We start from the raw sequence: 139872 nt of genomic DNA on the forward strand, positions 1-139872 counted from the left end.
GACCAAGAACCACACTTCTGCTTCTATTTCATACGATTTTTGTCATGCTAGAAGGGTACAACGATATTACAATACGTACGAGCAAGTGTTGAGCACATACAAATATCTATTCGTACACAAACGGCGCTCGATACTACAAGTAGAGCAGGCACACTTAATCAGTTAGACTAACACTATATTATAGATAACGCATTTGGTACCATTAAGTATCAATAAAACCTTTTTTTTATTCGATTTAGATCCTTTTTGGTGTAAATGAGTGTACTGCTGATAAAAAAAACATTGTTTATTTCACTTAATAACGTTATGTAATTTATGACACACACATGTATAAATCAAATATGCTATAGGTTAAAGTTACAATAATGTAAACTTATTACAGAGATACTAAATATCTTAATAAGTTATATGTGTATTGAATTCTTTTAGGTGAAAGAAAGAATAAAACAAATCAAAAGTAGTTACACAAATATTTATTTACTTACATAAATTAGACAAGGAATTGTTACACGCGACAGACATTACGCTAAACGAAAAATAATCACAGATTGAATACATTTGACGAATCCGCCATAACTATCACTAAACATAAAAATATAGTATGGTCCAACAATATGAGGTCTGTCACTTATGAAAAGCTGCCAACGAGATCTTGTTGAAGAGGCTAGGATTTTAAAATCAAAAGTTACAGACCTAATGAAATTGTTCCAATATTTCGGCAGTTACAAAACCAATAAATATAAATCACAGTGTAGTTTAAATTGGCATACATCACAAAAGAAAGTTATAAAAATAGCAAAAGATCAGATAACAGCATTTGGCCGAGTACAACATCAAATCCGAAAAACCTACATCCAATTTTAATTTTACTATAAATATTTTACCTTGGCCGAATATTATAAAGACGAATCTTATCACAGCATACCTGTATTAACTTTAATGTTAATTTTAAACATGCATCTTGTTACTGGTGTCCTTCAAGGCACACTTTTAGCACACCTACTTTCAAATTTCTTAATCCATGAATCCGTTGATTTTTATGGACTTAATAGTCTACATTTCAATTAATAGCGCATGTAAAAGTACATTTAAACCCGTAATAAACAACTCTCAACTCATATATTAAAAGTCAAACTCAACATGATTGTGATTTAATATTTTTAACTATTAAATCCATTAAAATTATTTATTTTGTTTTAAATTTTATTCATTAAATCCTACACTTACATTTTACCCTCTCAAAACTTCAGCCATAAGGAAAAACAAAAGTGGAAAAAGCAATCGCTAGACATCAATTAGTTTATAATTGTGCAAACGTCTTAAATCTTGCTGTCGGAGCGAAATGTTTTAAATGCAGTTACAATAAATAAGTATCTTCAAAATTCAATTATAAACGCATACCTTTTTTAACCAAACCAGCAACTATTAATCAGTGATGACGCTTGATTCATAAAAACTAAATCATACTTCTCCTTTTTTATTGCACACGGGGCAAATGGGCAGGCGGCTCAACCGATGTTAAGCGATACCGTGATGTGTGTTGCCGGCTTTTTCATCAAAGCGGGAAAACAATAAAAAAAAGAGACGTGTAGCAGGGGTGTAACAATGTAACAGTGTAATTGAATTGATTTAGTATTTACGCAAGACTCAAACCTGCCAAGATTTAAGACAGTACAATTCAGAAAATATACGAAGAATCTAAACGGATGTCACATTCAACAGGTTTACGAATATAGAGGTTATATAACGCTACATCCATAGAAAAATATGTATAGCGACATCAAAAAGTGTACAGATTCACAATCACTACAGTAGTAACATCGACACGGCAGATACTCCTAACATGAACCCCAGTCTGCGTTTTCACTACGTATATTGATTCAAAAGAGAGTCGGTTGATTTTTATTTTGGATGCCACAATTAATTGTTAATTTTGTAGAGGTATCAGTATATGACGTACGATGTCTTATGAGTATGACTTCTTCGCCTTCGTCTTGTGTGTGCAGACGCAGGATTTCTCTTATGTTTTATAAGAGCCGCTAGTCGTGGTGGACTTACAGCTCAAGTAAAAGGGTATCGCCGTCATTCTTTTTATTTTAGTATTTTTCATAATTTCAAAGCATTATGCTAAAAATTTTACTTCTCCCCTCCCCTGGTATTAAAGGGGGAATAAGATATGCAACACCAACACGGCCTTCAGTATTAAAGAAGAAATTTAGTACTGGATAGATTTTCAATTAAATCAACACGAAAGGTGAAAACAGCATACTGGTCATTGCAAATCGCAGACTGGGGCCTAAAGACAATAATATATAACGGAAACCCCGTTACAATAGAATATATTTCCGAATAAAAGAGGAAGGATTCAGTACACAGTTATAAAATATAAAATTTATGGAACATCGGTCTGAAGTAAATTTTTGAAAAATAGATTTTTATGCAGTTGTAGTTACGAGGTTTTCGTTATACATTTAGACAATTTTATTACATCTAAATTTAAGTGAAAATAAAAAGCCGATCAATAAGTTGGGATCAGCTTAATCAACAATTTAAATGTAAAAATAAAGTAAAATAAGTAACGAATTATTTACATAAAACATAAATAAAATAAATATACATTTTAAGTCACGAAGGACGCAGACTAGTTAATTGCAAAACATCCAATTGAAGAAACAATAATAACTATAATAATAAACAAATATAACTGCAAGAACGTAATAGAATAACTATTTTCGTGTTTGACCTTATTAAGTTGTTAAGTTTTAAGATCTTTAACTACTATTAACACAATATTTTTTGTTTATTTTAGACAGATCATATTATATTCATCCATTGCATTTTCAAGATTTTCTGAAAATCCAGGAGAATTCAACTTCATCTTGCTTTTATCCGCAATTTGTGGATCCATGAGCTTAAACTTAATGTTATTCGCATTCAAAGATTGAGAATTGTTATAGCAAAGAGACACACTTTTCGACTCCTACTAGCAATGCAAAAATACGTGGATTTCAACCGTTGCAACGTGAAGGACATATAAACTTATTTTCGCATGAATAGTATGGTGACATCAATATTATAAGTGAAGTTATATTATCTTAGTTGAAATATGTAATAGTAATGCATGTCTTAACCATAGTAAATAATTACATTTGAAGATCTTTAACTAAATCCTTTGTTGCAACTGACGATCTATTTCTTGCCGTGTTTCTTGGCCCTTCCAAGTTTGATCACTTGAACGAGTTTAAGATTTTGCGACTCGGGACTGTTCAGGAATTCTTCTAGCATCTATACAAAAAAAAATATTTTTATCGTAAAATTGTTCCATGTTTTTGTTAAATAAAACATTACGTTCAATTAGAAATAGTTAGAGTTATAAGGAACTCCTATCTAATCACTCTAATCACACTCATCACCGGTCAAAATTATTCAATGCGTTTAAATTAGAATTTCGTTTCTAAGGCGTCAAAGCTACGCAATGGCTTTTGTATTTAATTGTCGTAGTCGTATTTGACTAGTAAAAACTGTGCAAAAAAATATGTTACACAACGGACAATGAGGCACGTACCAAGTTGTCCCCAATCACAAATTGAAAGTTAGTACTTTAATATATGAAAGCTTATAGAGAACGTACCGTCATACTCAATTCAGATGATATAGCAGCAGCGCAGGCAGGATAATCAGCCAACGCACAAAGAGTTGGTAGCAAGGCGCGACTGCGAGTCCGCGAAACCAGCCAATTGGCCGGCAAGGTGCACAGTGTTTTTACTACGCTCCATCCTTCGCAGATTGCCTCCTGTTTTTATAAGAAATATTTATACAAATTACCAAGTCTCGATATCAAGTTACACATATATATATTAGGGTATTAAATAAAACATATCCAGACCATTTTCACGTAATTCTTGTTACGTGAATGTGAAACCCTAAAAACCTTGAAATGTCAATTAAAATGCATTTAAGTAAAAATGTACATTAAATAATAATATTAAGTAAAATGTTAAAAGGAAGCATTTTAATTATCAACTTAATGGTAGCTATAAAAATGCTCTTATAAATGACATTTTTTAAAATATAAAGTATATTTTATTACGAGTACCTATTTACATATTATATAATTTAGCATTATGAGAACAAGAAAATTTAAAGAAAGTTCACACAAACGCCAACACCTGTGTCGGAAAACTAATACAGTCTACCCCGAGACATTATCTAATCAAAAACATTGTACATTACACTCCCGACATGAAATTTTAAACGTTATCATAAACAAGGCGACCCATCTGGTCGGGGACGCAAGTTGATTATTAAGGCGAAAGAAAACTAATAAATTATTCATAGTAATGGTCAACGTAATGGAGTAACAACGCAGGGCCTAATGCGCTTCCTTGAGTGACGCTGGCACCTGTGACCGTGGGAAAGTAGTCTGCAATGCGGGCCAATTTGCTTTAGGTTATTTATTGCTAATTATTTCAGGGAAAAGGCTTTTTGAGTTCAAAATTTTAATTTCCGGTCTGTGCTTAATTAAAAGTATTTTTTTACTAATTAGCAAATTTTAACAGTAATGCAGTAAATGTTTAAGATATATTTTATAAACACTGAACTTACTTTGTTATAATATTTCTGTTTACGGAGTTTAATTATAATTTTTGCTGCATAAAGTAAAATTTTTAATTGTGCGTGTCTAACTAGTTTAGTATTATAATTGTCTAATAATTTAATTTGCAGTCGAAATTAGCCCAACAACTGTAAATTACCTAATTATAATTTATTGTCTGTACCTTTCAAATAATGACAATTATATCAGACTATAACACATATCAATTATTCATCTAGTTTGTATCTAAACGTGCATTGTTCACCCTCAGTTAATTGAAGTGTAACGCAAAGATGCGGGTCTAACTGACCGCCTAGACACAGGTGCATTTACTCATACTCATTCACTCATGTTCATTATTATGCACATGGTGTACTCGAAATACATAATTGATTCCTACAAACTAATAACGTTTCGTCGAGAATATACCCCCAATCCTATATATGCGTTAATAGTTATACATAATATACCCAGAGCCTATGCTATGATGCGGTATCAACTATCCCATTTCCGTACTATAATGAAAATGATCTAAAGGGTTGAGTGAGAACAGGAAACCAAAAGTTTAATCACGTAAGATGCATTTATAATAAAATACAAACCTGAAGTTGAGGATTGTTGACAACAACAAATCCAACGAGAACAATCAGGTCAAGAACCATGGTCTCTGAGAGGCTCTGCTCCAGTTTTTCGCTGCTTAAACCTGAATAACAATTATAAGTAATCAAGCTAAATATAGCAGGTTCGTTCGATGCGAATTTCAAAATCGAGTTCTTAGACATCATATGATCATGGAGAACCGTTTGGAATGTTTCTATAAAAATATTTTTATTCTAGCATCATAATTAAATAAACAAAAACCCAGGACAGGACTTGGTGCTTACGTAATGTTGTCTTTCTTGGAGCCTCTTTGTCGTTAGGTGCATGTTGGGACAGAAGTCTTGCCACTGCTGCCCGGAACTCTATCGGCCAACCGCCTTGACCGAAGGCTTCCTAAAAGAGAAATCATCTTGTTTAGGACAGCATTCTAAAAAGCTGTGCCCATATCTGGTCATATGAATTATGTCAGAATATTTCATTTGTATATTTTCCATAATCATTAGTTCTTATATTTAAATTTTTCATTGGAACTTACTTCGTAGCTGAAACGCACCAACCTATTAGAGGATGGGAATCAGAGGCAACCCCTCAAGGAAGTGAAACTAAGTTAAGACACGCAAACTAGTTATAGTAAGTACATTTGGAGACCACTCGGGACAAATAACTTATTTGACCTTAGCCAAGAACAAAAACTTAATACACTATAAACACCTATCACTGTTTAACTATTAGGTATAATGTACGCATGTTAATAGACTTTAAAGTAACTTCAGGTTTTCATAGTTCCTAATATGCAAGTAAATATATGTGTATATAGTAGTCTTTGGTTGGCGAAACGTCGGAAAAATTTAAATTTAAATTTATGTAAATAATTATAAGTTTATAAAAATACAAATAGCTTTAATCCGGTTAAAAAACTGTTTTCTTTCTATATGTGTATACTTTAAACATTCGGTATTATAAAACTAACAATAAAGTTATTTATCATAAATATATTAAAAGCCACGCAGCAAGATAGCAGTTGAGAAAATCATAATGACAGATTCTTCGTAAAAATATGATCATCGTCCCAAAGAGCTTTCATTAACCCAAAAGTAACACGATATAGCTGTTTGTACCAATTAGAAAATGTACTTCTTACTAAGCATTTTTACCCAATCTTGGACCAATAGAACGTGGATAAATTAAATCAAATATCAAGCACTTATTGGACTCTGTTAGTTAGTTTCCTTGTAAAATCGTTTATAGCAGGATTCTCAATATAACTAAAGCCTCATTTGTAACAAAGTAACCGGACCGAGTCTCCCCACAAATCTGTGTCCGGATTCCGCGCACGTACCACCACTTCCGACCTCTCATCACTCGGGATCACGCGATACTGTTATCAACAAGATTTGTACTGATTTTGTTGAGCAAGAATACACCCTGCATTAGAAATAGAAATCTTTTATACTATTATAAATGAAGATTTCCTTTGTTATTGAAATTAAACATAAAAAATATTAATCATAAAAATAAATAAATCAGTGGCGCTACAACCTTTTTTGGGTAGGAGGAGGAAAAACCCCAGATTTCCGTGACTGTTTCATGATCATTTTTAAATCCAATAGGCAAGTAGGTAATCAGCCTCTTGTGCCTGACACGCTGTCGACAATTTTCACGATGCTTTCGTTCACCGTTCGAGCGAATGTTAAATGCGCACATAGAAAGTAAGCCGGTTCGTACTACGACCTCAGGGATGACATCCGCACGCTGAAACCACTAGGCCAACACTGCTGACATTCTCACAAAAATTATGAACGACAAATACTAGATTTTTTTTAATGTGACATATCATTTTACCTGATCAGTTTTCATTTTGTCGCCACCAAGATAAGCTGCGATAATTAATAGTGAGATGCAACCCTGTCTGATTTAAGGACCTGTCGGCATTGAGGGAGGTGTTAAAGCTATGATTTATAGATTATATTTTGATAATTAATGCATAGTTAATACCTTATACTTTACAAACACACACGAACAAAATGAAATGAGAACGATGCTAGCTAGAATCGTAAAATAATAACCTATTTTTCTTACTAACACTAACTGACGTGAGACAGCTCTTAAATTATCGTGATTCATGTGCATTTTTTATTTTTCATGTATGCTTTTTTTTAGATTAAATTTGTTTATTTTTTTATTGATCCTGTTTAGTTTCGTCTCAACAACTATGTGTAATATGTATTTAGGCGCTTCTTGCCTACCTTTTCTAATTTAATACATTTGAAGGAAAACATTTTTTTAACCGGATTTAAGCTATGTGTATTATTATAAACTATACTTATTTACATAATTTTAAATTAAAATTTTCCGACGTATCGTTTTCTTTCAATGTGTAAAAGCTAAGTTAACCAAATACAATACAATTTAATACTTTTTTTTCTCTTCTCACAGTGGTTGCCTGGAAGAGATCGCACGAAAGCGATAAGGGCACCAGTTGCCCTCCTTTTAATTTAATTATGCTCACTTTTTTATATTATGTGCAATGAAGTGTTATAATAATAAATAAAAAATAAATAATTTCGCCAAGTATATCAAATTTCGATTATTTGGAAGCAGCTGGGGCTCGGTGACCACAGCGCAAACGCATCAATCACCCGCCAATTCCCCCAAAAACAGTACATCTGCGGTGGTTAATAAACTTATAATCGTGTTTATTATCTATTAAGGGCTCACGTAACTGGAATCCCCACGGGGAATTGGCATTATTCATGATGTAGGTACTGGTAAAGTTTTTCATTTTTTTGTGTAGCAGGAGGCAAACGGGCAGGAGGCCCATCTGATAATAAGCCGCGGCCGCGGTTCGCAAGTGCGTTGCCGGCCTTTTAGGAATTGGTTACTATAGGTCGTATTGGTCGGAAATACAGTGGTGGTGCGTGGCATAAACTGTCTTAAGAAACGCCCTGTTGTGGAATGACGAAGGTCTTGATGATACGGATGGTATTTTGTATTCTGCCTTGACGTCCGATGATGAAACTCAGCTAAAATATTATTAGGATATCTGTAATTTTATGGCGTTATCGACTGAATGTATGGATTGGAGTTTAATTATGGAGGACGTGAAATAGTTGAACTGCGACTGCGCAGTCTTAATTAAACAGCTACGCAATGATCAATATTTTTTATATCAGATAAAAGCCTTATTTATTAACAGAATACTTCTTCCACAAATTATTTCCATGGAGTCTTTATAACACAAAAGTGGATTTAGCCCACATCGAAGCGGTGTCCCGCGGGCCCACAATTATTCATGGTGTATTCAGACATCAAAGTTTAGACTCGCAGTCCCCTGGGAGGCGTCCAAGTGCGCTCTTGTTTGAGTTTTATTATTTCCATTAGGACTCTTTGTTTGTGCAATCTTGACTGTTTTGTTATGGGCGGGATGCTTTATGGCCGGCTGGTGGAATTATAATCGAATATTTATCTTTTAGTTCGCTTCAGAAGACCACATACCGTGTTTAAAATAACTAATTAAATTATACATGTCAGGTCCTGTTCGATGCCTGTAATCTTCAAAAAACCTTCTTTTTATAATTACAGACTAAAGAAGAATTTTAATAGCAAAATATGCTGAAATACTTCTCTTATAATAATAATCGATAATTTGCCAAGATTTTGGTACAGTGGTTAGATCGAACAATTACAAATTTCTATAATAAATTAACATATAAATAGGCATGCAAATGTCTTAAAGAATATAAAATAATCTCAAAGTTGAATTATTTCCAATTGGTGTCAAATCTATGTTCCAAATATACGCCAACGCTATAAAGGCACTTTGCTTTTAAAAATCTAATCACCTACGCCTTGAAAAAATCTTGAATTCTTATTGATGATCATAACAAATGTGCAATACTGTCAATAAATTGTACACAAAGGAACTAATATTGATAAATGACAGCACACTCCAAATATCCTTTCCCATAATTATGGATATGATATCAAATCGAACGAAAATTAACCCAAAATTATTAAAGTCGCGTGTCGCCATTGTATATATGACCCCAAAGCGGCGCGGTGTAATGTCACTGTGACATCCCGTGACAGCTCGGTGACATCTATCACAATCACGCGGGAAGCGACTTCGACATGTGCGTATGCGGTCGAAAAAAGTTCGTACCGTGGAGGATACATGGGCTCGTGCTGCCAAACTTTAAGTTTCTTTTATGGTCGCGTGTGCCCAAGAGAGTAGTATTTCATACTAAATGGGGAGAAAATAATTTTAAATGAAAAACTCTCAACGTTGTATTAAAATGTTATGAAACTCAGCGACATTCCCGTAGCCTCTAGCCCCCGGTTGACGAAGATACGTTATATAAAGAATGCATATCTGAAATATGTACAACAGAAGGGTTACCTAATACGTACGGTAAGTCAATTAGGACGTACGAAGGCAAGAGATCTCCGCAAACAGAATCTTACAGAATCAATGTATCTCGATGTGCAAACAATTTTCAGTCATAAGGTCGGACAATATATCGATATTTTTTTGTTTTTTATAAGAACAAAAATAGCATAGGTGACGTAATTTTATTTTATTCTGGCAAAACAGAACGGATCTTTCAACAGACGATTTAATGGAATACATATTTTACCATCCTGTGTGATGATTATCCAATATAATGAATTTCTTAGATTGGATGCCTGTCCCACCCACAATATTATTACTATATATTAAATAAAAATAGGTAATATAAAAAAATAAGATAAAAATATAAAAAAATTGCCTGCATTTGAATACAACATAACCAGGATAACATTAAGTACATGCTTGTTGCATGCATGTTTAACATTAGTACACGAACTCCTCCAAATTCTTCCACTTGTCTTGAGAGACATGGAAAGGTCCTTTCCACCATTTTTGAATCCTTCAGCATATAATTGTTATTATATGCTATAATTTGAATTTAAAATATCGATCAATTTGATCCATCACTATCGCGAGGGCGGATAATAAATTGGTTCGTTGTCTGGCAGCGATTTTAAATTGACCTCGTAGTTTGCTTCAGCTCTTTGCTTTTCCGATTACATCACCTTTAATAAGAAAATGCTACCAAAGTTTACATTTTGAACTGTTTGAGTACCTTTTACTGAATTGATATTCAATTTAAGATATGTCTAGATTTTCTCTAGTTAAAGAGATTTCATTACACTTTGGTAAAGGACTTCTATCATCCTATGAAATTAGATGCGAACCTTTTGATAGTATATGAGCTAGTGCAAATAGACCATCACTTCTATCACAGGTCATCTTTTATGAACTGTCAAGTACCCTTTCCATGAAGTTTTGCAAATTACTACGGTCCGAATTTCTTTTTTATAGAATGCCACCGGTTCTATAGGCTTACCTGATGTTATGTGATACCGCCGCCAATTGACTCTCCGAGAGGGCTCACGAGTGCATTACCGGCCTTTTAGTAATTGCTACCCCGTTCTTTGAAGGACGCCAAGTTAGCTGGTTCCACATAGTGGTGCTGGCATAAACTGCTTTAAATAACGGTCATTTGTTGGAAGGACCGCGAGCCGAGTTTCCACTAGTCATATTAATGTGTAATTCATTAACCAAGTATGTACATAAACATAAAGTCAAAGTTCTCTCGCTTCCTAAAACATTTCGTCATAACCTTTCTGAAACGTGTAAAATGACAAAATCTTGCAAATTACGCAGAAATTCATGTTCGTACGAGGCACATGGATCAATTGTGAATATCTTCGTGTACGATTTACCATTCCACCACGGATCCTCATCATCCCATTGACTTAGCTGATTTGACGTAAGAAACATACACAGCTATAAGTTAGTTACACATTCCTAACATGCCAGAAACAATGCGTGTGGCGCCATACTGCGGTGTGCATTACATACGGGACAATAGTTTGCGAAGACTCGGCATACATTAGTCCGACTCTCGAGCGGAAACACTATTTGCCGAGACTCAAATGTATTCAGGATTATTACAAGTATTTTACTGAAATTTCTTATAGTACTGTAGATGTAATATTGATAAACCACATTTATATATAGATATTCAAGTAATGCTCTGTAATGTATATAAGCTAAAGTCTGATAAATTTACGATAAGAAACCTAATAAAAACTCATGGTCAACCTTGTTAAGAAGTAAATGCTTGATGCTACGGATGCTTTATAAAAAATCTGATTTTACGGTAGATTATGCCGGGACCACCACTATGTGGAACCGGTTGTCCACCAATTTTCTAAACCAATAAGACTTATGGTCCTTCTCTTTTCTTGAACCAATTCTTAAAAAGCCCGCAACGAACTTGTGAGTCTTCTGGCAATGTCAGTGTCTAACACTTAACATTCCTGTCCGTTTGCATCCAGTTACAGAAAATAATATATATATATATATATATGAAAATTTTACGACCCTTCACAACACGAATAGATAAATAAGGATAACGTAAAATAATTCTAATAATTTTGCTTGTGTGTGTATTTTATTATTCTTCTGGCCTAAAGCCTGGTTCTTGTACTGTTTTCCTACCTAATTTATCTATTACGAAATCATGTTGATATACATTTTGAAAAACAAGAACTGGCAACGCATGTCCAAGCACTAGGATAAATTCAAAATCGCTACAATGACGTATCTTCAAGTGCTTTCCCCTTAGACTGTCAATAGCCGACATTTGCCGAGCGCTGTTTGCAGAGTACACACAGTGATACTCCCGTTAATTAGGAGCCTGTGCAAATACATTGCGCATGGAATACGTCGCTACTGTGGGGAGTAATGACCAAACAAAAAATGCTTGATTGCATACTATTTACGCGATTTTTGTTAGTAGGAAAATATTATTGACGCCGATTTGTTATGCTTCGAATATGAGTATGCTGGTTAGGAATACTAGTAAGGACTAATAGTGGTATCTCGATATACGAGTATTTTGAGATACCAGCCGCCGAACGAGCGATTTTTTCCTTTGAGATGAGAGCAAGATATGAGATACGAGGAATGGCACACTACACTGTCAGTTTCTCCCACCTCAGAGTAGACCTCGGTATGTTTGCTTGTTTCCGTTATTGTGGAAGCATTTTTAGATTTACATTTATTAAACATTATCACATTTATTTTTTATAACCATAGGTCCGAAAATGATGTCTAATGAATTGAAGCGTGAAATCATTATCAAAAACAACTGAGGATATTTCCATTAATTTCAATGGGCATAATTGCTTAGAGAATTTGAGATATGAATATAGTTACGGAACGAATTGAACTTGTATGTCGATAATCGATGTACAATATATAGTGGTAGATACCACCGTATATTGCAGCTTTATGTATCAACACCTTATCAAACCCTGACCGTGCTAGGACCGTGAGCGTAACAATTCATTGTATGGAAAAATATTAGACTATGCTTAAAATCAAAATATCATTTATTCTAGTAACTTAAGGCACACTTATGAACGTCAGTAAAAATAGTAGGGCTTCTAATTTTACATTAACTGTTCTCAAATCAAGGACGCAAAAGAACAACTGGCAACTGTCCGCACAAATTTAAAAACGTAGGTTTTTATTATCATGCCCCTACTGCTCATTGAACTGTTCGGTCGCCAACACCATGGAGTGCCGTGAAAGGCGTTAGACCTATACCGTCTGCGCTTGGGATGTTGATAATACAAAAAAACATAAAACTTACTTGAACTATTGAATGGTCCATTTCGGCCAATGCCCGTAACAGATGAGCAGTTCGAGCCGCTCGAACGAAGCCCCCACATTGCTCCAGGGACGCACCCTTCGCGAATAAAACGCAGAATTCGGCTCTGGAACCACATATGCCTGTGCCGAGAGCAATTTTCAAGGCTTGTCTGGCTGTAGCTCGGTCGTTGCCCTAAACGTACAAATAAGGATAAAGAATACAAACACAAAGATCGTAGATGCGTAGATCGACAATTATTTATTAGATTCATTTGAAATCGATTTGCTAATCTTATTTCCCCAAAGATTCTAGTTAAACTAGTTAAACCTAAAACTGATTGATGAGAACTAATTTTTTGAAACATTTATGTTTACCATATTTGTTATTTATTTTAGACAATATGATAGATATATATATAGCTTGTATTAAAATTTAGTGTAGATATAGCCTTATGTGATGTGATGAACTTTAATAAATACATATTTTATAAAATGTAGTAAATAGTCATTTATATATTTATGTGATAATAAATATTCCGATATCGGGCCGGGCCGGCCTGTGACAGTTTAATTAGAAAAAAACATTTTTAATGTAAAAAAAGGACATTGTGTTAAGCTAAATCCACAGCCCAAAAAAGCATTGAGTATAGAATAATAATAATAATAAGCCTTTATTGCTGTAATTTTTATACTAGTACATAAAAATCGTGAATTACTAAAAAAAATAACACTTAAATAAAATTAAAAAAATAATACTAATAATTAATCGGCAAGCTGGTTGATTTTTGTTACACAGCTTGTCCTTGGACATAGGCCTCCTCTAAGGGCTTCCACTATTCTCTGATGCACTCTGATAGGACCAGCTACTCTTCGCACATAATCTTCTCATATTTTTATTCAGTTTTTTTTTTAGTCTTCCTCGTTTTCTTTTGATATAGCGAGGAAGCCATTCCGTCACTTTCTTCGCCCATCAAAAAAGCATTGATGAGTATAGTAAAAAAAATACAGCCTTAAAATAACTGTCTAACCAATCTAAATGAAGTTAAATAACAGCTAAACTCGCTATACTCACAGTATCGACAGAGCTTGGATGTGACACGTCAGCGCAAACGGTCAGCAATGTTTGAATACTCTCGCGAGCCTCTACTGACATATCAGCTCGGTCTAGGCACCCACTGAGACATAGGTAGCTGTAAAAATAAGGCATATAAAACCAGTTGCAATTTACATGTATCTGTAAAAACCTAAAAAAACACTTGTGAACTGGTTAATTAATGAAATTAATTTTTTGACTTGATAACATCTTATAAATCCGTGAACGGCGGCTGTAAAAACATGACTATTCGGCCTGAGCCGAGCGTAACATGACTCATTGTCACGTTCCGCCTGAGCCAAGCGTACAAGCGAGCGCGCGGAACAAGCGATTGATATGCAAGATCTGCCTAAACATTTGGCTTGTCACGCATTTATTTAAGTTGTCACTAGCACATAAGTTCTTGTTATCAATATGTATAATTTAAGTTATTTAAATTACAGAGGGAAAATATATGTTAATTAATCAAAAAAAATATAAATTCAAATTAACTACTTCTATGTATTATAAAAAATCATAATTTAGTGATAACAATTCAATTCATAATGTTTGCTTATGACGTTATCACGTAAAATTATCGTCCGTAAACTGACTTAACATTTTTTTCATTAAAATCTGTTCACTGGTAATAAAAATGATACCTATATAGTACATAGGTAAATATATGCCTCTATGAAAATGGTATTTATAATCTCATTAAAAAAACGCAAAGTGGCGGAAAAGCAAGCAACGATTTACAACAACAGCCAGTGTTGTGTTTGCATCGTACCAACAAGCTGCGTGTTTGCTTTTCATTCGGATTTGCCCGGGAAGGGGTGCCCGGATAGTTTATCTTTGATGATTTTGTCTTTGTTTATAATTGAATCTTTTAATTATAACATCTTACGAATATTAATTTGCCGCGAAAGCCATTGCTTTATAACATTACCAACATAATAATATGCGCTAGTAGCAGAAATTTAAAATTAAGGAAACAAAATATTTTATATAAGTATGACTTTACACATAAAAACTTAATGTTACCCGATTTAATAGACTGGTACAAATTTTGCCTAAAAGTATCTTAAACCCTAATACACTAACTAAATGATAATAATTTCTGCTTTTCGAATGCATAACCATAGAACAAAAACAAAAATCAATATTTACAAAAAAAAAAATATAATTACGCTGAAAAATAAAATCAATTTCAATTCAATTTTTTCAATAATCCAAGAGATCACTACAGTGTACATTCGGAAAATAAATTTACAAAATTAAAAACTGCATCTTGGTGTTCCCTTGACGCGATCCAATTATAACTTGGACAAATATTTGAACTCCGTTCGATGTACTTGTTGTACAAGATAACTTGATGATACTTGTCAAAGGGGTTGAAATTTATACCGCCTGTATACAGTAGGTAATGTTTGCCTATACCAAACTAAACGCCTTTATCACTATCGGTATATCTGGCTCTTAGGCCCACAACTTTCTGGCTTTGATTTATCCCTCATTTCAGAACGCGTTTCGGCCAACACTCGCCGATATTCAGATTAAGAATTCTGATAAACGAGGTAGGTCTGGATTGCTCATACTTTGAAATCAATTTTCCTTTAGTTTTGTCACAGTGCTAGTCACATTCAATCTTGTATTTGTGGCAAGCTTTTTGTAAAAAAATGACCAAATAATATGTATAGCTAATTGTAACATATATAGACCTTATGTTATTTATAGCATTACTAACGCTAATTAAAAATAAATATCTTTTAGACAATTTAATTTATTCAGATTAGAGTAGCAAGTAGATTTCTCATTCGTGTTCAAAACAGTTCGCAGCAAAACGATCATTATTCTTCCGACCGACACCGCTGACGTACACATCTCGAACCCAGAATATTTAAGATAAGCACTATCTTAACCCGTCACTCAACGCGGAGGTCCAATATAAAACTTATTAAACCCAACGCATTAAGGTCTAATTTATAAAGATTTAGGGAATTCCGCCATATCTGGCAACATTATGCGCGACTGACCAATCGGGACGCGGGATTTTATCTCCGGTATTCGAATGGCGCCAACGAGGCATTTTGTTTTTTTAAACGTCGAATGTTTAGGATTGTTTAGCTCGTTTTTCATTTGATAAAGACTTGAATATTGCTTTATGTTTCGTGTGATGGAAATTTAAAGGCTTCGATTGCGATTGATATAATTTATTTATTTCTTATGTCCTGTAATTATGTTTCTCAACCATGAGATGTATTCGAATCGCTTAGTGGGCAAAAATATCTAAGCCAAAATTTTTTTTTCTTCTATAGACTAAAATCACTAAAATAATAATTGCTTCCTCTTATAACATTGTAACTAATAAAAATCTAATAAAAGCGCAGGCGCCAATGATTAATGTAGCCCGTCACCCAATCGGAGCATGTTCTAAATTCAACCGCGCTAATGGAAATGGAAACAGCGTACGTGCATTGATCTGTTAGTGTGCAACTGTTGAAAAATGTTACACGTATAGGCATTAAGAAAATTATGCATAAACTAAATATTTTTAAAATAAAGCATAGATCTGGTCCAATCCGGTGTCGCCAATTATTTATACATCATTATTTTTAATACAAGTGTAAATTAAAAATCTACGAATGGTAGAAAAGTTCTTAAATGCTATTAAAACTGATTTATCGATATTTCTATAAGCAAAATTGTGTGAATGGATATATTATTATTTTTTTACCATTATAGCAAATTAATCCACTGTAGGCGAACTTGATAGTTCAATACAGCAACACTCTACAAAACTAATAGTTCATTTAAATGTTTTCGTTCTTAATTTCGGTGAGCATTTATCTCAGGTTTTGTCTGTGATATATTAGCTCATAATATAAGACTCGATATAATATAAGTGAATATATGATATAGTCTCTCGGAACAGGTAAATCAGAAGTAGGGGTCAAATGCTGACTAATATGTGAGTATATTAATCACGCAATCACGTCATCAATTTTGTCAATCACGCCACGATGGTAATAAATCATAATTGTGACCTAAGTTTTCTCTAAAATTGTATACTACAAGATTGGCTAGTAGAATTAGGTATACATATGAAAAAACTTCCCTACTCGACCGCGAAACGGAAAAAAATACGGTTATCATCTGTGGCCAATAATTCAAAGGGCAGGATTTATAAAAAAAATAATTACATAATATTAAAGAAAGTCACTTTCTGCTGTCTGCTTAATTCTTGCCAAACTACACTTGTACGGGAAATAGTTTCAAAGAAATTATTTCATATAGAATTTTAATTCGTAAGGAAAGGAATTTCAAATATGTCTACGACCAATTAGTTCAAGGTATCTAAATAATGTAACTATATACACATTATGATTATAGAACATTAGATGATAGCACGAAAGTGTTTTAAGTTATTTATTTATCTTGGAAAGTATAACGAGGAACTTTGTTGGGACGTAGATTAAACCAAATTGAAGCCTTAATTTAAAAGAAAAGTGGTTTTGTAATGTTTTAACTTAAGTTCCAAAGAGTTGAAGTAAAATAAAAGTTCTTCCAATATTATAAGTTTGAGACATTTATTTTGAATATAAAACTGACACAAAACTGATTGTCTAAAACATTGTCAATAACTAAGCGTGTTTTATCTGAAAGTATTTTCTCGTTTTAATAGTTAAACTATATATATACATAGAATTTTTTATTTTTTTATTTAATATCACATTGTTTTTTACCAAAACAGGAATTGGTTCAAAGACATTGGACACTTTAGTTAGGTTGTAAAAATTCTTATCCACCTCAAATGGCGCAGATTCTGACTGGCCACGGGGCTTTGTGACCCTATCTACACAGATTAAAAGTGAAGCCCCGCGTGCTCGTGCAGACCAAACTGACCAAACTGACCATTTGAGGGTGGTGGTGATAATTACTTGTTGAACGACCGACTTTTGCAGAAGCCGGGTGCGATCTCGAAGTGGCATGGGGGTAACACGGCATGGCCTATCGGACTTGTTGCTTGGGCACAGATTTATCAAATATGGAAGATCAATAGCATAGACGACGCGCGTCCATATCACCCAGAGCTAATTTAATAATAAAAATAAAAGTGCTTTTCTAGAAACGACGACACTAAACACTTCCCTATTGTTTGACTTCTCAACCAGACATCTTCCTGATCGCTAATAGGGGTCTTAATAAAAAAAACTCTACTTTAACAGATGCACAAATCATAAAACTAAACCATAAATGATTATAAATGACAACGTAATTCGAGGCGTGACTACGAGACGAATTTATTTCGTTTTAATACATGCAAATGTAATCCAAACAACTTTATTTCGACCCTTTGCATGTGACCCCTTCAGCAACATGTGTAAAAATGAAAATTAAATTATTGCATACTTAAATAGTTCTCGGTGATTATGGACTTTTGGTTGTGCAAATCATTATATCGGGTGTATAAAGGTTGAAAGAATTAAAGGCAAACTATTTCTTATACAATTTCGAACTTTTAAAGTGTCAAGAAGAATCTGCGAGAGAGAATCTATTGAGATTGATTGACATGATATTATACAAATGGAAATAAATATGAAAAAATCCATTTACGCTTAGAAAGAAAGGTCTTATAACAAATACCTTTAAAATATGTATGTTTAGTAAATGGCTAAATTATTGTATATATTTACGTTGTCAAAGGCCTATAAAGAGTTATTAATTGGTTTAATTCTATTCTTTTAACATTTATACGGATTAATTATATTAATAGAACCATTCCAACTATATTTAATTTTGGTCTATCACCAACACACTTTTTATAACGAAATATTTTATAGCCTACATTTCTTCGACATATAGAAATGCTACATATACAAAATTATAGACAAACAATTGGAGATACGTAACCAATCATATATCAAAATATATATTTTATTTTATATACATTTTCCTGCCAATACTTATACCGAAAGCCTTGCATTAGAGTCAGATCACGGAATGCTAAGTCTTTGTATAGCTATATTTACATATGAAGGGAGGTAATCCTGGTAAGTAATTCTTTTTGAGCAACTAATGCGTTGATAAATGAAATTAAATCGCACAAACAAGTGGCATTCGGCTCGGGGCTCCCTTTCGAGGCAAGTAGTTGCGACTAGGGCTGTGTCGTGTTGAAATTAATGGAAATCGATGGTGTTAAATGAAATGAAATTATACATTATTAAAAAAAAAATCTTAAATATATATAGTTATTTATCACAGAGACAAGAATTTACCAAGAATATATTTCATATTTGTCTGTTAGTTAGATGTTTTATTGTTTTTTTTTTTAATTTAGCAGATTAAAGACAAAGACGCAGAACTAGTAAAAGCACAAGAATCTTCCTTACATAGGATTAATCTTTAAACACAACAAATTATTTTAACGAAGCAATAACCACATCCGCCTCCAGATCCTTCAATGGAAGCAAAGAACTTCACATACCCAATTAATTTATAATATCGACAAAGCACATCACTTGTAAAGTTAGCAAAAAGCGCATCGCATCTCGACATGTGCGCGCCAATCTGTCGCTGCTACTCAACTCTCAAGCACGTTTCCCGTCCCTCTCGCACGCATATTTTTAATGCATATCCATCCCTGTCTCACACCCCAGCCCCTTGTCTACTACTTAGCGAATGAACGATAATCGAAATGTATTGAATTGTTTTCGATTGTCCAACTCGATTCCGGTCAAAACAAGTAACGTTTTTTACAAAGCTTACATTTCAAGCTTCATGGTTTCACAACATATTAGTAATATACAGATCTCAATATTCACCAGAGTAAAAATATATTATAGAAGATAAAGAATAAATCAATAATATAGGCATTTTGGTGAATGCTTAAACTGGAATTAATTTTTATATCAAAAAAACTAAAAATGTATGAAATGAGATCGTCCTTTATATTTGCGTCACGTTTCTATTGGCTACAACTTTTCATTTAACTATTCTGAGACTCTTACTACAATTTTAGAGCCCCCGAACGGAGCGAGTACATAAAAGATCAGAAAAAACTTCCTAGAAAGACCTGAGACCTATAGGTGCTGATAAGCAACCTTTAAACAATATTAATTTTAACTGTATGCGTTACAAGACTCACTTACCTCAAAGGTAACTGTGAATGAGACACGAGGGGGGGGGGAGATATTTTTGCGTCCTTTAATTCGCAATTGATGATGCTTCTGTGGCGACAAACACACCACCAGGTTCTGTAAAAGACCAGGTGTAGGCTACACCTTATTGTTACTCAGAACGAAACCAACCACACGGCTCATATTACGAACTCCCAATTTGCGAGGCGTCGACCGCGAAATAATAATACCCCAATGCACACGTGTGCTTAACGGAATCTGAACCCACGACCCTCGCCCACCTGCTACGTCCCACGACACTTAACGTCAGCTTAACCCCCTACCACTCTCTGAGTGTTAAGATGGTGATAAAGATATTTTATAATTTATTCGTATAACATAATAATAATTGAATCTAAATAAAATATCAATATTATATTATTGAATTAATATTAATAAAGGCACCGGAATAATAGGGAAAAACTACTAAAACCAAGTCGGAAAATTTCTTCCAAGAAAGCAATAAACCGTCATTTTTTTAATTACCACATAATTATTGAAGCATTTATATTAAACCGGGGAAAGAATATTATCCGGTAGAAAATTACTGAAAAGCCTAACTAAGATTTCCAAATTTTAGAAACTCATGAATTTTTTGAAGTGAAACTTCTTTTATAAAATTTGCCGTCACATTTTTCGGATACGCGTCACATTATTCCGTTACGCGCCATCTTTTTCTTGTCCCTACCACGGTTGGTTCGAAGAGATTCGAAGCCATTAATAACAAAAATATATAATAACGATTACAATCATACTAATAATTCTATTACAATTAATGAGATTTTGGAATAATCTTAGTAGTAATCAGGTAAAATGAAATAATTGTATTATTTGTATTCATGTATATGTTAATAAAAGCCTTTTCCTAAACTTTATCTAATTTAACTTTATTTAACCAATTTCTGTAAAGTTACATATAGTAGACAATTTTTCGAAAAATAAGGTCATAAAGAAGTTTCTTCTTACGTGTGTACACTAGTACACGCACACAGTTTTATTTTAAATGAAATGCTTGCACAATTTAAACATTACGATCTAACCTTAAACTAATTTAAAAAAAACCTTATTTACTGAACAGAATGTTTAACATAAGAAAGTGCTTATAAAAATCTGGTCTAAAATCTCCTTAATAATCGTTTTTCTTCGTCTAAATAAAAGATTGATCCAACGAACGAAAGACTTTCCATTTATTTACTGAACTCTTAATAAATCCATCAACGCGAGCCCCTAGTTAGTGCTATACAATATTTACACTTAGCGGACACAAGGGCACAGCGGGCGAAGCCACGGGGAGCGCATTGAGTTGTTAGTACCCACTATTCGACCATTATTGTATTTGCAAATCATTTCCTACTGTGTGGATTGTGATGCTTACTCGACTTGTAGGTGACCGCTACTCATAAATGCCTCTCATTTAAGAGCTTGCTTATACACATTAACTTTGAATATTGTCTTAGTAACATTTAATCAAAGGATTGTGGCAAGATTTTGTGCATTTTCACAACGCATATAAAAATTACAAATGTTAGCCTAGTGGTGAAGAGAACTAGAAAAGATTTTCAATCCTGACGTGGTCTGAAATCGTCCATGGCATGTTGCAATTTTATCTCTTTTTACTTTTACAGTTGCTCGTACAACGAGTAAAACATCACAAGGTAAACTTAAAGACAACCCACTTGCCTATAATAATAAAACACACGAAAATATATCGTCCTATTAAATAATTATGTGGTCATAGATTAGTCAATGACAAGTACATTTTTCTCAGTATTACTTGTCATATTCTGACCTATGGCCAATTATTTTTATTTGTTTCAATGCTTGTAATTTGTGTGTAAAATTTGTAACGTCATATTTTCTTATTTGTCTTTGTTTGACACGTTATTTTAGAACATATGAAATATGACTAATTAATGATATTAATAATAATACCGAAAATTGCTGCATACTTATGGTAAAGTGAAAATATTTTTTAATATTTGCATAACTGCATTCCGGAGGGTACTTGGGTAAGAATTTCTTATTAGTTTAGTTACATATAGTAGAAATAATATTCGAAAATGAGGTCACGAAGCTAGTTAGAATTGTAAGGCCTACTTCGTAGTCATCAATGTCAAATATTTATGATCGCGTCGCGTCTGGGGACATGTCACGCGCCCGTAATCGAACCACGGTCCCGCGGGGCGACAACGAAACCACATTTGCGCCACACGACTAATGCAAAATTGAAATACTTCAGTTGTAATTGGTCAATATTTACTGGGGGTTAGATTTTCACGGGGAATAAGTATTTTTGATTTTAGTAGTTAGAGTCATAGTTTTGAAAAAGGAGCTTATGTTAGATATATCTTTACCGATATAGGTGATATTGTTGGAAAACTGTACAAATTTCACCAGAGTAGGTTTTGTACTTTTGATTTAAATTTTTGGTATATTTATTTATTTATCCATGTTTACCATATCATACACAATACTATATCTATGGTATATGTTACAAGCTCTTTTATCTAAAATATATGACAATTAATAAAAAAAATTTAAAATCAAACCAAACTCAACAAATCAAATCAAACCAGAATTTTTTATTAATCAGAAAAAAATACCGCAAAACACAGGATTAGGTATGAGATAGGCACTCAACAATGCTTTCTTTACAATCATCAGCCAACTACCGCATATATCCAGCTCCGGATTAGTAGATTAGTTAAATCATATTTAACCTACGAACTTGTCCTAGACTTGCGTTAGTAATCACACCAAAATGGCAATAACGAAACATGCGCAATGAAGCAGTAAGAAATCGCCATATTTTTTTATTAGCGATTATTCAATTCACAGCACATATGGCGCGGTGCGCGATGACGTGTGAATGTATTAGCTAATACGGTGTTAAATTAACAAAATATGCCGACATTTTATACAATGTCAAGAAAGACGAACACGTTATTTAGGCGTATTTTGGCATGACTCTTGAGTTTCCAAATCTAACACAGACACATCGCACGCTAATAACAACTCTCAGCCACACTCTCAAATACAGATGTACTATACGCACAAACATTCACGCATACTTAAGGACTTATACGACTATTGTTTGATTAGATGTAACACTAAGACATTTTCTTTAAAAAAACACTTTTAACGTACCACGTGATAATATGTATTGACAGGGACATTTTGTCACAACCATATTTCTGTCATTAATAATGTTTTTATCATAATTTTATTTGTTGCCATTAAAAAGCCTTTGTAATCAGATGTGGAATATCGTATCGGATATTGAATATCGTCAAGTACAATGAGAAAAACGACATTTTAATTGCCTAAACTTCTTGTAATATAAATAACGAACACAACATTTTAAGAGTACATATAAATATTCTATCAACTGTAATATAACTATTAGATAGGTAAGGATTTTATAATACGAGAACTGAAAAGAATATAAATCAGTGGCGGTACAACCTTTTTAGGTCTGGGGCTCAGATTTCTGTATATGTTTCATGATTTTTGTCAATCTAATAGACAAATAGGTGATGAATGTTCTATGCCTGGCACACGCCGTCAACTTTTTGGGTCTAAGGCAAGCCGGTTTCCTCACGATGTTTTCTTTTACCGTTCGAGCAAATGTTTGATGCGCACATAGACTGAAAGTACATTGGTGCACAACCTGGGGTTCTACGACCTCAGGTATAACATTCGCACGCAGAAGCCATTATGGCCAACACTGCTCTTGCCCGAAAGAAAACAATAATATATTTATTTATTTATACTTTGTTACCATAATATACATATTTGGACATTTCAACACACTTTTTGTCTTCAGTCACCGTGACCACGCACGCTGGGAAGCACGCGAAACGTCGGAAAAATTTAAATTTAAAATTGTGTAAATGAATTATAAGTTTATAATAGCTTCAATCAGGTAAAAAAACTGATTTCCTTCAATGTGTAAAAGCTATGTTAACAGAATACAATACTATAATATACATAATTATACAAATAAAAAAAGTAAGTAGGTTACATAAGTTATTACAAAATACTTACTTATTGATACAAAAAAAAATCCCTAAAGATTACATCCATAAAGTACTAGGATATCATAAGCCTATAGAACGCCAGAAAGTTTCTATTATATTCCGGGCTTGTTGGCATATCCAAATCACACAGCTTTTTCAATAGAATCTAAATTTAAATAAGCATTATAATCAGGGTAAACGTCCGATCTCGCCCCCGTGTCCCGTATCTATTCATTATGAATAACAAAAAGCCAATGAGCCGACTTGTAATTAGACAGCATGTCGCCCAAACTCCTCTCCGCCCACCAATTGCCAAATTAAAGTGTTCTTCATACAGGTCGTGATGTCAAGTAGCCCCGTAGAGTATGTTATGGCATAAGTGTTGGCGAGTGTGGGGTCTGAGAATTTTATCCACTTTGTATTTACATACGAAAAGATAACAACTAAAGTATTTGCTTATTGATTTGTCAGTTTTGTTTTTTTTAAAGAACTAAGTTCAAACGGGCAGAAGGCTCCCCTGATGCTAAGAGATACCGCTGCCCATGGACACTCAATTCCAGAGGGCTCGCAATTGGGTTTCCGGCCTTTACAGAATTGCTCCACTTTTTTCTTGAAGGAGTCTAAGTCGAAATTATTCGCAAATATGTTTAATAGAGAACCAATTACCATTTTCATATAACCCATGTTTTAATGGGCTATTTCCATCTCTTTCTATCACATACAATCAAAATAAGTATTACAACAGTTTTCCAATCCGCTAACAGTGAAGACTCACCCCACACGACAATTTTAACGAGGACATTTTTAATTTATTAAAACGCAGTCGGTGCGATGATTATTTGATATACCAATATTTATTTTTTATTAGCGCTTGCTTTACATATTAATATTTTACATATACATACTAACAGCATTTTTAATACATTTTTATTATGAAGTAATTGGAGTGGTTGGTGGTCACTGTTTATATAATATTGCATGAGCAAACTCATGTAGTCAACATTTCTTTCAGATCCGATCATTTAGCAACAGTTCACACGAGCGATTTAGATTTAGAGACTCGCATTATTGTTAGAACTATTATTTGATCAAATTAGACATTTTAACGACTAAGACCGTCAAAGTTTATACGAAACGAATTGGTTCCACTGAATTCTTGTTGGTTTCATATTTACCTATTTAAATTTCTAGAACAATTTATATGCTTGAGACAACGAAAAAAAAACCATAGTAGAAAAAATACTTCTACTAGAATACTATACTAAGAGAGAGATCAAAACTGATGATAGAAAACTTCGAAACTCGAACATATTTTTATGAAGACATTAAGTAATTTAGAACGCAACATGAGACACGCCTCAAAGCTACCCTAACGATATGCGAACTTAATTCAATCTAGCGAAGAAACAATATTTATTCAATATAATGTATAGGGGACATCCCCCGTTATAGCGGCACGTATGCGTTCATTTTGTGTTGTGCCAATGATGCGCGCTCGATTTAATAGCAGGTGACTGGTAATCGGTACGCTTACCCTTCTGTTCTGCGTTTATTATTCTCTATTTTAAATTTAGGAGTATTTAATTCTCTGTGGTCATTGTGTGGGTCAAGGTGTTGGTAAAGCTTAGATTTAGATCTTAAATTTACGGGTTCCTCACGATGTCCTTTACGTAATGCGAATGATATTGGGAAATTCCCGTAACCCCGTAATGGGGCATGTTACAAAGAAATGCCTGTATTTGCATTGCTCATTAAAATATAAGTTATAAGAAACAGAAAACATAGAAAGTAGGTAGAAATTTGTTAAGTAAATTTTACTACTGCAATTAAAATGCATGCAGAAATAAAACTGGCTTAAATAGACAACATTACTATTTATGACCAATACTTGGTCATAAAACTTCTACATAGAACGCAATTAATTCACTTAATAAAAACTGGAAGTGCGCAATCAAAGCACTTTGCGTTTCCCGAATCACTCAGATTTTCGTGAGGGCTTCCAGTGGTTCATAACGAGTGGTATCGAGTGAATAATTCTTCAATCAACCACTCGATGGAGTGTCATCGAATGAATAATTGTTCGCGAGTGCTGTGATTTTCCATGTGGTGTTTTAGAACAGTTGCAAAGTGCAAATAGAAAAAACTACGGCAATTATGTTAAGTAAAAACCCGCAACAAAAGGCATGAAGCATTTTCAGTCCCACTTCACTGCGAAGGCATCCCAAGCAGGCACTTATTGGAACCCGCCAGGAAAGCGGAACCATGGCCGTCCTAGGCAAAAATGACGCTGTACAGTTGCAGACGAGACAAAGCGAGCTGGAAGAAGGTGGTGTGCGAGGTGAAATACGAGGCTCAATACCAAATGGAGACTCACTGTGGACGCCCCATCTAGGGGTCATTAAGTTAAGTAGGTCCCTGATAATACTTTCTTAGTAAAGCATGATTGAATAGGACAAGTACAGGTTCACTGGACATCAACCCTAAGACGGATGTTTATAAAGTAAATAGTTTTGATATTGTGAATAAAATTATCACAAATTCGATAAATTGAATAGATGAACGTACGTAGAAATAAGTGTTATCATTATCGCGTAGTGGGTCGATTCAATCCGATTATATTGATCATCGCTTGTAATCTACCAAGCGACATTGGGTACACAGAGTAAAAATGGTATTTATGAACAATATTTTTTTCTATAGTATTGTCTTTAGCATAGCTTTTACACATTGAAAGAAAACACTTTTTTAACCGGATTAAAGCTATTTGTATTATTATAAACTTATAATTATTTACATAAATTTAATTTTTTCCGACGTTTCACGTGCTTTACAACGTGCGTTAATCCGGTTAAAAAAGTGTTTTGTTTCCTTATTTTTTTCTTTAATATTAATGAATCTAACTCAATACACTTTCTTTAAATATGAAAATATTGACTAAACTAGTTTCGTAGTGTTTGAATTATAAAAAAACAAGGTAATTGATTCCCTGCAGAGATTGTTGTGTTTATATGTAATGTATTTTACTAATTACACACAAACGCCTAATCGCTTATAGCCCTAAGAAACAATAAAAATAACCGATAATAATAAGACGACACGACCTTTTTAGGTTTGGGCCTCAAATATCTGTATGTGTTTCATGATTATTTGTACATTTCAATGTAATCGCCTGACATACGTCGTCGACTTTTTGGGTAAACGACAAGCCGGTATCCTCTCGATAATAATAAATGACAACATCGAAAGTTCATTGGTGCACAGCCGGGGATCGAACCAACGATCTCCGGGATAAGAATCGCACTAGGCCAACACTTCTCTTCAAATAAAATAAATTAATGAAAAATGTCATGTGACAGTTTAATATTTTAAATTTTTAGAAATAGGAAGAAAAAAATACTCAGTGCATAGCTGATATGGTTACTCTATGCCTGCAACATTATGCAGCTTCCATCTGTGCACAATACTCACACATGCCCCACTTTACGTCACATTTGATCACAAAGGTGCAATCAACAATGCGCTGCGACAGATTTCACAAGTCAATTGTGATTTTATATGTTTTTAACAGGTTTTAGTCCACATTTTTCAAAATAAAAATCTTATGGCTCTAAAGACTAATTTATAAACAAAATTAGCATATCGTTAATACAGAATGATACAGTATTTACAATACTCTTAATCTACAAAAAATAACCATTGTGTTCTGAGCCTCAGATTTCTGTATCTGTTTCATGATCATTTGTTAGTCTAATAGGCAAGTAGGTGATCAGCCTCATGTGCGTGACACGCCGTCATCGTTTTTGGTCTTAGGCAAGTCGGTTTCCTCACGATGTTTTCCTTAACTGTTCGAGCGAATGTTGAATGCGCACATAGAAAGAAAATCCATTGGTGCACAGCCGGGGATCGAACCCACGACCACCACGTATGTTTTAGACATATCATACTTTATACAAAGTCTTGTTAAAAAATCCTTTATAAAACAGTTTTAAGTTCAATTATACCATCCTTTTACTCGTACTCATTAAGTATAGTCTAAACACGACAATCTTCGAACAATGCGTATTATTCGCCGCGTCACATTTCATTCGAGCCTAGGGAGTGAACTTTTTCATTGTGAGGGATTTTTTTTAATTAAAACCGATGGTCGATTTCAATATTTATATTTATTGACATTACCATTGTTCTGGGTACGAATTGGGGACATTATTTTTAAGTGATTGGTATTTTGATTGCGATCCACGGTGAACTGATTGTGAATAGATGTTCGCGAAGGGGAGCGACGTTTTTCCTATTTCGAAGGAGCGTAATTTACAAAAGTGGTTGCCACTTTTGTATGGCTGAAGTCTTGTAACCCCATTACGGCTCGGGTACACATTTGAATTTATTAATGGCTAAAGATACTTAGATAATTAGGTTATGCGCAGTGGTGGTGTGTGTCTTCAGCGTACGGCTGTCATCCCGGCTGTGCCACCAATGTACTTTCTGTCGATGTCTGAATCGCTTAGCTCGGACAGTGAAGAAAACCTTCCATAGGAAGCCAAAAAGTCAGGCAGAGGAGGCTTTTTATTAGATTGATGAATAGTCGTGAAACATACAGAAATCTAAAGCCCAGACCTAATAAGGGTGAAGGGCCTCTGATTACTATTATTAAAAACACTAAGGTTGTATCCAAAACGAATTAATTATACTCTTCGTTAAATATATAGTCAAAACAGTTTACGACGACATCGTTTAGAACATACAGGTTATATTGACTAAAATCAAAGGTCCCGGCTGAATTCTATTGTATTAGGTACTTAATAACAATGTCATCAGCTGTTACGACTATCGGTTTTTACGACCAAATATGAGTAGTCCCTTCGATATCGTTATAACAGATTTTGACTGAATTAATATTAACCTACCATTAGAAGTGACATACGAAATATCTAGGACTGGTAGAATCCCTTGATATTTTAGTTATAGAACTAGGGCGTCGTAGCGAATAAAACATTTCAAAGAACCCTCGAACCCCACCATACAACTAAAAGTGCATTAGAGAAATTGGATTATGAGTAACGCGCGTGGACAAGCCATTTCCTACTTTATCCCTTGGTAATACGAAATGAAATGTCTTCGGGATAATACACTTTATATACGGTGGCATTACATAAGCATATTATAAAGTATATTCTAGTAAGCTGTATTTATTGACGTGTCAATACGTATTTTTAAAATTTTAGTTTAGTAAGTAAAATGTAATGATCTTCTACTTCCCAACGTTATCAGTTTGATATGTGCGTAAACGCGTGCAAAACTTCGTATGTATGTTTGTCAATTATTATTGGCCTATATTTTTCAAATAATATTCTAGCATAGAAAACCCCACTCTATTTCTAGAAGATAATAGTTTTCTGAGATATTTAAAAACGATTTAATTCTTCTTCCGATAGAATACATCACAAGCCCCTAAGTCATAGGAACAAAGAGAGGAAAGTCTTAATAAAAGACGAATCGTGGAGAAGCATATGATTGTTTACACACAAATCCCAAATTAAAAGCTATATTTTGGACAACCTGGAGATTGGTGGTCATGGTGCTCAGCCCATAATTAAAGATGTTATATGTGTTTTCATTTTTTAATATTTTTGTATTGATTATATTTATTACTCAACTCTTTAGTTTCAAAGAAAATTAATGTGTACTGAGGTGTGGCCTTTGAGGCACCAAATATAAATAATATACGTGCTCACTCACGTGATATACTGGTGCGTCCGGCTCCTGAAGTGGCAAAGGCTTTCAGCATCGTTGTTTTTCGGGGAATCCTCGTAAATCCTGGACATGCAGAGCACAGAATCGAAGGCAACGGACAGGCTATCAGCTAACAGCCGAGTTAGTTCCGTTCGCTTTGACTGTGACATGCCTTCTCTGTCCTGAAATTAATATTTATATATTTTGTAATAATTAACTTATTTACAGTTATACACAACACAATCTTATGTATAAAAAAGTCGAACACACGAACACGAACTCGAGAACAGCAGGGCCGATCATTTCTATTCCGTCCTGAATATGAATGAAAAAATATTTAAAACATTGGAAAATTAACGATGAATGAAAATAAATTTTTATTTTCCAATATAAAATTTTCATGAGTCTCGTATTTATATAAAGGTATCGCATAGACAATACATCTACAGTTTTCGGAAAATGCCGTAGTTTACACAAAAATAAAGACATGTCAAAGAGAGAGGATTGAAACAATATCGTTATTATCTTATTATAGCAGTGAATTAAATATTGATTTTGTATTACTTTCATTAAAAAAATTTAGTACAGCTAATCTGTAACACGAAATTCATTGACTACCGTACCGTGCGAAGTTCTCGGGGTCAGCTACGTCCTAAAAGAAGCAAGTTATTTACATACATCTTATAACTTTTAACCACAATAGTCACTCTTATGAACTACTCTGTACATACAAAACTTATTGATTACGTGATCGCTGGCGTCTAAACCCGTTATGAGATTATTATAACTTTTTAAATATCTATTAATGTAAAGGAAACAAGATGCAACAGTGTTAGCCTAGTGGTTTCAAAGTACGACTGTTAAGACTGGGGTTGTAGGTTCGATCCCGGGCTATGGACTATGTGCGCATTTAATACACGCTCGAATGAAAAAGTGTTCCTTGTGATGTTTTCATTTCGCGCTTGCCTTAGGCCCAAATATTCTGGTGTGTGTCGCCGGACCTAAAAGGGTTGTAGCGCCATTGGTATATATGTATAGAAACAAAATAATCACATCACCTTCGGCAATATATAATGACGATATAGTTCTAACTATATAACTATAGAAATTAATTTAAAGGACCATTTAACCCTCAAGTTGTATAGTAAGGGTTTGAACAGACTACTATAAATTTACTAACGAATACATATGACCGATAATCTGTAGTTCTTTTAGTATTGTACATTATATACAAGAATGAGGTTAAAATGTATATTTAGGCGTCGCGAGGAAAAATGCAAGGGACGTGAGCCATTAGACTCTTTACTTAGACGGGACGAGGGAGGCGCTGAGTCAGAGGACCGTTTGACGCTCAAACTTCACTGGTTCAAGTTCAAAATTATACTGTCATAGTCAATTAATCTTTACTTGTATAAACAGGAAATATTTGGATTTATAAATATATTATGGCTAATAAATATCTTTTTTCGAGACGACATAAAAATCAAGTTGTGCATGTCGTTCAGACCCAAGCTGTAACGCAAGTTCGGCTCTGTACTTCGAGAGCAAACGACGTGTATGGCGAGAGAACGTTGAGATATTTGCTACCGCGGCCAATAAATGGACTACCCGATCAGTTACTAGATAACCTAACATTAAGGAACATAAAAAGAAAATTAAAAAACTATTTTAATATGAATTTGTCGCGCTCCTAATAAGACTGCTATTGTTACATTAATACAAACCAGTGGTTTTCAGATGTAATGTACCATTATTTAGATTATATTATTATGAAAAAGAAATGATTCCAAATATTAAAAAGCCTTGCGTAGCCGGGAGCTGTGGCTAAATACATAAACGCTAAGGCAATAAGACACATTTTACTTCGGAAATATGATGAAAATTTATATTGATTGTTATTATACTTTCATGATAAAAACATTTATTTACAATTGTATACATGATACTCTCTGATTATGGCGTTTAAAAAACAATCAATTTGATTTAGTTCTATTATACCAATTAAGGCCGCGTTCCAGACCATGCCTATATAAAAGTTAAGAACTAACACAGGTTATTTTATTCAAAACAGTTGCAAAACTATTCCAAAGCTTTATACTACTTACTAATGCTGAATATAGTTTTATCTATAAATAGTACAATGTAGCTTACCTTTAAATAAATAAAAATTGGATCAAATAACAATATTTTCATGATAAATACAATGGTAGCAATGACTTTCGGAAAACAAATAAGAAAGTAAATTACGAAAACACCCGTATAACAAGAACAAACTCTCGTTTAATACTGACGATTTATTATAAATCACTACAGAGCGCTAATATAAAAAGCACATAAAGAGCTCAAATTATTTTCGTGAAAATAAAAAATTTGGCACGTACCAGATTTTATCTGTATGTTTCGTCCATGCTCATAAAGTTATAGATTTACTGATATCGAGACAAACCTAGATGGCGTTGGCGATAACATAATATACATAAACAACATGGCGACTTGATACATTTTAATAAAACTCTTTAATTGACCACAATTAAATAAATGACGTCAGGCGGTGAAGCACAAACGAGGGATTATTTTGTGATCTAAATAAAAAACCAAGTAAGCAATTAAGGTGGAGGTAAACTTCCTATTGTTGAACCTACAAATAAGTCAACTGAAGACACCATTCTACTTCGTTCGATTGATATTTCTGTATTCTTTAAACTATATGTAATATAAATTTTAACTGTACAACACATACCATATGCATACAATCAGAAGTAATGAGAGTCGATAAATTAGTAGCTAAATACAATGAACATGTATTTATTTAATATCAAAGTAGATATACCAAATTTGTTCAATTAAATTTAATACCAATTCATCACCGAGACATTTATTCGTCGAAATATGACCCAAAATATCTCAGGTAGCAAATTCACACATGCCAAATGGAATATATAGCCTCTATCAATATGTCTTGGTACCAAATTTATATCTAAAATCAATAAAATATGCATTTTATTACTCTATTCACATACATATTTGTGTTCAAGATAAGATTAAAGATACACTTTTTATGGGCGATGTAACCTGCGAAGTATTTGTGATGACAAGGTCACGGTCGAATTGATCACTCAAAATACATTATGACATCGTTTTATTGTAACTCAAACTTTCAGAAAATCCAGAATAATACTGTTCAAGAAGTCCTCCAATATATACAACATTTTAATGTTGTTAGTAAAATTAGCAAATCATTTACAAATTTTAATATAATTTCTCTGATATTAAAGGAAATACAAATGTTGTCAATTTTTTCTTTATTTTTGTAAATTTTTTAAGTTTCCTATTTAAAACAATATGTCTGCATCAAATAAAAATTGGTGTGTTCTTAATATTTACTTAATGTTCGTCACGGCGTTAACTCATACTACTTATATTAAAACAGCGTAAGTACAAATTAACTATTATTTTTTATATAATACAAAAACCTTGTATTTTGAAAAGAACTTTTAGAGTAAAGACAAACTTAATTATTAGCAATATTCATGTGACATACCGTTTTGAATTTTATTCGCGCACCGAAATCCATTTTACGATTTTGGCAAAATAATTTAAAGTTTTATATATTGGACTCATTACGGTTTAAGGACACGAATGTTACTCTTAATTGTCATTTCGTAATTACGATCATTAGCCGATTTATTTTCGGCCACAACATTTAGACGCATTTAGTTTTATTAACAGTAAATATTTATTAAAAACAATTTGCAATAAGAAACTTGGCTATAAAAAGTTTAGATTATTTTCTTTCCCCAAATAAAATAAAAATACAAAACTGAATTTATGAAAACATCAAGATATATCATACAATATGTCAAGGGTCTATGTTAATTATAATTGTGTGAATGAATTTCTTTACACATTCGTGTGTTACTCAAAGCAAAGGGGCCGAGATATTCAAATAAACACGAGCCGCCTAACTTTAAACGTGGACTTAGTAAGTATTTGTCACCATGGTAACAATTATTTTTAAATGTAATAATTTCGTAACCAATGGGGGTGGTAAGCAACCCAAGTTTATTGAACTCGGGTTCTTTATACCTAGGGTATATGTGCGATGGCGAAGGCCAAGGTTGTTCGCAATACCAAAGGTCAGAAGCATACCATGCACAGATCCCTGGTATCAAAGACTGCGCCTACTGAATGCTGTCTCCGACACTATCGACATCTTTATGTGTTCGCAGAGTGAGTTCACAGTATTAATATTATTACACGATATTGTATATCTTATGTATTTAATATTTTACTATACATATTTAATTTTCTTTTTCTTTTGGACATTATTATTATTGGTTTAGTATTGTAAGGATAGTGTATTTATTTTTTCTAAATAAATAAAAAACGTGGTACAAATCTTTACCTTGCTAAAAAAAATATCGAAGTTATTTCGACAGCTGAAAAGACTCAAACTAGCGCCAGTAGTACGCCAGTGTAAACAGGTCTAAGGATGCATTAGTGGCGCTTTCAATGCGGCCACTCGCGCCGCTGGGAAACGTAGGGCTGTCAGCGGTTATTATTTTTATGGATACTTAAGTATTGAGTAAAATTTTATTCCTCACTTATACGGACCCTGGGTGGCCTAATTACAATAAACCAAATAAAGCCCCGGGTAATATATATGTTGAATAAATTATTAATAATAACATGTATTAAAATTGATTATTGTATTTGATTTCGTAATATAAATTAGGTTATTTTTAAACCAATTTTCAAATGATGCATAACTGATTGTAGTCTAAAAATGTAAAAGGAATTTGACAACGTCGTAGGATGGATAAGATCAGCTCGTGAGATCGACGAGTGGAAACTACACGGGGAGGCCTGTCGGAAGACAACCTGACTGGCTGCTTGTAAAAAAAAATGTTAAAATGTATGTTATAGCTTCGGTTAAATATATGTAAATGTATGCATTTAGTAAATAAAGGCTTTTATTATTATTAACAAATAAAAATTACACATAACAACAACAACTAATTTTTATTACACCTTACATTCCGTTCATTAAACTTGTATTAAAGCGCTTTCCTACTTGTTAACTGACTGAGTAAAAACGCACGCTTAATATTTTTACAATATATTCTAAATAGGTGAGTTTGCTTATTTTGAAATTTATAATTTAAAAGCTCGCGGGCTCAACCCTACTGAACGTCGGTACACAAAGCATCAGTTACTGACAATAGAGCAGCAGCAAACTACGAAACATGTACAACAGTTAAACCAGCGTGTTCTAGGTACAGCTTACTATACCTACAAATAACGTATAGAACTTTTAGCAAATTAGGCGATTCGCCAAATATCTCACAATGATATACATATCCTTGAACCTTTTTGTATATATTATGTATTTCAACGTTGGCCATGTTTTGTATAATAATTTTTTGTTATGTATAATTTATGTTAGCTGTAGCATTGTGAAATAAATATGAATCTGTAGGAACGCGAAAACCTAAAAAACAACATATTTTTGTAGGATTTTCATTAATTCATACTGGTTTTATGTACATTGACTTATATAACAAATCATTGGAAATGTCAGAAGTTTTTAAATTAATTTATTATTTCATTTTTAATTTGTCTTTACAATAATTAAAATTTAAACCAGTACTAAACGTTTTAACACCTATAAAGCTTTTAATATGTCGCGTTGAATAATAACAATTTACCAATAATTGCACCAAATTCAGCATAATAGGTACAAGTGCCCGACTAAAGTACTCTAGTACATACATTGATTGATGATTGATGAGTGAAATGTTGCCAGTCGAAACTTGTGTTTTCAGAAAGTTCAGGAGGATTTTGACATAGTGAAAACTTGACTTAACTTTCAGGGACTATCAAAACAAATTACATAAAAATAATGTGTATATATATATATATATTCCGTATAAAATGACTTATTGTCGCTTTGACTACTTAACAACCCTTCTCAATACAAACAAATACAAACTATTTACGTAACTCAGTCATGTATCATCTTTGTGTATAGGTAAGTTCTAAGACACTGAAGATCTACAAATCAACATATTCACTAATATTATAGAAGAAAGTTTTGAATTTTCAATTATTATTTTTATTATTAACAATTTATAATAATCAAGCTAAAATTCCTGGACCGATAGAAAAAAATCATTAATTCATTACTTCAAATCAAGAATTTTTCAATAACTGAAGAGAATTTTTAAATTTTCGTTTAAAAATTTTATATTTTTGACTTTATACGTAAATTATGTCACGAATTTAAGAATGTATTAGATATATAAAACTCGGGTAACCTTTATTAGACATAATGGCTTTTTTATTTCTCTTTTATAGTAAATATATTATAATGATCATCTTACAATATATATGTATATAAATACAATTTATTATACGTATAATAAATTGTAAAATGATCATTAAAATATATTTACTATAAAAGAGAAATAAAAAAGCCATTATGTCTAATAAAGGTTACCCGAGTTTTAGTAAACACTAAAATATATATCATAAATATACAATTCAGTTATGATATATATTTTAGTGTTTACTAAAACTCGGGTAACCTTTATTAGACATAATGGCTTTTTTATTTCTCTTTTATAGTAAATATATTATAATGATCATCTTACAATATATATGTATATAAATACAATTTATTATACGTATAATAAATTGTAAAATGATCATTAAAATATATTTACTATAAAAGAGAAATAAAAAAGCCATTATGTCTAATAAAGGTTACCCGAGTTTTAGTAAACACTAAAATATATATCATAACTGAATTGTATATTTATGATATATATTTTAGTGTTTATAATTCAATTGTTTAGCTATTGTATTATAAGTAGCTATACTGAAAAGCAAATAAGTAAACTCAACTTACGATATGAAATACAAATTACCATAAGTCACAATTAAGCCATTAAAATATCATTTACATCATTTGTATGTATACATACGAAATGGAAAATGAATGAAATACTACAAAAGTCATCCCTTCGAAACGTAAGCAAACCATAAATCCAATTTATAACAAAACTCGGCAAACGGTTGACGTCGCCTGATTGAGGAACATCAAAACTAACCGTTCGGAAAACGCGAACCCTTTCTATCTAATAAAAAAACTTCGCAAGGTATCTAGTTGTTTACGAAAAAAATGTTTATTGCAAAGATAAAAATCTATTACACGAAATGAACATCCCAAATTATTGATTAAACTTTGTAAATAAATTGAATTTCACTATAAGAGTTTCTTCACGCCTACTGCTGATAAAACGTTTAGTTTTTTGTCCTTTTTATATATGATAGGGGGGCAAACGAGCCTCCGGGACTCCCAAAAAGGGCAATTATCACAGCCCATGGACACCCGGTGAAGAAGTGAAGGAGAAGAGGAAGAAGAGTAGAAGTCTTTGAGGAAGGAGTTAAAAATAAGTGGAGGTCGTATCTCCCAGGGAAGCACCGGGAGTCGATTCAACAATTCGCTAGTTCACAAAAGAAATATGTCTTGCCGTTTTTTACAGCATATGTATGTAACGGTACCATAAATTATTATTCCAATATTGAGTAGTCTTTGTTTAATATTATTTTTATTTAAAAGGTTGCATCGAATACTTTGTAAAACTTTGTGAAATAATTACGTGCAAATAGATGTCATACACGGGTTGCAAGTAGTATTTATCCCTGGGGCCCTAGGTTCAAACCCCTGTTATGCACGAATAGATTTTGATTTTTAATGCTGGAAAGCCCTGAAGTCTTAGATTATCGAAGATCAATAATATGAATGGAACAGACGCGATGTCAGCCCCACCCCCAATCGTAATTAATTCAAAGAATAGTATAAAAATAACTTACAACTTGTTCCAACAGTGTGATTAGATGTACAGTCATATTTGTGCTAGCGAGTTGCGAACCCATGACCGGACAAGAGCTCAGCGTCCGAGATATCAAGGTCACACCCACTGTGACACACCTGACGAACACGATGCTTTATTAATTATTTCCAAGTTAGTAAAACATTCAGGTAAAGATAAAAAATACCGACTTTGAAAATTAACCAATATTTTTTAGCTTTAATAATATTATTATTTTATATGTTAGCAGATTCATGTCTTCAAAATGGATTTGAGCTTGTGTACTTTTTATTTATTTTGGACTTTATTATATACTTACATTTTTTATTTATTTAGCCTTATCGATACTAAACAATCTCTTCGAGGCAATTCAAAAGTAATTCTAAAATTATAGAATAACAACAATTTTATGAATAAGATTTGAGATAATTATAATAGATACAAATGAAACTTTTTTCCATCGCATGACGTTTGATGGAGCAATTGCGCTAATTCTATTGTTGTTGTTGTCATGTTAATATTGTCAAAAAGAAAAAAAAATAGAACCTTAACGATAATATTAATTTTACAAACTGTCAGAGACAGAATGCTCTACAAATATTGTTTATCGCAGATAATTACAATAATAAACAGTAATTAATTATAGCAATTTAAATTAAATATTCAACAATGTCTGTCGTGTCAGCTAGTAACGGAATAATTTAACAGTTAAAGCTTACTTGGTAGAGATAGAGGCAGCGATATCTTCTCTTTCAGCGACAAGTCCTAGCAGTTCGTACGTGGCTTTGATGGCCAAGTATCTGTGCAGAGCTGCATTTTCTGACGTATCCTGAGACATCGGTTGATATATTTGAGATAAATGTGCATATGACAAAGGTAAGAAAGCTTGTACGATTAAATAAATATATTTTTAATGTTCAATAATAAGGTCTGTTGTGTTTGTTTTATTATTTCAGGTTGTTTTAAGCGAGATGTACAGGTAAAAGATGGAGAAAAGTATATTTTTTTTTTGTTTAATATGGAATGGTTCAAGGGAAAGAAGATGAGGGCGCTCAAAAAGAGGTGGATAGAAGAAATATAAGCGAATAGATAAAGAAAACAGAGAGAGATATTTGTTAAAAGCTAGAAAATGCCTTTACCCGTGAAGGGGGTTTCGATTAACGGTACTGAAGGAAGCTAGGATATTAGGATAACAACAAAAAAAATATATCAAATATATTATATATGTTTGTATTGGTTAGAAATTAAACGAGCTTTTATTGTTATTATGACGATAAACTTGGGCGACAAACAAAACTCTCTTAAATTCTTTACGTAGTTCTAGATTAAAATGTTTAATAAAGCTTCGTAATTTCATTCTAATAACACATTGAACCTATTAATGGACAGCATAAAATAATTGTTTTTTGTATGACTTTCATGTATTTTCACTAATTATAAAAAAAAAAATAATAGGAGGCAAACGGGCAGGAGGCTCATCTGATCTTAAGTGATAACGCCACCCATGGACACTCACATTGCCAGAAGTGCGTTGCCGGCCTTTCAAGAAATGGTACGCTCTTTTCTTGAATATTCAATAGTTTCTTTAAAAAGTGTTTGATTAAAATAGTTATCTACAGTATTAAAGTACTTTAGACGAATGTTTTAATGTGAATTAAAATCAAACTCACCGGCTCCAATCTCTCTACGCTTCTATTTAATTCGTTTAATATTTTCTCGATACCGGGTCCATCCACAAAGATATTATCTTTGCGGGCTCTACATTTATTGATGTCGTTCAAGAGATTCGCCATTTCACTATTTCTATTGCGTTTCCTTCTCTTCTTATTATCATCTTCTAAGTCGAAATCAAACTCCGTTAATACATCCTTGTTCTTCTTCTTCTTTCGTCTGCTGGAAGACGATTCCGAGTCTGCCTCTTTTTTATTAAGATTTTTCTTTTTATTTGTTTCGACGCCGTTCGGTAGTTTCTCTACGTTCTCTGATTTTTTCTTTTTCTTTTTGTTTTTCCCAGGACCGTTAGGAATATCGAATTTATCGTCGTTATTATTATTTGTTGCAATAATACCATTCAATTCATTATTCACTATCTCTATAGTTTTAACATCTGTTGTTACGTTTTTGTTATTATTTTCATTATCGTCTATATTCTTGCCATTTTTATTTTTAGCTTTCTTTTTAGGTTCCGCGTTGTTATCGTTATGAATATTATTCGTTATATTTTGTAGGATACTATTTAATTGACAGACAAGTTTGTTGGTCTTTATAATAGACGGCGGAGTCAATAATTTTTCTATTGGGTTTACAGAATAAGTGTCGAATATTGTTTTAGTTGCACCGCTGAAAAAAATGCGAATTTTATTGGTTTTGTTACTAGTAATATGGCATGAGGTAATTTCTGATATTTTACTACGTAACCTCTTAATAATTGCACTTACTTGGCGAGAAGTTTTTGTTTCATCTTCCTAGCTTTCTTCTTAGCAAACTTCAGCCTATCTTTCTCTTTCTTCTCCAACTCTTCTTTTTCAGCTTCATCAAGGGAATCTTTGTCGTGACTTTCGGATGTCGTCTAAATATTAAGAATAAATTTACATTTAATTTAATCGATTTAATTAAAACAAAGAAAGCAAAGAAACTTTTACACATGACAAACACTTTCTTTAGATTTTTTAAAGTTGTATAGTTTTTTTTATATTAGCCATAGATATAAAAGTCATCAGATTCAAAATAATAGTATATTTATATTAAAAGGAAATCGCACCGGTTGCCTTGGTCCGGTGGCCTTCTCCCTTATAGCCTGCAAGTGAGACGTGTGTCGTAATTGACTTGCGTCCTGCTTGTCTCGGATCCGAGACCTGAGAGCGTCAGCTTCCAATTCTGCTGCTTCCGCGAGGGCTGATAATCGAGATTTTACTGCTTCTGCCTGTAAAGTGTTTGAATACAAATATTTAGAAAGTGCATTTTCCCGTGTAACCTTATATGGGCCTCGGACTGTATCCGCTTCGTAGATTTTAATTTTATAGACAAGTACAACGTATCTGACACGTATTATCAATTTTTGGGTTTGACAGGTGCCTGTTTCCTCGCAAAGTTTACCCTCAGCGTAAAAGAAAGTGCTAATTGCGGACATTATTACACACAATATACAATATATCATAAAAATATTGCAATGATTCAAAATACACTTTATTATGATTATCATGATCAAAACAATTATTATTAACAGCGATAATAATTTTAGAGATAATAATTTTAAAGATTATTTTGTTTTAGATTAGAGGACCCAAAATCCTAGCGAACTTTAGTGAATATTTTAAATAAATCAAAACAATCTAATTACTCTTGCGTTGTCTCGTGTCAAATTATGATTGCTCTGATAAAAATAAACAGGTAAGTACCAAAGTCAGAACGTGCAATAAGACGAATTTAGTTATTGTAATTTATTTATTGTCTTTTACTACATTACTTTTACACATTTAAAGAAAACACTTTTTTAACGGATTGAAGCTATGCATTATTATAAACTTATAATTATTTCACATAATAAAAAAAAACTTCCGACGTTTCGCGTCCTTTACAGCGTGCGTGGTCACGGTGACGCGTTATGGGCCGTTAAAAAATAATGATAATTGAAATTCTCTGATAAGAAAATACATTTTGAAAAATCTGAACTCCAAAACCGGAAGTAAAAATATCAAATAAGGTTTTCAAAAACTTCGACCACTACTAGTTAGGATGATAGGTGAACTAATGTTGTTGCATTCACTGAGTTTTATGAGACGATGTATATACTTTTTTAGGGCAGCATAATGTTAGCTATTGGCTTTCATACCCAAGAGGTATTATTAACCCGAATATAAACAAATTCTACGAGCTAATTTTTTTTCAAATTTCATATATACATTACATATAATTAGTTGTTGTATATGTTTACGAGAACGGGGCTCAAAAGCCAAATAAAGAATATCAATTAGCTTAGGCCTAAACCAACCCAGAGAGCAATTGGTAAAATATAAAATGGTTATCATTCTGTTTACAATGGCTTAATTCATACATACTGTCACAGCCCGGCTAGCTCAGTCGGTAGAGCATGAGACCCTTAATCTCAGGGTCGTGGATTCGAGCCCCACGTTCCGCGACATACTTTTTTATTTTATTATTAATACTGTACTGATGGAATATCAAATCTGTTCATTGGATGCCTAAATGGTCCTTATAAAATTTGTAAATTAAATTAGTTAGCCTCGATTTTACGTTAGAAGCTACCTCTTTAGGCATTAGAATATTATCTAGTAGCATAACATACTCTATGGGTAGGGAAACGATTTAGATAAATTGTTGCTGGTATAACTATCCACAATCCATATAAATGAACTACCCACAATTTCTACCTTAGAAAGTGTATAAAAGAATTTCAAAGGCTTACCTTCTCCCTCGCCGCATCGTCCCTCTCCTGTTTCTTTTGCTCCTTCATCTCTTCTAATCTTGCATCTCTCTCTTTCCTCTTCTCTAATAAGGTCTCCATTTGAAGTTTTCTAGCCGCTTCTAAGGCTTGTCTCCGGGCTCCTACAGCTGCTTCGCGAGCTGCTTTTTGTTCCTGAATTTATTTCAAAAACACATTTTTACGAAGTTTTGAGTTTTTGCGTTAGTTCTGATGAATACAATAGCATAATAGCCGCTTAGTGACTTATAAAGTTCAATCAAAATATTATTAATTCAACACGACGCATACTTACAGTACGCCCGAAAGAAGTGATAACTGAAACTAATCTAAGTTTAACTATTTAATTCTGTAATGTTTATAATTACATTTAAAAACGGCAATAGTTCCGAGGTTATATACTCATGCTGTCAACGCACACACACTAAACACAGAGTCACAAGAGAGGAGAGCGCTGCGGGTTAGAGTGTGAAAGGAGGTGACTGACTACAGCTGCAGTATGCGGGAGAGAAAAGGAAGCTAGACACACTGGCGCCGTAACGCGTTACGTAACGAAACGGTTTACCCTCCCATAAGAAGTTATCACTTAAAAATTATTTAAGAAAGGCTTCTTAATGTCCTTTTACTGCCAATTTTACAATCAAGAGGGTAAACAAGAAGAAAGTATAAGAACTGCCAAGGAAGTATACAGCTGTTTAAAAGGAATCACGAAGGCAGTGTCAGCCTAACGGCTTGAGCTTGCACGTCATAACCCTTTAGTCGTGCATTCGAATCTCGGTAGCAAGAAAACCAAAATGCCTTAGAACCAAACCTCAACACGCATCAGGCACAAATGGCTGATCATCGACTTGCATATAAAGAAAAAAAATCACGTAATAAGTATTTCATAATACTTACAAGTTTAGTAAGTCGGTCTCGTCTCATTTGCCGAAGTCGAGTGGTTAACGACTTGCACTGATCCAGGAATTCGTGCCTTCGATTCTCCGCTTCTAATTGTTTAATGAACGCGATCTCACGCAGTTTCTCCTCTTCGTCGTGGGCTTTGCGAACTATATCCTGGAATTAAATGTTGACAATACTTTACTTATCGTTATCAAAAATATTTTACTTATATGTGTCGCATTGTAAGATATCGCAAAATAAATATATAAAAAAAATATTTTTTTATAAGAAAGTACCGACAGTTTATTATTCGAAAATTTCTTATCCGAGTATCGAAACAAAAAGAAAAGCTTCATTATTAACCGCTTTCAGTTTTGTTCTGTTAAATCACTGGTAGAGGGGTGGCGGGAGAGTGACGTGTCGATCGCGTGATTGGTAAATCAGTTGACGTTTGTGTCCCGCGCTGTGTACGACGCGCAAACTTTCCCCCACTCCCTTGTTTAATGCTCAAGAAGTTTGCCGGTATCTGTACTATATCTAAATTTTTTAAATTTCCCTCTCAGATCTTACCTGATTATTGTTTTATAATTTTACTTATAACTTTCTTAAAATTTCATGAATAATTTCAGATTTTTACCAATTAAATTTACTATAGTATAACTCTTATAAAGTAATGTCTCCTAACGATCAAACTACGCAAAATATTACCTTTAAGTGCTGATCACGGTTTTCAGCGGCCTTTTGCAGACGGCGCTCCATTCTCAACTTCTTTTCTTCTATCAACTGGTTCTTGGCGAGCTGCAAAATGAGAAAATTAATTATATTTAAATTAAACCTATGTCACCGATAACAATTTGTAGGATTTAAAGAAAATCGAGAATCTCCAATCATCAGCTATGGGAGCTGGAATAACGTGGACTGAAATTAAGAGAGATGTCCAGGATCGATCAGGCTTTTCTACGCTGGATGCCCTCTGCCCCACTCGGGGGACATATGTATTTAAGTCAAGTAAGTCAATTGTACCAGCCAAGGCATTGTATTTTGCAGTTTTTTTGTTTCATAAGCGTTCCAATTGCCTAAAACTTAGTTAAACTCCGAGAGAATAGCCAGGCGTAGGCACACTCCTCAGCATTTTATTTATCAATTTATTCTTTGTTTTTAGTGAGTGGCCTATTTAAAGAATCTCGTAGACCAGTGACCATGTTCACTGCATATTACTAATTTCAATAAATTCTCTTCTATATGTGGAATGAATATATTATGTTTTCTATACCTTAACTTCCTCCACCCTGGCCAATAGCTGATGAATGCGTTTAGCCCTCTCCGTTTGATACGACATGCGCTGTCTTTCCGCTCGAGCTTGTTTTGCCTGTAATCTGTTTAACCTCTGTTTAAAATCTGTTTCACCCTACAACTTAAACTAAAGTTGTCGTAATATTTTTTTATCACAATGTACAATTTCAGAATTTTTTTAAATACCTTCTTAAAGCATCTTGTAGACTCCCTCGTCGTTTTATGCCTTGAGAAAGTTTAGCGTGCAGTTGCTGAGCTCTGCCTACAAACCGAAAGCGTAGTTTCATTTATTTTTTATTATAAAATCCTCCTTTCTCCATCTCAAAGTTGGACAGGAAAAATATATTTTATAAAATAAACTACATTCAACATAATTTTTGATTAAAAAAAATAATGCATCATACCTTGTATTGCCTGGGAAATAAATTTGATCAGAAAGCAGATATTTCTATGAAAATTGCGTTCGAATATAATTCGAAAATTTTCAGGAACAAAATATATCCACTAACAAAGTACCTATCTAGGGCTTCTTAACGTAAAAGCACGTATAATATAATAATTATGTCGAGTGTCATATTATTAGTACATAAAGTCCTTTCGTTCACTCACCAGGATCCCGAGCCACGAGGGCTTCCAACACCACAAGTGTATCGACTCTTTCGGCCCAGGACATCCCAGCTAAGGCCGTTTCGTACTGGTCCTCTAGACTGGCCGTAAGAGACCCCAGGCCTTCTGGCATTGGCACTGGGGTGGAAGCCGGTTCTTCTAAGGGGATTTCTGCATCAGTCTAAAAATATTTGTCTTATTGTGTACTGAATTGTATCACTATATTTTTTTTTAAATTGTGATAAATTCGTAGCCTGACATATTGATGACGCTTCTAGTATTAAATAGATTTTTAGTAAGCCCTATCCTTCAAAAGGCACGTGTATAAATTTGACAACTGTCGAACTATTAGTTTGTGAGATATAGTATTTTGGGTGAAGGAACTTTTGTTGAGTTAAAAAAGAATTTTCTGTGGTAGTAAAGCATGAATATTTGGCAAATAAAATCCTATTTGCCAAGGCAAGGCATGATAAACATTATTCGGACTTCACCAGGAAAATCGACCATTGGGCAGTGGTTTGCTTAGTTTCAACAAGGCAAATGAAATCCGAGGACGATGCACGCAGTGGACGCTTTGGGGTTAAATAAATGTATTGAACAGATATGAATATTGGATCAGCGAAAGCTCTGTTCAAAGTGGATGCCGCGCGAGCTTACAATCGACCGAAAATGGATAAATGGGAGTACCCGCAAACAATATCGGCTCCGCGTTAATAAAGTTTTTAAAAATAGGCAAAGTGAGAAAATAGTTCTAAAAAGTTACTAAAACTGTGTCAAACTGTAACCTGCAGTGATACAAGTTGGAGTACAGACTTTATATAAAACATTCTGGAAGAAAATAGTAATAAGTTTCAACGAACAAAATTCAAATTTTAAAAAATTATCAGTGCAATTCTAAATGAAGTTGAGAGAAACGGAAAGTTAATCAAACTATATGTGTTGGACTAATTACGATACGATAGTGAAAGTAATAAATAATAGAGAAAACAAACAGAACAATAATAATGAGAAAGAGGACATCTTCAACATTTCGCAAAATATAGTAAACAGCATGTACCAACTAAATAAAGCATCACACTACATGTCTACTGACAGCCATTCCTTTCGCAAACAAAGGCCAACAATTTAAAGTTTTGTTCCAGAACATTCAAAGTATTAAAAATAAACAACACATATTAGAAGCATTCATTGAACAAACCCCTATTTTCAACGCAATATGTATATCAGAGACATGGTTAACAAAGGAAAAACTCAGTATGATTCAATTCAGCGGATATAACATCGCAGCATCATACTGTAGAAGTACGCGCGGAGGTGGTGGCGTCTGCACCCTACTCCAAGACCATTTCGAGTATATTGTAAGAAACGATATTACCAATATGTCCATAGATTATATACTAGAATTATGTGCAGTAGAATTACCTAAAGAAAATATATTATTATTAACGATTTAATGGAATAAGAAGAGAAATAAGAAGAAGTTATATTTCATAGTCAATTAAATATTATCTTAAATTATATAAACACTAAGTATTCCAAATGTAATGTAATTATAGGCGGAGATCTCAACATAAACATATTAGATACCAATATAAAAACTAGTCAATTCCTAGATTTAATGTTAGAATTTCACTTCACTTCACTAGTGGGAGTGCCATGCTGTTGCTTTCGGGCTTCAGCCAAACGGGCAGGCACGACCGGGGCAGTACCACTATCTCACAGAAAACCGGCGTGAAGTGATGCAATAGGTTCATCTTATTGTACTCGCGTTTCGTGCGGTGAGTGAGACTCCCGGAGCCCATCAATTCCCCCCCCCCCAGAATATGAAGATGCAGTTTAAACAGAGATTACCCCAGGGGGGGGTACCACACGTTTCCGCTGTGGAGAATCCCCCTCTGAGCGTCCATCATCGGAACAAACAGTATTCGGTGGTGGATGCACAGGCTGCCCTTCGTATTCTGGGGTGGGCAAAAACTGCGCTAAAAACTATAGGTTTCGATCTCGGGGCAAACGGAAGAATTTACCGAAGGCATCCCCTTCCACGCTCTCAGTGGACTTTACCAATGTTAGGGGGCTCAACTCTAATCTTAACGCGGTTCACTTTCACCTCGAAACTGCGAAGCCGGCCTTATTCTTCCTTACTGAGACTCAGATATCCTCCCCGGCTGATACTTCCTACCTCTCCTACCCGGGGTACAAATTGGAACATTCATTTGTGCCGCGGGCGGGAGTTTTCGTGTACGTCAGAGAGGATATCGGTTCTCGTCGCCTCGGGTCGCTTGAAGGAAGGGACCTATCTAGCCTCTGGCTGCGCGTAGACTGCGATGACCATCCGCGATTCTACGCATGCCTGTATAGGTCCCATAGCGGAAATACCGAAACTGACCGACTCATTGAGCACATCCAAATGGCTACAGATTCCCTGCTCGAAGGGGTTCCTACCGCTGAAATCGTGATACTTGGCGATTTTAACGCTCACCATGCCGATTAGCTCGGCTCGGAAACCACCGATCACGCGGGAAGATCCTTTCACGACTTTGCTTTAGCTTACGACCTGTCACAAATGGTCCCTGCGATTACGCGAATACCAGATGTGGATGGTCATAAACCCTCTTTGTTGGACCTTCTGCTGACCTCACATCCGGAGACCTATCAAGTCTCTGTTGACCCGCCATTGGGTTCATCGGATCATTGTGTGGTCCGGAGTACTGTGTCTACTACGCGCCCTCCTCGGCCCCGTTTTTCGGGTTGTCGCCGTATTTGGCACTATCGGTCAGCAGATTGGGATGGGATGCGGTCTTTCTTTCCTACCTCCTCTCCTAGGCCTCTTGGGGGCCTATGTGCTTTTCGTCGGAAGCTCCAGATTCCGTCGCTGCCTGTGTCGCCGAAGTGGTTCTGCAGGGCATGGAACTCTTTATTCCATTTTCTGCGGTGCCGATCGGTGGCAAGTCACAGCCCTGGTTTAAGCGTTCTTGCAAGGCAGCATCGCGTCGAAAGCGAGAATGCTTTAATGCATGGGCGGAAGCGGCAATATCTCGTGATGCTAATACCAGCGAACATAAAAAAGCATATAACTCAGCCTCCAGGTCCTTCAAACGGGAAATCGCTAAGGCAAAGTCAGAGCACATCGCCAGATTTGGCGAGAGATTGGCCCAACTTCCTTTGGGGACTCGAGCCTTCTGGTCTCTCGCCAAAGCTGTACAAGGGAATTTTTGTCAGCCATCCATTCCACCGCTGCACAGGGAGAATGACTCGCTCGCCCACACTGCGAAGGAGAAGGCCGACCTCTTGGGCTGTGTCTTCGCGTCCAACTCGACTTTGGATGACCGAGGGGGATCACCACCGACGATTTCGCGGTGTGATTATTCAATGCCGGAAATCACATTCCGGCAACGTGCTGTTCGCAAGGCACTATCTTCCTTAGACATTCATAAGTCGAGCGGGCCGGATGGTATCCCTCCAATTGTGCTGCATACTTGTGCTCCTGAGTTGGCTCCGGTCCTGACGCGCCTATTCCGGTACCTGTACTCGCTCGGCACTGTCCCGAAGTGCTGGAAGACCGCTTCGATACATCCGATCCCTAAAAAAGGCGATCGCTCTGATCCGTCCAACTATCGTCCAATAGCTATAACCTCCTTGTTCTCCAAAATAATGGAATCCATTATTAATGGCCAGCTCTTGAGGTATCTAGAGGGCCACCAGCTAATTAGCGATTATCAGTACGGCTTTCGTCGTGGTCGTTCGGCTGGTGACCTTCTAGTATACCTTACACATAGATGGGCAGAGGCAATTGAGTCCAAGGAGGAGGCGCTAGCGGTTAGTTTGGACATAGCGAAAGCCTTCGATCGGGTGTGGCACAGAGCACTGCTCTCGAAGCTTCCAGCCTACGGGCTTCCCGAGAAATTATGCGACTGGATCTCCAGCTTTCTGGCCGATCGGAGCATCAAGGTCGTCGTCGACGGAGCATGTTCCGACCTTAAACCCGTGAATGCTGGGGTCCCACAAGGCTGTGTTCTATCCCCGACCCTGTTTCTTCTGCATATCAATGACATGTTGCAACTTAGCAACATTCATTGCTATGCGGACGACAGCACTGGGGATACTCTTTACACTGGCCGGGCAGGTATTTCTCGGGCAGTTGTCGATGAGTACCGGAACAAACTTGTGTCTGAAGTCGAAACTCTACTACGTGGAGTCTCGGACTGGGGTAGACTAAACCTAGTCCAATTTAACCCCAAGAAGACACAAGTTTGCGCGTTTTCCGCGAAAAAAATTCCCTTTGTCGCTACTCCTCTTTTCGAAAACACTCTTCTTGAAGCCACAGCCAGCATCAGAATACTTGGCGTTGACATATCGAACGACGTTCAGTTTCGCGGTCATTTGGAGGGAAAGGCTAAATTAGCCTCCAAAAAGCTTGGTGTGCTCAGCAAGGCGAGACGGTACTTCACTCCGGGCCACCGCTTGCAACTCTATAAAGCGCAAATACGGCCCCACATGGAATACTGTTCTCACCTCTGGGCGGGGGCTCCCCAGTACCAGCTCCTTCCACTTGACCGTATCCAACGAAGAGCGGTTCGAATCGTCGATGACCAATCCCTCTCCGAGCGGCTCGATCCTTTGGCGTTGCGTAGAGATGTGGGGTCACTCTGCATCTTCTACCGCATTTACCATGGAGAGTGTTCAGAGGAGTTATTCGGATTAATACCTGCAGCTGAGTTTCATCATCGGACGTCGAGGCAGAATACAAAATTCCACCCGTATCACCTCGACGTCCGCCGTTCCACGACTGAGCGTTTTTCAAGGCAATTTTTGCCGCGCACCACCGCTATGTGGAACCAGCTGCCCACTGAAGTATTTCCGAACCAATTCGACTTAGGGTCCTTCAAGAAAAGAGCGTACAAATTCTTAAAAGGCCGGCAACGCACTCGCGAGCCCTCTGGCATTGAGAGTGTCCATGGGCGGCGGTATCACTTAACATCAGGTGAGCCTCCTGCCCGTTTGCCCCCTATTTTATAAAAAAAAAAAAATTTAAATATTTGTACATTTTACATGTAAAAAAACCCACACGTACTACTCAAACCACATCAACATGCTTAGACTTAATATTCACTAACTTTCACCCAAATAAAACATCCACAACTGTAGAAGATTTGGGTTTTTCCGATCATAACGCAACCATAATAAACATCACCATACCAAAAATGTCCATCACACATGAAACATTCTACACATATAAAAGATCATTTAGCGATGGAAACATATTAAAATTTAAGTCCGCGTTAATTACTGTAGATTGGAACAATATTATAACAACAGATCATAATATTAACGATAACTATAAAGCATTTCAAGATACGCTTATGAATGTACTAAATAAAAGCATACCAATACGAAGAATAAAAATAAAAAATATTCATAAGAAGCATTGGTTGACGAAAAGCATAAAAATATCCTGCAAAAATAAAAGATTATTAAAAATACTTACACTAAATGCAAATAACGCAATAATAACAAACTATTATAAAAAATATGAAAAAATGTAAATACGGCAAAAAAGCTACAATACAGTAACAAAATGAACAAATCCAATAATAAAGTAAAAACAATGTGGAGTATAATTAATGAATGCACCAATAAAACATTAAAAAAGGGCGAAATAATCTAAAACTACAAACAAATAATAAAATAATTTCCGAACCCAAACAAGTAGCTAACATTTTCAACAACTTTTTTGCATCTATCGGCGAAGAAAGCCAAATACAAACAAGTAGACCAAAATGTAATCCCGTACTTTCTCCTTCCAAAAACACAATGTTTCTCAGACCTGTAGACCCTTATGAAATAAATATTTTAATAAAAAATCTTAAAAACAAAAATAGTCACGGTATTGACGAACTCCCACCAAAATTACTTAGTGTTTACTTAGTGTTACACGAAATGTGCAGACGAACTCACTCTACCATTCTACAAATTGATAAATCAATCCTTCGAGGAAGGTGTTTTTCCTGATCAACTCAAAATAGCAATAGTGAAGCCCTTACATAAGAAAAACGACAAAACAGACCCCAATAATTATCGTCCAATAGCTCTATTACCGACTGCATCAAAGATATTTGAGAAAACAATGTATGATCGGGTGTACGCCTTCTGCAAGAAATATGGGATATTCAATGAATGTCAAAATGGTTTTCGAAAAAACAGGTCAACAACTTTAGCAGTATATAAATTCATACAGGAAGCTCTTAATATAACAAATAATAAAGAATACGCAATCGGTATGCTCCTAGACATGACTAAAGCCTACGACAATGTACCTTGTCGTAGGCTTTAGTCACGTCTATTATATATTCTATTATCTATCTATGTGTATTATATGAAATATTGTTAAATAAACTCTATGGGATAGGTATCCGCGGAAAAACTTACGAATGGTTCAAGTCCTATCTTGAAAACAGAAAACAATTAGTAGAAATAGAATTTTATAATAATGAAACAAAAATTCTCCAAAATTACCGCTCTGACAGTAAAACAATAAAAGCCTCAATACCACAAGGAAGCGTTATTGGGTGCCTTCTTTTTCTCATTTATATAAACGACCTTCCAAAAACCATAGAAGGACCTGGTCCATGTGTTTTATTCGCTGATGATATTTCGATTATCGCCCCCTGTCATGATATCGCTAACATACACTCTACACTCAATAATATTCTAACAAAAACTATAACCTGGATGAATGCACACAATCTTGAAATCAATTTTGAATAAACCAAAAACAATAGCATTCCACCCCCGTCAAAAAAAGCCACTTTCTCTAAATTTCTCTTTTAACAACCACACAATAGAACAAGTTAACGAATTTTCATTACTAGGTATAACAATAGACACAAACATAAACTGGAAATCACACATACAAAAAATAAAATCAGAACTATAATTTTTTTAAATGCTTTCGGGAAATTAAAAAGACTACCTGAAAACCGCTCTAACAACCTACTACGCCTATGCGCATGCATGGCTAAACTACGGTGTAATAATGTGGCGTAATCTGCAAACCACATTTCATAAAACTAAACATTATCACTCTACTCTCATTATACATATTGGAAATCTGTAAATTTGCCCATACACACAAAGAATTTTACACCACACGCGAAGACATACAGACAAGATATACACTTCGACACAAAAAACGCCTAAACCTACCATCTTCCCGATTACAAATATATGCATCAAGCCCACTAGTCATGTCAATCAAAATTTATAATAAACTACCTGAGATACTAAGAAATGAAAAAAAGATACATATATTTACAAACAAACTAAAAAAACTTCTTATACGTAAATGTTATTATAGCGTTAATGAGTACCTAGAAGATAAAAATATAGCTCAATTTCATCATTATTAATCCCTAAATATTCAAAATTAAATAAATAAATAAAAAATGTTATTCTATGTAATTGGTACTAGCCTGGAGTGTGAAGTTTTATGTGCTATTAGTTACTTCTTTTGCTGTGCCCTAACAGGGTCCATAATATTGTACCTAGCTTTAAGCCTCTTAAACATATTTTGTAACGTTATGGAATGCAAATAAATACATGAATACATGAACAACAGCAAATTAATGATTCTGAGCAGTGTTTGAAGCTGTTCAATCGTAATAATTTTTACGTCGATATGTGACAATGGATGAAACAGGGCTCCGTCGTTACGAGATAAATCGACTCCAAGACGGGGAAAGACAAAGAAGTCGGCTGGCCAGGTTAGGCTTCAATGTTTTAGGATGGGCATAGTATAATCTTCGTCGACTACATTTGTACCACAAAGAACGGTTCGGTGGCCGTCGATACACAATTTTATACTAGAATAATACGTTCTGAGTACATACCTCGTTACAATATCTTCTTACTAGGAAGAAAGGCACACAATATCAGCCGTAAGGATTTGGAGAAATTCTATTAAGTTTGGGAACAAAGAGAGTATAGACTGATATTAGCTAATATTTTGCCTCACGATAGTTCTCAAAAACGCACTAAACACTCAATATAAAATTCTAAATAGTGGACGTAGCTATTATGAATTATAATTTAAAAAAAGTATATATCAAAATAAAAATGTGTAACGTAACCCGAGTAAATCTCAACAATGACTCAACTAATAAAGGTGACGGTCAGCCGAGAAAAAATATTTGGGTTCATTCTCATCAAAAATTATTAAAAAACTCTGTATTTCGAACAACCTTAAAAAGGAAAAGCACCATAAACAGCGACTATTGGAGCGCTTGAAGGGAAAATCGGCCCCATTTGAAGAAAGTGCTGTTTCATCAAGACAATGCACGAATCAATGAAAACGATGGCAAATTCCATGAAATGGGCTTCGACATGCTTCCGCATCCACCGTATTCTCCAAATTTGCCCCCAGCGTCTGTTCCTGTTATCAGACGCGCTGATGAAGCGTTTTTAAGGCTAAAGACAAATCATACTACAAACATAGTATCGAAAAATTGTATGACCGCTCTAATTGTTGGATACAGCGATAGCTCTTGAAGGCATATTAAATTAAAAAAATAGCCTACGAACTATCCAGTTCACTTTTATTGGAAAATACTATTTACCACTACTACGGTACTAAAAATGCATTTGTACTGCACATGACTAATTTCATGTTGTTTCGTGTAAGTATGTAGTATAAGCGTGGCGTAAATCGAATACATTTAAAGAGAATTAAAATATACAAGCAAACAATTAAGACTTTGATAATAAATAGTATTTCAAGAAACTTTTCATATGCTAGTGAAGAGTATATTTAATAATAACAATCTTTACCTCCGTATCATCAGTTTCCGTGTCAAGATCGATGTCAGACACCTGTTGCAGCTCCATGATTTGCCTGTTCAAAAGATCTTCTTCTTCGCAAAGCTTCCGCTGGTCGACTTCCGACTGAAAATCCAAGGCCAGACTAATCTTCCGTTCATTTTCCTCAATTTGCGACGTCATTTCCGCGATTTCCGACATTTCGGATGGATCAGCTGTCTTTAATATTTCATTGTGATCAGAGATATGATCGTCTTCTTCCAAAAAATTAAATGTTGATTTAAATTCAGCTTTCCATTTATCAAAATCAAACTCTTGGTGTACACTTTCTTCAGATCGTGTTAAGCCCATTGTAAGGCTTTCCAGAGAGGAATGCAAGCGATTTTTTTCTTTTGAGACGCTTTTTGCTTTTTCAGCCTTTTTCGTCAGCACTTTGTTTTTTGATGAGCGCGTTTTCAGTCCAGTAATATCAGATTTTTGTCGCCTCATAGTAGGATCTCTTTTTTCAGATTTCTTGCTAGATTTTATAGCCTTCTCAGCCTTTTTTTCTTTTTCAACCTTTCGTGGTTGTTCGGATTTAGCACGGTCACAGTTGTCTTTAACATCAATCGATATGGGGTTTTCTTCTTTGGGAGATTCTAACATGTTTAATGTTGGAAGACTTGCCGTAGCTGTCGGTTGACGAAAGCGATTAGTCCAGTGGCTTTTGGATTGCTTTTTAGATTCTCGCTTTGATTTCACTGTTAACCAACCATCGTTATCATTTTTACTGTACATATTAACTCCTGAAGAGTTGATATCTTGTGTTGCCTGCAAATCTTCTGGAACAAGTGTTTTAATACTTTCATTCGATTCATTTCTAGCCATATCGATTGCAATAGTGTTTTCGACCGATTTTTCAATGAAAACACTTACGTTTTCACGTTTATCACCTTTTTCATTAAGTCTTATAGAGGAAGGCCGTGGTCGAGTTCTAAGGTTTAATCTGTTTCCCGATTTGGCGTCACCCGATCCCATGTGGTTAGTTCTAATTGACGTTTTCTTTGTTACAATTTGTCCTCTGTTGATTGAAGTAGATGGAACTGTATCGAAAAGACTGGTTCTTCCGGTGGTCAAATTAAATGGATAACTGCATTTATTTGTTTGAGCTCTTTTTTGGAAAGGCCTCTGAGTTTTGACTGTTGGTGGACGTAGTTCTACAACTGTTGAGCTTCTAGCTAATTTTATTGGCTGTTTTGTTTCAGCTTTGATTGTTTTTTCTGATTGGTTTGTTGCTTTAGGCTTAGCAGCTGCTTGAGAGTATGCTGGCTTGGAAAACTTAGCCTCGCTTTTTTTCATGTCTGTGTCCTTTTTGAAGATTTTCTCCGGCTCGTATGTACAGCTAGTTGTTTTTTCAACCTCTTCCTCTACTACCCCGTCTGAATTATTTTTGTTGACTATAAAATCTTTTTGACAAGTAGCATATGTGACCTCACCTTGATTTTCAAAAATTTGACTGTTCTTCGGTACATTCAAAATTAAGTCATTTTTTTCAATAAACACTTGTTTGTGCAATAATTCTAGCTCATTCGTTTCCTCTCCTTCAAATTGTTTTTCAATTATAGAAGTCTCTGTGCTCCGTTCTTTCTCAGTGGTATCAGCTGTTTTTTGATTCTCAATAGCACTTTTAATATCACCAATGGCTGGTTTATCAGCAGTGACAATAACTAACTCGCTATTGTTTTTTACTTTCAAATCCGAGCAACCCTTTTCAACAGAATCACAATTATTAATCGGCTTATCGGACTCTATGCCATTGTTGATCATATTATCATTTTTTGCTTTATTTTCCAAAATTTGTTTTTTTAAGAACTCATTTTCCATGACATTAAGTTTGTCAACAGTTGACTGAGCATAGTTTGACATATCTTCAACTTTATTCTCCTTTTTTGTCAAGGATTTTGGTGCCTTAATTACCACCAACTTTGGAGATGCACAAGGACTAAGTTTGGCATGTCCTATTTCAACCACTTTCGGTTTTAATGTATCAATATCATCCTTTTTTTCATATACTTTAGAATCCTCGCATATTTCTTTAATATCTTTTTCCTTGATATCTGAAAGTCTAGATAGTTCTTTTGCAATTTTTGGCTCAGGTTTAGCAGTAATTTTAGAAGTATTGATTTTGTTGCTAAAGAACTCAATATTTGCCTTAGGACTGGTACTTGAATGGCCTGAAGCAACCCTAGGGCTTATTTTTCCACTTCCTGGACTCACTTTTCCAGTTGGATTCGGGCTGTTTTTTCCACTAGGTGTATTATATCCAGAGAATGATGGGCTGTTTTTGCCTGACACTGTAGGTGAACTTTTAACAGAATATGCGCGTTTTGGTTCTGGCTTAACAAAATCAGTCTTTCTAATCTCCCATGCTAGGCTCTGTGGTCTTTGTGGAGGAGGGGTGTTATCATAATCCCACTTTACTCTAAACCACTCGGCCAAAGCCTTGAAATCGCGTGTGTAGTTCTCTAGAACAAGTATCACTTCTTGGCACTCATTGAGATTTTCATTTGCTTGAACAGTGTTGTATATTTCACCAATCTGTAAAACAAATTACTGTCATTCAAACAGGCATTTTACAATGGCTTACTAATTACGTTACATAATAGCTCAGAATATATATTAATAAAATTATAAAAACCAGTGGCGCTAGAACCTTTTTAATTTTTAATGCATGCTGAAAGTCCATACACAGCCAGGAATTGAACCTATACGCTCACGGTTAGGAGTCGCACGCTGAAGCCACTTGGCTAACATGGCTGGTTTATATACTGGCTTTTGCATATACAAATAACCCAGAAATATAAACAGGTCATGTATTCGAAAAATATCTATTGTTGATTGAAACCGAAAAACATTCGGCTAGTTAACATATCAAGCTTCCTTTGACAACTAATCTATTGCAACTGACCTAGACAAGCTTAAAATAACTTGCACATTAAAATTTCAAGTGTAACTAAGCCATCAATACAGTTCGACCTAAATCCATGAAATCAATAAGTTCACTACCTTGTGTCATTGTTACTAAGTATGACTCACTGAACTGCCTACTTGAATTTTAGCTGCTTGCCCAATGATGAATGGTTCTGGTGCTTGTAGAAAATGATTATTTGATGCCCCTCTCCATTAACCTTGGCACTTTGGCATTTACCAAATCAGCTATTATTAAAAATAAATTTTACTTACTCAGAATCAAATGAAATTAAGGTCCAATAAATGTTTAAACTTTATTAGTCAAAAAGGATAGAACTGATTATCTTAAAAAAACTATTATATTTTTTACACTAATAAATTTTTATAAAACTACTAACTAACAAACTGCTGATATTGATAGAAAATACAATTGACTTTTGTTTTCAAATAAATAAGATTACTTAACTAAGGAATATGTTTATAGTACTCACAGCTCTTTGCAAATCACCAAATAGCAATGCCCAGTAACGTGCACGGAGCTCCGATCGTTTATCTCGGCCTGCAGATGCTGACCGGAGTCGTGTGGTTCGAACTGGTGGTCTTGGCGGTGGTGGAATTGCACGGGGAGGCTTACGAGATAACTTGGAAGCTTTAAAGAATAGAAAAAAGTAACTTTGATAAAAATATAAATTATTACTTTTACAGTTTATTATATAAGTTGTATATATACAATAAGGGCAGATATATAAATAAAACATATAAACTGAATGAGTTTAAATAAATGATCATTTATAGCTAATGCCAACTACTTAGTATAGAGAATGCCTTGTAAATGTTTGTAATTTTTTATAGCATAATAAATAAAATCAGGCAAATAATATTTTAAACAGCTAATTGAAAAGACTAATGATCATCTGTAACAGGTTTGTTTTGGCCAGGCAAATTAAATGCTTAATACCTTTATAAAGGATTATTACCCCATTTTTAAAAAATAACTACTTAAATTATATATTTATATATTATAAAAGCAACCATAAATTGGTTTTATAAAGAAGATTCTTAATAACATTCAGATTTAAATTTTAATAAATACAAAGATCAATCTAATTAATATAACATGGAAATACATTTATATTAACAATTTTGCATATTCAGAAATTGATACTATGTACTAAATCAATTATTGATTAACGAAAATAGTTTTAGCTCGAGTACCAACATAACATGCTCCAAAAATACAGTCAACACACCTACACAATGTTTCATTTGTGAATTATACTAGCGTTGCTACTTTGTGACAATTACCTGGGGTTTCCACGGTAACGTGATACGCCACTAAGTTTCTTGCCTCCCTACCTTCCTCCTGCACCAATTGCCTCACTTCTTCCATATCAAATTAAAGTACTTTAGATTTCATTGCAAAACAATAGATTCACAGGCATCACATACTTAGTAAGCGCATTAGACAATAAAAGGACTATTTCCATTCTAAGAACACAAAATATAAAGCAAAAAGAAAGTAATATATAAAATTACATTTGAATGAATATGCAAAAAATTAAATTTCTGGCGAATTGTAAGATTTAATAAAAACCGTTCAATATTTTCATAACAATTTTCTGCGTTTTCGTTTTGACAGATTTATGATTCTTGACAGGTACTCACTACTCCTGCACTTTGGCTTTGGCACGGTTTGTGCATTAGCCAGCGTCAATTATAAAGTCCTGCACTTAGGGATACACTTATGTTTTAGCTTGTTTAAAAGTTAATAACATAATAAATTTGTTTCTTTGCAATCAGTAAAATTCTGTAAGTCTTGAAAAAGTATTACAAAATACAGGTTGCAATTATGATGTGTTATTTAGCTATGCATAAGATGCAAGATTTAATTTATACATTTTTCCATATAAATAAATAATAAATATATCTATCACATAGACAGTAGAGCATGATATTTGTTAAATGTCAATACACAAATGGGCCCACTACGGGGTTCTATGATCAATGCCATTTCTTTTCGTTGTCAAGCAAAATGGCGGATCAGGTTAGTGCCGAATCTCCTGTGAATTTATTAATTTTTCAGTGTTATTTTCGTAGTTTTTATGCCAATTAAATTATAAACATCATCTTTAAATAATGCGGATAATTAATTTTAGAGATTTTTTTTCAAATATAAGAATTATTTTGATATCATCCACGTGGGAAAAGTATCGATTAATTGTTTGATAATTATTTTAAACCAGATTTTGCATATTATGGATACAGTTACATGTGCATATGCTTGTCTGGTCCAACAAATAAATTATGTGAACTGCAACATAAGGACCTATATAGTTATGATATATAGGTTAGGTTGTGTGTATGTGGATGAGAAAAATAACTATGTAACGGCTACTATAAGGTAAAAACGAGAGTTGCACATATAATATTAAAGTATTGTGTAGTTTATGAACTCCCCTGTCCCAAAATTATAGGTTTAATTAGGAATACATAATTTATGTATTTTTTATGTGAAAACTACTTATTATAGCACGTGGTTGTCTCCTATTATTAATTACATTTTGTATAATAAATCGGTCAAACTAATTATAATTAAAATTGCAGACGGAACGTTCATTCCAAAAGCAACCAACAGTGTTCTTAAACCGTAAAAAGGGAATTGGTGTGAAACGTAGCAGAAAACCACTGAGGTACCACAAAGACGTGGGTCTCGGTTTTAAAACTCCTCGAGAGGTAAACATATAACTAACGTGTGATTTTTTTTCTGTAGACAGAGAAAGCGTTTCAGAAACAGTTGACGGTGTTCCTCAACCGTAAAGGGGGTCTGAAGAGGAAGGACATGAGACATCATAAGAATGTTGGTCTAGGATTCAAAACTCCAAGAGAGGTCTGATTTTGTTTACAGTTGCTATTCAGGTGGTGGCTTCATCGTTGCTAAGGGAGTTTTTTACTGTACTTTAAAAATGTCTTATTTAACTAATCTAATAATAAATATGTATGAGTTAATCTGATTAACTTATACATATATATACTTAATAAGCAATATTGTAAGACATTTTTAATTTGGTTATTTATACACATGCTGGTCTATGTAATACACTGCTAAATCATCATCCATGTGGGCTGGTAAGATGCATGTTAATATTACATTTATTATAATAGTGCCTATACTAATGCTAAGTTAAATGGGGGGTCTACATGGATTTGCTATACTCTCTAAACACTTTAACTAATTATGCTAATTTCACTACTTTACATCATATTCAAATATATAATTATCTACATATTTATGAAACTCATGTATGCTAAAAATATTTTACCATAATTACACTGGTGACTTTAATTCTATTAAGGCTTATTGTGCTAATGGTTTCATATAAAGCCTGATTTTTTAATAGCATTTAATGTTTCTAAAATATAAGTGAAGCTATGTTAAAATATCATGCTTTAAATGCTAATATAATGATATGAATATTATATTTGATATACATACATTTTTTGATAATAAATGATTTAAACCAAGATGATGATATTCACACGACGGTCTTCTGACTACAAAATGAAGATGAACGTGTTTTAACCCAAACTCTGATTGGTGGTTACTTTTTTTTTATGCCATTAGTCTCGGGACTAAGTTATTAAATTATGCACACTTTTATTTCGATTTCCTTGATCAAAATTCAATTTATTTTTTCAGAACAGGGTCTATCATGTTATATAAAAATCAAATTAAAAAAGTTAATGGCATTATAAAGATTGTGCTGTTCTTGTTATCATGATGGCAAACTAAAAATTTATTTTAATTTATTCTACAGGCAATTGAAGGTACCTACATTGACAAGAAGTGCCCCTTCACTGGCAATGTCTCAATTCGTGGTCGTATCCTTACTGGAGTAGTCCAAAAAATGAAGATGCAACGCACTATAGTCATCAGACGCGACTACCTGCACTACCTGCCTAAATATAACAGATTTGAGAAGAGACATAGAAATATGTCTGTGCATTTGTCACCTTGCTTCAGGTATGTTCTTTTTATGTCTGTCTATATCCAATTTTTACAGTTAAACACATTTTATTAGAAGGAAACAATTTTTTAACCAGATTAAAGCTATTTGTATTATTATAAACTTATAATTAATTTACATAATTTTAAATATTTCCGACGTTTCGCTTTAATCCGGTTAAGAAATTATTTTCTTTCAATGTGTAAAAGCTATGTTAACCAAAGACAATACTGCATTTTATTAGTTTCAAATAAGAGTCACAAAAACATAATCTTTTTATACGTTATTAGTATTGTGATAGTGAAGCTAGTAATGCATTCAATCCGCGCCAAGAAATAATGATGATACTCACACGACGGTCTTCTGAAGACTATATGACGATCAACGTGTTTTAACCCAACATCTGAATTAAGCTGTATCTAAGCAAACATATAATTTTATTTAACATCAAAAATAAAATATTTATTTTATGTTTTCAGAGACGTTGAACTCGGGGATATCGTCACTATCGGCGAATGCCGGCCACTCTCCAAGACGGTGCGATTCAATGTATTAAAGGTTTCCAAAGGAAAGGGATCCAAAAAGTCATTCAGAAAGTTCTAAATAAAATTACTATATAAGTACAACTACTTTTCATTTGTATTAATATAACCTTGCTAATAATAAAACGGGCAATTAAATGTTGAACATACGTAACATATCTGGTATCCTCTATGATTAATATATCAGTGTATATCCATTGCTGAAACTCAGGATTTATTGTAATTACTCAGATTTTGTAAGAAGTTTTTGAAGGCTATCAGATAAATTAAAAAATACATTCCAGCATACGCTTAATAAAATTAATTAAAGGCCCTTGTTTTTTTCGTCTAAATGGTATTACGTGCTTGTTTGTATTATTAAACTTTAGGAATGCGAAATATACTTCGTTGAAATTTAAAAAACCTAAACCTGGATTCGAAACAAACTAGATGCCAGTTAGTTTTTTTTTTAATCAATCATTTATTCATATAGGTAACACAATGTTCACACATTCATGACCGTCGAAAAGTACATAAAATTATTCTAATTTTACATTCGGGAGGCCTACCATGAACTCTTATTGCGAGCCTATTGACAACCTACAACTGGATGCATCGCTAATTCGTACCATGACATCGAAAAAACGAGACAGTTTATGTTCCCACATGACCTTAGCGGTAATCAGATTTCGTTCGTTCAATTTGTATGAAGATACAAGAGAGAAGCGCACTAACCACAAGGCTGTATAAAACTAGTAATTCTTTTCAAGGGAATTGTAATACGTTTTTTCAACAAAATTGTGGTGACTGGTTGTACTTGAATTCGTGTATGCCGTGATATTAGTTATTTCGACTACGTATTTGCGTGTTGTTCCCACGAGAATGTAAGTGCGTGCTTCTATTTCACCATGCCTCCAGCTGATAGAGGACAAATCTTTGTTTCTAATTTATTTAATTATTATTAATTGCTTAAGGTGTCATGGTGTAATGGTTGCAGTTCCTTACAAACGTTGTGAAAAACAAAAACTAGGCGATTAAAGAGAGTGGTGGAGAGTTTATTGCCAGGTCTTCGCTTCCGTTCTACGCCCTTGATTTGAGAACAGGCAGTAATTTTTTTTCTTTAATTGGAATCTCGCTGTTGGGCTTAAGGGCCTTTACAGCTCAGCTCGGGCTGTTTTGGCGAGCGTAGCTCGGCAAGAATGGCGTTTTATCCCACGGCTAGCGCAAGTAAGAATCGAACCTCGGCTTGGGCCGTCGCGGGGTGGTCAATCGCCTGAACGGACAGAACGGACGTTCGAAGCGAAGTGCCAAGTAAAGGTCCTGACCTTCCCTGGTGAAGGCGGTTTTTTACCCTAATCTGTGTTTGGCTATTATTATTGGCCGCGCGGATGGCTTTTAATTTATTGTTGGCTACGGTGATTGGATCGTCCGGATCCGTTAGTGTGTGTCGAGGCCTCCTACGAGCCTTTTTTGTCGGGAAGGGGTATTGATGCTTTTACGCACCAGCGGATTGGGATGGTGTTTAGCCTTAAAATGGCGTGTGGACGCCAACTTCATCCATTGGGCTATGGTAGGGAGCTCCAGGTCGTGGTGGAGATCGATGTTTCTCTCGTAAAAGGGCGCACCGGTCGCGGTTCTCATGAATCGCGATTCTATGGACTTGATGTACGCACGAGTATGCCGGCCTCAAGCCAAACTGCTCATCGGGAATGAGCCCCTTTTCTAGGACAAAGTCTAGGAGGTTTTAAGTACCTTCTCGTAGAGCTTGGTAAGCGTATTGAGAAGGCTGATGGAGCGGTAACTGGTGGGGTTGTTACGGGGCTTGCCTGGTTTTTGAATACCAATGACAATGGCCTCTTTCCACTGCGCCGGGAAGGTGCAGTTTTCAAGGAGGCAATTGAATATAGCCACTAGTAGGCATATCAGATGGGGCGACTGGCAGTAAATGTAAAATTAGAAGCTTTATATTATATTCTTTTCTGATTTTGACATTCATAAGTGTACATTGTGTTTACCTATATGAATAAATGATTTTGAATTGATATTTATAATTTCTTTCTAATATCCAAGTTATCTTTATAATTACAGGGATTTTTAAATATCAGCAGGTTTAGTTGTGCATTTTACACATTTACATAAATTAATTATTTCGACATTGGAGTATTAAGTTGTTCTTGGGTTGGAAATATTATAAATTGTATAGAGTTGCCGGTTACTTCAAAACAAATACGTGTTCACTGTTTTAAAATTAAAATATATACTCTACTTAAATATATTAATGACAGAAGCAAATATATGTATAAAATCATCTTTTTTTAATCTTTTTAATATTATGGCAATAGTTTTTTAGACTTTATGTACGATCATCTTGTTAATTTTTATTACCTATATGTTTCCTTCAGATTAGTGAGCCATAAAATTATTAAAAAAAAAAAATATTCAGATTAGTGCCTGTGTTGTGTGTACACTACTTTAGTGTTGCCAACTTAGGGATTTTCCACACAAATTAAGGGACATCAATATGTCCAGGGAGTTTTTTGTTAATAGATAGTTAATATAATAGTGAATAGTGAATATAAAAATAGTTTTTTTAACCTATAAACTCCAAACGTAGCTTTAACAGAAATATGAAACAGGTTCATTTCATGTTACTTGTATGTATTTTTAAAGCATTTTTGAATTTTACTCTTACACTCAATCAATATTTTGGTCAGGGGAACAGAAGGAGCTGGCATCACTGTGTCAAACATGTCGTCGCTTACTCCAAACTACGTAACAATATCAAAGTCTAATTAATGACGATTACCGATAATGTTATCGTTTTTCTCTAAGCTTTCATTAAACAACTCGCAGAAGCTGCCCGTGGAAGTCGCTAAACCCGCTTATATGGACAAAAGTGCATCGTTGCAGGAACTTGGCTACAAGGACAATAATGATTTGAGAGAAACTATTTATGGTTTGTTTTTTCGCCCTAAACTGTTTTTGTGTAGTTTTTTGTGTTTTTTAATAAGTGTTGTGGTGTTTTAGACTTTTTGCGGACGATCCGGGATCCCGAAAAGCCCAGTACTTTGGAGGACCTTAAAGTTGTCTATGAGGAAGGGATCTTTATTAAGGAACCTACGGAAGACAATGTTCCCGTTTTAAGGGTTGAGTTCAATCCTACTGTGCCTCATTGTTCATTAGCTACTTTAATTGGACTGTGCATTAGAATAAAGATACAGAGATCTCTTCATCATCCAGCAAAGCTAGATATTTATATTAAAAAAGGTGCACATACTACAGAAGATGAAAGTAAGTTAGTTTTTATTTATCATTATGAATATGGAGCTGAACACAATCAATTATTTATGTGTTTGATCCATACAGTATAATATTCAAATTTTATATAAATATAATTATTTACATTTACATTCTAAATAAGTATAATACATTGTGTTGGTATATAACTAGTAGGTTTGGTTTTATCCATCTAAATGGATATTAACTGCAAATTAATATTTAGCCCTATTTTTAATAAGCTACTCACTGATGTATAGATAAATGTGACCTTCAGTCACTATAATATGGTACATTATGACCAACATTAAAGGTTATCAGCTGATAATATTTAGTGTTTATCAATGAATCAATCTATTGAAAGCCTGAGATAGCATATACTTCTGGATTTGTAGACTAAAAAAGTCTTATTTTTGATATTCTTTTAACGACTGTCTTTTAGCTAGCTTTATGAGTTTCCACTGCTATTACTACAAGCTTTTAACTGTATTAGACCTGAATTACTTATCATATCTAAAATATGATGATCAGATTGTAAACCCTATTGGCATTACTACTATACTTATGTTTGTAAATATCTACTAAAGCTATCCTACATGGTTTTCTTAGCTTCACTGTGGTCATAGCATGATGTTATAGTATAGCTTTGATAGACTATCCAATGAAAAACATAAAAAAACTTAATCTCACAGTTCCTGAAATATATCTTAAATTTGTCCATTTAAACAATTATTTTGCCAGAATTTTAAAATTAATCAATTATTGTTAATTCATTGCAAACCAAAAATGAACTCTTTCTTTGTTATATATTAGTGTAAGTCTATAATTGTTAAGAACATGGGGTTTAATCTGGTGTACTTTATTAATAATAAAATAGCTATCATTTTATTCATTATCTATCTCTAAGTAATTATATAAGGTATATAAATAATAGTTATTAAAAGGTTGAGTTGTAAGTTCACATTACTGCTATATTACAATTTTAATAGGTTTATTATGGTTTATAGAATATTTATGATCTACCCATATTAACAGTATTTCCTAGTTTTTTACATTGTAAATAATTAAGAGATTTACACAATTTTTAACTACACCTTAACATTTCCTGGGCTTCATTAGTCCAGTTTAGATTTAGATATATCAGCTCTATGTGACAGTTTGTTATGTTATGTATGTGTTATGTTATGTATATATATATGATGAAAGAACTGCTTAAAAAGATGTTGAAAAGGCACTTAAGTGTAGTGTCTAGTATGCAATGTAATACATATGTCACATAATGTGATGTCTTGATATTTAAACACATGAATGTTTTTTATTATGTATTATTTCTAATAATGCTGCATACATATTTTTCCTACCTTAATAATGATAAAAATACTCTTGAAAGATTCTACTTAAACACTAATAATCTTATCAAATAAATATTGCTTATCTAAGATAAATTTACTCTTTACAGTCAACAAGCAGATCAATGACAAGGAAAGAATTGCTGCTGCAATGGAGAATCCTAATCTGCGGAACCTTGTAGAGAGTTGCATTGCTGATGAAGAATAGTTATTCCTAACTATAGTTCAATTTAACAATATGGCACCTGACGCGGCATTTTCAAATATAGGCGATAAGAATGAATTTACTAAGTTTACAAAATTTCTTGCATACAAAGGCGTGCAGGTCATCGTTGAATCAAGAAAAGGTGTTAAAATTGATGCAAATACAAAACAACAGTCAACTGACACGGACTGGTTCAATCTGCAAATACCAGACTCACCGGAAGTTAATCAAGCTACTAAAAATGCATTACCTTCAGATAAAATACTAGAAACTATTAGATCTCACTTAAATGTAGAAATATCAGTACAAACTGAGGATGGAGATGAAATGGTGCTTGAATTATGGACCTTGGGACTAGACGAAACACAATTTGATTCATCTTTAAAAGCAATGAACACTGTTTACTTTAGAATGGGAATCCTATTGAAATCCCTTATCACAATTACTAGAATCACTCCAGCATATCACTTATCCCGAAAGCAGCGAACAGAGTCGTTTACAATTTTCTACAGGGTTTATAGCGGTGATCCAAAGGTTAAGGCATTAGGCGAGTCAGTTAAAAAAATTCAAGCTGGAATGCTGAAAACACCACTTGGAGGATTAGGTTTCACTGTTTCATATAGAACAAACTTTTCTATTTCACCTAATAGGTCTGAAAAGAATAAAACACTTTTACTCAAGAGTGACCACTTTGAATTGAGTCCAAAACATGTTATATTTGAAACAAAGAAAAAAAAGGAACCTTTATCTCCACAACCAATTGACTTAAACAAACCTCTTCGGCTCGCGGCATTCGTTGATGAATATCTCGTCGAGGAAGTAATAAAGGAGTTTTTCAAAAAGTTTCCAGTACCGAAATGTCGGGTACCAAAATTTGAAATGGTAGACGATGAAACAACAATTTGTAAAAGCACACAGGAGTTGGATATGAGTGTCATCTCAAAAAGCCCGACATCCCTTGAAATGCCACCTAAAAAGTTTCCAGGATTTAGAAGTGAAAATGAACCACCATTGAAATTGTTATGCTTTCCCTTTGCAGACAACCATCCAATACGCGAGCTGGCTGAATTTTACAAAGACTTTTTTAATGCGCCACATTTAAAGTTATCCGATTATGATACAGCATTCAAAGAAAAAAAGTTTGAAATGACAACAGAAGATTTTTCTGAAGATCTACTAAAACATGAGAGTTCACTAATAGAATTTGATCAATTGGTAGATGATATGTGCCGGTCGGCAGAGTGGAGCGGGAATTAATGGTGAAAGACTGAATTATTGTGGGATTTGAATAAAGTTTTATTGTTGATTTGAAATGTTTCTCTATTTTGGCTGATTTAACCTGATTCTATTTAATAAAAATATTTTGTACCTGCTATTCCAATATGTATTTAATATGAGGTATGAAACATTATTCTTATTGTTAATAATTTATAGCTCGAAAATTACAAAGATAGAATTATTATTGTGTGTGTATAAAAAATTGTTTTGAGACTGAATGAAACTTTATATTAAGACTGGTCTTAAATATTGATAAAGAAGATCTCTTGCCCATTTTTACAGTAACATACATCTTAAAAAGTTTACTGTAAATCAATAAAGATTTTAAATGTGTAGTTATAATAATTACTTACTTTAACAGTTATGGATGTTAGATGTTTTAAGAATTGAAGTTAACTTTATATACTAATATACTATTGTGTAAGAATATAGTATGAAAAATATTATCTTATTTTAATGTTGGTAAATTTTAGTATGTGGTTTGAAGCAATTTTTTTTTATAAATAATCTTCAATGCCAAATTGTTGGACAATGTAGTTTTGGTCTTATAATTAATACAAGGAAGTAGAAACTTTTTTATTATTCTGGTTTTAAATTTGTTGTGTTATAGTAAATTGTAGCACTTTGTGTATTTTATATGCATACATACTAGTATTTCCAAATATATGATATCTCTGTATACATGTTAGTATGTATCATAATATATTACCAAAGTACTAATGATGCAGAATAGCCACTACTTTACCAACCTAAAACTACCTAACTCAACATTTTTCTAAAATAATTGTTTTGTATTAGTGATTTATGGACTTGTAAATTAGTTAAAATATACCTATGTTAAGAATACAAATAAAGGTAACATATTATAGCATATGCTATGTTATCATATTATTCTATTTTCAAATGTTTCTTTACGATAATAAAGGCCAATATTCACTACCCAATATTTTATTGAATAATCATCATGTATTACCAAGTATAATAATAGGTTCTTAAATTAATATACCAGCTCCATGTCGCGAACGTAAGTAATGGTTCGGTCAAATACGAATGAAATTTCTATTTATATGATTGCAAGTTATGATTATTTTTTTGGTTATAATAAGACAAACTAATATAAAAAAAAAACATATTTCTATTAAGATCACGTTTAGTTAGTATACTTATTGTCTCGGTTATATCGAGAAAAAAAATGCTTTTAGTATTTAAAATTGAAAAGGCATTCTATGAACTAATTATATTGTAGAAAATAAGGTCATACATAGAAAATTCCCTTTATTATCTGCACTCGACGACGATTGTTATTAAATTTTTCATGTAATGTCGCTGTCATTTTTGTTGGCTTGCGACTAGGTAGTAATAAGTACGGTTAAATGTCAAAAACAAACAACTCAAAACAGTAAGAGAAGATTCTGTATGTTGATTATTTTTAAAACAAAGTTTAAATGAAATAAAAACTGTTACAATGCGTAGACATAAGTGGTAATCAAACGTGAATGATAAAATACGTGTTCTCTTAATTTGAAAGTTTTGATCTAACCTATTTTAATACTGTCTTGTAAAATATGTATTCGATTTGCCGGCAAACACACCCGGCTACGGGGGTGGAATATGCTGTAAGCTGTTGTTTTTTTGAGAATGATGAAATGTGCTTGGTGACAGCTGGTGCCAATATTTTAAAAGTGTTCAGACTAGTACCTGAAGGGACCACGAAAGAAGTCAATGCAGGTTAGTAGGTTAGGACTGAAACTCACCGTTTTATAACTCTGATTTGGTGAAATATAATGGTTACTCACTGCATTGTAATATACATTCTTTTTGTATTTACTAAACAATCTCTAAGCCTAGGCACTCTTGTACAACTCCACATTAAATTCTAAGCATCAAACACATTTAATACTTTCCATAGCTATGGAAAATATACTAACTATGGACAGTTGGTTTTATCTTAGTATGCTTAAATACATAGTAATCTTAATTGATACTTCTAGCTGGTCAACCAATACCACCCAAAATGAAGTTGGAGTGCTTAGCATCATACACATTATGGGGAAATGTCATGTCTATTTCATCTGTAAAATGCCCTAGTGCCGGCCGTGATCTATTACTTGTGTCATTCAGAGAAGCAAAGCTTTCTGTCCTACAGTATGACCCACAGACAAACAATCTAGTAACTTTAAGTATGCATTACTTTGAAGAGGATGATATGAAGGTAAATATTAAAAGTTTTCCAATGTAATAAAACATGATGATTTATTAAACATTTGCTATGTTCCTTTTTAATCTAAAATTTTATTAAGGTGATAAAACAATATTCTAAGCTTTGAATAAAATTACAGAAAATCTAATGCCTAATTATTCACTTATAGAATGGTTGGACTACACACCCCCATATTCCTTGGATAAGAGTGGATCCAGAATTTCGATGCGCAGTCATGTTATTATATGGAAAAAAGTTGGCTGTGTTGCCATTTAGAAAAGATCTTACATCTGAAGAAGGAGATCCATTAGAGGCCAAACCTCTAGAGGATGACAAGAAAAATGTATGTATATAAAGAACAGTAAACTTATTCTTTTCATCAGTGTACATAATACAATTAATTCAAAATCAAACACAAAACAAGGTACACTTATGAATGTTAATAAATAAATACATATTAGATGCTTCTAATTTTACATTTACTTCCAATTCTCAAATCAAGGGCCTAGAATGGACAAGAAGAACTGGCAATCAACTTTCCGCCACTCTTGTTAATCACCAAGTTTAATGCTTTACAAAATGTTTGTCAGGAGCTGCAACCATTACAGCATGTTCCACATGACATCTTAAGTAATTAATAGTTAATAACTAATGAAAAATAGGATTTGTCCTCTATCAGCAATCTGCATGGTTAAATAGGAACACACACTAACATTCTCGTGGGAACAACATGCAAATACATAGTCAAAATAACTAATATCGCCGCATACACGAATTCACGACCGGTCACCACAAGTAGCACCCATTCACGAGTATGACGCATGGCCAGCCATTAGCTCCTTCGTCATATTTGAGGGAGAGAAATAATCCAACGCATGGACGCCGCCACAAGCAATGACATTAAATCGAGTATTCTATCCTTAGTATCTTTGAAATGTGAACTTGGCTATATAAGAAAATAGTAATAATACTAATTATACTGAAATAATTTGATAGCAGATGAATAACGGATCGCCCCGGACTCTGGAAATGCTGCCGAGCGATCAGTTGCGTTACCTCTTTGTACTGATCATATTCAGGCACTAGGATCATTTAAATATTCATTTATATTATAATAGGCCAATAGCAAGTAGCTTTACTGTACCATGAATAAATACATTCAAATTGTGAATGTATTTATTGACAAAACTTGTATCCTACTAGGGATTTTGTTGAAAAAAAACGTATACAATAAACTAAATAACACCAAATCTATTATAATAATATAAAAATACTCTTATTACAGCAAACTCAGCCAATGATGCGAGCCCCAACATTAGCCTCTTATGTAATAGTATTAAAAGACTTAGACGAGAAGATAGACAATATACTAGATTTGCAGTTCTTATATGGATACTATGAACCAACATTGTTACTTCTTTATGAACCCGTAAGAACATTCCCAGGGTAAGATTCTATACTAATATTATTTATTTATTTAAAAAAGTTGTGCAACAGGCCTTACAAAAAAGTTTTGTAACAAAAATTACAATAAATACTGATTGTGCATTTTATAGGCAAGCACAGCATGCTTTATACTTAATAACTAACAGAATTCTTTCAAATTATAAATATGTGATCTAAAAGCATGTTTGCAATAACACTTGCAAAAATGCTTTAAAAAGGCTGTTCCATTCTTACCTATCTTACATATACTGAAATAGCAGCATTACATCCTAGGATGGTTCTGCTAAAGGGAATGAGAAATCCTTAACTATATTTTTGAGAGATTTTATGAACTGTTTTTTTTTATTTTGTTATATTTCTTAAAAAGTGTTTCTTATAATTATATGAAATATAAAAAAATTATTTGTACTGTACAAACAAATCTGTTTATAATATTAGTGCATATAAATGTGTCCACACATTGAGTAACAAAGCAATTATATAAGTTATTTATTTCTTAGTCGTGTAGCAGTGCGTAGTGATACCTGTTCAATGGCTGGCGTTTCTTTGAACATGAGTGCACGCGTCCATCCTGTTATTTGGTCAACTGGTGGCCTTCCTTTTGACTGCTTGCAAGCTGTGCCTGTTCAGAAACCACTTGGTAAGGTTTAAAGCCTTCAAATAAAAATAATTATACCAAATATAGAAGTAAGAATTTCTTTTTTATTTAGTTTGTATACATATATTATATCAGATCTGTCTATTAAATGAAGTTCAGTCTTTCTTTAATGTCCTTGAATTTTATAGAGGGTAAGTGTTCAATAAGGACACATAGTATTGTGAGTGCATACTCAGGTTCAGGTACAGTATATGAGTAGTTTGAAGATTAATTTATGTTATATTTTATTTTTCTTAGTTTTGAAATAGTTATATAGAAAAGGTTTTAGCAAATGAACTCTTTGCAGGTGGTTGCCTGATATTAGCAGCAAACTCTCTCATATACTTAAACCAGTCGGTTCCACCGTACGGAGTATCATTAAATAGTATAGCCACACATACAACTAACTTCCCATTACGTGAGTATTCATTTAGTGTTAAAAAAAAATATATATTTATTTTACGGCACATCAGACATCCTTTGCATGCCGTTTTTTTCTCAGAAATAGAATCCATGACAACTGGCATAAGATCGTATAATTTTTTGTTATTAATGTGTTAATAGATTTGAAATGTTTTATTTAAATGTAATAATGTTCTAGGTATCCAAGAAGGAGTGTGTATAACCCTAGATGGTGCCAAAGTGGCCACGTTGGGCGAGAGTAGAGTAGCCTTGGCACTTCGCGGAGGCCAACTCTACGTGTTGACGATGTTGTCCGACTCTGTTCGAAGTGTCAACAGCTTCCATTTGGATAGAGCTGCAGCTTCTGTATTGACCAGCTGTGTGAGTTGGATTTAATATTTTTAGGTTTTAATATAAGATTTAATTTAATTTAAAAAATCAGCAGTTAAATAGAAGGACCATAAAACGGAAAGGATGTATTTAATAGGAACTATAAATGACTGTGGTCTTCGAGTGATTTTTCGTATATTCTATTACATAGATCTCAAACCGAATGAGAAGAATAATCCCAGAAAAACATAAATGGGAAGTGATAGCCCAGTTTATTATTGAATGATGCGTTCTCGAGTTCACTAACAAAGGAATCTAGTGCTATTGGTGCTAAGTTCTATGTTTATATGAGATGTAGAATATACTCAAGGTTTCAAGTTCTTCACTAGCTTTGATAAATGTGCCAAATTTTTGGATGTAATAATTTACGAGTTGAGAAGGCCAAAAGTAGTTCGAAATGATTTGTGGAATTACACACAGTGCGTTGCCAATCGATGATCAAGTTTTGTTTGGTCATCGTAGGCAGACACATTTCTGTATCTGTTTCTCTGATTTCAGACATTTACAAAAATGAACAATATACCCGATATAAAGCGTAATTAGCTCAAATATTACAGATGTTGTGATTTCAGATGTGTGTCATCGAAGAGGACTTTCTTTTCTTGGGGTCTCGTTTGGGTAACTCTCTTCTACTGCGAGTGACAGAGAGGGAGAACAGAATGATTTTCTCTATAGATCGACCGTTAGCGGCTACTGTCGATCTCACAGAAGGTAATTACGAGTCTCTTAACTCAAATTGAACTCCTCCTTGCCCCCTTCCATCTTTCCTAGACAGTTAGCCTAGCTTGGCATCTTCTCGACAGCCCTGCACTCCAACAGGCCAATCTCACTTATGTATGGTTCTTCAGTATGTTTGACATTACAGGTAATGGTCTATCAAAAAGTTAAATCGTTTATAATATTGTTACGAAGACGGGTCGAGGCTGGCCGTAATATTATTTCTGACCGTTTCCGGAGAGGGTCAATCACATATTAGAAAATTGTAATTTCCATAATGTTACCCTAGTTTTCAGGAAGCTGAAACCTTTTTTCAGTCGGTTTCAGAACATGTGTAGTAGAGTAGTGCAGTTTTCAGGAGACCCGTTTTCAGGCGTTTTCAGGCCTAGTTATACCCCTTTGATGAAGGAATATTCTAGACCGAACTTTCTAGGTGTGAGACAAGGACGAAATGATACGAGAGAGAGAGAGAGAAGATCAGAACTTTCTCGAAACTAGACGAGCACTCTAGAACGCCGTACGAAAAGGACGGAGCAACGTGCGAAAGAGATAAAGAGTGCGGACGTTCTAGAATTGTGCAATCGCTACTCAGTAGCAAGCCCGCCTAGAAAGTTCTCGAATATTGTTTAGAACTATTCCCAGGGATATATAAGCGAGCCGAAACGCGACTAGTCGCCTTTAGTTTGGAATGCGATAACAAGAGAGAAACACCGAAGCGATAAAGTGAATACAAGTGATAAAGTACAGTGTGAAGTGTGTATAAGTGAAGTAATTAGTGACTGTGTTTTTGTGTGTTATTAGTGCATCTCTGCAATTAATTTGTGCCCATAAATTCCTCATTGATTACCAAGAAATAAACCCTTGAAGAAATCTACGGCATTTTCTATCCGATCCCCTAGCTCGTAACATTTTGGTGTCAGAAGTGGGATAGAAAAATGCCAATTACTCCAAGGGAGAATCAAGAGGAGTCTGTAGCAGAGTCTCCAGCTGCGGAGGGAGTGCAGACAAGGGCGCAATTAGCACGTGACGCCGCCCGACGACAAAGTTTTGATGCGAACCGTGGGATGGGCGAAAGCAACGAGGCCAACATCCTTCTTGCTCTGCGTCAAATGATGGAAGAACAGGCACAGGCACGCCAAATGATTGAAGAACAGACACGCCGGCAGGAAGAGCAGGCACGCCGTCAAGAAGAACAGGCACGACAAATAATGGAAGACCAGGCACGCCGTCAAGAAAAACATACACGCCAAATGATGGAAGAACAGGCTCAGACACGTCGCATGATAGAGGAGCAGGCACGACGTCAAGAGGAGCAGGCTCGCCATATAGGAGAAAAACTTTGTGACCTGAAAATACAGGTAGATAAAAAGATTGAGAATTTGGAATCTGATATGGATTGTAAGCTATCCAAGCAGGATAAACGTATCCTTGGAATAGAAAATGAAATCCAATGCCTGAAGACTACTGGTGTTATCACGACTGTAACACCACCTGGAAATCTGAAAGTGCCTCCCTTTGATGGTACATCTTCTTGGGGCGCGTACAAGCTGCAGTTTGAGACTGTAGCAGAGTCAAACGGGTGGACTGACGATCAAGCTGTTACCGCCCTTATTCTGGGACTGCGAGACGAAGCCCTCTCCATATTAGATACCAAGAAAGGTAAGGTGACGTTGAAGCAACTGCTAGATGCCCTGGAATCACGGTATGGAGACGCACATTTAGAGCACGTTTACAGGGCTCAATTGAAGGATAGAATACAGCAGACAAATGAAAGTTTGCAAAAATGGGGACTCGAAATAGAGAAGCTGGTAAGGAAGGCCTACGCATCCTCACCAGATGTTGCAGACAAGATGTTGGTTCAAGCTTTTGTCGACGGTATTCGAGACCGTGAAATTCGAATGGCTGTGAACCTCGGTCACCATAAGGACCTTAAGGATGCTCTTGCTCATGCGTTGGAAGTGGAAGCATTTTGCAAGGATCATCGACCTTACCGCATTAGGGCTATCACGGAAAAAGCTAATGGTCAACGTGGGTCAACCTGTTACACCTGTCGGGAAGTAGGGCATATGAGGTTTTCGTGCCCTAAGAAAGACTTCCGAGGTGATGTGAAGGTTAGACGTGGGAATACCTTAGTCATCGACGGAGAAGTCAATGGAACTAAGTGTAACCTAACACTCGATACTGGAGCTTCACGAACAGTGATCAGATATCAGTTTTGAAGACATTTTATAAAAGCCCTTCTAGAGGCATTGTACAGCTTGTGACGGCAACAGGTCAGCGCATAACCGATCGGGGAGAAGGTATCGCAACCTTCAAGATTGGTGGAAGTTTTTACAGACATAAAGTTGTTCTTGCTGACATAGTAGATGACTGTATAATCGGTTTGGACTTTATGAAGTTCTATAACTGTAAGATAGATCTAGAAAAAGGAATGTTCAAGTGTGGAAAACAGGAAGTTTGCTTTAAAGGTAACCGTTCAAAAAGTGGTTATGATGCCTGCAGAGTAATCAATGTGGACGGCCAAGTCAGTAATCAAAAAGAGTGGAACACAGTTCAAACAGTTCCGGATAACTATACGGAAGCCCTGTCAATACTTCTATCAAAGGCAGAGGGACAGTTAAAGAAATTTTCTGACATGTTATCAACCCATGAAAGAGAGCTAAGAAGGAGTTCAGATGATGTGTCTCAAAGACCGTGTGATAAAGTTAACGAACAGGATGGAAGGGATAATGACCACGTGAGGATACTAAGAACAGATACCATAAGTCCAGATTGGTGTGGGAAATTAATTCGGGAACAGCAACAACAAGATCCTGACATTAAACCAATTCTGGACTGGATGAAATCTTCAGCTGTCAAGCCGCAATGGAGTAAAGTTACATCTACAAGTAACACTACTAAGAGTTACTGGGCTCAATGGGATAGTTTAGTTCTACATAATGGAGTGTTATGTCGTAAATGGAAAAATGCTCAAGGCGATCATTTGCAGTTTGTTGTGCCAAGATTCAAGGTTCGCGACATATTAGAAATGTGTCATAGTGACTTGTCTAGTGGATATTTAGGAATAAACGGACTCTTATGAAGGTTAAGGAAATGTTTTATTGGATACATTATCGTGAAGATGTAGACGACTGGATCAAGAAATGTAGAGCTTGTGCAGCTGTTAAGGATAAGTAATGATGCTCGGGACGAGCATGTCTAAGGAGGGGGTAGTGTTACGAAGACGGGTCGACTGCAATGTTTATAGATTTTTCCACTAGTTAGAGAACTTTTCAGCAGGCTGTAATATGATTTCTGACCGTTTCAGGAGAGGGTCAATCACATATTAGAAAATTGTAATTTCCATAATGTTACCCTAGTTTTCAGGAAGCTGAAACCTTTTTTCAGTCGGTTTCAGAACATGTGTAGTAGAGTAGTGCAGTTTTCAGGAGACCCGTTTTCAGGCGTTTTCAGGCCTAGTTATACCCCTTTGATGAAGGAATATTCTAGACCGAACTTTCTAGGTGTGAGACAAGGACGAAATGATACGAGAGAGAGAGAGAGAAGATCAGAACTTTCTCGAAACTAGACGAGCACTCTAGAACGCCGTACGACAAGGACGGAGCAACGTGCGAAAGAGATAAAGAGTGCGGACGTTCTAGAATTGTGCAATCGCTACTCAGTAGCAAGCCCGCCTAGAAAGTTCTCGAATATTGTTTAGAACTATTCCCATATAAGCGAGCCGAAACGCGACTAGTCGCCTTTAGTTTGGAATGCGATAACAAGAGAGAAACACCGAAGCGATAAAGTGAATACAAGTGTGATAAAGTACAGTGTGAAGTGTGTATAAGTGAAGGAATTAGTGACTGTGTTTTTGTGTGTTATTAGTGCATCTCTGCAATTAATTTGTGCCCATAAATTCCTCATTGATTACCAAGAAATAAACCCTTGAAGAAATCTACGGCATTTTCTATCCGATCCCCTAGCTCGTAACAATATATATCATAATATATGTGAATTAATGGTTACTTTATTAACATAACTCGACATACATTATATACTTTTTGACTTTCAGATACAGTAAGAGAAATCCAAAATAAAGACTTAGCCGATCCAGTATCTAAACGACGTCGCATGGACACGATCAGTGATTGCGTGGCTTCTAATGTTATAGAAATTAGTGATAAAGACGAATTGGAAGTGTACGGCTCGGATATTCGAACGTCCACTCAACTTACGAGTTATGTGTTTGAGGTAGGTATAATAAAACCCCTTCAAACTCGTACTTCAAACAATTTCATTTATTTCATATAATGGTCCTTCGATCCGGATCATGTGCGAAAGCGAGTGGACTGTGGTAGATTGCTGACGAAGGCCCTGGTAGTTAGACAGTTACAAGTCTTAACTTTTACAATAAATTTATCTAAATCAGTGACCATTTGATGTCGATTAAAATACTAAAAATAAAAATGATTCAGGTATGTGACTCTCTTCTGAACATCTGTCCGATCGGAGATGTTTCGATGGGAGAAGTGCAACTGGTGAGCGAGGAAAGGAGGAACGAACATAACACTATAGAACTAGTGGCATGCTGTGGAAGAGGAAAAAACGGGGCGTTAGCCGTCTTACAACGATCCGTTAGACCTCAACTGGTCACCGCTTTTGAGTTACCGGGTGAGTTGCTTTGGATTTTGATAAATTTGGAATTTTTGCTTTGGGCATTAGTTTTAGATTCAGAGTTGGGACTTGGTGGAGATTATGACTTCCATATCTTAATGGATTTGTCACATGTATGTCATACTTATGAATAAGTGTCATCTATGAAACTTACACTAAATGCTCCAGGTTACATTAAAAGGAAACTTTATTCTAAATGAAACAAGATTTGAGGATGTTTGAAAATACGTTGACTGAGACTAGTTAAAATTAAATTAATATTATGTTTTTTTGTTATTAATATTGATCCAATCTTTTGACCTTTATTTGTTTATCGATCTACGACTGTTACTGTCGACTGCCGCTAGATGGCTCTCGTGTTAAATTAATAAGGTATAACTAAACATATTAATGAGAATGGTTTCATTTATGAATTAAAAATTAAAAAGATTTAAATAAAACTTCAATCGGTCTCCTAAATGCAAAAGCAAAAGCAAACAATATATATGTTTTTCGTCTAATTATAACATTTTTTATGATTTGGGACTTCAAATGCTTTTTGATTTTAGGCTGTATCGATATGTGGACGGTGATCGGGGAACAGACGGAAGTGCACCGAGACGCTCACAGAGACATGGAGGGGACGCACGCCTACATGATACTCGCCCAGGAGGACTCCAGTATGGTGAGCTTATTTACGATTTTTACTATGATTATAAAGAGGAAACGTTTTTGATTTTGGATGTATGTTTGTAATGTTTTCGCACAAAAACTACTAGACCGATCTCAAAGGCATTACATTTTCAAAAAAGGTGTGATTTATTCTCCATAAAAGATCTGTCATCGAGTGCGCTGTGGAAACTTGATGGTAGACCAAAAAAAAATTCAGTATTTTATAACGTATTAATATCTACTAAAAGAATGTTTTACCCATGAGCAATTGTATATATGTATATTGTATTTTGTTGGCCTATTCCAAGTCGGAACACCAAAACATGAAATTATTTTGCTGCCACACAACAGTTTTTTTGTTACTTTATATATCACAAGGTACACGGGTAAAACCTAGTATGGGTATTACATTATGAGGTTTTAAGTCTCGACTCTCGAGTCTTATATTAGACCTCAGCGTCACCTATCAAATAGTTGATCATCTGCCTCTAATAATGCACAGATCCTCCAAACGGGACAAGAGATCAACGAAGTCGACAGTTCCGGTTTCATGACGAGTGCACCGACCATCTTTGCTGGGAATTTGGGAAACAACAAATTCATGGTTCAAGTTACTACAGTCGGTATACGGCTTATTAAAAGTGAGTTGTTAATACATAATAATTTATGCAAATACACGAAGAACCTTAAGAAAACACTTTTTAACCGGATTGAAGCTATGTATTATTATTATAAAGTTATAATTATTTACATAATTTTAATTTTTTTCCGACGTTTCGCGTGCTTTTCAGCGTGCGTGGTCACGGTGACTGAAGACAAAAGGTGTTGAATGTCAAAAGTATCACAGCTGTATTAGCTTGTATTGGCTGTTTAAAAAGTGTTTTCTTGTTGTGTAAAAGCTATGTAACATAAGACAAGACTACGAAGAACCTTTTTAAAAATTGATGTGTAATATTTCCAAAATTAAGATGTGATAAATTGACAAATTTATTGGCCAGTTTGTTTGTTAAATATTCCTCAAATTCGATACTAGTTGATAATGAGATTAGTTTGTCTAATGCAAGTAATTTAAAGTATCTTTTGACCAACAGATGGCGTGCTGATACAATCGATATCACTGGACTGGACTGCGCGTGCGGCCATCACGGCGGATCCCTACCTTTGCGTAATGTCAACTTGCGGAAGAGCTTTAGTGTTGGCTTTAAGAGAACTGAGAGGAAAGGACAATGTGGTGAGTCATAAAGAATTTTCAAAATTAGTTACTGAATCCTAATTTCTAGGCCTCTAATCTCGATAGACACTCAAACTTGAATCTAGTTTCAAGAGCTGTGCATTGTTTCTGATGAGGTTGTCAAATCGATAAATTTATTCTGTTTGGTATTTATGTACATTTATGAACGTCAATATTAAAAAAAATATGTTTGGTAACAAGTTTTATAGTCTGCAAGGACATTTTAAGGAACTACAAATAGAATACCTTGGAAATTGTTTAGCGAAATGTATGAAAACAGTTCTGATACTATAAAGTGACCAAATGTTTGCAGTCAGGACGTTTAGCCCCCACTCGTCAAGCGGTGCCTCACAAACCAGCAGTCGTGAGGGCGGCTCCATATCGGGATCTGAGCGGTTTGTTTGCCCAGAATATCGCCAATGTACAGGTAATATCATTACGTAATCTCAGACAAATACTTTCCTGATTCATAAAATGATTGTAAAATATATTTAAAATTTCATTCTTATGCGATTAAAATTAAAATAATTTAGGTATATTTAATTTAGACTGTTTCATAAAGCTTGTTTTATTACAAAAAAAATGAAATTTGACATATTACATTTCTTAAAAGTATTAATGCGTATCATTCAACAGGTAAAAGGCGAGTTCACAGGCAAAGCAACGAAGAACGTAAAAGCAGAAGGGCTGAAACCGGGAGTCATCTACGAATTAAATGATGACGAATTACTCTACGGAGGAGATCAAACACCGGCTTCTATGGCCAGCGTGAGTGGATTTCTGTTAATTATTATTTTTTATCAGTGATTTGGCTTAGTTACAAATATATTTTATTTCTGTGGTAGGTAGGTATTGTTAGCTTCTAATTTTTATTTAATTAAATTCTAAACATTTTTATGAAACATATTCTTAAGAATCTTGCTACAAGTGCGCATGTGCAATAGTTATTCATTTGACTCGTTCGGTTGTTTACGAGTTGTTACGAATTATCTGGATGGTTACGCTGGCTACGCTGTTTTAAATAAATTTATTTATTTTATTTAATCACAAAAATTCGTACACTATCCGTACAGTACTAAACGATAATGTGGAAAAAAGAAACAATATAATATATAATGTTAAATACGTTAAATGCGGGTAGCTCGCGGCGCAACTACCAACTCAGGCTGCATGCTCTTTCTTTTAAAAAATACTTTTTGCGCTCATTGCGACTTTAACAGTTCAAACATCTAATAATACTACTAAGTTATAGTCAAAGTTAGTGCTCAAGAGAACGAAACAAATAAGAATTTTAAATGTTGTGACGAGGAGGCTCCAACTGTTGCGCTACGATTTAAACAATCAAATCAAGTTGTGACGTTTAGTACTAAAAGTGACTAAAGTGCTTTTTAAAAAAATCTTAGTGCAAAACGAAATACAAATAATAAATACGACATAGTCATCCATACGAACTGGTCAACAAAATTATCTTTAATACTTAACATTTGTTCAATACGTAATAAACTAAGTGAGCGGCCCAATTTTCAATAAACCGACTTACACCTATTTGTGTTTTTTTTGGCCACTACAAAACAAAGATTGTAAGATAAATTCGTTTAAAGTTACATTTGAGAAATTAGAAAAATATAAATTTATCGTAGCTTTTACTAAATTCGTTTATAAATTCATATTTATTCGGATAGAGGGCACTGATACATACATGATATGGAAGAAATTCATCAAATGTTACTGAATACACAGATATTCAACAACAAAAAAAAGATATGTTAAACATGAAAGAGGATCAACAAAATTCACCAGAAATTTGCAAAATTAGAATTGAAAAACGAACTATTAAGGAAAACAATTGTTGAACAAAAAGTCAAATTAAATAACTTAGAAAGGCATTCACGACGAAAGAACCTAGTCAAGTTCGAAGTAGAAGAGAGTTAGAATACCTATTTTCAATCGGAGAATATTATATATATCAAGAAGATGTACTTTGGATTTCAATGTGAATAACATTGATAGTTTCAGAATGTTGGGAAAGAAAGGTGAAAACCGGTTGTTATAATGTTTAATAGTATGAGTTTCAAGTTACACATTCAGAAAAACAAGCCTTGTTTAGAAAAACTCAGTAATACATTAAGGAGGATTTTCCGATTGAAGTCCTTAACACGCGGTCGGAACTCCAAGCCCAGTTACTGAAAAAGAAGCAGGCGATACTGCTTTTATAAGATTCGACAAACTTATAGTATTGAAAGGTAACCAGCGCAGTTCACATGCCCCCGATCTTCTCGAAACCACTTAAATAAAATAATTTTATTAGCATCACCAGAGATAACGCATCCTAGTAGCCAGAAAGAGGAACGCGCAACAAGACAGCGATCCAAGAAAAACAAGGTTACCAACTGAAAAAATTATGTTATCCAAAAACCAAAGTTAGTTAAACTCCAAACTTCCGCTCAATATTGATTCCCTCAGCTTCAAATAGCTACCACTGATAGACCCGTCGGTCTCTCCACATCTCTCAGTACGGCCTGACAACACGGGAGAGTTCGACCAAGAATGGCCAATTTATACAGATAGAATAAAAAGTTACTTGTTTGAAGTATTGAAGAACTAGCAAATTTTGATGAACTTAAATGTAACCCGAACTCATTTAGAAATATGATTCACATTATTGTAATTACAGGAACTATGATTAAAGCAGGAAAAATGCTTATTTTACCTAGTTTTTTTATTTTAACTTTTGAAAAAAACACGTGTTGGTGCAGTGTCAAATTTTATTTTTATGTACTTTATACTACAAATCGCAGAAAAAATAATACATATTTAAAAACATTAACGACAGCAAAACTTAAAAAGTCTAAATTATAAATCCACGTAAAAAATATAATTGAAGCCATTAAAGATCGAAATATTTTATCCAATCAATATAAATCCCAACCAAAAAATATAGAAATAATGTATCAAGGCGCATAAATAATTAATGAATTGTCCTCCAAATTAAAAATAATCCACATATGTCTATAAAAATCGTAACAGTTCAATATAAATGAATAGAATCAAAAATGTATTTGGAATACATCAAAAAATTCACTTCTAACATTTATTTATATCAATTATTAATATTCAATAGTCACATAATGCGTGTTGTAACATCGATGCGACCTACCTGCACTTTTGTAAAAAATATTGTACATAATGTAACTAATATTTTTATGATATATAGCTTATTTTCAAATAGTTTCATAACACGATGTACATTACTGACCTACTCTTAAATTTCTCATCAGGTGAATGTAATTCTTTGAGAAATAAAGAATCTTTGAACCGAATACATAATATACATTGCTACTGTGGCTCCACGAACATATTAAGATGTCGATAGTGTTTAAAAATATCTCATCCACAATTCAAAATATATGAATGTTGGTATTTTTGAAATATTTTTCACAGATAATGTTAGCCGAACAATCGAAAAACCCCGACGTTCCTCGAAGAGTTTCGCGCTGGTGGAAGAAGCAACTCGTAGAAGTCAAACCGACGTATTGGCTCTACGTCGTAAGAGACAATGGAAATCTTGAAATATATTCACTGCCCGAGATGAAGCTGAGTTTCCTGGTCAGGGATGTATGTGCAGGACACAGGGTGAGTTATTGAAAATATTAAATCTATTATTTTCATATAAGATTTATAAAGATTGAGATTTAAGTTGATTTGTCTACCATAATGCCATCGAGAAGTTAAATTTAGTTAGGGGTTTGATTCAAATATTATTAACAGCATTTTCCGGCTCGAAGGACCACCCATTTGCAATTAGAATAATTTTAGTAATTTCATTTTAAACCATTTAGAAAGAATAAAGCATCTTTAACTAACATTCAAAAAGTATTAAGTATTTATTCTAAGGAATTAATGCTTTAATTAATGTTTTAAAAAGGTGTTTAATTAAACGATTTTGTGATAGTTATATTTTGAACCATAGATAATTAATTTCACTTCTTAACTTATGGCGTTCCCAAGTGCCGCGCACTACACGAACTCCTTGCCTCTTCAATATTTCCTATCCATCGGTTCATTCAAGCGGAGGCTAAATAGACATTTGCTCTTTCCTTTGATAGTCCGCATCTCACTTAATATCTAGTGGGACTGCGGTCTAAAATACGTCCAGTTCTGATCTTTTTTACCATTGTTAATTTTATAAAACTTCATATATATTGCCTCAAATATATAATTTTCACGAAACTATAAAGTTAGTAAAAAAGAGAAATCCAAAATCCATGAATATATTCAATAATTTCAGATCCTAGCCGACAGCTTAGAATCTGTGGCTATACCTCTAAACCCTTCCGAAGAAGAGGAACTGACTTCAGGTCACAGTCCCAGCGTGGATAAACTGCAGGAGATCTTGGTAGTGGGTCTCGGGAATAAGGGATCCAGGGTGCTGCTACTGTTAAGGATGGATGACCAGCTCATGATATATCAAGTAAGTAGTTAAGCAAGATTATCATAAGCGACAGTAATTTATTAAATAAAATATTCGTTGTATTATACATATAGGGCCATTCCTGTACATCTTACCTTAGTAGAATGATATCTGAGTTCCGTGGCGGTTGGTGGAGGGATGTTCAATTGAATGAAACTCTTTGAAGAATTATGAGCTTATTAACGAATATAAGTGATGTCGACCGATTGTACATTCTATTTTAATTACAAAAATACAATTTATGAATCCATGAAAAATTTATTAATACCAATACTGACCTTTTACAATTTATTGGCTAAAAGTGTAGACGTTAACATTTCGTTTGAGCTTTTTATTATTAACCTAATACAGTGTAAATTCTGTGTAACGACACTGAAGGGACTGCATTTTAACAAATGTTACATAACTCTTGGTATACAATTATTTTGATAACACTTTTAAGACATTCGTTTGCTTTCTGACTAGGTGGCCTACGCGCGGCGATTTTTTAAATAATTTTTTGTTAAAATTGTATGTTAAAATATCTCGTACGTATCTACGCATAGATACGGACTTATACGGACGAAAGCATTGATACGGAAGTTAAATAATATTACAATAATATCCCAACCTGTACGACATTGCAACCTGCGCGTCGGTTATACATTGGAAACGTGATTGAATCTGCTAAAACTGCATTTTGAATAATATCATCCCATTATTCCAGGCCTACAAATACCCTCGTGGTAATCTGAAGCTGCGGTTCTCCCGGATGCAGACCACATTTCCATTCGGGTACAAGGGCGGGTACATCGGTTGTCCCGAAGACGGGTACGAGGCGGCCGCCTTAAGGGAGAACGTGCGATGTATGAGATACTTTGGTGAGATTCTCATAAATTTATTCGTGGTCCATAAAGCACGGCGTGACTTAGGTCAAAAATAACTCTTTATTTTTTTTAAAGGTCAATTACTTTCCTTAAGTCCGTCACCTAAGATTGGGGTAAACAGGATGTTTTTTTTATATTTCAGGGTCATGTATAAGTACTTTAATAAGAAAGCAGTATATGCTATAAACGGACAAGTGAAATAATTATTTTATATATCAGGAGGCTCACCTGATGTTGAGTGGTACAGCCGCCCATAGACACTCACATTGCCAGAGGGCTCGCAAAAGCGTTGCCGGCTTTTTATGAATTGGTACGCTCTTTTCTTGAGTAGCGGTGGTGTTACAAGTCAAATGTACTTTGGATTTCGTCTAACTTCGGCTTAAAATTCAACGAGTTTCTAAATATAGTAAACTATTTGTCTTTAATAAACTGGTTTAAAGTAAAAAAATACTTTTTGAATGATCAGGCAACGTGGGTGGTTACAACGGCGTGTTCCTATGCGGGGAGACGCCATATTTCCTCCTGCTGACGGCACGAGGGGAACTCCGCCTTCACCCCATCAGCTCCGAGGAGGCGCCCGTCGCCTCCTTCGCCTCCTTTAATAACACCAACTGTCCGCAAGGGTTCCTGTATTTCAATGCTAAGGTATTTTTAATGTACTCATTAAATAGATTTTTAATGTTATATTGCAACCGTTGTTTGTTATGATACGGTTTTTAGTTAAGTTTCGTAGCTATGCCTATTGAATTAGGGTTAGATAGAAGTTTATTCTCATTAAAAACTTATGTCATACATGAGAAATAAAAAAAGTAAAACATATCACGACACGGTCGTACGCATTATGTGTATACGTACGTCTATTGCATTAGTGTCCATCTTCCAAAAAAACTTCGAGGGCCTATTCGAAACTTTCTGTATAGCATTTTTCAGTGTTTAAACTAAAATGCTGTATCTGTATCTGTGATCATTAATTTTGTGTCAATGTGTGTGGAAGTAAGAGCAGGATAAAAAAGAGGTTTTAATTAATTTATTTTATAGAACCTGAAGTTTACGTATTTCAAAAAAACTTAGACTTGTTAACCTATGAGATCTTAATCTCCATACATTAAATCTTAATTGCCAAACATTTGTCAAAATAAGAATAAAAATGATACATTTTGACCTTTTCATCTGGTATATTACATCCGATTCCAGGGATCTCTCCGAATCAGTGTTCTCCCAACCCATCTGTCGTACGACGCTTCTTGGGCCGTTCGAAAAGTCCCATTACGAGAGACCCCACACGCGGTGACCTTCCATTTGGAGTCGAAGACCTACTGCCTGGTCTCGTCCGTGGCCCAGGCTACGACCTCCTATTACAAGTTTAACGGAGAAGATAAAGAGAAGAGTACGGAAAATAAGGGAGATAGGCAAGTCTCGTCGTTTGTCTTTTTCGCTTATATGAATAGAGTTTAGATAGAGAGAGAGAGCGAGAGAGAGATTCTTATGTTTTTTTAAAATCTAAAAATGATTATTCTTTTTCAGGTTTCCCTACCCAATGCAAGAAAGGTTTTCGGTGATGCTCTTTTCCCCTGTATCTTGGGAAGTGATACCCAACACAAGGGTGGAGTTGGAGGAATGGGAACACGTGACCTGCCTCAAGAACGTGTCACTGTCCTATGAGGGAACTACGTAAGTCGACTTGTTTTTATACAAGCTTTATGTACATGTAGTTAGGCTTCGTTGTGGAACATGGACAAAACGAGTCACATGATGGGAAGGACCAAAAAGGCAAACGGCGCAAAGATGACCCTAAATGCGATGGGACGTCGACCTTTTCAAAATTTCTGGCACATACTGGCTCCGAGTAGCTTGTCTAAGAGAAAATGGCATTCCTTGTAAGAATTGCGTAGAGATGTGGGGTGATTCTGCATCTTCTACTGCATTTATCATGGAGACTATTTAGAGGAGTTGTTCGGAATAATACCTGCAGCTGAGTTTCATCATCGGACGTCAAGGCAGAATACAAAATTTCACCCGTATCACCCCGACGTCCGCCGTTCCATGACTGAGCGTTTTTCAAGGCTATTTTTGCCTCGTACTACCGCTATGTGGAACCAGCCGCCCACTGAAGTATTTCCCAACCAATTCGACTTAGGGTCCTTCAAGAAAAGAGCGTACCAATTCTTGAAAGGCCTGCCACGCACTTGCGAGTTCTGTAGTATTGAGAATGTCCATAATAATATATATCGTATTTTTATTAAGTAACAAATTGCTTGTTTGTATAATTATAATAGTTACATTTTTGTAAGAAATTAACGGCTATTTAATTTTCTATTTATATGCGTACAATATAATAATATGAATTTCAGGTCAGGCCTTCGAGGTTACATCGCAATTGGGACTAACTATAACTACAGTGAAGATATCACATCACGAGGGAGGGTAAACGCGTTATTGAGATATTTTTGTTTAAACTTAGTTTAAAGTCACTTTAGAGTGGTTAATAAATTCACACTATTTAGAATACTAAATTAGATTTGTTAATAAAAACATTTTAAAGTATGTAACCAGCTTTTGGAGCTTTTAAAATGGTTGTCAAAAACCACACCCAAATCAATTCGACACAATTTCTTTTCAACTTTTCTAATTTCAGATAATAATATACGACATCATCGACGTGGTGCCGGAGCCAGGCCAGCCCTTGACCAAGAACCGTTTCAAGGAGATCTATGCCAAGGAGCAGAAGGGACCAGTCACTGCCCTCACGCAGGTCCTCGGATTCCTCATATCAGCCGTCGGGCAAAAGGTTTTTTATATTTTTTTAATAAATATAATAAATAGTTAAAACGATTGTTGGTTAAATAATTAATAATAATTTCAGATCTACATCTGGCAATTGAAAGACAACGATTTAGTGGGCGTGGCCTTCATAGACACGCAGATTTACGTGCACAGAATGTTGGCCGTGAAGAACCTCATATTGGTGGCCGACGTTTACAAGTCCATATCTCTGTTGAGGTACCAAGAGCAGCACAGGACGTTGTCGCTCGTTTCGAGGGATTTCAGGAGTGCACAGGTATTATATTTATAGAACAGAGGGTAGAGCGTCAGGAGGTTTCTCTGATGTTAAGTGATGGACACTATCAATGCCAGAGGGCTCGCGAGTTCGTTGCCGGTTCTTTTAAGAATTGGTTGAATGTTTTCTGTTTTCTTGAACCTTAAGGTGAATTGTTTCGGAAATACTTCAATAGGTAGCGGGGTCTGGCTGGCTCTTTCCCTAAAATACATGGCTGGCCATGCGTGATACTCGTGAACGGGTGCTACTTGTGGTGACTGGTCGTACTTGAATTCCTGTATGTGGTGATGTTAGTTATTTTTGACTATGTATTTGCGTATTGTTCCCACGAGAATGTAAGTGCGTTCTCCTATTTCACCATGCCTCCTGCTGATGTCATGTGGAACATGGTGTTATGGTTGCAGTTCCTTACAAACGTTGTGTAATAAAAAAAAACTTGGCGATTAAAAAGAGTGGCGAAAGTTTATTGCCAGGTCTTCGCTTCCGTTCTACGCCCTTGATTTGACAACTGGCGGTAAATGTAAATTAGAAGCATTTTATATACTTTTCTGATTTTGACATTCATAAGTGTACATTGTGTTACCTATATGAATAAATGTTTTTTATTTTGACTTTGGGTAGTGCAGTGGTAAAAACTGCCTTAAAAACGCTCAGTTGTGGAACGAGGGACGTCGAGGTGATACGGACGGTATTTTGTATTTAGGCTTGACGTCCGATGATGCAACTCCACAGATCCGAACAACTGCTCTGAACACTTCGTGATTAATGCGGTAGAAGATGCAAAGTCTAATCTAGCCTTCAGCCTTTTTTCATTTCTGTTTTAGTTATCAAAGAAAGTAACATCTTATTTAGAGCTTTCTCATGTATTTTCAACGGGGCTTTTAAAGCGTAGAAAGTAGCAATCAGTTGATGATCAAAATTGTATAACCATTTTAAGTTTAAGATTTAAAGCATAACATAAACATACATTATGTTTAGATTATTGTAATTTATTTCAGATATACGACATGGAGTTCGTGGTGGACAACACGAATCTGGGATTCCTCGTGAGTGAGGTGGAGGGGAATCTGGCGCTGTTCATGTATCAGCCGCACGCCAGGGAGAGCTACGGAGGTCGATATGTTTCCTTATATTTAGAAAGACAGACATTGTTATTGATGACAAATCAATAATGGTGAATGCCTTGCAGAAGCAGTAGCGTACAGTCGTCTCCTTACCATAAAAAAAGGCATAACTTGTATAAGATCGTTGTACCTTCATAAAATAATGACAATTTTGTTTAGTTTAATTATTTATTTTTTACGTGGAAAGTTTTAAACATTTTTAATTTAAGTGATACTTTTCCCGTTAAAGTTATAAATTAGTTAATTCGCACGCGCGCACATACACACACACATATATACACACACTCACTTACACACAAATACACACACAGTTTTAACTATCTATCCTTATTCTGTCTCTATGCATAACAGAAAAAAAAATTTGACATAGAGTGACAAAAAATATTTATTTCTGAAAATAAACAGTCTTATTTATTTACGAGGTATACCTGTTAAAACTTATTAGCAAAAGCAAAAAGCTGGCTAATTAATTTCCTAACTTCATTCTTAAACGTTATTCCAAATAATACTTCCAGGCCAACGTCTGATCCGCAAAAGCGACTACCACCTGGGCCAGCAGGTGCACGCCATGTTCCGGATCGCGGCTCGTCCCGTGCCCAACGTCCCGCAGAAGCGACACGTCACTATGTTCAGTGAGTTTTCAGACTCATACAGATACCGGTCGTAGAAACCATTGCCGTTCGGACTTTCTATAGAAAAACCGAAACAATATGATAGAAAAGTCTTGTGTATTTTATGCATAGTACACGAAGTTACTTTTCTTTTGATTTGGAAAACTTAGATGACTAATCGTGTATAAAAATATGATGTACAAAGCAGGCATTGAAATGTGTCTGTCAGACATAGTTGCGTTTGGCTTTACATGGTCCCAGTGAAGCCAAACGCAGAATACAGTGTATGGGAGAGAGATTTTATGAAAATATGTATAGGTCGCAGTAAAGTAGTTAAATTAAAGAATTAGAATCTCTAGACAGTTAATAAAAAATTGATATACAATGGAGAATATATGTTATTTACTTTCAAAGCAAATAAATTAAAATATCAATTCAACGAAACTCTTGCTCTAAAAGTAGTCTCGTTTAACGGGAGTACCCTTTTGTCTTTCTCTATCAAATTGTGTTTATGCTGTGATGAAAAGGGACAGATGAATACTTTACTTGAAGCGCTATTAAGGGGTTTAATATTATGAATTATTGTTTTTTTTTATTATAGCTTAAACATGACAAATAGTACAAATTCTTTTAAATTGCTTACAAACTAAAGAGTGCTTATAATTAAAATAAACGTACTTAAAGCAACCCTCGACGGTGGCGTGGGCTACGTGGTGCCCGTGTCGGAGAAGGTCTACCGAAGGTTGCTGATGTTGCAGAACGTCATGAACAACTATTGCTGTCATATTGCTGGACTCAATCCGAGGGCTTTTAGGTATTCAATTATTGTATTCATTTAACACTAGCTATATAGCCTACAGCCCTCTGTAATGAACCACCCTCCAGGACCAAAATATTTTTACAATTCCAACCCGTCATTCCTGACATCAATCTTGAAATCACTTCAACCAAACAAAATGAGGGTAGCTGTTAAAAGGAACGAAAAACAATTTTTCGAAACGTTTTCTATTCTCCATAATAAATTAAAGTAAATTCGTTTCAGTGGTTTTAGAGTTAATTTAATACCAATACAAAAACAGAAACTGACGTTTCGCTTTATTGATTATTTCTTTTAATTTATAAAATATTGTTTATTGAATTACTTTGAGATTATGAATTACTCTTTATAGGACATACAAGTTCTCCCGCCGTCCAGTGTCCGGTGGCGCGGCTCGTGGAATGTTGGACGGTGATTTGGTCACGTTATACAGTTCGATGCCCGTCGTAGAACAACAGGACGTACGTACTACTATTTGTATATTTAGAATAATTTATCAATTATACCAAATGGTTGTGAGTGTTTTGTTTGTTTCAGATTGCGAAAAAGATTGGCACTAAAGTTGAAGAAATATTTGGAGATCTGTATGAAATAGACAGACTGACTGCGCACTTTTAGTATTATGTGCTTTGTAAATACAATGTTAAGGTTCGCTGAGTGAAGTTTTATTTATCCTCAAACCCATAAACATATATACAGTGTAAACTCTATATAACGACACTGAAAGGACTTTGCATTTTATGACGTTATAGAGATTTGTCGTTAAATAGAGAAAAGTAAAACGTAAAGATAATCCATGACTCCTACTTATCAGCCAATTTGTAAACCAAAGAACGAAATTCTTAGAAAGTTCGTATGCATGATGCTGACTGTTCTCCCTCTGTTGGACTGGACTCTCTTTGTTCCCAAACTGATAGAATTTCTCCAAATCCTTACGGCTGATAATATTGTGTGCCTTTCTTCCTGGTAAGATATTGTAACGAGGTATGTAATCAGGACTTATTATTCTAGTATAAGTTTGTGTATCGACGGCCACCGCACCGTTCTTTGTGGAACACTGACTGTTTATTAATACTGAATATCCATTTAACCAACCATATCTTGTTACTTTTCAGTTGAATTATTTCTCCATCTCTATAAGAACTATTGCATAACCGAATTACTTTTATTATATTTGCGTCAAAACTTATTTTATTTTATTTTCAAATAGACCAATGAGATCCAATAGCCAAATCGGTCCAGCCACTCTCGTGTTTTAGCAAGACATTCCATTTTTATATATAGACTACTTAGACTTACCTATTTTCTAGTTACCAACGTACATCGACTAATTCAGTTCTACAGTGATCTATGAATCTAAATCAGTTAAAGGCAATATTTTAATTAAACTTAACAAGTGTTGTATTTGGGTAAAATGTTTTTGGAAAAATATGCAATAGATGTCATATAATTAGAATTTTTCAATTTCGGGTGCTAATTACAAATACATATTTTAATTTGCAAGCAAGTAACATTTAGTTTTTTTTAATAAATTTATTAATATAGGTAAATAAGTATAGTTATGAACGTCAGAAAAGAAATTAAATTAATTCTAAAATTACGTTTACCACCAGTTCGCTAGTCAAGGGAGTAGAGCGGGCATGAAGAACTGGCAAAAAACTCTCCGCCACTCTTTTTAATCGCTAAGTTTTGAGTTTTATAAATTGTTTGAACTGGAGCTAATCAATCCCAAGGATTAGGATCATTTAAGTATTCGTAAAATTTATAAAAAGCTTTATTGATTAACGAGAGCTTTAAATTTATTTAGTGATAATTCTCTAATTTCGCTTCGCAGTTTGTTGTAAAAACGAATACAATTTCCATATAAGGAGCGGTTTATCTTCCGGAGCCCGATTGTCGTACATTCAAATTTGGTTGTGTTTCGAGTATTATATTGGTGAAAGTCACCATTTGTTTATATTTGTTTGTACATACAACAAGGCTCCATGAATATATTGACCAGATAGTGTCATAATATTTAGTTCCTTAAACTTATTCCGTACCGACTCCCTTAGCGAAACACAAAAAATACCCCAAAAAGCCCGCTTCTGCAGCAGAAATATGGATTGAACCTGTGCAGTAGCACCCCATAGTACCGTACGACATAACGCTGTGAAAGTAGCAATGATACACAATTTTAGCCAGGTCCATATCAGAAAACTGTCGGATTTTCTTTACTGCATATGCTGCAGAGCTCAGTCTATTCGAAAGAGTCTCTATGTGTGGGCCAAACTGGAGTTTACTATCTATTGTTATGCCTAGAAAAATAGTTTTGTCAACAAAGTTTAGTTCACTATCCTTAACTTTCAGGTTAGCAATATCTCGCTTTACTCTAGTTTTAAATCGAATACTTACATTTTGTTTTATTCTCATTAAGCAGTAAGTTATTTACGTTAAACCAGTTAACTATACCAGAGATAGAATTGTTTTATATCAAAAAGAGTAAGTTGGTATGAGAGTATGTGCGAGACACACTTACATTTTCAGATTTAGTCAGATATAGATGATATTGTCAGATTGTACTGATTAATCAGGACATCATAGCCTGAATCGTACTTTCGAAGCATAACTTCCGACTCCTAAGAATATCTGCTACATCTCGACATCAGCCACACTAAACTTAAAGCCGGCCAGTCAGAGGTTACTGGTTCAGTATTCCCATGTTGAGCAGTGTTGGCCTACAGCGTGCGACTCTCATCTCTGAGATCGTAGGTTCGATCCCTGGCTTTGCGCCAATAGATTTTCTTTCTATGTGCGCATTTAACATTAGCTCAAAAGGTGAAGGAAAACATCGTGAGGATTACTTGACTTAGACCCAACAAAGTCGACGGCGTGTGTCATTCACTGAAGGCTGATCACCTACTTGGTTACACCTACAACTAATCGTTGTAGCGACATTGATTTATTTTTTTATTCCTATGTTAAAAGGGCAGCATACCTTACTTCCTCCCAAAGTAATTAAAGTACTGCGACTAAAAAGTGAAAATAGGGAGGAATTTTTCTTTATAGGCAGATGATTAGCCTTCTGTGTCTGAGCTATCGATTTTTATTTTAAGACTATTGTTGATTGTAATAAAAACCATTAGTGATGGATCGGATGCACGTTCTATGACTATTATACTATTCCAGTACTTTACATAATACTATTACACAATGTATCCAAGAATAGGTCAGAAAAGTGTTCAATATCGTGATCTAAGATCATATCTGTCCGGAATTGCTACTTCCTAGATCCGACCGAACAATGCACACATTGTATTACTATGTAATCTTGATTGTTTTGTTTTTTTTTATCTTATCGTGTGTAAACTCCATTTATATTAATATTATAAAATACAAAGGATCCAAAAACACTTTTGTTTTATCATATTAGTGTAGAAACTATTCGTACATATCGATAATAAATAAACCAGTGCCGCTACAACCTTTGGTCTTGGCCTCAGATGTCTGTATCTGTTTTTTGATAATTTGTTTTTCTTATATACATGTGTGCGTGACACACCCCGTAGACTTTTTGTTCTTTTACTCACGCTGTTTTTCTTCGTTGTACGAGCAAGTGTAAGTAAGTCGCACATACACAGTAAGGCCATTGGTGCACAGCCTGGGGATTCGAATCAACGATTTCAAGCATAAGAGTCACACGCTTATGCCACTAGGCCGAAACTGCCCTTTGCTTGGGCAAATGTAATCAGAAATAACAGATTACACATACTTTATTAAATTGAATATTACTAAGTTGTGTGTTTGTCGATTACGATACGATTGTCGTAACATCATTCATCATACTGTAACACACACCTGCGACTTCTTGTTGCCATAGAATTATGGGAATAGGCCGCCTATTACATGTAAGTAATAATAATTCCTAAGATTTTTAATTTGGTAAATACTGTAGGTATATGTAGGTTAATGTGTAAGAAAGAAGGACCACATCTCTGCGTCACGTAAGCAGCTAGGCTGGATACGCGTGATGCTCATGCTCTTCAAATCTTAAACTCGTTATCTCCAGAACAATTTATAACCTACGCTCTTCGGAAAACCATATCATTGAAATCGATACATTTTTTCGATACAGTGGTTGCCTGGAAGAGACCGCTCGAAAGCGATAGCCCGTTGTCCTCCTTTTCATTTAATTATTTTACTTGTATCTACTGATTTCTTTCAACGAAGTGGTTAATAAATAAATATTTGGCTGTTTCTGTTAAAACAAATATGTTGATAGTTTTTATTAATTGGTTCTTATATTATCTAATTTAAAATAACAACAAAGAATGTCACAGTATTATACAAATAAGTGAAGGTAAGATTGGGTCTAGTTACATCGGACATAGATAATTTTATAAAAAGAGAATTTAAAAAGTTACCTGTCACTTTTGTATAAAATGGCGCGCGAAAATATTATGACATCACTAAGCTACTCCAGTTTCTACAGAACTAATCAAAAATGTACGTGTTGAAGGCATATGTAAGTTAAAATATTTATTTTTAACATCACACACAACATATGTAATTGCTGTTTCAAATATTAAAATAATATTTTATCATTAAACGACATTAATTTTTGAAAGAATTTACTCACGCCTATTCTTTGTAACTTAAATGAAGTAAGACAATTTGCATATAAAAATGTAGCACAGTTTTGTAGAGTTTTATTTAAGTAGTTATTTTTATAAAAGGGATAATGACTTTGCCTTTTACAAAGTGACCAATAAAAATAAGCTTTGACCCTGGTCGTATTCTATGTTGGATGAGTTTAACGAAAAAGGGTTGACTTATCCTAAAAACTTCCACGCTACTTGATAGAACATTTCAAGGATTCATTCAGTTTGCAGTTTACTATCCAAGCGCATTTCCTGACGTAACTTATTTATAACTGTAACAATAAAAGATACTTAAAGCAACAAATTACTCTCGAGCGCCAAATAAAAGACTGTTTACACTTTCAAGTGAACCGCACAAAAAGACTGCAATAAGCCTTCTTCAAACAGACCGCGATTTTTAGTTAACTACTTAACTTTGACTATTCATTACACCGTTTACTGGACCTTTGAGTGTTTTTTCGGGGCATTGGTAGGTAATATAAAAGTGAATTTGTAAGTGTTATAAATCATTTTTGAATATCGTCTTAAATATATCTGATATTTCGATACAGTGATAGTTTAATCCAAACATTTTTAAATCCATGTCATGCGCTTGCTAAAACCACAAAATAGTATCAGTACATAGCACTAATAGAAATTCATAATACTTGTCATATAAAATTACGTATTCGATTTGCAAAGTGCAGCCTTCTTACGTTTGATGGCGGCTTTAGCCATACGTTTAACGGGCACGTTTTATAGCAGACAATGCATCAACAACATCCGACACTCGTGCCCAACTGTAAAAAGCTTAGCGTGTAAACTGTAAACATAGGGACCGATATCACGAACGGAGAGGCGGATTTTTGTGGTTTTCGACTAGATTTGTGGCGATTTATTGCGCTGAGCTGCAGAATGACAGCATTGTTGTAGAAACACTAGAATTGTTTCATTGTGCCAGGATTTTGTAAAACTGTTGCTAAAAACAGTAAATAAATGATATTAGTTATGTAGAACCTTCTACTTTAGATCGCGTTTATTATACATCTATTTTTGGATTATAACAATCTTTATAACAAAGCCAAATTAAAAAAAAACGTTTTTTTTAAATATAATAAGCATCTATTCATGTGTAGTCAGTCAGTAGATCAATCAGTATTACTTTCGTGTGCTTTACGCGCCGAGTGATTACACATTGACCAAAATGTTTTTCATTGCTGTAAAAGGTTAGAATTTAGAAGCCCCTTAGAGATAAGAATATTCTACATTTTATCCCTAACACTAAATAAAAGTTGAAATAGACGCAGCGTTCCAATCGCACAGTATATCGAACTACACAACATGATTTATTGGCAATGTGGTGGCTGACTCCTGAACACCATTTGCGGCAAAATAAATCCTCAAGGAGAATATTAGCTTGTACGGAATTGACTTCAAGATAAAGTTTAAACATTTTATTTTCTAACGTAAAAATAGTATATAAGTTTTATGCTTATATTGCTGTTACAAAATGATTAGAGTGTAAAAGATACAGAAGATAAGTAGTCCTATCGTGACTTTGTCGCAAAATATTTGTATGTAAAATTTATAAAATACGTAGTGATTCCCACTGACTGCCATCTTACCGATAACTTTGTCGTCCTGAATCAGTATTACCAATTTTCGAATAACAATTTAATGGAGATAGTTAGGTATACCTATATATAGATAATTCACAAAGGTTCGCTTGTGGTCATCGCATAACCGCTGAACAACTTGAATCACGTAATTTTAACTTAGTTATGGAAAGCCAAAATCGTAATTACTTCGACTCGTAGATTATTGAGAAATTCTGTTTGTAAAGCACGAATAAAAGTATAATTATCACTGATTGTGTTTATAGACAGGCACAAAGAATTAATTCAAATATTGTTTTACAAAGTGAACATATGTGTCATGATAAAAGAGATATAAAGCGCGTGAAGTGTATGTATTGCGGTAATATTTACCCGTTTTGTGAAATACGACTGTATGAAACTGTTTTATTCGTACCACAATGTAGAGGAATGCTTTTAATGTAATAAGAGATATAATGGTTGACCCGGACCTAGTTAGATAGAGTCCTAATTTATATTGAATAACGTTTATATAGATCAGTGGTTCACGCGATATATTTTGGGTTGTTCTAGATGGCCGTTCTTGCTTTTTTAAACAGTATATATGACTTATAGTTCAGTACAAGAGAGAGCAGTGCTCGCCTAGTGACTTCAGCGTGAGATTCCTGAGGTCGTAGATTCGATCCCCGGCCGGCACCATTAAACTTTTATTCTACTTGCGAATTTAGCATTCGCTCGGTTTGCCTTAGACCCAAGTCGAGAGCGTGTGTCAGGCACAGGATGCTATTAGATTCATTAATGATCATGAAATAGATACAGAAATCTGAGGCCCGGACCTTAAAGTTTGTTGCTCCAAAATATAAATTTTAAGAAATTAAATAAAAACTGAAAATATTGTTCATGATTAAAGTTTCAACATAACCCATATGTTACAGATATTGTGTGGGGGTTTGTCGCTTTGCTTGGCAGCATCGCAGCAATGGGTGCCTTACAACAACTTGGAGTCGTTTTTAAAACAGCAACAGGACCAACAGGTAACTTCACTGAATATTTATTTTCCACAAGATTTTATGGCTGTTTTATAGAAACGAACAGAGCAAATACTGCTGGTTCTTCTTCGGGCTAGTGTGATAAAGTAAAACTAGGCTATAACTAATTTAAGTATCGACCTTATATTAGAAAATAAATAAATAAGTAATCTGTGTTTTGAGGTATATAAAAATTTATTCAGTTTTCTAACGTTCAGTTATTCAACTTGCGTTGGTAATTCTGGACAGTCTCATCTTAATTACAGCTTTAAGAACGATGCTCTTTATTTCAGTTCGAATAATTCCCGTTTGTCACAGTTTCTTAAGCTAGAGAATAAACTTTCTCTTTTAATAATATAAAATAACATTACAATACAGAGTAGGTAAAACACAAAAGAACTAAAACGCTTCAACCTCAATAAGATTTTAAACGATATAAAATTACTTCCACTGCCGTGTTTCATTCAGTTTTATTACACAATTCTTTTCATAATGCTTGTGTAATCGGACAATGGTTATCGAATGCGAAAAAGAAAAAAATCTTTTTTATGCGTGGCGGCGGACATTCATTGTTTCGGTATAAAGGCGCGAAACGTTTTGTGAGATTGAATTAATTTCATAATTTTTTATGAACTTTTGTGACATCGAAGGTAGATTTAAAATTATGTATGTATCTAGTACAGTAATTTATATATTTATTTAGTTATGAGTAAGGAAACCAGAATAAAATTAATTTTGATTTATTTATTTATCCACACTTCTTTTCACTGTTCAAAAACAAATAATATAGTACATAAAAATTAAAAGGGATGCATTGGGTGGTTTTATCGCTGACAAGCGATCTCTTACAAGCAATCCTGGGTAAAGCGCAGAAAGTGCATAACCAAATCTTATAAAAATTATAGAACCTTAATCTAAAATAATACAAAAAAATATTAATAAAACAAACTAAAAAACTAAAAAGGATCACGGATTGAATTGCGATGCAATACGTAATAAGAAATACAAAAGTCACGATTGAGCAGGACAGGATATAGTTAAGAAATTTTTATGTAGAAGAGTTTTAACAGATGTTAAGGAGGTATACTTGTATAATAAGATATATGACACTTAAAATCGCTTGGAATCTGGAAGCAGATAAAAGGTTTAGTTTTTGAGTTCCGATATATAAGATATTATGATGTAAAAGAAATGTTTCTTCTTGATTATATGTGATGATACATTATAAATGATACTTTATACAAAATAATATAATATAATCGGAATATCTTTCATTAGTAAACCGCTGTGGTTTGTATTTATGCAACCATAGCAGTCTTGTTTAGGAGCGCGACAATTGCATATAAAAGTAGTTTTTTAATTTACTGTTTATGTTGGTTAGCGTTAGGCTATCTAATATCTGATTGGGTTGACCATTTATTAGCCGTTGTAGCGAATACCTCAACTTTCTCTCGCACTATACGTTGTTTGCTCTCGATGTACAGAGCCGAATCTGCGTTACCGCTCGAGTCTTTACCTGCTCCACTCGTTTTTTATTTCATCTCGGAAAAAGTGCTCGACTAGAAGACATTTATTTACTTTTTCTGTTATGTGCAATATTTTGCAGTGTTTAAAAATTCCTCTTTCTTCATTTTTATATGAATCGAGCACATTTCTCGTCACAACATGTTTGAGGATTCGCGTTTGGAGGTTATATATACGGTTGAGATACGTTGGATAAGTTCTACCGTAGGTACTTAGACCGTAATTGATGACTGACTCGCAAAGCGCGTTGTAAAGTGCAAGTTTTGTTTTAAATGGGAAACGCTTTCTGAGTATTGTTATTTGTGCCAAAAACTATCGTAGCTTACCACAAACTTATTCTATGTGTTGATTCCAATGCATATTTTTGTCTATAATTAATCCTAGATATTTTTGTTTATCAACTTTTTCTATTGAAGGGCACTTGCACACGGTTGATTTGTGGAGACATGCGTGTTTGTGAGCCATATACTACTATACCAGTAGCTTCCTTGAAGGAATGGGATTGTATAATAAGCAGTTTTGTATTTTCCATGTTGAGTACTAGTTTAGCGTCGTGGCACCACTTTAGAATGTTGTTAAAGTCGGCTTGTAGTCCTTGAATAGCTTTATGAGGGTCCCTATCTCAAACTAATAAACAGGTATTATCTGCGAAGGTACCATCTTGTTGTTACCAACAAGTGGAATGTTTTATTGGTTAACGTAAGTCAAAAATATATATGTATCTGAAATTACAGTTGCAACCCAGCGAATACTCGGGACACGATTTCAGTAGTGATGCATCAGATTATTCTCACTTCGGTGGTCACAATCTCGAACCACAATCCTACCCAGTCCACCAACACGTCGAGGAAGAGAATCCAGAACCCATTAAACATTATAAAGAAGTAATTGTCCCTTTACCAAAGAACGTTGAGTTCAAAATCAACCAACCAATACTGATACCGGTGCCACATCCGATTCCAATCCAGGTGCCAGTACCAAAAGCGGTTGTGATACCAATTATTAAAGAAGTGTCGATTCCGGTGGAAAAATCCGTACCGTATCCTGTGGAAAGGACAGTGCACGTGCCCAAGATTAAGGAAGTACCGTTTGAAGTCATCAAACACATTATTGTACCAGTTGAAAAACCGATACCATTTAAGGTACCAGTGTATGAAACTATCATTCATACTAAAAAGGGCTCCCACAAGATTCGTTGATATTATACTGTTATTGTTGTTTGACTATTTTGTATTGTTATTTAGTTTTTAAGTGTACATATTAAATTAGTTTTGTTATGATATTGTGTTCTTTAATTATACCTTAATGAAGAATTTAGATTTAAAGTTAGGTAGACTTAATCTAGTTTGGATACAACAATTTCATCGGTATGGAATATATGTTATTTTTCCTATTTTCACAATCCAAAATTGAATTATTATATAGCTAATTTTCATACTTCATATTCCTCGATAGCATTCGTCGAATGGAGTGCTGTTTTTGATGCTCGTGACCCAAACGGGGCCTTAAATACTTTTATATAATTTATTGATTTATTTATAGTATTTTAAAAAGGTTATAAATAAGCGTTTATATAAAACGGTTAAAGCCTAGTAGATATTGTAATTATCGTAAATATTGCTTTCCTGAATGGAAATTATAAGTGACCTGCAGCTCCAAAAGCAAAATTACACAAGAAATATAAATGTACTAATTCTCTGAACGAGTACCGTGATTTTTCTGCTTGAAGGGCACGAATTGAATTGAATATTAAGCTTTCGTTTGAATGTTATGAAGAGACGATACATAATATTTTAGTTAACGATTGAAAGGGCTAGTTGATCTAGTTCTTAGGGTAGGGAATTTAACACTCCAATAAAGACTTGATTCACTATAATTCACTTCACTGACTTCACATAAACTGTGTAACTTCAAAGTGAAACCTAGGAATTGCCCGTGCGCATATGTCACAACTTCTTTTACAATCTATTCCCTACTCCGACTCCAGCATCCCACTTCGGGGAGATGTTCGAGTCAATTCGTAATAAAAAACAATTCGTTACCAACTGAACGAGTCAAATGAGCAACTATTGCACATGCGCACTTGTAGCTAGATGTCTTAAGAATGCTTCATAAAACTGTTTAGGATTTAATTAAATAAATATTAAAAGCTTACAGTTGGCCTTTCCAAACAATAGTTCCGTCTCGAAAAAAAGGCATGATTTGTAAAATACAACTGAAATCTCACATTCACAATAGGTTTAAATATTTTAATCTACTGTGCTCCCTTTATATTCAAAATAAAGTTGCAGCCGGATTGCAGGTAGATGCTGCATACTTTCATTGCAGGAAGGCGTTTGACGTCGTGGATAATGACAAGTCGGCCGGTATTTGATTCGCTCCAAAACTATTTTTTTCTAATTATCTGAGAGATCACCAGCAGTATGTAGAATACAAAGGGTGTCAGTCGGAACCATACTACACTAAATCAGGAGTCAGGGCAACAATCTAGCGCCATAGCAGTTCGCAATAATGGTGAACGATTCACAAGAGGTGACAGTAGTGAGACATGCTAGATGCCTTCTTTTGCAGACGATCTGAAATTACTCCTGTCAATCTATGAGGTGGACGACTATTAACACTTGCAAGGAGATATAGATAGAGTATGTGAGTAAAGCAATAAAAATAAGCTCCATTTAAATATTAACGAATGTGCCATGGTGACATGTAGTCGTTTCGCATTGCCTCGTCATCATGAGTACAACGTGTCAGGGGTGATACTGAAGCGGTAAAGTAAGACACCTAGGAGTGCGAGTGGATACACAACTGAATTTCCGAGATCATGTAGTGGACTGCAAGAAAGCATTACGCAAGAATGGATTTATGCCTCGAAGGGCAATAACGTTCACTAATATTAAAGCCATCTTAAGCTCTGGTTAGAAGTATGTTAGAATGTAACTCGTCTATTTGGGCTCCGCAAGATGCTAAATACTGCCTTATTACACGATACCTCTAAAATAGACTGTATGGCGTCTATCCCTACTAACCTTTAATGAACCCAACATTACTTGTCTTAGGGATGGTAGGGTACAATAAATTGGAAACCACACGGGACTTACAGTTGGCCTACTACGTACTGAAAGACTCTTGAGGGCTGTAGTGTGCAATCCAAGTATACTCCAAGAACTCCCTTATGCGATACCAAGGGCAAGAACCAGTCTGTTGCATAGATCCCCGTTATTCAAGACGTTGCGCCTACTGAATGCTGTCTCCGACACTATCGACATATTTATATGTTCGCAGAGTCAAAGTAAAAAATCATTTATTCATATTAGTAACATAATGTACACTTATGAACGTCAAAAAATAAGAAATATACATTAAATGCTTCTAATTTTACGTATACTGCCAGTTCTCAAATCAAGGGCGTAGAACGGAAAAGAAGAACTGACAATAAACTCTCTGGCACTCTTTTTAATCGCCTCAAATAGAGTGAATTCACAGTAGCGATAATTGGTATATTACGTGATGTACTTTATTATATTTTATTTATTTTTCTCAACGTTATTGTATTGGAATAGTATGTAAGGATAATGTATGTATACTTGTAATAAATAAATAAATGTTGTGCGGACGGAAAAACTTCGTCAACCCGATTCCAAGTATGACACGCGATTCAGGGAGCTCCCATTACCCGCTTGCTCTCATAGTTTATAATAATAGTTTTCTCGACTTTTATAGTTTTTTCGAATAGTGAAGAGTATGGATATGCTGTGATAAAATCGTTCTAGATAAGATTAATGTATAGCAAAATATTTTCGGTAACTGCATAAATTTTTTCTTCATTGTCTTAAATTGCAACTTATAATGCATAATTTTTATAATATTTTTAGTTGAAATTTGGCCTATGTATATTATAAATCACGTTCATGCACTAATACAACATAGTAAATATGAAAATGTGGCTATTAGTGCTACGATAATAGTAACGATATAATTACATTTCATAAAAAATCGTACTGTACGTGAATATTTAACAACTATTATTTACACCCACTCAGACACAGAGTCAGTTGGAAAAAGCTCGACGTTACTGAAGATATAGCTAGGATATAGGATAAAAATAATGTAAAAAATATAAGCTGTATATTATAATTTTTTTTCATGATTGGAAATTAAAGGGGTTTTATTATTATTATTTACACAAGCTCATAAGAACATAATCTTAAAGGTAATCAATGTATTAAATTAAGCGAATAGAATAATAAAATACGTTTCCAATTCAAATTCCTCGTGCAAATACGGTTGAGAAAAATCCATCGTGTCGTGTTAGATACGCTTCATATGTCACGAAACGATTTTGGCTAAAATCTGATATTCTGATAGGATTAGTTTATTCATTAAATTGAAAATATAGACACTTATATTCAATGTATCTTATCTCTAGCTCACTGTTATAATCAGCTGTTTAGTATTTTGTAAGTTAGCAATAGTAATTAGGTATAAAGCACACTGTGTTTTCCTTTTAAAGGTGTACAATTACTTTTTGTTTTTGTTCGTTTCTAAGTGTAAGATTATTTGTATTTGATTTAAGTAAATAAAAGACGCCCAAAGGCATAAAAGGGCTTTTCATGATACTAAGCTTGTTGCTGACGTTAAAATTATAAGAATAGCCTTATATTTAAGATACGTTTAAACTTAAACGCGTACTTAATGATTCACATTCATCTCATCTTCTTATTATTTGTAGGTATCGATCGATATGACCTTCCATTTTAGTTTATTTATTTTTATTGCTGAGATTTTCATACAATTTATTTATATGCAAATATAAATACAGAATTATATCTGTTCGTCTTGTACTAACCAGCGTTAACCATCCGATACGACTGTTAATTTTTGTCGTTCTGTTTAAAGACGGTAAGCTCTTACGGCCGGAATCTAATATAAGTGGAATTCCAGACATTTCTAATAGGACAGCGACAAAACTGTAAAAGCTTTTATTTTTATACGACAAGTAATATGGTCTTCCATGTGCATTGGAATGCGTTATTCCATATATCATTAAAACTATCCATTTGGATCAGGCTCTTTCTGATATATCTTAAAAATTTGAATGGTAACTCCATGTTAACTTTATTCTGATTATAAAACGTACTTAAGATACTAATCTTAAGTACGTAATTAGATTGATAGGAAATTTGAAACTGTTAATATAATTTCCAATCTCCTAACGTTAAATTCAAAGTTTATTACAACAAGTAAACAGCACAAATAAATATGAAACTTATGCTTAATTTTATTTTCCATTATTCCACTTTTAGGCTTTACGTAAAGCTATTTGCAGGTAGTGCTTAGAAAAAAATGTATGACATTATAATTCAAACCAAAAATAATATTATAACGACGTCTATGTAATTTTCTTTCACACCTTGCTGTGATAGTCACTTGAAACATAAACTTATTAAACAATAACCTTCGTTAAATAGTTTCACAAACTTTAGGCAGAGGTATTGTTCTGTATAGTCCCTGCAAAGTCAAGAGCCTTCGTGAATCTCAATGAGCTTACACAAGGCGACATCCTCAAATTCAAATTGAGAACACGTTATTTCCTTAAGCAACACTATTGTCCAATAACCGGATATTAAGAGGAAGTTCTATCTGTCTCTGTTTCCTGTCACACAGACACACCCGGATATTGGTTCCCGACACCCTAAGTAGCTTTGTTGGTCATGGGATTAGCGAGGCGGAAAAATTTGATTTAGAAATTTGTTTATATTTATTGTTAATTTAGAAAATAATTTTCATGATATTGTATATATATCTTTCGATAGGGCATTACTATTCTGTAGTACGAAACTGACTTAGTATATGTGTATGTGCGTCTCTAACCCAATATTGTATGTTTTTAGAAGTAACTTCTAAAAACTTACACAGTACCCAATTTTAGTTACTTTATGTCTTGTTTATTAGCGTAAAATTTAATACTCATACTAATCTTCTTACAAAATTTTCATTTTTTGTAATCCTAGAGTTACTAGAACTTAAAGTGTTCTATACGTACCTACGGCTCGCCTTTCTACTACTTTTAATGGTCCAGTGAATAAGCTATCTCGCTCTTACAACTTAATTAAGTTTTTCATTAATGTTACTAAATGAATATTTTCATTAATGTTACTGATTAGTATTGATATATTTTACAACAATCTCCCTAATTACCGTAATTTTGTGTATTACGCATTTATGAGGTTTCTATTTGATCTTAGTATTTTTTTTGTGGTTGCTTGTTGAATTTTTCCTCTTGATAGCTTGCATATGTTCTAATATACAGTCAAAACCGTTTACTACGACATCGTTTAGATCAACATACCGGTTATATTGACCAAAATCAAAGGTCTCCGAATTCTATGTATGAGGTACTTAATAACAACGTCATCGGAAAAAAGTCAAAAGTTAAGAATTATTTATTCATATAGGTAACACAATGTATACTTATGAACGTCTAAAAAAATGAATTATACATGAAATGCTTCTAATTTTACATTTACTGCCAGTTTTCAAATCAAGGAGGTAAGGAGCTGCAACCATTAACCCATGTTCTACATGACATCAGCAGGAGGCATGGTGAAACAGGAGCTCGCACTTACATTCTCGTGGGAAGAACACGCAAATACATAGTCGAATTAACTAACATCACCGCATACACGAATTCAAGTACGACCAGTCACCACAAGTAGCTCCCGGCTGGCTGACGACTACCTGTTTTTACGACCAAATATGAGTAGTCCCTTTGATCTCGTTATAACAGATTTTGACTGTAATTGATTTGTATGTGTGTAAAATTCAATGAGCTGTAAATCTTTCTAAAAAAAACTAAAGGATATTTCTTCATAAAGTTGAGGTTCATGGCGCATTACTATGCGCCAAGACTAACTCATTAGATTTTACTAAATGCATACAGAATTGAGTTTATAACTTCATGCATCATATGCATGCTGTAAAAGAGTTGTAAGCCCCTATAAAAACTAGATCATTTGTAAAAATATTTCCAGAACCACATTTATCAAAACCTCATTAGTGCTGAGAATCGAGCAACCACATCCCTTGTTATACGTAAGCCACTCGTATACAGCCTTTATTCCGACACCGTGGTAATGTTAACGCGTGCGTGTAAAGATATCTAGAATGAGTTTAATACAGGGACGGGTTCGACTAAACATTAAAAGGTCCGAAGAGAAATTGAGGAATGATTTGAAGTGTATTGATTGCTTTTTATATAGAATATTTATATTAAAAACTGGATATAAAAATATGCAGACATCGTTCATGTACAAAATAAATATGGTATTCAAGGTCTCTAGACCGAACTACTTTGAAAATATTTTATCTAGACGAGTTCCAGATAGTGCCGGTGAAATGGTGATCTAAAAGGCGTTTAAATGTGAAATAATTATGCTTTAAAGCAATCAAATTGTAGTAAAGGAAGTAGTCTAGGTAGTCTAGTAGTAGTAGTTGTAGTCTAGGAAGACAATTTAGAAGGTGAATAGACCAAATTAAGGAAACAGCAGGTACCTACATGGAGTGGCATAGGTGCAGACATGAATGGCAGGTTTTGCAGGAGGCCATTGCTAAAAAATGGGCACACAGATACCTAAAAAGAACATGATATAAGTATAAATGTGTTTAAGGGTAAAAGTATCTGAAATAAAAGGCTATTTTCATCTATTATTATAATAGTGATAAAAATCGACAATTTGCACTCAGTCAACTAGGCCTAAAATGATTATAGGCATCAAAAGTGAGATTAAGATGAAATAAAAAACACCTTAAACAATGACTAATAATGTATTTCTTTTATATATTCAAGAAACGTGACGTAGCCAAACATTACACATATTTATAAGTTTCTATGGCAACACAATCACTATAACTATAGCAGGGCCCCAGTTAACGTAGTTACGGACCTGGCTATGAAGCAAAACGTATTATAACGGCAAAAAATTAAATGACGCGACAAAGTGGACTCTCTTGCCGCTACATTAAGTTTCCTCAAGATAATCGCTACAAAATATGTGCGTCAACTTATAAACTAGTTTTCGTAGGAACATGTGAGTTGCTAAATATATAACCAAGAGATTCGATAAAGAATATTTTCATTTAATAGAGCTTGGTATGGCGTAAATTCTTAAAAGTTCAATATAAAACTAGGAATGGAACAATGCCTTGTTGTGCCTGGTTGGATTTTGGAAAAACTATGAATGAAACTATTATTTCTGTTGTGAATAAACTATGACTACAGTTGCCTAATGACGCATGGGTTTATCTACGACCCAAGGTTTAGGAGTCTTCACACACTTGATACATAACATTCCAGATACATATTTTTAACACTTTCTAAGATTCCTTGTCTTGAAATACTTGAACACAATTTCAAGCTAAAAATATCCGGTACATAACGCTTCATACGTTATATTTTTGTTTAATCATTTCATAAAAATAATAAGTTTAATTTAAGAATAAATATTTTTAATGACATGGTATTTTAATTCTAAAATGTATAAACTATCGTTTGTAATATAAGTATATTAAATAATTACAATTAAGACAATTAAATATAAACATATAAAAAAACGCACAGACAACGTTTACCACCAACAAATTTAGTAAAGTTATTATTTATTATTTACTATCAATAGCCTTAAATACTTCGGTTTCCTTAACATTTGTGTATAACAGTCTTTGTATAAGTAGGTAATTGGGTGATATAGTCCGTCCTTTAGTCTCTTCCTCGACTAAACGCTCAGTTAAAATATTGTCACCATATTTCTTGAAATCTTCGTCTCTTCCATGATAATGACGGAATAACATTAGTACACAACGAATGACGACGAATGATATCAATGTCACTAATACACAGAATATTGCGTAACGCCACCACATTTTGAAATTTTCCAATTCCAATGTTTTTTTGTTTTTATAGTTTCATACATTCAAGGCTATTGTCTATATTCATTCGTGTCTATCAGCACAGTATATAATTTCAACAGCGATTCAATATTCTAATTTTGAAAAACAATTGTCTGTCAGGATAATTGGTAAACGTGCCAATTTTTAAATATACGACGCAACACTTAAAACACACTGCACCATTCTCAAGTAATTTTAAATTCCATTTTTGATTTAATTTGTTATTTATATTCGACACGACTTGCGTTGTGAGGTGTGTTTACGAACTAAATGTGATTGTTATTGTTTTCCTTTTGAGATATTGTACCTTGAAAAAACCAGGAAAACCTGTGACATTGATTGTATGGTGAGTATTGGAGGTGAAGCTTATGTTGTGGATTACAGAGTAAAGGCAATAAGTGTAGCGTTTGTGTTCAGTGTAATCTGATTTATAATTAAGCTTGTTACTAACGGCTATTTTTTACATTACCCTTTAGACTAATATAAATGTTCTTATTGGTAATTAAAATATATAACTTGTTTATTAAATTTATAATACGTCATTTCTTGTCATAATATTCAAATATTGTATAGGGTGCACGCATTATACAGAAAAAAACAAATAATAAAAATTGAAATCAATTTTTCAACATCAGGAAATTATTATTGACACAATAATACCGTTTTTGGTTAAAGTACCTACTAGATTACGTGTTAAATCCAATTCAATCATTTTAATGTGTAGGATATGGAAACCCTTTTTTAGCTGTTTACATGACCACTACCATTTTTTTGTGAGAGCACGAATGAGTGTGTGAGTGTAATGTTTAACTACATGTCAAGTCTCAGTATCATCTCCAACTCTGTGTAAGGTGCGTTCACAAGCCAGTCCTTTAGTAGAATATTTTTCTAAAATTAAGTTGAACGGGTAGATATTTAGCCTTTTGAATTTATTGTAGATGTAGTCTGCCTGCACTGTGCGTCTGGCGCAGTCATTCCTCACTGTGTGACCGCCTACAACATCTCTAACATAAACAAAACTTTAAAATATAAATCGCTAGTGTATATTCAGCCTAAAGCTTATCTATATCATAACAATTAGTATGCAGTCCACGCTAACTAAGCGCTTAGCTCGAGACGACTAACGAATGCCAATCGATATATTAGTGGTCTAATGGATTAGGCTCTAGTGTATGATACTCAGCTTGTTAAAAGCCCGGGTTCCTATAATTAACGGATGGTCTTACTGATAATAAGATTCATTAAAGAGATGTAAAGCTATTCGCTAAGTGCATTGTATGTGTAATTTTTCAATGACTTAATGAAATAACTTAAGTTTGTTTTAATGTTGACAAAGGCTTAATAGTTCTGTTTGGTAACCCTCCCTATGCCAAAGATGCCTACTTTTTTGAGAGTACAGCACACAATTAGATCAGAGTAAATCTAAATCAATATGAAAGAAGAGAAGGAAGGAATATGTCCATGCGCCATTTACCGGATTAAAGAAGACATTTTATTGACGACTATATCCTGGAATGGAAGGAGTGAGAACATATTTTATGATATTATAAATTTACTCTTAAAAGATATAAAAAAAAAATCTAAGTCCAAAGAAGTATTAGGGGGAGACTTTAATATTAACATGCTCGAAAATACACCAAAAACTACACAATCTTTAGAACTTTTGCTGAAAAACAGATTAACCCAACACATTAAGGAAGCAACACACTTTACGCAAACTTCATCATCATGTCTAGATCTAATATTTACAAATTTCATTATCAAAATCTAAACTAACCTAACAAAGGTCCTTATTGTAATAAATTATAACGTGTCACGTGTAGATTATGAACATAAGGTTAATGCAATAAAGATTTGAGTTTAGAAGTTAGAAGCAAGCATCACACAGCACAGCCGAATTAGGTATTACGTATTTAAATTGTTTTTTCCCCTGGTAAACATATGAACCTTTTTTGTATATATTATGTATTCCATCTTTGGCTATATGTTTAATATAATTGTTTTTGTTGTATATAATTTATGTGTAGACATACGAAATAAATAAAACAAGCCGCGCACCACCACTAAAGTATTTTCGAACCAATTCGACTTATGGTCCTTCAAGTAAAGAGCATACCAATACTTAAAAGGCCTGTAGCGCGCTTGCGAGCCTTCTGTCATGTATTCCGAGTGTCCATGAGCGGTGGTAACACTTAACATCAGGTGAGCCTTCTGCCCATTTGCCTCCAGTAACTTAATTATATATTAACTTATTTCTATATTCCTCACATAACCCCATGTTTATTCGCTTTGAACGTCATAAATTTCGACATTTCTCCTATATAATCAATTGCAAAGCAAACACAGATGACAGCTCATTTCCCTCGGGACAAATAATGCTTCTGAATAAAATATGCAATATTAAATTACGTATTCGCCACATAATGCCATGTTATCATAGAAAATGCAATACCTCGCTGTAATGTCCTACTTCTACGATCTCTGTCAGGCGCTAAACATCGGTACTTATAGTTCTCGAATAGGATTAAATGCGCATCGACAGCGAATATGAATTCTTATATGTAAAAAATTATTATTACTTTGAATAAATATTGAAATAAAGGTCAATCATTTTAAATTATTAGGTAAATCATTTTACTCCTATTTCATTATTAATTATTGAGGAATTTGTTATCGGAATAAATTAGATAAAGTGTCTATAAATGACAAAATGTAATAATGGATGAAATATGACTGTGACTTACAAGTATAAATTAAGTCACGATATTAGGTGGGCTGAAAAGTTAGCCTAACATAGCAAAGATATTGTTTTGATAGAATTTGATTTGATTAATCAATATGCCTTCAAGAACGATATAACGGTTATAGTAGTATGGTATAGTTATTAACTCTTCATCAGCGCCAAATTTCTATCCGGCGACCATTCTCTTGAGATCTGAGAACAGTAAAAAGTCGCTGAGGAATACGGTGGGTGCGGACGCAATACGAACCACAATTCATGGAATATTTCCATTAATTTCTGACACGGCGCATTATCTACATGAAACAACACTTTCTTCTTCATCGAGTGGTTGCCGTTTCCGCATTCCACGTAAGTTGCGCTTGCTTATAATTTTTTTAATGTATTATATTTACAACATTTTAACCAAAAACTTCATATTATAAATATAAAATAATTGTTTTTTTGACTAGAGCTTCTTAGTATCAATCATTAGTAGTTATTACCATTATAAATTTCTTTTAACAGGTATATTAAACACCTTATTTTGTAGACAGCCACTTTCTTTATGTGTGTTTGCTCTTTTGTGGTCCAAAAAACTGTTGAACATTTACCAAATCTATTGTATATTATTTCGATATTTCTTCTTTGTTAGTCTCGTTCTACTTTGCCCTTGTGAGGACCTTATTAACTTGGTCAATCCATAGAGTTCAGTATCGGCCTAGGGGGCCCGTGCCTTCCATCGGTCACCACTAGCTGCTCTAAGTTATCGGGACCTATGAGTGCAATATATCTAAAGAAGCTTATGATCCTTTGATAACACACTGAAGAAAAAAGAAAGAAATTTCGACATTGAAGTGACTTTAAATACATGTGTTCGTAGTAGGGCCGTAATCCCGATTACTATGCATACCGCGCTATTTGCCTGCACTTGCGTAGTTATTCGACCTTCATATTTACATACAAATGAATTTCCGACGGTGCCCTGCCATAAGTTCGGAATGATTTATGTTCTAAGATAATTTAATATTGTTCCCGGAGATATTTTATCAAAATTGTTTTAATGTCGCGTTCGAGCTAGATTTCAGTTCGAGATAATTAATTGTTTACAGTTTTGCTCGTTTGCGAGTTGAGATAACAAAAGTTATTAAAGTATTAATTAAAACAGACTCATTATAACTATATAAACGTTTTATAAGTCACGTATTGCAAATAAATATGAGTGCGTGTACTAGTGTACACACGTAACACGTGAAACTTCTTTTTGACTTTATTTTTAAAAAAATGATCTACAATATGCAACTTTACAGAAATTGGTTAAATAAAGTTAAATTAGATAAAGTTTAACAAAAGGCTTTTATTATCATAGACATGAATATAAATAATACACTTATTTATTTTTACCTTATTACTACTAAGATTATTACAGAATTTCATTAATTGTAATAGAATTATTACTATCATTGTTATCATTATTATATATTTTTGTTATCTTCGAATCTCTTCGAATCAACCGTGGTAGGTACAAGAAAAAGATGGCGCGTAACGGAAAAATCTGACGCGTAAACGAAAAATGTGACGGTAATTTTTTTCCAACGCCGATAAAGAAGTTTCATTTAAAAAAGACTTTAAAAGAAGTAGGCGGGACAAAACGAGTCACATCATGGAGAGGACAACCTGCTAATGGCGCAAGATTACCCAAACGCGATGAGAGGACGACCTTTTCAAAATTACTAGCCCTTACTGGCTCCAGGTGCCAATTTCTAAATATACTTGTGAAGGGTTCCTCACAACACAACCGCACAGTAGAATACCGTACGCCATAACGTAGTTTTGCAATCTATGTGTATCATAATAGACAATTTTAGCCGGGTCCATATCAGTAAACTGTCGGATTTTCTTTACTGCATATGCTGCAGAGCCGAGCCTATTCGAAAGAGTATCTATGTGTAGGCCCCACAAGAGTTCTATTATCTATTGTTATGCCTAGAAAAACAGTTTTGTCAACAAAGTTTAGTTCAATGTCCTTAACATTCAGTTTACCAAATTTCTCGTTTTCATTAGTAGTTGCAAATGTAACACATTTTGTTTTATTCTCATTAAGCAGTAAGTTATTTTCACTAAAACAGTTAACTATGCGAAAGGTATCATCATTGTTTACATCGTCCAACGCGCGACTTAAACCGGTCTGAAGTTTTTTCAGACTCGCCTGCTTTGAACAATGGTGTAATCTTACTTGATTTTATATGGTCCGGAAAGACTCCACAATCTATACATCTGTTGAATATTACAGACAATTCAGAGTGTATTACATCAATAACGGAATTTAAAATGACTGTTGACATACCCCATATATCTTTACTTTTTTTTAGCTTAAAAGTTTTAACGATATCATTACAAGTTGTATGTTTAAATTGAAATTTAATATTATATTTAGGTATATATTTTTCTAGTACTGAGATCGCAGCAGCAGGTGAAGAATCTAGGAATTTGGTCATATTTAGAGGTACATTTCTAAAAAACTCTACAAAAGTGAAAGCTACCTTTGGGTTCGATTTCATTAATTTCCTTTTATTTGGTTTGTTTGTCAGACGTTTTACCTGATTCTTCATTTATTATTTTCCAGGCTATTTTTTTATTTTTGAGCTAAAATATTGTGACATAGCAATTTTGCAATCTATGTGCATAATATACATATATGTGACAAAACAATTACATATTAGGTTAACGAGGATGTTATAGAACCAAGGGAGAGGTGTTAATATCCTATAAATTAAGACTTATAATAACTATGAAGCATTGCACAAGAAGCATTTTAACCTACGAGTATAAGCGTAAGCGTAGTGCCTAAGTTTATAAAACATATAGTTTATATTTTTATTTCCCAAATTTAGGTTGAATTCGGTTGAAACAATTAATGCGCCAACAAATCTGTTTGATTTGTTTTAAGCCTCTGCATGTTTATTATCAACATGTCCGCTTGACCGCTTGAAATTGTGATATTACGGACCTCTTTTTGATAAATCATACAAATCTGATAGTTATACATGGACTGTAATATTTTAGAGATATTTTTCACATAAGATAGTACTTTATTATATAAAGAAGAGGACCAATTCTTTCTATTACCGGCTTTAAAATTGTATGAATGACATTTATACTAAACCATACTAAACCAAACACAAGTTCTACTCCTCAATTATACGTATATATTTACAATATAGATAACTATATTCAACATTAACTTGATAGGGTATTGTCCTTTAACCGATAATCCTAGATCTGCATGTCTGGACCAAATTCACTTAATTGCAGTTTATCGTACGTGAGTAACAGAATCTGTGATAAGAATATATGATCTTTCGACGGTGATTAAATTTCTAGGAAATACGGCGTTATGTCTCGTCTTTGTTATTCATTTATTAGTACATAAACAGAAGAATGGGCTACAGGCTTACGTCATTTACTTTTGTACCTCGTTGTCTACTCCATCGTTAAAATATATAAATAACTATCCTGTTATTGGGTGCGATTACTGTAAATTTTTAAACATATTCCCCTAAGATGTATATGCTTATATATAAGAGTTGGGCTGAAAAGTTCATGGGCTTTAGAAAGAAATGTTTTTTGACAGTATTTTATTTTATTATTCAATTTTCTCATTAAAACGCTGTTGATGGTTTTTAAGATAGTCATTAATTATTAGGACTACAGTTGTTTCAAGTCTCATAACGCAAAGTAGCAATCAATATCTTAGGCAATTACTAACCTAAGTGATTTAGTGTTAGGTACCGTCTTATTCGTATAACCCTCTAGATAAAGTAAAAACAAATAATGAAACTCTAAAAATTGATAGGTACATTTAATGTCACACACACACACACAAGATCATTAGGGTCAGAGATAAGATACATAGAATTAATACACTTACTACAAAAAATATAAATAGACATAATTGGAAGTCAGGAACTTCCGCTATACCAAGGGATGCAATATTGAAGAACATGATAATTACATCCTGTTATAAAGGAGAAACGCCTGGCTCGTACGCGGTAGGCTTTCTCATCAAACAACAACAAGAAACTTACTACAAACTTAAAGAAAAACCATAAATGGACCTGGCTATCACCAGATGGAAAAACAAAATATAAGGTAGACTCTAACAAACGAACCCAAAAAATAGGAAACAAAAGTTCTACTATAGAAGGCCTTTACCCTACATGGGATTCCAATCACATAGTTTTGGATGAATAGATAAAAAAATGTATATAAGGTTGGGTTTGGAAATAAATGGGCTTTATTATTATTATTGTCATCTTACCAATTTGAAACAGGCGGTGCAATAAAAAAATAGTATATTTTCTTAAAGATTATAAATCCAGTCTGTATATAGGTTGAGTGGTGTATAATGAAGAGGTTTGTTGAGACACAGGCTCTGGTGGAAGGGTTCGATCTCTGTGCGAATACCGTGAAGGTACCAGCCACCTTGCTTCACTGCGTACACACCGCCAAAACTGGGACATACTGTGATATCTGAAAAATATTGATTGTAATTTTTTTTTTAATTACGTCGAATTGTATATTATCCCCCTTTGGCTTAAAAAACCGTATGTTTAGTTATTTTAGTTGTCTTTTTTGTATATTTTGACTGGATTCAACCGAAAAAAAAACATAGTTTTACATTGCTTTGTATTTCTATTTTAAGATTTGCAAGGAAACACTGCCAGTGCGTTGCTAGCCTTTTAATAATCCTGTTTCTTTTTTGTAAGACTCTAAGTACTGGTTTGGAAATACTTCCACGGGCAGATGGTTTCTCAAAGTGGTGGTGGTGGTGCGCAGCAAAAAGTGGAACGACGAAGTGGAAGTCGAGAATAAAATATGTGCTTAAATTTTAAGTCAAAATCAAAATAGTGTTTAAATTATTATTGGTCTAGTAAAATACAAGTTTAGTGGAGGTTTCAAACGATATAAATCTTACCATTCCCGTAGACAGCACAAACGTCTTCCGCCGAGCACTGTTGACTCTTGTCTTTGTCAAAATGTATGGCCGTTAATTCTCCAGAAACCGCCCAACCTGTCGTCTGAAATTATTGTTCTTAGTTAAGGCTTTCTATAAGTATATACGAGGTCTAACTTTTATACAGTTTTATTGACATTTTTAAATTTAGAATTATTATTTTTATTACTATCTTAAGAATATCGGATTAAATAATACGGTATAATTGTGTGTAGGAAATAAATTATAAAGACGTATATAGGTTTTAATTCTACGTTAAAGGCCTTATTTATGTATACTATGAATTATGAGATATTAAACTCGCATCATTATTTTAAGCAGTGACCACATTTTCAATTTCGTGCTGTCGTGATTTACACGAAACACAAATAACAATACAGAGAACAAATTCTGAAATAATTGTACTTACAAACTTATAAACCGACGGTTTTACATTATTTCTGTGCTCTAATTAGCAACAATGTAAGTAATATATTGGGAAATGCTAATTAATTATTTACAATTGTAGAAAAAGTGGTTTTGCAATCTTTTAGGTCTGGCTTTAGGTTTCTGCATCTGTTTCGTGATCATTTATTACCAGATTATAAATAATAAAGGCATATTTGTAACCTCACTATGTTTTCCTCCACCAAACAAATTAATACGCATACAGAGAACTGTCCAAACCACTACATATAATCTTATCCAACATAATAATAATTCAAAACGGATACATAGAAAACGTATTAATTTAGAAATCTTTGTTCCTTTAATGAATAATAATTTATACAGATTGTATTGAAATAAATCTGATCTGTCTTTGATCAGTCTTGATCGTAACAACAAAATAAATATATATGTAAGTAAATAAATAAACTTATAATCAGTTGGACATGTTAAGCATCAAACAAATGAGGTATACAAAAACACAGGCAGATTTTAATAAACGTACGGCAGCATCAGTGAACTCCTGTCCATCACTCAGACAAGCGAATAATATTGTCTCGGTTGTGTCTACTACTTCTTCTGTCTTCAATACCGCGATGTCATTCGTTGAGCTGGTATAATTTTCGTGTACTATAACTTCTGATATCTGAAAACAATTGCATTATTGAAAAATAAATGCACAATTCTATGAATTTGAATTGATTGTTTCCATTCTTCAGTTTCCACCCCCAGCGACCTTTCCTGTTCTCATACTTAAAGACAATGCTCGCTGGACAGAAATCAGGTACCTACAGGTATTCTAACTAAATCGAAATTTACTATAAAACCAGCGGGATCTATCAGGCGGTGTGTTCATGAAATTCGTTTAGTGAGCGTACCTACCAATTTTTAAAAGGCCGACAATACACTTGCGAGCCCTCTTTCAATGTGAGTGTCTAGACGGCGGTATCACTTAACGATAGCTAAGCCTACCGATTGCACTCTATTATATAAAGGCAAAAAGAGGTAGGTAGACAGTAATCTAGAAAAAATATATTACTTTCGCCACATTTGCATCTCAATGAACTTAACGACTTTAACGTGACGATATAAAAAAGGTACTTCAGTGCTTTAGTTTCATTAACACAATTTTTAATATTTAATTTAAGATTATAAAACTGTCTAGATGTTTAATGCAGCATGGATAGAGTGCAAATCGTTAAATAATTTAAAATTCAAGACATTTTTTTTTAATGTAATAGCAGGAGCAAACGGGCAAGAGGCTCACCTGATGTGAAGCGATACCGCTGCCCATGGACACTCACATTGCCAGAAGGCTCGCAAGTGCGTTGCCGGCCTTTCAAGAATTGGTACGCTCTTTTCTTGAAGGACCCTAAGTCGAATTGGTTCGGAAATACTTCAGTGGGCAGCTGGTTCCACATAGTGGTGGTGCGCGGCAAAAACTGGCTTAGAAAACGCTCAGTTGTGGAACGACGGACGTCGAGGTGATAAGGATGGTATTTTGTATTTTGCCTTGACGTCTGATAATGAAACTCAGCTACGGGTATTAGACCGAACAACTCTTCTGAACACTCCCCATGGTAAATGCGGTAGAAGATGCAGAGGGACCCAACATCTCTACGCAACGCCAAGGGATCAAGCCGCACGAAAAGTGATTGGTCGTCGACGATTCGAACCGCTCTTTGTTGAATACGGTCTAGTGGAAGGAGCTGGTACTGGGGAGCTCCCGCCCAGAGGTGAGAACAGTATTCCATGTGGGGCCGAATTTGCGCTTTATAGAGTTGCATGCGGTGGCCCGGAGTGAAGTACCGTCTCGCCTTGCTGAGCACACCAAGCTTTTTGGAGGCTAATATAGCCTTCCCTTCCAAATTACCGCGAAACTGGACGTTATTCGATATGTCAACGCCCAATATTCCGATGTTAGCTGAGGCTTTAAGGAGAGTGCCTTCAAAGAGGGGAGTAGCGACAAAGGGAGTTTTTTTAGCGGAAAACGCGCATACTTGTGTCTTCTTGGGGTTAAATTGGACTAGATTTAGTCTACCCCAGTCCGAGACTCCACGTAAAAGAGTTTCGACTTCAGACACAAGTTTGTTCCGGCACTCATCAACAACAGCCCGAGAAATACCTGCCCGGCCCGTGTAAAAAGTATCCCCAGTGCTGTCGTCCGCATAGCAATGAAGGTTGCTAAGTTGCAACATATCATTAATATGCAGAATAAACAGGGTCGGGGATAGGACACAGCCTTGTGGGACACCAGCATTGACGGGTTTAAGGTCGGAGCATGCTCCGTCGATGACGACCTTAATGCTCCGATCAGCGAGAAAGCTGGAAATCCAGTTGCATAATTTCTCGGGGAGCCAGCCAGCCTATGGCTGGAAGCTTCGAGAGCAGTGCTCTATGCCACACCCGATCGAAGGTTTTCGCTATGTCCAAACTTACCGCCAGCGCCTCCCCCTTGGACTCAATTGCCTCTGCCCACCTATGTGTAAGGTATACAAGGAGGTCACCAGCTGAACGACCACGACGAAAGCCGTACTGAGAATCGCTAATCAGCTGGCTGCCCTCTAGATACCTCAAGAGCTGGCCGTTAATAATGGTTTCCATTATTTTGGAGAACAAGGAGGTTATTGCGATTGGGCGATAGTTGGACGGATCAGAGCGATCGCCTTTTTTAGGGATCGGATGTATCAAGGCTGTCTTCCAGCACTACGGAACAGTGTTGAGGGAGTACAGGTACCGGAAAAGGCGCGTTAGGACCGGAGCCAACTCAGGAGCACAAGTACGCAGCACAATTGGGGATGCCATCAGTCCCGCTCGACTTATGGATGTCCAGGGAAAATAAATGTTTACGGATAGCACGTTGCTGGAATATAACTTCAGGCATCGTAGTATCACTCCGCAATAATGTCGGTGGTTCCTTCCCCTGATCATCCAAAGTTGAGTTCGACGCAAAGAGACAGCCTAGAAGATCGGCCTTCTCTTTTGCAGTATGGGCCAGTGAGTCATCCTCCCTATGCAGTGGTGGAATAGAGGGCTGACAGAAATTCCCTTGGACAGCTTTGGCAAGAGACCAGAAGGCTCGAGTTCCCGAAGGAAGGTGGGCCAATTTCTCACCAAACCTGGCAATATGCTCTGACTTTGCCTTAGCGATTTCCCGTTTGAAGGACCTAGAGGCTGAATTGTATGCTTTTTTACGTTCGCCGATAGCCGCATCACAGGATGTCACCGCTTCTGCCCAGGCTTTAAAGCATTCACGCTTACGGCGCAAAGCCTCTTTGCACGAACGCCTAAACCAAGGCTGGGACTTGCCACCGACCGGCACCACAGAGAATGGAATAAAAAGTTCCATGCCCTGCAGGACCACATCAGCGACAGAGTCAGCGACGGCATCCGGAGTACTCAACGAAAAGCAAATGGGCCCCCAAGGGTAGGACGCAAAAAAAGACCGCATCCCGTCCCAATCTGCTGACTTATAGTGCCACACACGGCGACAGCCCGCAAAGGTAGGCCGTAAAGGGCGCGTGAGCGGCACATTGCTCCGTACCACACAATGATCTGATGAACCCAATGGCGGGTCAACAGAGACTTGAATTTCATATTTAAATGTAGTTCAGCCAGTAATGCATTTGCTTTTGTGGAAAATATGTATAAGTGAAAGATTCTTGCGTATATAGAACTACCAGAAATACTTACTTTTAAAATTTTCTCATTTTCTTTCATATTTTGTAGAGATGCCTTGCCCAATATTACAACGATGTCTTCAGCTCGCGTTAAATTCACACAGCGTGCAGCTGTAAAGTTTAATATTAAATTTGTTTAATCAATTTGTAAATTTTCACGCTGATCACTAGATGTCGTTGCTTCATTAGGAACGCGGTATTGTTGTACATAACGGATATCTAACTAGTCTGGACATCAGTTCTGTTACAAATGAAAATGCATTTTTCATTATTTGAATTTGGAACACGTATATATTTTTTTAAACTTCTTTCGATTTTGCGCCATTTCACATATTTTCCTGTTAATAATCAAATTACAATATGGAATAGGATGTTAAAGAAAATAATACTGCAGTGATCACCTTGCACAAAGTGGGTATGGAGCCGCCAGACACATATGTATTCCAGATATTCCAGACACAAAAGTTTGGTATCAGCCATAATTTCATATATTAGTTTTTCGTATTTCGTGTTGTTGTATCTTTGTCTGTCGTAGACCAGAAAAAATCGGGATCGCTGCGAGCTGTTACAACTACAAAGGCTATTATGCTGTTAAAGACAGAATTCGTCGAAGCCCCATTAGGAAGCAAAAAATCTTATGGCGAGAAATAAAGATTCCCGCTAGGACTCTATCGCGTATTTTAAAACAAGACCTGAAGGTCAGTGCTCATCGTCGTTATACAGACATACCCTAAATCAATCTTTACAATGAAAGAGAGTGGATCTATAAAAACGCCTTCTATCGCAATACGCAGGTGAAAAGCACAGAAATATCCTCTTAACCAATGAAAAAATGTCACGATTGAAGAACACTACAATAAGTGAAATGATAAGGTGTATGCCCACAGTTCTAAAGAAGCTGCTCGAGTGGTGGTGAGGCGTGTCTAATCAAGGAGTCACAAAACTAAATTTTTGTGAAAAAGGAGTGAAAACTTCAGCCAAATCATGAAGATTACACAGTCTTAGATCATGTTTTGGACCCTCTCAGAAATACACTTTTTAAAAATATACCGTGGACTTTCCAGCAGGATTCTGCACCTGTTCACAAGGCACGAACTACCCAAGCCTGGCTTGAAACCAACGTTCCGGACTTTATAAAAGCTGAAAACTAGCCCTCATATAACCCAGTTCTCAACCCTGTTGACTTAAAATTATGGTCACTTTGAGAGGACATGGCCCGTTCTAAACGAAACGGCGACATTGAGTCTCTTAAAAAATCTCTGGAGCAAGTAGTGGCGAAATCTCCCTTGGAAACAGCGCGTAAATCAAGACTCGTGGCCAAACTGATTAAATACCTGAATAAAAACCAAAGGAGAGAGACACAACAAGAGACTTTAATACATATGTAGGGATAAATTATAAAAACATTTCATTACTTTAAAAAAAATTGCATTTTCATTTGTAACAGAACTTATGGCTGGACTAGGTACACACATGGTGACTGTAGGTTTGATTAGATTTTAGCGGAAAAACACCCCGAGACGGCCCAAGTCGCTTCGGCACGAGACACCCTTGAATTAGTCGCCCATTTCGGCCGAGCTACGCTTGTCAAAACAGCCCGAGCTGAGCTCTAAACGCCCTCAAGGCCAACAGCGAGATTCCACACAAAAAAAATATTAAAAGGGTTTTTAAGAGCTAACGATGATAGAGGAGTCCCAAGGGAGCTTGGAAAGTAAATTTCAAAATTAATGTAACAAAAATCTTAACTTTTAGCGCAGTGCCATAAAATGAACTATTTGTCGGTCTGCTAACTTACAATATTTTTATCCAAACAATAAATATTAAACTCTGAAACTTGCACCAGGCATTTGGGGTTAAGTTATCTTTTTAAAACTTATCAACTTAAGTTATCCGTTGAACTTAAGTCAAGTCTCAAGCGTAACGAGTTATTGGAAAGAAAATTGAACACGCTGTAATTTTTCGTCGAGTTAAGACACAGTTTAATGCCGTCGACTGCATTCGAGGCGGTAATCACATTACCATCCGTTGGTGAATCTTACGTACTGTGCGATTTAGGATAAGAACTAAACGTATTATATATAAAGTACTTGCTTTAAGGAATTGAGGAACTAATGTCACTAGTCTTACTTTCTCCAAACCGCAACGTGTGACTTATAGAAGTATGCGTGGAACGAGTTATCTTGCATTACCTAAAATACGTAAGAACTACAGCAAAAAAATGTTTACCTACGAAGGCACATAGCTGTATAATAAACTATCCACAAATATATAAAAAAATATTACATCTTTCAATTTATTCAAAACGAAGCTAAGTTGCTTTTAAATTCATTTCTTATAATAAATTATTATTCATGTCTTTGACTAATTTTACGTTTAAGTTTATTGCATGTATGGCGATCGTTTTAATTTTTTAATTTTAATCTAAAGTAGTTTCTGTAATGTAAATCTAAAGTATTATTTCTCATGTATGTGACAATATTGACTTTTTTGAGAAATAAAGTCTTTAAACCTAAACCATGTCTGGAACTGTTCTATAATTGACGGTGACCTAAAGTCGCGCATTTTTGTTTCATATTAGGCTTTGTTTTGGGACAGGTAAACGAGCAGGCACCTAGAGTTAAGTGTTTACCGCAACACAAGGATATTTGCAAGTGCGTTGCCAGCCTTTATGGGAGTGGTACGCTTTTGTACTCTTGAAGGCACTAAGTCGCGATAGTTCGGTTATATTTGGCAGCTGGTTCCGTAAGGTGGCGCGTGATATGAAGTGTCTTAATTGTATTCACACATTTATTTAACGACGAGCTATTCAATTTCTGATGGGAAAGAACACACATATGGCGAGTACAACTGGCAGTTCTGATAAACTTCATATAACCATTCTAATTCTTTATGTATACTGCCAGCATAGTAGGTAAGCTTCCTTATTCTTGCCAGGCGCTTAAATAAAAAATGCTTCTTCCAACGTCGCTTTATTTTTCCGGGTTGACATTTTCATTTTTTTAAAGTACTTGCGAGTCGGGAGGGCAAAAGCATTTTTTCCCCGCATTTGTTTTATTTGAGTTATAGTCGTGACGTCATTTACCGATGAGTGAAAGATATTTCTTTTGCATTTTTCTTGCCCTGAAGCCGGATGACATGGACTTTCACTATGCAAATTGTGACACTTTTATAAGTAAGTAGCTTGTCCCGACTTTGAAAGACTGGTTTTTATTTTCTAAAATGTTATCGTATTCTTATTTTTTTATTAATATTATAAGAAAAAAGATTTTTTTCCAGTTGACAGTAGAGGTAAGACAGATTTCTATTAACAATTGTTTTAGAATTTATTCCCCAAAGAAATATCCTTGACAATAACATAATATATACAGATTGGAAAAAAATATATTTCTGTTTAAATCACAGGTTCTAGTGGCACACACACACCTGTATTTTCTCTGTGCATTATTCATTAGTCTGTGAAACTTTTAATTGACCTTTCGATCTATATTTTGTATTTCTGTATTTTGTATTGTAATTAATTAAATAATATTGTGAATACGATACATGACATTAATCAACATGGGCACTAAAGCCAGCAGATAGATGCCTATGAGTACTTTCTTTGATAGCTATCGGTTCGAAAATACTCAAACTGTTTGACAGTTGGCAGTGGCGGTAGGACATATTAACAATTGTTTTGATGTTTGTCCAATGGAATACCTTAGGTCTTATTCAAGATGCCTTAACAGTAGTGTATGTAGAAAGTCGAAAACTAAATTTGTACGAAAATTTGTCGACACCAACTGTCATTCTCATATAAATGACACTGACATTCAGATTGACACATGACAATAAAAATTTAAAGCTAAATATCCACAAACTGCAAACGACCACTTGAAATTGTATTCTTTGTACAAGTTACGCGACAAAGCTATTGTAAAAGTCGAATAATACCTGTTACAATAATATTGGTGGATAAAAGAGCGCCGTCGCAGTCATATTGGAACTGATTGGTCCCATTCTTTACAAATATAGCGGCAATCCAGCTGAACACGCTTGTGACGTCATCAGTTGTTCCAAGAGGACACGAGTCGTTGTACTGAAAGTTATAAAATTATTATCACTCTTATACTTTTAAACACTAACTTATATACGGACTTATATTTCTTAAAGTTTTATTATAATCACATCATATATTAGCTGTTTTAGTTGCACGGACACACATAGGAGTACATAAATAAGCCCAGTTTGTGATTAGTAAAAACTGATCCCTAAAGAAGGATTTAAGCATAAATGCGATGAAGCAGATTTTGGTAAAGGATTTTAGAGTAAATAACTATATTTTTTAAAGAACAGGGGGCAAGGAGCAGGCCTCATCTAGCATTAAGTGATACTCATGGATACTCTTAATGCCAGAGGGCTCCAGAGTGCGTTGTTGACCTTTTAAACGCTCTTTTCTTGAAGATGCAGAGTCTCCCCACATCTCTAAGCAATTCCTTCAAGGAATGCAATTTTTTTCTTAGGCAAGCCACTTGCCGGAAATACGGCTTCGGAAATACTTCAGAGAGCTGTGGTGGTGCGCTGAAAAAACTGCCCTTAACAACTGATCGTTTCAGTTGTTGAAAAACTAAGTTTTGACTAGTAATAATTTTTATCGTTTTGAAACATTTACGACGTCGAAGACTGCTTTCTTTTATAATATGCAATGTGTTTATCCAAAATGATTAAAGATATATTATATACAGCGGAACAATAGTTTTTTCCTCTAATTATGACCAACCTTGAGAGATCGTGAGAGGAACATTGTATCCTTCGAGAATTGTAACTATGGATGCGGTATTTATATTTATAATTATTTTAATAGTCTCACTATTAAGTGATATGGACACTCGCCATGCTAAATGACAATTGGTACTGGAAAAAGGTATGGAAATATTTCAATGCCTGGTTCCACATATTGCGCGACCAAAAATTATTAATTTATTGTCTATAATCCTAATTAAGAAAGCATATACTATTTATACAAAATAAGAGTATATTTTTTGTTTAATAGTTCTCTTACTGTCTGCCAGGTAATTAAATTCATAAAGGCAAGGTGCCTTTATAGCGCGTGTGATACAAATACATATTATGAATATGAAATATGCATGCCTATATATATTATATATGGCTCATAGTGCGGATTGTATAATTTATCAATCTGAATGTACCACTTTCGTTCAAATAAACCTATTTATTTTAAGTTTGATTTTAGATACAAAGATAAGTACAATTGTTCGAAATTCATAATTTCAATTTAATAATTTTTGATACAAATATTTTTTCTCGGCTGACCGTCACATTTATGAGATGAGTCATTGTTGAGATTTACTCGGGTTTCGTTAGACACATTTTTATTTTGATATTTACTTTTTGTTAATTATAATTGATAATAGTTACGTCCGCTATTTAGAATTTTATAGTGAATGTTTAGTGCGTTGAGAACTATCGTGAGGCAAGGTATTAGCATCAGTCTAACCTCTCTTTGTTTCCAAACTAATCAATATCTCCAAATCCTTACGGCGGCTTTCTTCCTGGTAAGAAGATATTGTAACGAGGTATCTACTCAAGACTTATTATTCTAGTGTAAGATTGTGTATCAATGGGTACAACAATGTTACCTTAAAATTAATAAAAAAATCATACATTTAAAATTAAAAAGAAAAACAACTTTTACCACCAATTAATTAAAAAAATGTGAGAAAAAAGAGATATGCCTTAAAAATACACCTCATCTATTTTTACCAGTTTGTAAGTCTGCATCCTTTGTTAACGTGATTGATGTAGTGGGTCGCGTGTTGCCAAGTATCAGCAACTGGCATTGTTACGGGGTTACCATTTAACTCAAACTTTACCCTGTTTGCGAAGGGGAAAATAAAAGGTTCATTATATCAGTAGGGCATTAAAATAGTTGTTTTTAAATATGTGTTCACAATGCACCATGCATTGCCCAAAGTTATTTAAACCTGGCGTGTGTCTACGGCCAGGTTTCTTTCATATCAGTTTGGTTTTAAAAGTAAAGAATTTAATCAAAAAAGGTTCTATTATTGAAATTTGGTAGAAAGAGATTTGAATCAAAGAAATTACAAAGCAAAATAATAATATTTTCATTGCCAACCACGAAGAAATATCCCCAGACTAGACGTAGTGGGCCGTATTCTGTGAGCCTTTCCACTTAAATTTTATTCTCTTGACTGCACCGAAGGCTATATTTTTAAGTTCGCACTTACACGGTGAACGATAACAACTTGGAAAAATTGGTGTATCAGGTACAAAAGGGATGTCATTTACTTTCCCTAAAGTATAAATGGCAAATGAACTAGAAGTATCGCGTTCTTACAACAACAACATTTTTGTTTGACTATTTCAAATCGTATACTGTACCAAACTAAATATGTACTGTAAATAATAATATTACCGACGTGGTCGAGGCGTATCTCGCAAGTCGCGTTATACGAATAGGTATGATTTCGATTTACGTTTAAGATATGGAAAATGTCCCTGGACACAATGGCAGTGGAGTAGATCGAAAAAAAAACTGTCCCAAACTAAATATTTTATAATACATGTTAAAAAATCTTTCCATTAACCCTGTGTTGTAATCATTCTGTTTTCATTCAGCGCATATCAATCAGAGTAAAAAATTGTGACCATTAATTTAAAAAAGAAGCGAACATTTCGAAACCCCTCACCGCAAACAGATATACATATATACCCATGAATAGTGCGATTTTTCATTCTGCTAAAATCAATGATATAGTTTAAGAGTTCGATATTCTTTCGTACATAATTTTTTATTGCTTGAATCGTTCTGTTTATAAACTTTTGTTATCTTGATTACGCCTTACCCGGTTTCAATGATACATTCTGTGTAAGCAAAATAAAACGATAATATGTTCTGGCATCTTGCTTAGCTATGTTCTGATCGGACAATAACAAGTTAGCAAGTCTATGGAACGAAGCTTATTGGCCCACATGGTGTTTCTTGTTATTCGCCTCTCATTAAAATTGTAATATTAAAAAAGGAAACATTCTTTTAGGCCATTATTTTAATTAAATTAATCGTTCGCCTATATTACCATAACTACAAACACAATCAAAAAAACAAACGCCAAAAATAAAACCGCTTTTATATTAGTTAATATAAGAATCACAACAAATTCGATTTAATATTTTTAATACTGAAGACATGTAAATACTTCCACGATGAAAATCTCGCTCTTAGGCTACAAAATAAACACATCGTTATGACGGGATGGATTCACGTCACAGAAATATCGCTTGACAGATTATTAATGACCTTTGTTGAGGTATAAAATAAACGTGCAATAGAAAATGAATTTACGAATCCCGGTCTTCCATTTATGGTTAGGTTAGAATACTGTAATGGATTAAATTACACTTCGGAAAGAAAAATGGCGTGAATGCTGCACAGTTCTAGTTAATACATATAATACTTAATTATAATTGGCAATGTTTCTATTTTACCTAACCTTCATGGCCTTAACTCTATTAAGGTTAGTAAATGAAATAAAAAACTCCTAAAAATATGTAATCTTTTTGTCCTTGACATTTACATTTTTTTTTGTCTTTCACGGATTATTGACTAGACATAAAAACAATGACTTGTCATTTCATCGCGAAGTTCTTTAAATTCATGTTCAGATTTTTATATATATGAATGAATTAATGGTGTTCGACGAGGCCATTTCCCAGACATCTTTCCTTAAAGGGGTGTTTGATATTGCCAAACTTGTTTTATATTGTAAATAAAAATACAAGTTTTGATCTGTCTATAAATAATAGTGTTAAAAAATAGTACATGTAAAAAATTGCAAATCTCTTAAATAATAAATGCCTTTTCTATGATCTTCGTGAAGTTTGCGGATGTTTTTGTTCTTATTTTATGTAGCAAAATCAACGACAAACTCAGAATTCAAATAGAAACTATTTTAATAACCTAAGTAGCATAATAAACACTTTTTAAACGTTAATTTTAAAACAGGAAATACGTAATTAAAATGCGGAAAATTTTATAATTAGCGAATTGAAATAACTTACGTAAGTTTTTGTTTCATTAGAATTATCTATTAAGGTCGCTTCGTGAGAAATTGTATTTACAACGTGTGATTCTGTTGATGTTACATATTCATTTGTTGTATCTTTGTACAAGTCTATATAATCAATTATAGGATAATCTGTAGAATTGTCCTCATTATCATAATCTATATCTATGATATTGTTGATTTCAAAAGTTGGATCAAAGCTCTTCCGTTCCTTCTCCAAGCTATCATCAAAAATATATTTTTTTTCCGTTGTTAAATGATCTTTTATGTTATAAACGATATTGTTTATATTTATTGCTTCTTCGTCATAATCCAAATTTAAATTGCTATCATCAACAATAAATGATTTAACAAAAATGGCTGTTCTATTACTTTTATTAAACGAATGATATTCTAAATCCAAATCAGTAACACCTTTAATCTCATCCTTTAAGAAACCGGAAACACCTGATAAAATTGTATTTATATTTTCACCACTAAAGTCTATAATATCACTTTGAACTTCACTTGGCTCAAAATAATTGGTTTTAAAGAAGCTATTCACGAACGTATTAAGGCACTCGTAGTATGTATCACATTCACAATATATTCCACACATTTGAATGAATAATAAAATAATATGTAGCTTCATTTTGACGTGAGTACATAGAGCATGATCACGAACAAATGCAGTACAATTATTTTAATTAAATTTAGTATTGTGGAGGTAAGTAATGACCTCACCTTGAGAATTCGTGGTGAGCCTGACTTTGATGGATGGTTCGCACAATGGGTGGATAATAGGCCATTTTAGTAGTAATCGACGAGCTTACAAGAATTATTGTTGCCTTGACGTATTTGTGTTTGAAATCTAGGTTACTAAGAGAAAGTGGATTTGTTAACAATGGGTGCGGGAGTATATTTGTTACTGTCATCTTTGTTAAGCTTTTATATAAAACATTTGTGTAATGCATCTTTATATTACTTATACAATATTTTATTTTGTAAACTTTGAGTGCAATATTTCTATTTGTTATTGAAATGGGTCAAATAAATTTATGAAAGTCTGTAACTACTAAAAACCTATTTCTTTCGATAAGTTAAATTTATTGAATTTGTCTAAATTTCATTTAAATGTCATTTTACAATGAACCTTGACGTAAGTTATTCCAGATAGGATACAAGGAATATTTAAAATTATCTTTATTAATGAAGTGGTGTAAACGCGCATGTGCGTTTAGTTGATAACGATTAATGAAGCATAAAATATAACTATTTGATTAAATAGGGTAATATTTGATAAAAATAGTTAAAAAGACTTACCTTTAGCCCTTTTAGCAGTGCATTTGATGTTAAGTCAAACCGCCGCTCATGGCTACTTACACTGCCAGAAGGTTCACGAAAGCGACGCAAGCGTTTCAAGAACCGGAAGCACTCTTTTCTTAAAGTTAAAAAAAACTTACCATTATAAAACTTTCCTTTACAGATTCGCTGTCAATGTCCATATTAGTAGTTAATTTATCTTCATCAACTAAATCTAACATTTCTATCGTAGTCGCCTCGAATTCGAAAAAATAATCAACCACACCCATTTTCGGTAGTTGAACATAATCAACCGCAATCTCCACTCTTCGCTTATCTCTTTTCATCTCGACATCCTCTAGACTAAAATAATCTGTGCTTTCTTCTATAGTCGTGTCTAAAATGTACTCTGTGGTGGCATCATCCGTCGTTTCTTCATAATACGTTACATTTAGTTCTGTTATCGTTGGAATTCGTTTTATCGTTATATTAGCGTTGATATAGTTATAAACATCTGGCCAATATCGAATACTGTATAAAGAAATAGATAATATGAATATTATAACGGCAATTATTAACAGAATCAACAGCTGTATTATTAATTTTGTCATAGATAATTTCATTTTGCGTGTTGCTAATTTTGAATATGATTCGGTACTATGCGTATCATGCAATATGTAATAGATCGAACAATTGGTGATTTGTGGCATTATGAGAGCCTTATTTGGTGAAGTTAATAAATGGCAGACAATTCAGGGTTGTATCGACACTTCCCTTAAAACAAGAACAGCCTTTGTGATCCCATTGTTGGCTGAGGTGTGGGCTTACAATGAAGGGCCTGAGCCATAATCCAAAAAACTAGTTACGTGAATATTGACAATGTGGTTTTTAAAAAGGTCAAAACATTTTTGAAACTTAGGAAATAGAAATAACAATAGTAATAGACAAAATACATTTACTAACTAACTAAGAATAATAATACCTTATTATCTGTTGGTGTTGTGTGAGGGTGTTATGGTGTGCCGGTTTATGTTTAAAATGCCTTTTATTGATTACGAAGAAGTGTAGAAAGATTTTCTTGTTCGTTTTTAGATAGTGAATTCGACTCTCCTTACGAACAGATTATGATATGCAAAGCAAATATACCTTGGTTATATTATACCTAGTCGAGCCATAAGTTCTAATTCAAGTGAAAATGCATTTGTTTAATGATGTTATGTAATATTATTAAAATGTGTACCTTCAAAAAATAAAATAATATTCTATTCGAAATAGCCACCTTTGGCTTTAATACAGGCCTTTAATCTGTTAGGCCACGAATCTTTGGATTTACGCACTGGGTCCAAGGTAAATTTCGCCACCGCTTGCTCCAAAGGTTTTTTAAGAGGTTCATTGTCGTTTAGAGTGGGCCTCTTACCATAATTTAAGTCTAAAGAGTTGAGGTTTGGGCTAGATTAGGGCCAGTCTTCAATTCTTATAATTCGGTATATTTTTAAGAACTGTATTGCTGGTTTTACGACGTGTTCCAAATTTAAAATAATTAAAAATTATATTAAAACTTATGTAAATAATTATAAGTATACATAGCTTCAATCCGTTTAAAAAGTGTTTTCTTACTTAAAAAGTTGTAAAAAAAGAAAAGTTTTTTATTAATAGTATGTATAGCCAGACTAATTGCAGGCGTTACATAACAAATATTTTAATTTAATATTTTTTAACATTATAGTTGTAATATGTTTATTTAGAATTTTTTCCACAAATTCGTTTGAAGCTGTTTTTCATATGTAGCTCACATTCTTCATTGGTAAAGTCTAGTCCACAGACTGCCGTGATATACGGGATGGGATAGCTATATATCGATACATGCAATGTTTATGTTTATTATTTGTAACTTTTTTTAATTATTTTACTTACACGTATCTTACTTTTAGTATTAAGCCTTGTAAAAAATATAGCTCGAAAAATTAAACAGTTTTTTTTATTACAATACACAATTTATATATTTATGAAAGTTCACCGCGAGCAGTGTTAGCCTAGTGGTTTCAGCGTGTGACTCTCATCCCTGAGGTCGAGGATTTCCCGGACCAATGGATTTTCTTTCTATGTGAGCATGTAACAATCGCTCCAACGGTGAAGGAAAACATCGTGAGGAAACCAGCGTGCGTCAGGCACAGAGGACTGATCACCTACTTGCCTATTAGATTAATAATGATCATGAAATAGATACAGAAATCTGAAGCCCAGACCTTAAAAGGTTGAAGCACCATTGATACATATATATATATATATATATATATATATATATATATATATATATAATACAAGTAAACATAAATGATAACTAAGTAAACATAAATAACAGCGGAGTAGGTATCAGATCAGCTTTTTTGTTTATTCTAGTTATTAGGTGCCTGAACTCATAGGTTGGTTTTCCAGGCGGAATTTGGAAAATTCTTCTTATAAATAAAGCTCAATAATACGAGTATTAAAAGATCCCTTCTTATGTATTTAAACCATTCATAAAAAATAAGCGCCTTGTGTTTTTTAAACGCAACTGCAACGTAGGCTTTGCTGCTATAACTATGTTTGATCAATCCTTATATTAACAATTTTAAGGTTTTATGATTTTTTATGGCATACGTAGGTTTAATTTTATCTTTCTTAAACGCCGTGTGCGTTAAACAAATTCTTGGGACGTGAAAAGGGGACGACAAGTATAACCTAAAATAATTTAATGAGTCCTGTCGATAAAATAGGGATCATCCCTAATTCCAGGCAACTGAACCGCAACCCGTCAATAATCGATTAGCTAGGCATTTATATCGATAACCCGAAGCACTAGATTAATGAACTGCAAAGTGAATTACGCAGTGAAACAAATCTCCGTATAAAGTGCCAGTGGGGCAAAGGACGATTTTTTTTGACATATTTTTTTACCCCTGTGTAAAACTTAATAGACATATCCGATAGTTGTATCTGGTACATTCATTAGGCAAAACGATAATTTATGTTTGTTACAATATTGATTCTGTTTTTTGACATTAGGTTTAACCTAAAATATTGACGGTAAGGAGAATTTATATATAATAATAATTTATTTTTACTTTCTATCTATGTGCGCATTTAACACGGTAAAGAACGTTTCGTACAGTGAAGGAAAACATCGTAAGGAAACTTTGCCTTATTGGTAACCCAAAAAGTGAACGATGTGTGTCAGGCATAAGGTTGAACACCTACTTGCTTATTATAAATGTCTGTAGCCCAGACCTAAAAGGTTGTAGCACCATATAAATAATGATAATTTTTGATGTAAATACTAAGGCGGTTTTGATTTTTTTAAACAGTATTGATAAAATACTATAGCTTTGAAATAGTCGCGCGTTAAGTATCTCCCGATTCCATATGTTATCCCTAAATAAATGAGATTAACCCTTTCCGCGCTAGCACTTACCAATTGTGTCCATTTAAATTATTTATTCATAGAATTAAAATACCCTTTGAAGATTCGCTAAAGGGTGGTTCAATCGAATTACGAACTTCAAAAGGTGTAAACCAGTTAAGTTCTAAATAGATTAGTTGGGTGGCGCCACTGTGCTCGATTTCAGGGAGTTTTTGCGGTGCTGGAGTTGGTTTAAGGTGAGAATGTATTGGGAGAAGTTTTCATCTTGTTTTTGTCTAAAATATTTTTTTACATAAGACCCTGAACAAGTAAGACGTAGGTGATTATGAACTTAGACAGAAAAAAATGCGAATGAGATGGCGATGGACAAGGCTTTCGCGGTCCGCTTCACAAGGCACTTTCTATTGCGAACTAGCGAACTGTGGAATCGACTCTCGTTGGGGTCTTCTGGGACTTACTGGGTTACTCCTCGCTCAAATAAAATGTGTCTTTGGGCTGCGATGACTGCCTTTTTTGGGCGTCCCGTAGACTAGTTTGTAAAAATAAAATAAAATGACATTATCATGTAAATTGAAGAATATTAGTGATAATTTTTTAGCCAAACTAGCCTGTTGTATGTGTTGATGACTCCTGTATTACTGATCACTTTATTACGAAGAAGCACAAGAAAAAAACTTTATTAGACGTAAAAAAATTGGATATTAAATAAAAAAGAAAGTAGACCTACCCCCAGATGCGATTATACGATAGGTTAGTTAACTGTAGTAGGATTAGTCCTCTATGGCTAGCAATCCAGAAAAAGTTATTTTGCCGGGTTGGGTTGACATGTTTATGGCCTATACGTGGACCACGCTACACGGGCATTTAACACAGGACAACTTGATAGTCTAATCCTTCATCCGGAAATGGAAACTGTTAACAAATTCCATTGAAAATTTCCGAGAATTTCCCATAATCATTTCCAGTAAGATTCATTATTACTCCTATAATTCGTTATTACGCGTGAATTTGGTGTGATTTCGAATCGGTTGTGTTTCACGTTGCAGTCAGTTAAGTCCGATGGTCGAATAACTGCATCGGATCATTGGTTTAAAGTTGAATGGCGTGTCGGGCAAAAGCTAGGTTTATATTTTTGTGAACTAGATTAAATCGGTAAAATATAGAACAAACGAGATAGCGGCCGTTTGATTTTTGCTATTGGTATGTGTTTCAAATCTTTTTTATGTTGTTGACTCAATTTACAGCGAAGAATTATATGTTACACTTTAAAATCTAAATTTAAGACTGCAGATCTCCCTGATTTTCGGATTGCAAAAAAGATGGCGCGGCCACAGAGCAGCTGGAAAATAATATTCCGCTCAAATTTCCGCGAACTTAGATTTTGTTCCCGTTAGAGTAGAGACCCTTGAGCCGTTGGGTTCAAGTACACAGGCACTAATTATAGATTAAAGTTGGCGTCTGGTATATAGTACCGGTGACCGTAGACCTGGTGTTTTCCTCGTGCAACGAATAACTATCGCAATACAGTGAGGAAATTCTGCCAGCGCTAAATGCCACTGCCAATCTTTATAAATTTGTTTTAATTTTTTATTGTTATTATTACTATATATATTTATATGTTAGAAATGATAAAAAATAAATATAATATATAATATAAATATAATTTAAGATCTTTAGCAAAAAACTATTTAGATCTGTCACTCATACAATTCAAAGTAATATATAATAATAGCTGATGTTTCGAAAAACATTGGAACAAAAGCAGACTGAAAAATCAACGTTAATGAAGCACAAGAAACGAATTACCTGATCTATTTTAGGAAAAAATCAAGATAACAGAATTAAAAGGTGTGGCGCCGCTGTTTTTATTAGGTATAGAGAAATGTCGATGATAGACAACGATAAATTCCACACCTTTTACACTGAGATTATTTATTATGTATATTTGTATTATTTTTTAAAATTAATGGTGTGTATGTGGAAGAATTTTATATCTATTCACCTTCTGTCACACACTCGCGGCAGGGGAAGCGGATGCTTAGGATTCCGTGGACAGCTATGGGAACCAACGTGTCCACACTGACGGTGACAGGCACAAAATCATCTTTCGACACTTGTCACCAATGCATATTTGTATAGGCCATATAATAGAGATCCAGAAAGTTTAACATAGGCACCAGACTTCCCCTGCTCGCTGAATTCATCAAGTAAAGGTATTATCTGGAGGCTTGCCGAAGACAGGAGTGGAGAAAGTTGTGCGGAAATAAGGAGCGCGATTGAAGATGAAGTCATTTTCAATAGAAAACAGTTTGGCAATACTTCATGAACAGAATAGTTATTCAAACATACAATTGATTAACGCTCATTGTCTCACAGGCCTTAAGTGCATATGTCTTCGGCATCCTTTGAAGTTTTCTCCTCGAAGAATTATCAAGCATTTCTCGTATTTGATCTTAAAAACGATTGGGACGGTTTATTTTTGCTTTTAGTTTCACGATTCGAGCTTTAGTGAAATTATTTAAAGAAAGAAAGTCAAATCTTTAACACTATCGAATGCTTTATAGGGCTCAGTACGAAAAATTAACATAGTCAAGATCTTTGATAAGTGGATTTAGAAAGAAATAAATCTTTACATCAATGTGGTTGTACACAGCGCCAATACAGTGGGCGCTATACTTCATATTCCAAGCCACTACGGCCTGTTATATAAACACAACATCACAAGATACATTATTGCCTTTAAAAGAACATAGTTAAAAAATCTCAGCTACGAGATATAAATAAAAAACCTGCGGCTTTACTACCTTTTTAGGCCTCAGATTTATCATTCCATGATCATTTGGCAAACTAATAGGCAAGTAGGTGATCAGCCTTCTGTGCCTGATACACGCCGTCGATTTTTTCGGCCTATGGCCGGTTTCCTCACGACGTTTCCTTAGCGAATTTTAAATGCACACATAGAAAGTCCATTGGTGCACAGCTGAGAAACGAACCTGCGACCTCAGGGATAAGACTTACATATTGAAGCCACTAGGCTAAAACTACTTCGTTTATAAATTGCAATATAAACTAAGAATAAAACTATAAATATTTGCATATTATGCTTAACTATACAAGTTCACTTAGAAAATAACAAGGCACATTTGTAAAAGACAGAAAATGGCTTATATCAAACAAAAACAAATTAACTAATGTGTTTGGTATGAAAATTTAAGTTAATAATTAGCCCTCCGTAAGTTTCCGCTACATTACCCCCGTGTTAGGCAAATCAGCTTAATACCGTTAAACTTTATATTTAACTTTCGCTTTCACGCTCGCAAAATAAATGGGTATAATATATTAATAAATACTCTTCATTATCATAGTTACGGACTGTCGTAATTATATGTCGCGCACCCAACGCTTTTATCTACAAAGGCCCTTTCTTAAAAAAAAAATTCTCCAACGAAACAAGCTTTATACATTCACTAACAATCTTAAACTACATTTTTTCAACAGGACAGATTATGCTGTAAGAGAAAATGTCTTATCGCAACAATAGTTTAATTATAAAATATTATGTAGAAATTATCAAATGAAAGAGACTTGCTCCCACTTTCTTTTTAACTAAATGTCCTTTTAACTATGTACAATACCAGTATTGTCTTTTATTAACATAGCATTTACACATTTAAAGATAACACTTTTTTACCGGATTGAAGCTATGTATTAATATAAACTTATAAGGCTTGTTCTGCAGGTCGAAGTTTCCAGAACGAAAACGTTGGAACCAAAAACGAACTGTGTTTTCTTTTGCAACATGACCGCCATACACATCATTAACCCTTCGAGTCGTTTCCGCAGCACTAGTGCCACGGCGGAACTCGTACTCGTAAATAATGCGATAGTTTTCCATTTTGTAAAATGAGTGACGCACACAGAAAAAAACAAATGAATGGCGGTCATCGAAGCACAAATACATGAGTAAATAGCTGTACAAATTTGAATTTGAAATTCCTAACCAAAGAGGAGGAATAAGAGGTCAAAGTGGCCAGTACGACAGAACGCCAATTTCATATGTAGGGACCTAATATTAATAGTTTCAATCCGGTAAAAAGTGTCTTCTTTAAATGTACAATACAGTTTAATAATACAACCCACATTATCCACTATTTAAGTATTTTCCTACATAAAAACAAAATTAGTTTAAATACCTACAATAATTTTTCTCTTATATTTCTGTCAAATCGTGTTTAAGGTGAACTTCCAGATGAGAAGTCTATTAGTAAGGCGTCTGCTGCCGTGCTAGTATCTCTCTACTTTTTTCGGTAGCGCTTCCCGTAGTGCAGCTGTTACGGGGAGACCCGTAAGAATCTTGGTCATACCAGAGAGTTGACAATTTGCTCCGCGGTATTTCGCAGTCCAACTTACCATGGCCACCAACTTGTAATCCGATTTGCTGCGGCTTATATGAACAGAGTAAAGGAAAGAGAAGTCTAGTTAAAGAAATGAAAATATATTATAATGAAAGGCTCATTATGTATACCAATTTTTTTCCTGTTTCTCTAAAACATTAGGATGTTGCTTTCGACGGTCGTATAGGTAGAATTGAAATCCCTTGGTTTAATTATGTGGGATCGTCTTTTATTACTACTATTATCATAACTAATAATAAATTAGTACAACTAATAATACTACAGCAGTCAGCAGTCTCTCTATATGAGTTTCCATAGGCTTTCCAAACCAAAGCCTCTTGCGCTATGGGCTCTCATATACAAACGTATTTTCCTTCAGAGTTTTGAATAATTTGATTTTGAAATATACAAAATATGTGAAAATAGGGAAAAAAGGAAAAACCCACAGATTCGATGTTAAGATTAATTTGTTTCACGTCAAGAAATAAAGGAGCTGTAAACGATAGGGCGCGTGTGACAGGTGCGGCTTTACAGGTGTTAGGGATGTGGGCTGTCGATATAAAATGTCGATGATAACTTACCGAGTAATTAGGTCACGTTTGGGACAGCAAGCTTGTTAGTGATGTATGTTTTCATATCGACAACAATTTGAATTCTTGAGCAAATTACCTTCAGTTGTACATTGTATCGTGAAGGTATGAAAAAAATAGTCTTACGCAAATACTTTTCATGTTTGTTAAGGGTCCATAGCAGTTGCAGTTTTTCCTCTTGCTCCTTTCACTACCTGATGTTAAGTGATGCTGTTAGCCTTGATTTTTTTGAAGATAGCGACGTAAAATATATGCACCTGGCCCACCGATGGCACCTGTGATTTAACTAATACATTTAATAATTTAAAAAAACGCGTTAAAAACTGATCAACACACCTACCTGATGAAATAATTATAGCAATATTAAGCAAAATAAATACATAAAATATCAAACACAATTCTATAATGTCTCATGATATTTTTTGCTTAATGAGCAACTCATCTTTCATGACATTTTAATTTTATCGATAACGATTAATATCCCTAAAACTCTTGAAAGATCCTCAAACACGTAGTCTCATTTGTTACGAGGACAACGTATGGAGATAAGATTTTGTCGGGCATTCTTTAATTTCACATTTTATTTCTTTTTTGGCTGCCACGTACGTGATAAGGTGTACGCAATGTAATATTCATATGAAAATGCTTTGATAACGTAAATATAGTTGAAAATAGTTATTTGATATGACATTAGATTATTTGATTCATCTAAAAAGGTAAAGACATTCGGTTTGAATGTCTTTTTTTTAATTTTTCTAAGCTTATAATAGCTATTATTTGTTTAAATGAAATCGTCGTTATTATTTACAAGAATGAAATTAGTTTTATTTCTAATAAGAATTTCGCGTGTCCAATGTTAACGCTGTAATCAACGCGTTTACCTACCGGTTAGGGATTAATACCTGCAGCTAAGTTTCATCATCGGACGTCAAGACAGAATACGAAATTCCAGCGATGCCACCTCGACGTCTCTCGTTCCAGAACTGATCGTTTTGAAGCAACACCACTACCAGCTGCCCACTGATTTATTTACGAACCAATTCTAGTTAGGGTCCTTCAAACAAAGAGCATGTCAATTGTTAATAGGCCGGAAACCCAATCGTAGTCCCTCCGAAATTAAGAGTGTCCATGGGCGGCTGTATCACTTAACATTAGGCGAGATCCTGTTTTTTTGCAATAAAACGGGCACCTAACGAAATTAAAGTTTTCAATTCATTAAAGGAATATTAATTGTCTCATAAAACGTTTTTTTTATAAAAGTGCAAACGATCCTATGGGATGCCTAAAAAGGCACTCATCGCAGCCTCTGGATACCCATATTTAGTGGGTGCGCTGGCGGCCTTTTGGGGGTGGGAGGGGTATACTCTTACTTTGAACAATTGGAGATCTCTCGAGGAAGGCCCCACCAGGAGAGGTTTGAACAATTCGCTAGTTTGCAAAAGAAAGTGTCTTGTGAAGCGGATTGTTAAAGACTTCCAGCCATCAAGGTGTTGTTGATGTAGTCTGTATACTTATAATCATGTAAATTAATACTCGTGAAGTGAATCCTGTCGTAACTAAGAAAAAGAATACGTTTCAACTCTTATTTATTTATTCATTTAGGAAACAAAACAGATACATCTCTATAAAATAAAAAAGTAAAAAATAAAACATAAAATTAACACTTTGGCTATATCCACAAAAAGTTTCACTGATAAAAATAAGATACAAAGCAAAACAATACAAAACATGGCAGCAGATGTTATTTAAAAAGACAATACAACACAAAATGTATAAATCAGGAATACATTTCTTAAATTTATTAAAAGGCTGAGAATTGGAAGGCCTCTGGAATTTTATGAAAGAAGAAGATCTCTTTTCCCCTAAAAAATTACTAAATTTAGATAGTCTAGTACGGG

The 139872-nt window shown here is 34.4% G+C and overlaps 6 protein-coding genes and 1 non-coding gene across 9 annotated transcripts; 5 read left to right on the forward strand and 2 right to left on the reverse strand.

Moving 5' to 3' along the window:
* Window positions 1-469: 469 nt before the first annotated feature.
* On the reverse strand, window positions 470-58362 carry LOC123710659 (myosin heavy chain, striated muscle). The gene is made up of 21 exons (XM_045662699.1): window positions 58067-58362; window positions 57253-57410; window positions 53825-56389; window positions 45005-45182; window positions 44582-44657; window positions 44376-44478; window positions 43811-43900; window positions 43118-43276; window positions 42206-42376; window positions 40541-40702; window positions 40218-40348; window positions 39450-40119; window positions 38499-38608; window positions 37781-37898; window positions 29909-30084; window positions 13975-14092; window positions 12904-13095; window positions 5479-5587; window positions 5197-5297; window positions 3632-3793; window positions 470-3285 (listed from the first exon to the last, which is right to left on the reverse strand). Exons 1-21 carry the CDS (start codon window positions 58149-58151, stop codon window positions 3190-3192), a joined length of 5730 nt encoding a protein of 1909 aa, XP_045518655.1. The 5' UTR covers window positions 58152-58362; the 3' UTR covers window positions 470-3189.
* On the forward strand, window positions 41845-41917 carry Trnak-cuu. The gene has a single exon. It is a non-coding gene; the product is annotated as a tRNA-Lys (tRNA).
* A 335-nt stretch (window positions 58363-58697) lies between the features above and the next one.
* LOC123711219 (40S ribosomal protein S11) lies at window positions 58698-61388 on the forward strand. Of its 2 annotated transcripts, none has more exons than XM_045663705.1 (4): window positions 58698-58805; window positions 59532-59648; window positions 60577-60782; window positions 61245-61388. In XM_045663705.1, the coding sequence occupies exons 1-4, from the start codon at window positions 58710-58712 to the stop codon at window positions 61366-61368; spliced, it is 543 nt and encodes a 180-aa protein (XP_045519661.1). In that variant the 5' UTR covers window positions 58698-58709; the 3' UTR covers window positions 61369-61388. The 2 variants fall into 2 exon arrangements, with proteins under 2 accessions (XP_045519661.1, XP_045519660.1); XM_045663704.1 differs by lacking the exon at window positions 59532-59648 and adding an exon at window positions 59366-59494 and having other exon boundaries at window positions 58757-58805.
* Window positions 61389-64011: 2623 nt separating this feature from the next.
* Window positions 64012-67422, forward strand: LOC123710565 (MIP18 family protein galla-1). Of its 2 annotated transcripts, XM_045662542.1 has the most exons (3): window positions 64012-64242; window positions 64314-64577; window positions 66022-66266. In XM_045662542.1, exons 1-3 carry the CDS (start codon window positions 64098-64100, stop codon window positions 66117-66119), a joined length of 507 nt encoding a protein of 168 aa, XP_045518498.1. In that variant the 5' UTR covers window positions 64012-64097; the 3' UTR covers window positions 66120-66266. The 2 variants fall into 2 exon arrangements, with proteins under 2 accessions (XP_045518498.1, XP_045518497.1); XM_045662541.1 differs by lacking the exon at window positions 64012-64242 and having other exon boundaries at window positions 64438-64577; window positions 66022-67422.
* Window positions 67423-68750: 1328 nt separating this feature from the next.
* On the forward strand, window positions 68751-91323 carry LOC123710564 (cleavage and polyadenylation specificity factor subunit 1). Its single transcript, XM_045662539.1, has 29 exons — window positions 68751-69122; window positions 69386-69606; window positions 69764-69937; window positions 70880-71040; window positions 71541-71680; window positions 71985-72095; window positions 72279-72460; window positions 73042-73180; window positions 77241-77419; window positions 77644-77839; window positions 78391-78506; window positions 78996-79134; window positions 79585-79724; window positions 80038-80151; window positions 80361-80492; window positions 83166-83357; window positions 84013-84195; window positions 84902-85055; window positions 85528-85706; window positions 86256-86470; window positions 86586-86732; window positions 87413-87485; window positions 87697-87849; window positions 87925-88119; window positions 89118-89232; window positions 89759-89875; window positions 90539-90668; window positions 91024-91132; window positions 91209-91323. Exons 1-29 carry the CDS (start codon window positions 68960-68962, stop codon window positions 91287-91289), a joined length of 4350 nt encoding a protein of 1449 aa, XP_045518495.1. The 5' UTR covers window positions 68751-68959; the 3' UTR covers window positions 91290-91323.
* Window positions 91324-97361: 6038 nt separating this feature from the next.
* LOC123710631 (MAGE-like protein 2) lies at window positions 97362-100636 on the forward strand. The gene is made up of 3 exons (XM_045662655.1): window positions 97362-97379; window positions 97821-97919; window positions 100172-100636. The coding sequence occupies exons 1-3, from the start codon at window positions 97362-97364 to the stop codon at window positions 100634-100636; spliced, it is 582 nt and encodes a 193-aa protein (XP_045518611.1).
* Window positions 100637-114950: 14314 nt separating this feature from the next.
* On the reverse strand, window positions 114951-129097 carry LOC123710632 (brain-specific serine protease 4-like). Its single transcript, XM_045662656.1, has 7 exons — window positions 129033-129097; window positions 128305-128635; window positions 124159-124303; window positions 120239-120336; window positions 117051-117191; window positions 116081-116183; window positions 114951-115635 (listed from the first exon to the last, which is right to left on the reverse strand). Exons 1-7 carry the CDS (start codon window positions 129095-129097, stop codon window positions 115466-115468), a joined length of 1053 nt encoding a protein of 350 aa, XP_045518612.1. The 3' UTR covers window positions 114951-115465.
* Window positions 129098-139872: the final 10775 nt, after the last annotated feature.

Source organism: Pieris brassicae, chromosome 6, assembly GCF_905147105.1.
Source record: "Pieris brassicae chromosome 6, ilPieBrab1.1, whole genome shotgun sequence".
Lineage (NCBI taxonomy): Eukaryota > Metazoa > Arthropoda > Insecta > Lepidoptera > Pieridae > Pieris > Pieris brassicae.

Coding starts and splice junctions, on each gene's coding strand:
- LOC123710565 (XM_045662541.1), top strand. CDS start 66,150: ATGGCACCTGACGCGGCATTTTCAAATATAGGCGATAAGAATGAATTT.
- LOC123710631 (XM_045662655.1), top strand. Junction 97,920..100,171: donor AACAGCAACAGGACCAACAG/GTAACTTCACTG, acceptor CTGAAATTACAG/TTGCAACCCAGCGAATACTC.
- LOC123711219 (XM_045663705.1), top strand. CDS start 58,710: ATGATATTTGTTAAATGTCAATACACAAATGGGCCCACTACGGGGTTC. Junction 59,649..60,576: donor GATTCAAAACTCCAAGAGAG/GTCTGATTTTGT, acceptor TTTATTCTACAG/GCAATTGAAGGTACCTACAT. Junction 60,783..61,244: donor CATTTGTCACCTTGCTTCAG/GTATGTTCTTTT, acceptor TTATGTTTTCAG/AGACGTTGAACTCGGGGATA.
- LOC123710659 (XM_045662699.1), bottom strand. CDS start 58,151: ATGGAAGAAGTGAGGCAATTGGTGCAGGAGGAAGGTAGGGAGGCAAGA. Junction 42,377..43,117: donor GAGACCGACTTACTAAACTT/GTAAGTATTATG, acceptor AAATAAATTCAG/GAACAAAAAGCAGCTCGCGA. Junction 3,794..5,196: donor TCAACAATCCTCAACTTCAG/GTTTGTATTTTA, acceptor TTATAAAAACAG/GAGGCAATCTGCGAAGGATG.
- LOC123710564 (XM_045662539.1), top strand. CDS start 68,960: ATGTATTCGATTTGCCGGCAAACACACCCGGCTACGGGGGTGGAATAT. Junction 73,181..77,240: donor TACTGTCGATCTCACAGAAG/GTAATTACGAGT, acceptor TTTGACTTTCAG/ATACAGTAAGAGAAATCCAA. Junction 78,507..78,995: donor CCCAGGAGGACTCCAGTATG/GTGAGCTTATTT, acceptor AATAATGCACAG/ATCCTCCAAACGGGACAAGA.
- LOC123710632 (XM_045662656.1), bottom strand. CDS start 129,097: ATGGCCTATTATCCACCCATTGTGCGAACCATCCATCAAAGTCAGGCT. Junction 120,337..124,158: donor CACCAATATTATTGTAACAG/GTATTATTCGAC, acceptor TAAACTTTACAG/CTGCACGCTGTGTGAATTTA. Junction 117,192..120,238: donor AAAATGAGAAAATTTTAAAA/GTAAGTATTTCT, acceptor AATTGTTTTCAG/ATATCAGAAGTTATAGTACA.